Source organism: Drosophila nasuta, chromosome X (assembly GCF_023558535.2).
Source record: "Drosophila nasuta strain 15112-1781.00 chromosome X, ASM2355853v1, whole genome shotgun sequence".
Classification (NCBI taxonomy): Eukaryota; Metazoa; Arthropoda; class Insecta; order Diptera; family Drosophilidae; genus Drosophila; species Drosophila nasuta.
Window position 1 is genome coordinate 15,081,211 of NC_083459.1, and position 127,249 is coordinate 15,208,459.

At 36.9% G+C, this 127,249-nt stretch overlaps 6 protein-coding genes and 1 non-coding gene across 14 annotated transcripts; 2 read left to right on the forward strand and 5 right to left on the reverse strand.

Annotated features, from left to right (window-relative positions):
* Positions 1 to 20,740: 20,740 nt before the first annotated feature.
* Trnal-uag (transfer RNA leucine (anticodon UAG)) lies at positions 20,741 to 20,820 on the reverse strand. Its single transcript has one exon. It is a non-coding gene; the product is annotated as a tRNA-Leu (tRNA).
* Positions 20,821 to 22,740: 1,920 nt separating this feature from the next.
* On the forward strand, positions 22,741 to 91,713 carry LOC132796027 (protein bunched, class 2/F/G isoform). 5 transcript variants are annotated; one of them, XM_060807040.1, is made up of 7 exons: positions 22,742 to 22,905; positions 22,964 to 23,025; positions 36,657 to 36,704; positions 46,847 to 47,118; positions 88,431 to 88,620; positions 90,307 to 91,018; positions 91,079 to 91,713. In XM_060807040.1, the coding sequence occupies exons 4-7, from the start codon at positions 46,873 to 46,875 to the stop codon at positions 91,356 to 91,358; spliced, it is 1,428 nt and encodes a 475-aa protein (XP_060663023.1). In that variant the 5' UTR covers positions 22,742 to 22,905; positions 22,964 to 23,025; positions 36,657 to 36,704; positions 46,847 to 46,872; the 3' UTR covers positions 91,359 to 91,713. The 5 variants fall into 5 exon arrangements, with proteins under 5 accessions (XP_060663024.1, XP_060663023.1, XP_060663025.1 ...); XM_060807041.1 differs by lacking the exon at positions 36,657 to 36,704 and having other exon boundaries at positions 22,741 to 22,905; XM_060807038.1 differs by lacking the exons at positions 22,742 to 22,905; positions 22,964 to 23,025 and adding an exon at positions 25,851 to 26,779.
* Positions 91,714 to 92,552: 839 nt separating this feature from the next.
* Positions 92,553 to 94,242, reverse strand: LOC132796889 (uncharacterized). The gene has a single exon (XM_060808235.1). It carries the CDS (start codon positions 94,145 to 94,147, stop codon positions 93,203 to 93,205), a length of 945 nt encoding a protein of 314 aa, XP_060664218.1. The 5' UTR covers positions 94,148 to 94,242; the 3' UTR covers positions 92,553 to 93,202.
* A 104-nt stretch (positions 94,243 to 94,346) lies between these two features.
* On the reverse strand, positions 94,347 to 97,397 carry LOC132795801 (N-chimaerin). Of its 2 annotated transcripts, none has more exons than XM_060806702.1 (4): positions 97,129 to 97,397; positions 95,928 to 97,061; positions 95,759 to 95,864; positions 94,347 to 94,945 (listed from the first exon to the last, which is right to left on the reverse strand). In XM_060806702.1, exons 1-4 carry the CDS (start codon positions 97,220 to 97,222, stop codon positions 94,750 to 94,752), a joined length of 1,530 nt encoding a protein of 509 aa, XP_060662685.1. In that variant the 5' UTR covers positions 97,223 to 97,397; the 3' UTR covers positions 94,347 to 94,749. The 2 variants fall into 2 exon arrangements, with proteins under 2 accessions (XP_060662685.1, XP_060662686.1); XM_060806703.1 differs by having other exon boundaries at positions 94,349 to 94,945; positions 95,931 to 97,061; positions 97,129 to 97,396.
* Positions 97,398 to 98,019: 622 nt separating this feature from the next.
* LOC132795802 (myosin-2 essential light chain) lies at positions 98,020 to 101,256 on the reverse strand. Of its 2 annotated transcripts, XM_060806705.1 has the most exons (3): positions 101,119 to 101,256; positions 100,985 to 101,012; positions 98,020 to 98,816 (listed from the first exon to the last, which is right to left on the reverse strand). In XM_060806705.1, exons 1-3 carry the CDS (start codon positions 101,119 to 101,121, stop codon positions 98,404 to 98,406), a joined length of 444 nt encoding a protein of 147 aa, XP_060662688.1. In that variant the 5' UTR covers positions 101,122 to 101,256; the 3' UTR covers positions 98,020 to 98,403. The 2 variants fall into 2 exon arrangements, with proteins under 2 accessions (XP_060662688.1, XP_060662687.1); XM_060806704.1 differs by lacking the exons at positions 100,985 to 101,012; positions 101,119 to 101,256 and adding an exon at positions 98,890 to 98,953.
* A 387-nt stretch (positions 101,257 to 101,643) lies between these two features.
* On the reverse strand, positions 101,644 to 104,618 carry LOC132796004 (protein will die slowly). Of its 2 annotated transcripts, none has more exons than XM_060807013.1 (4): positions 104,517 to 104,618; positions 103,278 to 103,648; positions 102,582 to 103,207; positions 101,644 to 102,437 (listed from the first exon to the last, which is right to left on the reverse strand). In XM_060807013.1, exons 2-4 carry the CDS (start codon positions 103,600 to 103,602, stop codon positions 102,249 to 102,251), a joined length of 1,140 nt encoding a protein of 379 aa, XP_060662996.1. In that variant the 5' UTR covers positions 103,603 to 103,648; positions 104,517 to 104,618; the 3' UTR covers positions 101,644 to 102,248. The 2 variants fall into 2 exon arrangements, with proteins under 2 accessions (XP_060662996.1, XP_060662995.1); XM_060807012.1 differs by lacking the exon at positions 104,517 to 104,618 and adding an exon at positions 104,067 to 104,453.
* Positions 104,619 to 106,919: 2,301 nt separating this feature from the next.
* Positions 106,920 to 113,382, forward strand: LOC132796006 (alpha-tocopherol transfer protein). The gene is made up of 5 exons (XM_060807015.1): positions 106,920 to 107,184; positions 109,996 to 110,155; positions 110,310 to 110,391; positions 112,347 to 112,774; positions 112,844 to 113,382. Exons 1-5 carry the CDS (start codon positions 107,076 to 107,078, stop codon positions 112,935 to 112,937), a joined length of 873 nt encoding a protein of 290 aa, XP_060662998.1. The 5' UTR covers positions 106,920 to 107,075; the 3' UTR covers positions 112,938 to 113,382.
* The last annotated feature ends 13,867 nt before the right edge of the window (positions 113,383 to 127,249 follow it).

Consider the following 127,249-nt stretch of genomic DNA (forward strand, 5'->3'; position numbering starts at 1 on the left):
TTTCCATTCCCGATTTAGCCCGCAACTCATTTGACAATTGTCTCGTCTCGGCTTCTGACTTCTATACTAATTGCAATCTTTGAAATCTGTGGATCGACGGGATGGAGCAAAAGTCAATGGCACACACATTGGCCTCTCCTCTTTTTCGTTTTTCGTTTTGTCTTGTGACTGCGGCCTATTATGCAATCAGCATAAAGTCATTGCTTTTTATGAATATGAATATGAATATTTGATGCTTTATATGATTGTTTTCACGCCACTTGCGCATTATTCAAATTTTGCAATTTCGAAGAAGAAACAAACAAACAAACAAACAAGAACAACACGAACACACAAAAAATGTGAAGCTGATGATGATTGTGATGTGAAACAAAAGACGAGGCGCGCTCTATTCAAAGTATAGTATATCCAGTCTATATGGCATCCATATGGCAATACCTTTGCCAAAATGTGGGTGTGGGAACCGAAATGGAATGGAACAGAACCGAGCGGAATTCAGAGAGAGAGAGAGTGAAGCGTCAAGCGTTGCCCACAAATCCTTTTATGATAATTTCTCAAGAGTGTCGTCCTTTGATCAGGCAAGTGCCTGGCGTGCAGAAAAAACTCATTCAAGCATGAATGTGAATATGATTTTCAACCACACTCACACTTACACACACACACACACCCGAACACCCAACACTCACACACACACATACACACACTCACTGCTCATAAGGATTTAATAATTCGTTAAGCGAAATTAAAATTGCCATAAGGCAGTCAGCGCACAGTGGGCAAAATGATTGTAGTTGTGCGCAAAAAAATGCACCTTGAACGTGATAGCAAAGGGAAAAAAGTATAGATTTTTTGACTATAATATTATAGCTAATTTTGCTGCATTTCAATTGTAGTAATTGCAAAAAAAAAAAAACAAGAAAAAAATCCTCAAACCAATATGTAATAATTAATAAAAAGACAAAATCGATAATTCCAAAAAAAAATATATGTATAAGTATATATCTTCTACAAATTATAAATTCAGAAAAGAAAAAACAAACAAGTAAGAAAGCTACTGTCAAGTGTGCTCGACTGTGAGATACCCGCTAACCATCTTGAATAAAAGAAAAGCTGTGCTATTCGATTTGTATCGATTCGCGGGGGCGGAAGTGGGCGTGGCAAAAATTTGAAAACAAACATAACAAGTTCTGTCGAATAAAAATAATATATATTATAGTCTTCTTATAGTTTCTAAGATCTAAGTGATCATATATACGGACGGACAGACAGACAGATGGACATGGCTGTTGACGGTGATCTAGAATATACATATATATTATATAGGGTCAGAGATGCCTCCTTCTGCCTGTTACATAAATTTAATGGAGGCACAAAGGTATAATACCCTTCTACCCTAAGGATATCGGGTAGAAAAATGTCTCAACATTGCACTCCAATTCAGATTTTAATGAATTAGGAGTCAAGTAAATAATGTTCAAGAAAAATTCGTTTTTGCAATATTCATTATATTTTTCTCTTATTATTTATAAATAAAAATAACCAAAATGGACAAATGGAAAGCTAGTAATTAACATATAACATTTGTATTAATTTAACTGAATTTTTTTCTTGAAAGTTGTTCATTGTCAGTTTATTACTTGCATTTATTGTTTACCTTATTCAATATTTGAATGTCTGAAAGTGCAGTTATTTCCGTTATCGTTTTCGTTTGCTTTTCGCCCCATTGTCGCTGCAGTGTTGTTGTCACCTGGTTTTTTGCGGATAAAGCTCCGCATTCGCTGACTACCTTCGCCAGCAGCCATAACTTGCCTTGCAGCCAAAAAAAAAAAAAAAAAATGCAGGAAAAAAATAATACATTGCCACCCCCCAGCAGAGCAGTGTTGCCTCCCCCTTCCCCCTTCCCCCTTCCCGCTCTCTAGTTGCGCGCAAATGCAACTCGCGTCTTGTTTTCTATTCTTTCGTTTTTTAGCTCAATTTTCGTTGGCGCGCGCTTTGCTTCTTCTTCTGCTTCTGCTGCTTTGGCTGCTGGGGGAAATCATTGCAATTAAAGCGTAATTGTTTATACGCATTTGTCCAGTGCCTACCCCAACCACCACCCCCACTCCCCTGCTCTCTTGTTGCTCCCCCCTTTTAGTGCATGCTGCTGCTTAGCTTGGCTCGTGTCTTTTCAAGTGATGAGCGAGACAGCAAGCATGAGAAAGAGAGAGCAATAACGAGTCTGAAATTAATTTACAACATTCATAATGTCTGCAGCGTGTTTTTTTTTCACTCTTCTCTTCTGCCTTCCTCTCTTCTACATGCGCTTAATTTCCGCGCATTTGGTTTGGGCTGAAGGACAACTGAAGAAGTAGAAGAAGAAGAGGAGAAGGAAGAATGGAGCAAGAGGGGAAGGAAAGAGGGAGGGAGAAGGAGGCAACGCTGAGCTGGGCGAATGCGAATTCACGAATTCATTTGCATAATTTTTAATACTCCATTTCGGTGCAAGGTGCGTCGGCGTCGTCGCTGCTAACGAGCTGCTACTGTATGTGTGTGTGTGTGTGTGTGTGTGTAGAGGGAGGTGTGCAGGTATGTATGTGTGTGTGTGTCCTCATTATTATATTTCATCACCTCGACGAGCACATACGCTCTTTCTCTCTCTCTTTCCCTCTCTCTCTCTCGGCACTTTATCCGTTTACATTTTTTTTCCGCTTTTTTTTTGTGTGAATTTCCTCGCAGTTTTTCCGGCTTCAACTTGTTGTTGTTGTTGTTGTTGCATGTTAATGCGAGCAACTTTTAACTCGTTCCGTTTGCCTCGTCGCATCGCAAATTAATGTTAAAATATGTTGATTTCCTTTGAGAGGCTCGCGCACTGGTTGCCATCAACCCATTTTGTCCGCATAATTCTAATGAATGCCACATGCCACACGTTGCATGCCTCCTCTCAGTGTAGCTGCCTACCAATTACTAAAAGCATCCAACTATAGTTTGCTATAGTTTTGTATCTCTCAATCATCCATAGATCATTTCACATTTCCTTGTAAACTTTTCTTATTTGCTGAAAGTGACAATTAAACAATACAATATTCAACAAATATACCAAAAATATACCGCTAAAATACTGAAATGTACCAAACGTACTCGACTGTGAGATGCCCGCTAAACATTTTCAATGCCGTATTCTACAAAAATAAAAGTTAGACTGTAAATAAATAAAACAAAATCATTTTCTACAAATATTGCAAAAAATACTAAAATACCAGAAAATACTAAAATATACCAAATTTATTTGATATATCAAAATACCCGTTTTCCATTTTAAAAAAATATATTCCACAAAAATATACCAAATATACGCCGAAATAACATTTAAATATACCAAATCCTATATTTGGTATATCGATTATGTACTACATTCAACACACATACAAATAACATTACTCAAACAACTAAATTAATTTCCACAAAATTGAATCTTATTCACTGTTGATTGTTATCAAAGCTTATGTTCAATACTCAATCTCTAAAGCATCGAAACTATCTGAATTAAAAGAGAATTAAGTCAATTCCATAAAACTCATAATCAATATATATTTCAGCGCATTTGAAAATCCCCCACTCTATTTTTCTTCCTTCCCAAAATGATTTCTGAAATACATAGGTATTAATCTAATTGCCAGCATTAAGAAATATACATTCTCATTTAAAGCTAGCAATAATAATAAGTAAATTAATTAAAAATTTTAATAAATACACCTAACTTAAGATTACATTTATTCGATAACATCTGAATATACATAATGTTCTTAATAATTTTAATATTTATAGAAACATATTGTTGTATTCATTCGTCAAAATCCATTCTCTGAATTAACAACAAAATCCGAATGATTTTATGAAATGAATTTATAAAATTAATACATAAATTTTATAAACCATTAAACTTAAAATTAGTATTCACTGAATCTTACTATACAAAATCTACTTGAAGATTTTGAGTTACTTATTTTCTCAAAACATTTAATATTTCCTTTGCAAAAGATACTCAGGGAAAATGTATTTTACAATTGTCTTTTAGATTCATCTAATAATTGCTTAATCTTTAAAGATCTCTGCAATCTGTGACATTGAAACTAGTTTAAAGCATTGATTAACTCTGTGTCTGTTCATCACTTGATTATCATAATTTCTATATAATTTCACTAATTAAGTTTTCAAAGATAATTTCAAAAATTGATAAAAATCTTTGGTTATTCAGCTGCGCGAGTAAATTGCCAATGGAAGGCGTTAACTTCGGCAACATGAAGTTAATGCACATGTGTGTTTCTATGGAGGCACTTGACTTTCGTGTGGCAAGGCGTGAAGGAGTCAGTGAGAAAGGGGGGCGTGGCACTTGCCGCCCAAGCGGTAGTTGTTTTCAAAAAGCCACTTGAGAACCCATTTTCGCGGCTCAGCACAATTTTTTTTTTGTGTATTTTCCCAGTTTGGCTCGTTAAAAGACAAACAATACAGGTGGAAAAAACAAATGCCAAAAAAAAAAGGTGAGAAAAATAAAGTTGAAAAAGTGTTGTAATTGTTTTTACAGCAGTGTGTGTGAGAGTGAGTGTGTGTGTGTGTGTGTGTCTCATAATTGGTTCTGACTGCTAAATGAACCATTTTACCAATTAAACTTGCGATTGCCACGCCACATGTGAGAGAGACCTGAGACCTGAGACAGGTCGAGACGAGAAGTGCTCGTTAACGGCTTGTTAGGAGAAACGCTTTAGTCACGCTTAAGGCTCGTTTTTCTTTCGTTCTCTCGTTCTCCCGTTTTCCCGTTCTCCCGTTCTCGCCTGGAGTGGCAGGAAAAAACAACGACAAATTGTATAAACGTTGCCAGGAAAAACCTGCTGAGCCATCCGCACCTGTGTCGACACAGAACAGAGCATAGAGAAAAAGAGCGAAAGAGTGAGAGAAAGAGAGAGAGAGAGAGAGAGAGAGAGAGAGCGAGGAGCATGTCAAGTTGAGCCTCGATTCGATTCAAGTCGAATGTTTTGTTTTTCTCCTTGTATTATTTTCTATGTGAAATGTGGAAAATTTCAAGTGGATCATCGTGTTGCATCCCATAGGTTTTCCTTGCCAGACTGACAGACTGCCAGACTGACTGCCTGATAGCTCATCCAGAGCACTTACAAGTTGCTTGCAACGTGCAACAGCGAGGATGAGGCAAGGCAATTGCTGATTGACGTTAATCATGCAATTAATTGGGCTATAAGTGCATATCGAAGAGTGTTTCACTAGCGGGAGCAGAGCAGAGAAAGAAAGCGAAGAAAATGGTGAAATTGAAGGCGAGACTTATCAAGAAAGGAGGAGAAAAACTGAACACCAAAATATAACAAGAACTATAAGGAAAAACAAAGACAGAACATACAATAATAATTCAAATAAAAATAAAATAGTAATTCAACCATGAAGTAATAATAAAAGAAAGCGGAGTAGATGTGAAAATAAATATAAAATAAATTATATAAAATGAAGAAAATAAAGACACTAACAATATCAATTAACCTAAAAACAAAATACTAAATCAGCAATGACATAAAAATAATAAAGCAAATAAAAAGAGAACAATTGAAATAGAAATGAAAACTAAAAAGAAAAACAGAACATCAAAAACTTATCAGTATACAATATGTTAACTAAGTAAAATATCTATATTACAATTTTATTTAGCTTTTGTATAAATAAATAAAACGAAAACAATTGAAATATAAGTAGGAACAAAAAAGCACATAAAAAACTCATCAATATTTAATATGTCAACTTAGTAAAATATCTATATTAACAGCTTTTTTATGTTTTGTATAAATAAATCATATAACATGATTTAATGTCATTAATATGCTTTCATTTTAAAACACGTTTAGTTATTAAGGAACTCTAAGAATGCATATTTACAGCGCAAACTTTAAATACTTTAAATATTCATTAACTAGTCACAAATTATTTATTATAATTTAGTATTATGCAATCAAAAAAGGTAAATATTAGAATTGAAAAAGAGTCGAATTAAGCTTGACTTTAATATTATTTGAAAAAGTTATTAAAACCAAAAATTAAGAATATTCAAAATTAAGTCAAAATTAGTAGTTAACATAATTCACATCCCAAAGAAATTACATATTTTTTTTGTATCGAAAAATTATCTCCCAAAAGTAATTTATCAAATTTAAAATAAGACACCAATAAGTATTATTTTATTATAATTTTTAACAAGAAAGTTGCTCAATATCATAATAAACTTATAATAATTCAAAATCATTCAATATTAGATATATTTATTAAGGAAGTTAATACAATTTAATGCAAACTTATCTGGAAACAAAAACAAAATTATTGATCTTTATAATAAGACAATATTATATTTATATTTAGTATGAAAATCATTGAAAATCATAATAATTAATTAATTAATTTATAAAAATACATTATTAAGGTTTAGTACGGAAATCATTTATAAATCTTAATAAACTTATGATGCTTCAAATTATTCAAATCTTCATCAAATTATTACTGTGTATACAGAATAAGTTAATAAAGATTAACATTTATTTGTGGTGCAAATAAAAGCGAAAAATAAACCAAATTAATAGATCTAAAGGCTATATTTATATTGTATATACTACTAGAGTCTGACATCGTCTCGGCTCTTGAATATTTCAATGAAGTTCAACATTCGTTTGTAGCGCAAATTTCAAATCAATAGATCAGCAACAATTTGTCTTAAGTTCTTACAATTCTTTAACTTTATTATAATGCTTAATAATTGTAATTGTAATCAAAAGTAATTTCAATGCCTCATTGTAACAGACAGTTGAAACTGTCTTGTTGTAAAAAGGTCTGTATTGAAAGGCCTAATTAGAAGTAAAAGGATTAGACTACTACAAAATTAGAGAAGAGAATAGTTTCAACTTCTACTTCAGCTGCTGTTGATGTTGCTGTTGCTCTAGGCAAATGTCAATTGCCCACTTCACAGCAACAGCAACAGCAATAGCAACAGCTTCATCTTCGGCTCAAATCCAAATCCCAATTCAAATCTTATTCTCCTACTCATTGTTTATGCTGAGCTCTGAGCTGTGGCAACAACTGCTCTCATAATTGTTGTTGTTGTTGTTGTTGTTGTTGCTGCCACTTGAATGCGGCATTTTCTTGACCAGTTTCAGTTCGAGGTTCACACATCACGTCTGCTAATCTGCTTTGGTTTCTCGCTCTCTTTATTTGGCCAAGTCTTATTTTGTTTACATTGCCACTTCTTGGCCAAAAAGGATCTTAACAGGAAAAGGCAGTCGCAAAATCCTTGTGAGTGGGCGTGGCTCTCGTTGTTGTTTGCTCAGCAAATAATATAATTACAAGTAATTGAACGAACAAAGTGACAGTGGCTACGATCACGATGATGATGATGATGATGATGATCCCGATGATGATGATCCCATTTAGAGCGAACGTCGAGTGTCTGTTTCGCTTCACAATGGAATGTCCTTCGTCCTGTCGGTTTCGTTCACACCACACCACACCACATCCAGTCAGCCAGCCAGCCAGCCAGCTGACAACTGTTGTGTAAATATTTTGACAGAAGAATGCCAAAAATCTTCTTTTTTCCCCTTCCTCTTGCTCTTTCTTTTCCAACTTCCTCAATCTTATCCTCTTTTTTTTGTATTTCTTTATTTTTTTGCAAAACAAATGAAACTCGCAGGAAGAAGATGTGAGGCAAAAAGGATCACATCGAACATGCCGCATGTGGCATGACTCATGCGAGAGAGACAACAACAAAGCAAATGCATTGGGGACAAGCTTTGAAATCTTTTATTGAGGGTGTTTAAAATTGTAGAGCAATTGATGTATTTAGAATATATATTTTTGAGTTATTTGTAGTTAACTTATAATTGAAATAGAGAAGCTAACCATTTTTTTGACTAGAGTTCACTTTTCGACTCTGTAATGGACTCAAAGAAATAATATTTATGTTTATTCTGGAGCTCTTTAATCGCAGTAGTTAAACCAAAACTTAATATTAATAGCAATAATATTATACAAAATATATTAAATAAGATAATGAAAATTTGTAGTTGTATATTTCACATTTGAAATTAAATTATTTAAATAACAAATCGCAAAAATACTAAAATATACTATAAGGTGTATTAAATACCATTAGATACAAAACATACCATAGAGTAGTATTTGTGCCTGTGTGTCTGTCCGTCTGTCCGTATGAACACCTAGATCTCAGATACTATAAGAGGTAGAGCTATAATTTTTTTCGACAGCATTTTTTATGTTTGCACGCAGATCAAGTTTGTTTCAAATTTTTGCCACGCCCCCTTCCGCCCCCGCAAATCAAAAAAATCGTATAGAAAGCGTAATTTTAAAGCTAGAGCTGCGAATTTTTGTATATACAATAACAACTCTAGTAGTTGTAATTCCTGAAAATTTGATTGCGATCAGATAAAAATTGTGGGAATACTTTTGTATGGGCAAAAACCTTCTTACTGGGGGTCTGAGTTGCTTTATCCGACAATGTGGTATATGTGCCGTCTATGGATGGATCTATGAATGTGGTACCATATCGATTTACCAAATATACCGCTCGGTATATTTTTAGTATTTGTGTAGTATTTTCGGTATATTTTAAAAATAATACCGCAATATTTTGCTTTTATTCAAAATGGGTAGCGGATATCTCACAGTCGAGCATACTCGACTGTAACTTTCTTACTTGTTAATATTTGTATGTGACAACAACTGTAATTTGCGGAATATATAATATATATTATATTTGGTATATGCACTTCAAATTATATGTTACATCTTATATACTAAATTTATATTATATATTTAACAAATTGCTGTTGTATAAATATTAAGTATTATTAATTGCGTATCAAAAGATTGATACAAAAATTTATAAAATTAAAAATTATATATTGAAATTTCTTCAGTCTAATGAGTATTAAGATATCTTTGTAGCTACTTTAATTTAGTTGCATCTCATTTGCTTTAATTTTAATTAAGAAGAGACAATAATAAAACTGGAAATAAGTTAATATATTTCTAAATGAATCTGTATATGTCATAATAATATGATGCTCTAAAGCTTGGGAATAGAATCTAACGCAAAGTCTGAGATGAGTTGAGTTGAGTTGGGTTGGGTTGGGTTGAGAGTTGGGGACTTTAGCTTATGGCTTGCTGCCATTCCCATCTTTCACTTAGCAACAATTGGAGCATGCACACAGACATTTGCATTTTATGAAGTGTCCAGCAAGAGCCGAAGAGAGGGGGAGATAGATATGGAATATAGAGACAGATAGACAGACAGACAGACAGGCATTTGCATGAAAAGACAACTAAAATAGAAATTAAGAGAAATGCAAGAGAATACGAAAACAAAGTGCAGCTCAGCTCAGGAAATGAAAAGAAATTGCATATAGAAGAGCCTACAGAGGAGGTAAGAGGTGTGGGGTGGGGGGGGAGAGTGGCAAATATGTGTGCACAAGTGCATATGTATATGTGCTTACACAAGTAATATACACATAATGAAAAAGTACTTCATTAAAAATCAACAACACAGGCAGCAACAACAACGACAACAACAAGATTTCAAGTGTGTGTGTGTTGATTTCCATATAAAAAAATAAAAACAGAAAGAAAGCAGAAAACTGAGGAAATGCTAAGTATACTGCAGAGAGTGTGTGTGAGGGGAGGGGATTGGCGCCCCATTGTTGTGCGAAGGAGCAAGAGAGAAAGAGTGAGAGAGAGAGCGAGAGGGAGAGAGCTGCTTTGACGCAGAATTGAAATTAAAAAAATGTGTAAATGAAAAAATGAATAAATATGCATAAAGCTCGGATAGGTGTTGGTGAAGAGAGCGAGGAAGAAGTGGGAAGGGGGAAGGGGGAGAGGGAATAAATTTGCACAAAAAAAACACGCTCATAATTGCTACATTTGATATTAAGCAGTTTGTGCCACGCCCACGCCCCAGCCCCCTCTCTGTGCTTTGCTGTTGGCCCGTGGAAATTACTTTGGCTGCCGGCAAATGGCAACAATTGAAAATGCGTCTTTGATCTTTCGTTTGGAAATTCATTTCTAGCGCCTTTTTCTGTTTTCCCCTCTCTTGCACTTTTTTTTATTCATTTCGTTTTGATTCACTTTTTTGTTGTACTCTTCAAAAGATGTTTCCTGGGGGCCAAATTGCAACTGATTACAAATTAATGTTGTTGATTGTTTTCATTATGTGAAACTGATTTGCTGATTACGTGATTATCACCTTAATTTACTTGCAGTTCGCTCGCACTTAAAATTTCCTCATTCTATTGTTTTACTTGGTGAGTGCTTTTAAAATTTGATTATTTTAAATGGCTTATGACATTTTTGGTAACTTTAAAAGAGCTGCGGCTAATTTATTCAAATTATATTGCCATCTAATTGTATACGAGTGGGGAATATTAACTGTAGACTATAATTTTTTTAAATAGGAAATAAATAAATTGCAAAAATACTAAAATATACCATAAGATATATTAAGTTTTACGATATACCATTACATACCAAATATACCAAAGAGTACACAAGTCTTATTTCGAGTTGGGAATATCAACTAAATAAATCGCTAAAATACTAAAATATACCACAAGCTTAACGATATACCATTGCATACAAAATATACCATAGAGTGAGTTCGTAGAGAGTATGTACATAAGTCTTAGTTTCGAAATAGAAATGGATGCACTTTTAAATTGATCTTAAAGTGGAAATAGTAACACAAACACAGTTTTTAGTAGCTTGAATCAGATATTCGTTGAAGTCACAGTTAGAGTTATAGTCACAGTTACAGTCACAGTCACAGTCACAGTCACAGTTACAGTTGCAGTTACAGTTACAGTTACAGTTACAGTTACAGTTACAGTTACAGTTACAGTTACAGTTACAGTTACAGTTACAGTTACAGTTACAGTTACAGTTACAGTTACAGTTACAGTTACAGTTACAGTTACAGTTACAGTTACAGTTACAGTTACAGTTACAGTTACAGTTACAGTTACAGTTACAGTTACAGTTACAGTTACAGTTACAGTTACAGTTACAGTTACAGTTACAGTTACAGTTACAGTTACAGTTACAGTTACAGTTACAGTTACAGTTACAGTTACAGTTACAGTTACAGTTACAGTTACAGTTACAGTTACAGTTACAGTTACAGTTACAGTTACAGTTACAGTTACAGTTACAGTTACAGTTACAGTTACAGTTACAGTTACAGTTACAGTTACAGTTACAGTTACAGTTACAGTTACAGTTACAGTTACAGTTACAGTTACAGTTACAGTTACAGTTACAGTTACAGTTACAGTTACAGTTACAGTTACAGTTACAGTTACAGTTACAGTTACAGTCACAGTTACAGTTACAGTTACAGTTACAGTTACAGTTACAGTTACAGTTACAGTCACAGTTACAGTCACAGTTACAGTCACAGTTACAGTCACAGTCACAGTTAATCATAATACTGAATTGAAATTGAGTTGGATTCATTTAGTTCATTTAGTAGCATTTTAAGTAGGTTACAGATTTCAGTAACAGTTACCTTTAAAGTCGCACTTACAGTTACTATTTAAGCTAAGCGATATTAAAACTCGCAATCTTAGTAAAAGTTACTATAAGAAGACATTAACAATCGCACCCAAAATCAAGTAACAGTTACAGCTTTAAGCACTGTGATGGTGATAACAATAATGGCGATTGAAAGTAACAGTTACAGCAATGCAAATAGTGAATTCTTTAATGAAAAGTTTGCACTTAGTTTCTCTTTGTGATCTCATTGCAATAAGGAATTGTATTTACTCCGTTATTTCATGAGAATAATAATAATAATTATTATAAATTTAATGAATGACACAGCTACAGGAAAATTGATTATCACAGTAGCAGTTACAGTAACTAGTATTTGTTATCATCCTCAAGACCTGCTGGCTCGGATCTTGACCTAATATTTAGCAGCAATACTATACATAAATTTCTCGTATATCCTTAGGTTCAATTTATATAATCTCTATCTACTTTATATTTATTATGTGCTGCTGGCATGATCAGAGTTTTACTCCAGCATTTTATCATCGAGCGCTCGAAAAGACTTTCGCAATTGAATTTGAAAGCTTGCCCCAAATACGAGAGACAATCTTTCATATTCCTCAGCTGTGGCAAGCTTGTTAAGTGAGCTTGCTGGTGGGTGGCAACTCTGCCTGCTGCTAGCTGCAACTGCATAATCAGACCATTGCATAATTTTAGGCGCACACGCATTGTAATTATGATTTATGGCTGGCCGACTCGCAATCGCAATCGCAGCTTATAATTATGCAAAGTCTGTGCAACAGCTTCCACTCTTTCTCTCTCTCTCTCTCTCTCTCTCTCTCTTTCGAGTGCATAAAAAACTTGCAAGAAATAATTGAAAATTGCACAATTCTCACAAGTGGGAAACAGGACGCAGCCCCAACTGCCTTCTGCCTTCAGCCCTCTCCTTGCTCCAAGCTCGTTTTTTTCTACTTTATTTTTTGTTGGTTTGCGAGCAACCACCGCAATTAACCAGACACATAACAGAAGCCACATAACCACAAACTGCCACGCCTTGCCGCCCCCCACCAGCCAACGAATGCCGCATAAGCAGAGTACTTCCTTTTTCCTTTTTATCCTTTTGCGTTCCACACATACCCTGTAAAATCGGAGCAACTTCTCTTCGAATTTTGTTGTGTTATTTAGTTGGATTATTTCGTAATTCAAATACGAGAGAGAAGAACTTTTAACTTTCTCAGAATCTTCTGAGTATTTACACTGAAAAGAAAAGACCAATTTCTAAAATCTATAACATTCGCCTTAAAAATTGTGCTCTGGAAACTATAAACATTCTGAAAAATTCCAAGTTTTAAGACTTAATACTTAGGTTTCAAAATTGTGGAATACATCGAGATTCCTTTAAAGTTTATATCTAGATTTGAGAGTTTTCGGTGAAAGGTCAGTTAATTGTATTGTCCTGGGTTGAAAGGTAGATGATAATTATTTCGTAAGGTGCAAGTCCTTTATCGAATGTTATTGAAATCTTGACGCCGTTTTTACTCCAAAATTCTTAGTACAAAGACCATAATCGTGAGTTGTTCAAAATAGGTCTTTGCCATTTTTGAAAACGTTCCATTAAAATGAACAGCTAAATATTAATTTTAATTATTCAAGAATCGAAAACTTAATGACGACAAATTTTAATAACTTTTCTAATGCATGTCTTTTATAACAAATTTCTGAGATTTTTTTCGGAACATATATCTTAGCGTAATCTTAAACAACTATAATTATTATTATATCATTATTTTTGTTATTTGATTGTAACAACGATCACAATTTTTTACTAAAAATGTTTATAAATTCATGTTTTCATATCTTGATCACAACTTTAGATCAAAACTATCTGTCTCGCTTATATGTCTGCTATATTGTTTGTTGTAAACAGTTTACAGGGTATCTCATATGTGAGTTTTTTCATTATATCGTTTCCATTTGCATTCGTTGTTGGTGTTGTTGTTGTTTTTTTTCACTCAGTTTTTTGCCGCATTTTGCAAACATTTTTTTTCTCGTATTTTATTTTTTTTTCGTTGTTGTTGGTTTGTTGAAACGCCAACGCCCTGGCCCCAGGGGCGGCAAACACACACACACACACACATAGATGAGTGTGTGTGTGTGAGTGCGATTATTATTATCATGATTATTATGCACAAATTGCAAAATTCCGCGGCAGGCAGTCAAGTCGCATGTGTGTGTGAGAGTGTGTGTGTGTGTGTGTGTGTGTGTAGATTACATGTGTGTGTGTGTGTGTGTATTGTTGGCAGCCAACGAGAGCGGCAGCCACAAATTGCTGCGGTTTTCAGCCTGCATTTTCTCATTGTTGTCACAAAATGGCGTGGGGCAGAGTTCCTCCTCCCACTCTCCTTTCCTCACCCCCTTGGCAGCTCATATGCAACAATGGTGGGCAGGAGCAGAAGGAGGGGAATCAGTGTGGAAAGGAGAGGAAAGGAGGGGGAGCATAGAGGCGTGTCGCTTTGTTCTACTCACTTGTCGTATTTGCATAATTGAAATGAAAATTCACACCCAACAACAACGCAATCTGAATGTGTGTGTGTGTGTGTGTGTGTGTGTGTGTGTGTGTGTGTGTGTGTGTGTGTGTGTGTGTGTGGTGTGCGAGACTAAATCAGCCTCATCATTATCATTATCATTATCAGCGTAGCGTGGAAAGAGGGAAAAGGGGAGAAGAGAGCGAAGAGAGCGAAGCGGAGGCAGCTTCATTTGCACCACAAATCCGCAGTCGAGTGGAAGTGCAACGCGAGCGTGCAACATGCAACGCGTCGCATTGCCTCCCCTTCTCTACCCTCCCCTTCCCTCTCCCCTGTTCCACCGCAATTAAGCTTCCTTTTTCTCCCATTCGACATGTTGCCTCAGTTTCAGTTCAGTTTTCTCATTTGCCTCCCATCATCATCATCATCTCAATCATTATCTCGATCATCATTGAGAATTTTAGTGCTGAACTAAAGCAAATCCTTAGCCTGATTTTTCTCATTATATCATATTATGCACATTCTCGCAGAGACAAGCTATCATTGAGGCTATCTCAATGAAACTGCAATTGAGGCAACCAGGAAGTGCAACGTGCCCCGTGCAACGTGCAACACATGCAACAAGCGCCTCTAACTCATGCTACGTTACGTTATTTTGCCTTCGTAATTAGTGCAGTTCTTAAAGGTATTTTTAAAGTTATTCAAATTCCCATTCAATTCAATTGCAAACTCTCAATTTAATTGTGACTCAATTGAAAATATAATTCCAAAATCATCCTTTGCTTTAATTAAAGTGTTAATCAAGAGCTGTAAGATTTATTTTTATTTAAAATACAAAATATTCTGGTTTATGTTTTTTTTTTACTTTAGATATCGACATTTTCGTCAGGGAATTATCTATATGAAAATTTAAGAATATTGAAATCGCAAAACAAAATAATAAAAACATAAATTAATAAACATTAAGCAATTAATGCATTTACTAAATTATTGCAAAAATTTAAAAAATTAATTAAAAACAAATTTAAAAAAGAATTAAGTATTCAAAATCGAAAGTAATTCAAATTTATTTCACATTTCGGAATTTTTTAGTCTCAACTTTTTACCGTCATCATCTTTCTTAGATATTTTCTTAAATTTTTGACTATAAAAAATACTAACTATGTATATAAAAAAAAGTTATATACTAAAAACTATACTAAATACTAAAAATAAACTCATATTTATCTATGCTTAAGAAAAGATTGATTCGAGCATGGTTTAGAATAGTTAGAAGAATTTTCTTATCTCAAATGCAGCTCTCAAGTTTTACTCATAAGATGGCATTCAATATTGCAATTCAATGAAACACCTTTCCAAAATGCCTTTAAACAACAAACGGCATAAAACAATTTAATAAAAAGAAGGCAATTATTAAGAAAAAATGCGAATGAAAACAATGAAAAAACATGAAGTGAGAGTTGGGAACTTGAGAACAGTAAAATGCAATTGCAATTGGGATTGGGATTGAGATTATAATTTCGAAAGGAGGTGAAAGAGAGGAAGGCGAAAAATGGGAGGAGGTGGGCGGAGGAGGCGTGTCAGCCAGCCCAAACAACCTGTCAGCCTTTTTCTCTCCTTTGGTTCTCTTTTATTTCAAGTTTTTTTTTTTTGTGAATTTCTGATTAATTTTTGTTTGCAATCAAAGAGCAACAGCGGCAGCTTCTCTTTTCCTCAGTTTCTGTATTTTTTTTTTTTCTACATATTTTTGGTCTCTGCACATGCAAATTGTTTTTTTTTTTATGGTGCTTTTGTTTTTATTTGCATTTTCATTTGTTCTTTAATTTGCTGTTTTTTTTTTGTTGTTGTTTTTTGTTTTGATGTTGGCGAGAAATCAATTTGCGATTTCACACCATTTGCCGAGGGGCAAAAAAAAGAAACGCACAGAGTTTAGCTGATGAGAGTTTGCGGGAAAATTTCTGAGAATAAGCAAAGCAAATATAGAAAGATGCGTTGACTTCATGTGAATGCATAAATTGCATCCAAGAGCTACTTGACAAATTGCAATTTCATTTCAAATGCTTTGAAATAACAAAAATATTTCTATTGATCTGTTTTTGAGAGTTTATTTCAATTTCGGCTTAAGCAAATTTCTGCTCGGTTCAACTTTTAAGTTTTGAGTATTTTAACGGTTTTAAAGTTGGTTTATTAATAAGATTTTAGGCAATTAGTTTCTTGTTCGGAAATAAAGAAATATGTATGTATGTCGCAGAGAAAAAGACGAGACATTGGAAGATATTCAGAAACTGAAAGAATGCCAAAGTCGAGTATACTTGACTGTGAGATACCCGCTACTCATTTTGAATAAAAGCAAAACCGCACAAAATACCAAATTAGTATACCACAAAAATACTAAAAATATACCACTTGGTATATTTGGTATATTGGTATAACAACACATTCAAAATACACCATTGAGTGCAAAATATACCATTCGGTATATTTGGTATATTGGTATAACACTACATTCAAAATACACCATTGAGTGCAAAATATACCAGATATACCAGCAAGTGGGCGAATCTTTCCGTACACACGTATTTCTTTAATAACTTCGACAACTTTTATCTGATCCCAATAAAATTTTCGAGAATAATAGAGACTGTAGTTATTATTGTATGTTCGAAAACTCTGTACCGAGACTCTATTTTTAAAATTAAGGTTGATTTTCGATTTGCGGAGGCGGCAAAAATTTGAAACAATTGTTTATTATTAATTATTTAATTATTTATTTATTATTAATAAGATTAATCTTGATCTGCATGATCTCTATTATTATTACTAATTTTAGCGCGTGTTTTGTTTTTTTTTGCTGTGCAAATATGCAATATCGATAAATGAAATGAAATATATCGCACAATTTGTATATAGCATAGCAACGAATGAACTTTCACGCATATTTTTCCTAAGTTCTTTATTATATTTCATACGAATTTTATCTTTGAAATTTTATTACAAATTTACCGAATTTTCATAGATTTTCAAACTTAATTTTGAGGAAAATTCATTTAATTTAAAATTTTGTTTCGGTTAGATTTGCAAATCTATTCAAAATTCGTATAATTTTCAAACAAATTTCATATTCTTAGATCTTTCAACTACTTTCTCTGCAACTTCATAAATAAATAAAAAATGTTGTGCCAAATAAACGCTACGAATTTGATCAATGAAATATTTGCATACATTTTGATTTACTTTAGAATTAAATGCAAAATTACAATTTACTATTTATAATTTATGCAAAATAGTCGCCATCAACACGAAGCACAAAAGTATTCAAATTTTGGCTGCAACTTTTTTTTCTTCCTGTGTTTTTTTTTACACGCCAAGTTCAATGGCTCATTAGAGGAAGCGCTGAACAAAAGATGACTGCCCGGCTGGCTAGCTGTGTGCAACCCTTAGCCAGGGTTGCAGCCCCTATAAATAGAGTCAAATATGAAACTTCGGTTTGAGGTCGCTGAAAGAGCGCTATAATCAAATTTGCGTCATGTTGCATACTTCAAAAGTTTTGATTTGAAAATTAACAAATGAGAAATGCCACAAACAACAAAAAATGCTTCAATGAGGGCGAACGAGAAGAGTGTAAAAAAAAAAAGCGAGGAGGGAGGGAAGGAGAGGGAGAAGGGAGAAGGGAGAGGGAGGTAGAGCAATGGGACTTGAGTCAAGTAATGATGGCAGCCGGAAACGCCTGCAATTTGCCACAATTGAAAGTGGCTGCCGCTGTTGTCGTTGCCGCTCTTGTTGCTGTTGCTGTTGCTGTTACTGCCTCTTCCCGCTCTGCTAGCCTCTTGCCCCTGCTCACTCCTCTTCTCATCCCGCTTGGGCAATTGTTCAACGCGCTGCGCTGCCATGTTTTTTTTTTTCTCTTGTTTTTTTAATGTCTGCGCCCCTTTTGGTTGGCTCTTGTTGCCGCATGTTGCACCCGCCACCACGTCGCATCTCTCTCACTCTACCACCCTCTCCCTCTCTCTCTCTCTCTCTCTCTCTCTCTCTTTCTCTCTGTCTCTCTCTTTCTCTCTTTCTCTCTCGACTGACAGCTGTGCCGCATCTAATTGAAGTCGTTGCCGCTGCTTTGCATAAGTCCGCGCTTCAGTTGCGCCCTGGGCGGGCACACAATTTGATTAACCCATGGCGTGCAAAACTTCCATCATCATTAGCGAGTCGCTCCCCTGTCCCTGCCCTTGCCCCTGCTCCTTCCCTCTGCCCCTCTGTGTTGCCCCCTGCTAAGCTGCTGCTGTGTCCACTTTGTTACACTTCAATTGTAATTCAAGTTTAAGCGACCATTTTGCCAACGCATAAATATATGTCTATGTGTGTGTGTGTTTACCAATTTTGCATTTCGTCTTTATTTTTTAGTTGCCTATTTTCTAATTTGCGCTTTGCATCCCCCTTTCTGAGCAACTTCTACCCCCTCTGCAACCCCTTGTTGTCTTCTCCCCTTCTCCACCTCATCCTCCTCTCCCTCTTTTCGCCTAAATGCTGCCTCAAGTGCCTTAACTGCTGCCCGCTTGTCTGTCCCTTAAATTGGTTCCTCATCATTGTTACACATTCTTACACACACACACACACACACTTGGCCACTTGGGTAGCACACACACTTACACACACACACACACGCACACTCACACTCGCTGTCAGCACTATTCGCACTTGAATAACTCAAGAGTTCCCACATGATAAATCATTTTTCACTTTAGCCTGTCAAACGAACCACGAAATCAAAAGAAGAGCAGCGATTATTAGTAAAGATAATCCCATTAGAATACAATTATTTGTCCAAAACTGAACATAGCAGCGACTTAATAAAGAACTGTGCTTGCTACATTAAAATAATAATAATAATAATAATTCTAGTTGTAGTTTTTATCACTTATTTCTATTATTTTGTACATTTCTCGATAAAACAATACAAAAATTTTGTATTTTACAGCTTGAACAGAATCATTTTTTTGTGCTCGCTGCAAATGTGATTTGTTGAAGCTTAAGTAAAATGTGTATAAACCTCATTTTCATTTACACACAAGGCAAATTTTATAAAGGAATATGTTCACTTTATAAAGAGTTTCACATGAAAATCAATCGCAAGATGATATTCTATTTAAGTTGAATTCGGATAGTGAATTTGGAATTTATTATCAAAGGAGTAAAGTCTGTTTATAAAGAGTCGTAAATAAAACCCAAAGTTATATTGTAAGAAAAGAATAAAATCACTTTATAAAAAGTTGTTTTATAAAACGAAACTTTTAAGAATATAATAATTTAGGGACTAAACAAAATGCAATGAGAAGGAAGCTGTTTATTAAGATTAGTAAATAAAATCTTGAATGATTTATTAAGAAGTCACTTTATAAAAAGTTGCTTTAAAAAAGCAAACTATTGAAACTATATTCTATGAATATGTTTATAAAAATAATAAATAAAGTATAAAGGAATTTATTAAAAAAGGATCAAAACTCACTTTAAGAAAAGTTGTTTTCGTAAAAAACAAACTACATAGGAACTACATATAATAATTTATGAACAAAACAATATGAAAAGAAAGAAAAAGAAAACGAATAATGATAAAAATAAAAATGTTTGTTAAGTTATGAATTTCTACGTTTTCTCAAATGAAAATATGTAAATTACTCTTACTATAAGTTACTTATTAAAAAATGTGAACTTGCAACGGGGGAAAGGAAGCGAAGGATTAAACAGTACGATTTCTTAAACAGAAATTAAATGGAATATAATATAGAATTGTATTGTAGTACTGGGAACTTTAATTAAAAGAAAGTACTTTTTAGTTCATATTCAAATCCATTACATTTAATTTCATTGATTTAAAATTTAAAATTACTGTTTATTAATCTCTTCTTCCAACTCCAGTTTTCAGTTAAATTCTATTTTAATCTACTCCATTTCACACTCTCTTTAAAAAATGAAACTATCTTTCGCCTCCTTTCTCTCATTACAATTTCGCAACTTTTCCGCCACTATTTGGCGAAAGCACAAAGCTTATTTTGTGTAAATGCTTGCTAATTGGCTGTTAATTGGGAACTATGCTAAGTTTTTAATTAACTTTCGTGAGGAGGAAGCGTTAGCGAGGACACAAACCACAACCGCAAAATTAGCCATAAAATGCACACTGGCGCCATCTGGCAGCCGCAACAGTTGCGGCTGTTCAGGACCGTTTTTGCCAGTTTGACAATATGCAAAATACTTAACTCAATTAAATGAATTACTTTCAAAATGCAATTTGGCACGACTAACACATACCCTGGAAATCACACTCTTCAAACGGATTATATATAAATGTTAATAAGGCTTTGACATATCCTTTGATCTATTCAAATTGTTTCGTGTGCAACTCACCTACGAAAAACATTGCTTACTAGCTTATGTCACAATTATAAGCTGAGTTCAATGGGGATGAAGACAAAGCGAACGATTGTTAATGCTGAGCAGACACAAACAAATTTGTATGGAGGATTACAAAGTTCAATTTAATGCAACAAAAATTGCAAATTTACAGGGTATGATGGGCTAGCTTTATTAGAAATATTTAAAACAGTTCATAAATAGAAAAGAGTAATATAAAATGGAAAAAAAAAACCTCTTGACAGCGGTGGGATTCGAACCCACGCCCTTTCGGACTGGTGCCTAAAACCAGCGCCTTAGACCACTCGGCCACACTGCCTCATGTGGATGATCTTTGTTCCAGCTCCCGATAAGATTAAAAACCCCCCTCGGAAATCAATTGAAAAAACATTTTCAAGTCAAGCTGCTTTCTAATTCTCAAGCTCTTATCGGTAAATCAGTTTCTTAGCAGTTTCAGCTGCCCACAGCATAGTTTATAGTTAATTTGATAATTAGTTTTATAGATTGGTGAAAATCAATGCGAAATTCGAAACTTTTGCGGCACTTTAACGGCAATTCACCTTTCTGATTGTTGAAGCCAAATTAATTTTCTCACGTTGCAAAACATAAAACAATTACAATACATAATTGAAAGTCAAACTCGATTTAATTGAAATGCGATAATGACGCGCACATTTATTTACAAGCTAATACAAAATGTGTCCTCTCCGAGTGTTCACACTCGCTTTATACGCTCTCATCGCAGCGGGCATATCAGTTACATCAACTTTTAATTCAATTTGTAAAACTATAAATTAATTTCGAACTAGCCGACGGGTTTCATTTACCGGCGGAAGCTTTGAGTCTTTTTTCTTAGTATTCTTTTTTCTATGTGTTTCTAATTTTGTATTACTAACATTAGAAAATTGTATAATAATAATAAAGCATACAACAATTTTTGTAAACTGTATTTTCTGCTACTTTATATTCCTATTTTATACAAATTGTTAATTTAAGTTCAAACTTTTCACTCAGCAAATTTCCGCTTAATCAGCTGAATATCCCCCAAGATTTGAACTGAAATTTCTTTTATATAAAAACTTTCTTATATATAATAATAATTATAATTCATATTAAAATTTGAAACAAACTTTCTTATATAATATATAACATCGATTCGTGTCGCTTGACACGATATTATAATTTATATTAAGAATTAAATCAAACTTTCCTATATTTAATATCGATTCTTTTTGTTCAACTCAATAATTATAAATCATATAACCAATATATTTAAATTCTCATTATTTTTCTTTTAGATATTTCAACAAAATTTAATCCGAGTAAGTGAAAAACTTCCAAAATGTAGTTACTCAATTGTTAGAATAGATTTTAGAATTTTGTTGAACAAGTTTAAGCTAAATAACTTTAATAATTCTTGAGATTAAGTCGCAGTTTAGTAACATATTTAATCGTATATAATCATAATATAATCTTAATTTGCACCCAAAAATTCTTTAAAAATACTTAGTATTCCACTGCTCAAATTTAAGCTGAATAAGTTAAGAACTTCTCAAGATCTGAACTGATTTATCCAATATCCAAATATCAACTAAGCTAATCTCAATGAACGATAAACTCTATTATCCAAACTGATTTTTTTTGAGAGTGTATTGGTAGTTTGTTGCTTTCCAGTTGGCAACTTGTTTGATTATTCAATTAAATATGTTTTTTGTTTGGCCATTATGAAGCTATTATTGTGTCTATTATTATTATCATTATCATTATGATTGCGATTATGATGTTGATGTGAATTTTGATTATGATTATTATTATTATTACTATTAAGCTGCCATTGTGCGGCAATTAAAGTTTCAACTAATCACAAAACAGACAATTGTGTGACAATAATATTATCATGTTGTTGTTGTTGTTGTGTCTATTTTCGATGTCTAACATTAAAATGGCCGGCAGCCGAGTTTGAAGATCCAAGAGATGCGTTCATTATATGCTCATATGTCCGACAGCGAAACAACTTAATTACACAACAATGGGACAGCAACAACAACAACAACAACAGCAACAACATCGATAAACATACACACGATTGAACAATGGCATTTTGGCAAAGTTTTACAACGGCTCTTCAAGTTTTTGTGCTTTTGACAGCTCTTTGGGGTCTATACCCTGCAAATCTAAGTAAGCACTGGAGTTTATTCAAACAAAATTGAGCTTCTAGCTGTCTATAAAAGCAATGTAGACTCATTGAACTCATCGAGCTTAAGAGCAACACCTGTGAAATTTGTCAAATAACTTTAGTTAAACTTAATTTAAGCACACACAAAACCTTTTTGTAATCGCAGCATTTCTAAGCAAACAGTCCTATTGAACTCAGCGTACTTTAAAGCTACACCTGTGAAATTTGGTAAGTAACTTTAGCTAAACTTAGTATATGCTCACACAGAATCTTTTTGAAATCGCAGCATTTCTAAGCAAACAGTCCTATTGAACTGAGCGTACTTTAAAGCTACACCCGTGAAATTTGGTAAGTCACTTTAGTTTAACTTAGTAAAGGCTCACACAGAACCTTTTTGAAATCGCAGCATTTCTAAGCAAACAGTCCCATTGATCTTAATGAGCTTTAACGCTACAGCTGTGAAATTTGTTAAGCAACTATTTCTACACTTATTTGAGGCATACGCAATTTCTTCTTGTAATCGAAGCACGTTTCAACTTTTTTTTTCGTATAAACAACTGCTAAGCTAGGTCAACATTTGGTCCATCAGTCTGAGCTCAGTTTTCGGCGAGCGCTTCAAGTTATTGCCCAAAAATAAAGTAACTGAACTTTAATTGTTTTTTTTTTTTGTTGTTGTTGTCGTCTTTTCTTGTTTTCATAATTAAGTTTGTCGAATTGCTGAATAGATGAATAGGTGAATGCGTGTGTGTGAGTGTGTGCGAGCACTCATAGTTGAGTAAATGAAACGTCGACACATAATTGACAAGTCGCAACACCTTTTTTATTTTTTTGGGTAATCCGAACTCAAACTCCTACTTTGGGATTTATCGATTTGTTGTATGGGCAACTTTCGCACTCGACTTGAAGAGTTGTGCCGCAAAGCGATGATGATAATTGAATCATTTTGGCGGCATGTCAACTACCAGAAAGCGCTGAAGGATGCTTTAATTGGGGCACCCTGTATGCTTGTGTGTTGGTCAAGTCAGGTAAAAAGAAGAAAAAAAAAATGAAGTGATTATGGTTAAGAAGAGACTGTGAGAACCGCAGAGCAGAGAAAAACGTCAAAATATTTGCAAAACAAAGCTGAGCAAGTTGAAGGACAAAGCAGGACAACTAACCGCAACGAGAATTATTTTCAACCTAAAAGGAATTAAAATGATCGCCAGCTGAAGAAATTGCTCTCAGTCTGTCTCGCTCTACTTCTAATACGATATCGGAATACAATTAATGATCATCATCATTATCATTCATTATCATCATTATCGTTATCATGTGTTATTGCAATTATGACGATTATTCGATGAAATTCAATATTTTCGTATTTTGACAGTCGAATTTCTCCGCATACGCATTTTCTTTAATTGCAAGTTAATTAACAATAAAAATGTAGTTTTTGGATTCTTGAAAATTCGCATTAAAAATGCTCACAGCATGAATCACATTCCACATTCCCCAAGGATTTTTCGCCGCGCAACCTGCGCAGTGTAAAAAATATCAAATTACTTCTTCGCACAACATTCTTAGGCTACGCAGTTGCCTCCCTATCTCTCTCTCTCGCTCTCTCGCTCACAATAGACGCGACACGATCAATTGTGAGCCGTATTATTACTCAGCCTTGTAGCTGTCTCGCTTGCACCCACGCAACGCATAAGCAGAGCACAGCAGCAGACTGCTTGTCGCTTTATAGCTGCGCAGACAAAGAGACGACGAAGACGACGACACAAATACAAGCACACTCACACAATCACGCATAGTTAACGCTATCGCTTTAGTTGCTGTTGTTGCTGTGTGAGCTTTGGCATTTCAATTGCTTTTAATAGAGTTGCTGCGACTCGAAAGCTCAGCGCTTGTTTTGCTTTGACTTTGATGTGCTGCTTGTGGTGCAGAGGAAGTGGGAGAGGTGGGGGTGTGAGGAGGTCTCGCTTTCTCAACTGTTGCTCTGCTGATCGGTTACAAAAACAGCTGCTTCTTCCAGCTGCCCTTCCAACAGTGCCATCCTAAGTCCTACAACATTTTAATTAGACGGCTTTTTACAACATTATAGTTTTTAGTGTTTTTTCCCCCTTTTTTTTTGGTTTTTTTTTTTAGCAGTTGCTCTATAAATTGGCGTCCTTCATTGAACGAGTGTCGAAAAGTTGTCCCACCCCAGCAACAACACTAACAAACAATACAAAATGGGCACCACGCACACATTGAAAACTCAACTCAATACAAGCGCATTTGAAGGCACGCACACCAACAAAACGGTTGGCATGACTGGAACATTTCCAGCGCACTGGAAGCATTGCATGCGTCAGAGGAGTCGCACAGCTATACACCGCGCACACGCTAGCTGTGCTGCTCTAACGCACACAGGCATTGAGCGCACATGCGCCATATTGCGTTCGCCTGCTGTGCAGGGGAAATGTGCTGCTGCCGTGAACCATGTACGTGCACCGTGTGTGCGAGCAGTGCAGCTAGCTGTGTGCTCCAGAGTGACGCCGCCCCTGATGCTGGCGTCGTTGATTTACCGTTGCCTGGCAGCGACGTCAACGCGACGGCAGCAGCGACGCCAACGATGCGCGAGCGTCGACTCCGAGGCAGCGGCAGATGAAAATGTCGCCAAAGCGCCGAGGACCAAAGTCCAGGCGAAGCCAGGCAAAATCCCGTTGCACACAGAGACTTTGCTTTGCTAGGCGAAGAGCTACCACCAAAAACACAAAAAAAAGAAAAAAATAAGCACCAAGCTGAAAAAACTGGGGGCAGGCAAAAGCGACGTAGACGACGACGACGGCAACAGCAACGGCAACGGCAACGATGAGAATGACGACGACGACGACGACAAAACTCCTGGTGCACATTAAGTCAGGCAACAGTTTAACGTGGAAATTATTGCGAATTTGTTGTGTGTTTTTGCGACGACGACGAACAGGCGACACAAAAGCGAAAAGCGCGTGTAGCGAAAGTCGCGAGCTGCAGCAAGTCAACAAACAAAATACAAAACAGCAGCACAAACAGTTGCAACACCGGCAATCTCAAAACATCGAAAAACCAAAGCCAAAAACCAAAAAACCCTAAAAACCAAAAACAACAAACTGTTTAGTTTGTTTTTTTTGTTTGTTAGTGTTCTCTACACCTCTCTCTCTCTCTCTCTCCCCTATCGTATGTTAAGTGCTAGTTGTTATTGTCGTTACACACACACACACACACACACATAGATGCACATAGACAGGGAGCAGCCGGCATATTAGCCTGCTAGAGCGAGATAGCAAGCGCTGCGAGAGCAACGGAGATGAGAAGAGAGAGCGCGTGGTCAAAGCTCCGAAAATCGTTTAATTAAAAGCAAACACAAAGCAAGCAAAGCAAAAATAAAAACAAAACGCAACTTTGAGCTGTTGCTTTGCCGAAACGGTTAAAGCGGTTCAAAGCGGTTCAAACGGTTAAAGCGAGTTTTTAGGACAGTGGGGAGGGGGGGAAAAAACAGACGCCATGCCGCAACGTTCACCATTCGCCATACAGGAGTTGCTTGGGCTTGCTGTGGCAGCAGCAGCAACAACGACAACCACAGCGACAACAATAACAGCAGCAACAATAACAACAACTAGTGCAAGCAAAGCAGTGGCAGCAACAACAACAACAACAACAGCGTGTGAAACGCCAACAGATCTAACAACAACAACAACAGCAGCAGCAGCAAGTGCAGCGACAACAACAACAGTGCACTACAACAACAATGCGACGGAGTCAACGACAACAGCAACAACAAGTGCCATCGAACAACATCAAAATTTTCGGGATCATCATCAGCAGCAGCAGCAGCAGCAACAACAACAACAACAACTGACCATGGCCGCTGCGTCGCGAATGGCGTATTTTAATGCACATGCCGCGGTGGCGGCTGCTTTTATGCCACATCAATTGGCCGCTGCTGCAGCGCATCATCATCATCATCAGCATCATACACAACATCATCATCACCATCCACATCATCATCCGCATCATGCACACGCTGGACATCCGCATCCACACTCGCAGCCGCCGCCGCCTGTAATGCCATCGCATCATCCACTGCTGCATGCTCAGGGTAAGCTAGAACAGAACAGAACACACACACACACACATACTCCCTTTTTTCAGCACCCACTCAGTTGAACTAGTAACAACGCAATTAGCAATGGGCAACTGGTTTTGTCACCTGCATAGAAGAGAGCGGCAGAGAGAGAGAGCGAGCTAAAGAGTGCCGCTTAGTTAGCATAAAAACACGCCATCGACACGCACACACACACACACACACAAACACATGCAAAACAGACTTCGACTCGAAGTCGACTTTAGCTTTTGCGCCACTTCACTACACCTCCACTCAAGTTGAGCTGCTAATTGCAACGGCAATTGCTCAACACACAAATTCAATGTGCTATATATGTATGTGTGTTTGTGTGTGTGTGTGTGTAAAACAGATGCCACCGTGGTATTGCCATTGCAATCAATTAACAGACAGAAATTAAATTATACACAATTTTTGTTGTGTGTTTATTATTTGTAAAATACAATACAAATAATAATGGCTAATTGTGTACTTTACAATTTTTGTATTTTATTGTGCAAATTAGTTGTGTTTTATTTAAAGTTTATTTTTGCGTCAATTGGCTGCAATTAATTTGCATTAATTTTCGTTTTAGTTTTTTTTTTTGCGCTACGATAATTGTGTAATTCAATCAATTGTAGTGATTTTGCTCCACTGTTGAGCGCGACTTTGTCTGCGCGGATCAGCGACAAACGACGGCATGAAGAGAGCAGCAAACGCTAGCAGCAAACAACTGTAAAGAGAGAACGAGAGCACAAGCTTGACTTGAGCAAGTGGCAATATCACAAAAACAACAACAACAGCAGCTAAAGCTCGCACAACGATTGACTCTCCCACACAAATACAGCTGCCTAACCGTATGCGTTTGTGAGTGTGAGTGTGTGGGAGACAGATAATCTGGCTGCTTGAAGTGCCAACTGTTATTGTTGGGCTGCGGCTGATGCTGTTGTTATTGTTATTATTATTTTAATTAGCGTTAAAATGTCATCGTCATCACTTGTCGTTGTAGCTGCTGTTGTTGTTATTGGCGCTGTTTTGCTTTGTTACTGTATTTCTCACTGTGCCAAATTTACAGCTTAACATTCCCATTCACATGCAGTCGCCCTCTCTCCACTTCTTCTACTCCCGCTGCATTGCTAACTCACGCACTCTTGCTCTCCGCTTTTGTACTCTCTCGCTCTCTCCAGCTTTTGTAGAGTTAGGAATGTCATGCGATATTTTGCTAGTTTTTGCATAGTGCGTTTTCTCTTTTTCGCGTGTGCACATTGCAAGATTGCAAGAATTAATTCTACTGCGAACGGAGTTCAACTAAAAGTGTATTGTATTTTTATTATTTATTTATTTATCGCGACCGCGTAATTTGTTTAATAAATGTGAGAAAGAACATTGTGTTTTTTTTCGTTCGTTCATTCGCTCGCAATTTCTACGCGTCATCTTATTTAATTTTGCATATTGTTGGCGTTCTGCTTTACCTTCTTTTTTGCCCTCATGTAAGTACGTGTGTATGTATATATGTATATATGTTTACGCTGTTGTTGTTTGTCTCGCTGATTTTTTACACTTTTGTTGATTTTTCCCATTTGCCGCTTTCGTCAATTAAAGTCGCGTCAAGTTTGGGGCCAAAAGCCCCCAAACGGATTTCCTGTTGTCGCCGAAGCCACCCAGCTCAACTCTATGAGTGGCGCCTCTCTCTCTCTTGCTATCTCGGTCTTCCTCTTTTACTCGCCATCTCGCTTCCTCATCGCGGTCACTTTACTATATGGGGCCATTAAGTGCCTTTGATCTTTTACACAATTTTGTGCTAACGGCGAAAGAAAAAACCGATTCGGAAAATTGCTAGCACATAACGCAGGCCATTTATAGCGAGTATATTGTATATATATGTATACATGTATATATATTATATAGTGCACACACACACCCTCGAACACTCGCTTAATATGCAAGCATTTTTTCACATTTAATTGACAATTTTCACTTTGGCGCTGGCTCGCTTTGTTGTGACATTCGTTTTGATGTGTTTGCATACACACACACACACACACACACATACAGGCGCTCTCTTTTACTCTGACACCCACACACACACACACACACAAGCACTTGCCTAGCAAATTGTTATTGCAAGCTGATAGCGAGAACTTTCATGTGTGCGGCATTTTTAACTTTAAAGCGCCATCTGCTGGCAATATTCGTTTGTCCCTCTTCTTCTTCTTCCTCATCCTCTGCTTTTGCTTTGCCTTTTTTGTTGTGTCTTTTGGCAAATTACGCCTTGCTTCAATTAACCATTTCGACATTCCTTCAAAGCATTTAATCAGCTTTTGTTTTGGCAGCGCCTAAAATTTAAAAATACTGATCGACTTGCAAATGCTCATTAACTTGCAGTATTAAATAACAAAATTATAATAATTATACCAAATTTATTCATTTTATTATTTTATTAGTTATATTTATTTAAAACAAAAAATTTTGCAAAAATTATTTTTAGTCAATTATAATTGACAGAAATTAAAGTAACTTTTTGCAGTTGTCAAATTGTTGTTTTTTAATAATTATTAAAATGCACTATATATCTCTAAACCAGCTTTCTAATCTATTTAAATATAATATCAATTTATTCACTTGCACTACTTTTACTTAACTCCAATAAATCAGTTTATAGTAAACATGATAGCTGAGTCTTATTTGTTCATTTAAAAATTTGTACAAGTTAACTTAATTTTTCATCGAAATTGCGATTATAAAATATTTGCATAAAAATGTATGATTAATGAATTTATTTTTGTGTGTCTTAGATTCAGTAGTTGTCAAGTGTTCAGATTAATCTCCGATTAAACGATTGAAACCCGACTTTCGTAATAAAACAATAGTACACAAAAAGTTGAGCAAAATATCTGTACATATCATAAAGTATTAAATTTTTCATATGTGAAACAAATGAAAAACATTGATATCCCTCTTATAACATAGTTATTTATCAATTAAATTGAAAAATTCTATTAAATTATTATTATTTCAAAATATAGCTACCTTTATTACAAAATTTCTATGAAGAAAAAATTACGTATTAAACGAAAGGTAAAAATTAGGCTATTTATTATTTATAAGTAGCTTAATATTACCCAATTTTAAAGTCGATTATAATTTTGTATTATTTTAATAAATATTCTTTAAAATCAAAAATCTCGATATTCCTATTATGCCTAAAAATGGTTAAGAATATATTCTATTTATGCTATTACAATTTATTTATAGCAAAGATCTAGTAATAAAATAATTTGCTAAAATTAATTAATCATAAACTTTAATCTTTTTAATGCACTCAATAATAGTTGAAAATTACAAAATTTGCCGCAAGTTTGTGTGAACTGAAAGTGTAATTAAACGATATAGTATAATATCAAGTTTTAGGTATTTTAAATATTCATGAAATCAAAAATCATGATATTATTAATAATAATTTAAAATATATTAAATTGATAGTTGCAACTAATGTATAGCTAAGATTAGTATACTCTATAAATAAAATTAATCAAATCATAAACTTCGATCTTCTTATTACACTTAATAATAGTTGAAAATTCCAAAATTTGCCACAAGTTTGTGTGAACTGAAAGTGCTGCCAAACAACTTGATTATGATGATGGAAATGGGCTGAGTTCGCAACCAAAAGCTGTTGCTATTGCTGTTGCTATTGCTGTTGCTGTTGCTGTTGCTGCTGCTAATTGCTGCACGTCAACAATGTTGTTGGCTGAGTGTGGCAAACACAACGCAACATAACGGGCCAAGTCATGCAACAACTTGCCAATGCGCCTTTGATATTTGAGACTATTTGCTAATAGCCTCCGACTCTTGTCTAACTTCCCTTTGCCTCCGCCCCCTTCCCCTTCCCCTACCCCTACCCCTACCCCTACCCCTACCGCTTCTGCTTGTGCTCCTCTAAAGCAGCCTGTCTCCTCTGGCTGATAGAAATCTTCTTAATTGTCTGAGTGTCCAATGTGTGCGGTCCACAGAACAACAACAACTACTACCATATAGACAGCAGACCCTGAGCAGACAATTTGCTTTGACTTTGCTTTGATTTTGCGTTGACGTAAATTAAAAAAATGTTTAAAAATCAAAAGGAACAAAAAACAGCTCAACAATCGCCCTTCGTGGTGGCGTGTGAGTGAAACGCTGCCCCCTTCCCCCTACCCCCGCTCGTGTCCAGTCAAGTGCCCCAATGCCGCGGCCCGCCCGCTGCCTCGCCTGCTCTCGCCTGCCAGCTTGCCACATGCCACTTGTGTGCATTGTCTGAGGTGTGAACAGTTTGTGCGAGGCGACGAGGCGACGCGTCAACGTTGCCAACACACGAGTGCAATTGTTGTTGCTGCTGCTGCTGCTGTTGCTGCTGCACTTTAGAAGGCGACCTCGACAAGTTCCCATCCCCCCTTCCCTTTCGCCACCTTCTTTGGCTTCTGTCGAAACATATTTCGCTTTGATTTTTCGTAAATTTCATTTCAATTCAGTTTTTTGCTTTTTGTGCAAATTTAAAAGTCAATTAAAGCAACTTGACAAACGAATCTGAGTGGCACTCAAGGGGTTAATTTGCTGTGTGACTGTGTGTGCCTCCATGTGTGTGTGTGTGTGTATGTGTGTGCGTGAGTGTGAGTGTGAGGACCGAAAAGTTGAGTCAGTTTGACATTAAACGGAATTAGCCGCAATTAACTTGAATCAATGTATGGAAAAAGTGCACAATAATTATAATTATCATAATCATAGTGCGAGCAGCACTTTGTGTGTGTGTGCGAGTGTGTGTGTGTGGGTGTGAGTGTGCATATATATAGCATATAATCATATGCTAGATTTTATGCCGCGTCATATGGCAATCAGCGGGGCAATCGTGCCCAAAAGCACAGCGCACAGATACAGATACAGATACAGACAGAGGAATACAGATAGATACAGATAGAGATACTTAGCAGTAGATACAGATACAGCTACAAAGATACAAAGATACGAGTGAGTGCTGCGCTAATTTTATAGCGCAAATAAACACGATTTGGCACTTGAGGCCGCTTCAGCTGTCTCGCTTCTTCAGCGGCTCAACTCAACTCAACTCAACTCAAACTCGTCTCATTTTGAATCACATTTGAATCCATTCGCAATCCATGTCGAATACTTTGCTGTCTTTGATTTATTTTTAGTTGCTTTCACTGTGGGGATGACTGCTAATTATGCAGCCTACTATATGAGTGTATGTACCTGTATTCATTCATATATTTTATTCACATTCATACTCATACTCATACTCATACTCATCATCATAAGCATTCATCTACCAATTGATCATCTCAAGTGGCCACTTGGCGATTTGACCGCTTGCAGAGACCTGTTTCATTTACATTTTTCGTTCAATTCAATCTTTTGAATAAGTGTGAGTGTATTCACTGGGCTCAAAACTCTTTACCTCAGCTTGCGCAATTGTTTTCTGCCACTGTTGCAACTAATTTGACTACTTTATTTTGATTAATAGGCGTTGCTTCGAATCATGTGAATACACTCATAAATGACATTTCATTTGAACTATTACGGGTGCAAGCACTTGTAAATAGTTATGTGAATGTTTACAATTATTTAATTTGTTAATCATTGAAGTAAATACTTTATGAGTGCATTCATTGTATTCAAATATATTGTGCTTTGATTCAGTTAACAAAAATATACTTTTATTTTCACTCATTCACGCACTCATTGTACTCAAATATGTTTTTTTTTTCTCTGCTTAACGATAGTTATTCATTGAAATGAACACGTTTTGAGTATATTCATTATATTCAAACAAATAACGTTTCATTTTAATAACTCTTATTTGTATTTTGAGTGTATTCACAGTGCATTCGTTGTACTCTTTAGTTATCATTAATAAAAATATGTTGTTTCTTAAATGTTAATCATAGTTATTCACTTAAATGAACACTTTTTGAGTGTATTCATTATATTCAGACAATCAAAGTTTAATTTTAATAACGCTTTTTTGCATTTTGAGTATATTCACAATGCATTCAATGTATTCAAACATGTTATTTTCTCAGTTTAACCATAGTTATTCATTGAAATGAACACTTTTTGAGTATATTCATTATATTCAAACAATTAACGTTTCATGTAATAATTCTTTTTTGTATTTTGAGTGTATTCACAGTGCATTCGTTGTACTCTTTAGTTATAATTAATAAAATATGTTTTTTTTTTTAATTTTAATCATAGTTATTCATTGAAGTAAACACTTTTTGAGTGTATTCATTATATTCAAACAATTAACGTTTCATTTAATAACTATTTTTTGTATTTTGAGTGTATTCAAAGTGCATTCGTTGTACTCTTTAGTTATAATTAATAAAAATATGTTATTTTTTAAATGTTAATCAATGTTATTCATTGAAATGAAAACTTTTTGAGTGTATTCATTATATTCAAACAATCAAAGTTTAATTTTAATAACGCTTATTTGCATTTGGAGTGCATTCACATTGCACTCATTGTACTTAAACAATCATCGTTTTGTTTTAGTTAAGAATAATTTGTATTCTAAGTTTAAGTTATTCACAATGCATTTATTGCATTCGAGGCGCAAATTGCTTTCATGGCAAATCAAATGTATTCGAAACACATGCAACAATGTATTCAACGTGATTCATGTGTTGTTGTTGTTGTTGGCTGCATTGAAGTAAATTGAAATCTATTCAAAGTGCGACCTACCGCTAGCTGCCATTCATTTGTCTCGCTCGTGAGTAGTGTGAGTGCTGTCTGCGAGTAGTGTGTGAGTAGTATTCGTTGTTTTGTGGACACTGAAGCGGCTACTTTGCATGACCTGCGGCGCAATATTTTTGTTTAGTTTTTCTTTATTTTATTATTTATTATTATTTTGTTTTTTTGGCGATCTCACTCACGACGACCCCGTTGATTATTGGGGCCAGATTCGGGGGCACACGTTGTGTGGTCGCCTGTGATTAGAAAACCGCTTCAAAGCGGACCAGAAGAGCACAAAGAAAGAAAGAAAGAGAGAGAGGGAGAGAGTGAGCGTGTGTAGAAAGAGAGAGCGAGTCAAGACCCATATCAGCTATTGTTTAGCGTTAATCAGTTTATAAATACTTCGTCACTTGCATTCATGAGTCTGAGCATGTGAGTGTGAGTGTGAGTGTGAGTACACTCACAATAATGCCATGCAATATCGAATTTCACAATTCTCGAGCGAACATACGAAAAATTCCTGGTAAATCAGCAAAAAACAGCGACCGCAGTTTTGCTGATTGCTGCCGCGTTGACATGCCACAGACTCGATGCTCGTTGCTCGTTGCTCGATGTTCGTCGAGACTCCAGAACGGGAACGGGAAACTCGTCAAGGGGGGGAATAGGGAGGGAAGAGGGCGCGTAGGGACTTGGGGAGTGAAAGCTAATAAATGTGGTTCCCAAGTTTGATGTGTGCTGTTTGTTGACATCCTCCGCGTTGCAAGCGGGTTACGTTGGCAAATCTGAAGCACAGCGAAAAATTATTCAAATTAATAAAAAAAACATTGTATTTAAATGAGAGTAAATTTGAGTCTGTTAAAAATATAATATAAAAAACAATAATAGAATAAAAAAAATTGTAGAATAATATATAATATTATATTAATACTGAACACTTAAAAATTTGCAACACACAATTTAACAAACTTAAATATACAATCAGTAAACACAATATTGAACAGGTTATTTAAGCTTAGTCATTAAAATTGTTTTTTTACACATATTTTGTAGTATGCAATATTAAATATAAAATGTTGAACTAACTATTAAAGCTCAGACATTAGTCATGAGTGTTGTATATTTTTTGTAGCTTGCAATACAAAATTTAATACAATCAATATTTCAATCTATTTCACTAAATTCGCTTACGATATTTCTTATTTGATTATTTTTATAACTTTTACAATGTTAACATATTTATATTATTACATTTTTTATTATTCAACAATAATAACAATTGATAAATTAAGACAATTCATAAGAAATCTCATTTTTGCAATTCCAATTTCTAGCATAGAATTCTCAAGTCAAGTCTCTATTTCTTATTCTATATTCCATAGATTTCTCAATGCTCTAATATTTTGAGCTGAATATTGAATAGCAAATCTATTTTTTACAATTACAATTTCTATATTTCATCGAATTCCCAAGTCTTTAAAAGTTTTGATTTTGTTTTCTCTTTCTTATCAAATAAAACGCGTTGCTGGATCATAAATGTTAATATAGCATAAATGTCATATGTAACTAAAATATAGGAAAAAAGATAGTTAAATTTAACAACAAACTCTGTTGCTCTTAGCATCTTCATCAATTTGATAATTTGTATATAAATAGCTGAAATTTGAGCAATTTTCTCGCAGTGTTCAAGCTCGCACTCATGCTCACACACACACACACACACACACACTCACAATATGCTCGACACTATATAGTTGTCGTATTATTCGAAATGCGTCAGCACAACAATTGAAGCCCGATTCCCTCGACGCCCTCCTCCCTACCTCCCTCCCTCCCTCACGCTCTCCGTGTGTCTCTCTCTCTCTGTCCGATTTTGGTGAGTCGCAACCCCGATTTTGCGGCATGGGGCACAGCACAACAAAGGCAGGCGAACGCCTTGAAACAATGCAACATCGAGCAGAAATTAGCGCGGTTGTCTGTCAAATTTGATTTTACTTTGATATGTCATTCCCATTCCCAATGACCCCTACAAGACCAAGACTCGCAAGGTTTCGCTTGAAGCACTCGATTTGCATTTCTGGCTTCAGCTTCGACTCGACTGCATAATGCAGACAGCATCAGCAGCAGCAGCAGCAGCAGGATGTGTTCCGGGCGGGGAAATGAGTCTGCAAGAGAGAGAGAGAGAGAGGGAAAGAGAAAGACAGAGAGACAAGTGAGGTAGAGAAGGGGGTCAGGGTCAAGTTATCATAGGGACCGTTTGGCTTTCATCTGGCTAATAAATGCGACAGCTTCTGATGAGCAATGATGTGCTTTCAAATTAAGCGTCTATGGAGCCCACTTCTGTGCTTTGCGTGCACGTGTGTGTGTGTGTGTGTTTTTGTGTGACTTCGTTTGGGGATCTCAGGAGTTCCACTTAATTGTATTATGAAGTTAAATGGAATTGTAAATCGATAAATTATCGGCGCAGTGAACACTTCAATTTACTATTTTGTTAGGATTGATAGTAAAACAAACGATAACATTATCGATATATGTTGATAGTTACGTAAAATGGTTATCGATAAATTATTAATAATATTATTGTATTACCAATAAAGTAGATAATATAAAGTGGCAAATCGCTTAATATTAACGATTTTGTTTTTATCGATACATGTTTGAGTGTGGTAGCATCAAATGGTAAATCGATATACCGGATACATTTTGTACAATTTGTTATCGATAAAACCAAACAGTTACTATCGAAAATGATTATTTATCGATAAGAATCTGCATAATTTTACACTCATTCTTCTTATTGTGTGCTAAATATATTTGATCGATTGAAGCATTTCTTATGGTCCTTCATATATTTGTGTTATTATCGATAAATGTCTTATCAAATGGTAAATCGAAATATCGGATAAATCATTTGTAATTTGTTATCGATAAATCTAAAATATTGTTATCGATAAATATCGATAACATACTGCACAAATTTATAATTCAGCTGGTTGTGTTATTGAACACACACATTTTATCGATAAAAACATTTCTCTCATACATATTTATTACACTTATCGATAAAGCCTTAATTGTATTAGTATTAAATATTCGTACTATTCTATTAACTAAAACTTCTTTTTTCACCACTCTTCTCTTGCAGGATTTCCGCAGTTGAAGAACTTCGCGGCCACCGGAACATGTTTACCAGGTAAGCAAGAGTGTCCTGCTGCCTTTCTCAGCAAGGACAATGCGGTTAGAAAATAAAAGCGCTCGCCTAAAGGTAGGCAACGTGCAATGTCCAAATGCTGGAGAATGCAAAGCAAAATGACTGCAAAACTTATTCACAATGCACAAAAGCCAAAAGCTGTCTGAATTATCCTTTGACCGACAGAGGGCAGCAGCAACGTTCTCTTTGTTTCTCTCCCTCTCTCTCTCTCTCTCTCTCTCTCTTACGCTCCCGCTTTGCTAATTAATGGGCATTCCGACGCTTCATTTCGAATCGGTTGCCGAAAGGGGTAAAAAGTCCTTGCGAAGCACATAAATTTCCCAAATTGCTAATAAAATAAACAATTTAGCTTAAAACAAGCAAAAAAGCGCAAAATCGACACACATGTGTCGAGTGTTGAGTGTTCTGAATACGAATACGAATGTGAATGTGAATGCGAATGAACTAATGAAATTTTCATTTTCATTTTGTTGGATTCGCAACGGGCAATAAATATTTTCAACATACGCTTTTATACGCAATTTACACGCACATACATCTATCTCCTCACTCACTCACTTCGCACTCAACATCCTTGACGAGCACGAGCACGAGCACGAGGACATGTGTGTCCTGTCTGTCAGTTTTCACTCTCTCTCTCCCCTCTCTATGTGTGCGTGTGTGTGTGTCGAAAAGGGTTAAAGCACACAAAAGAACCAACCAAAAAATAAAGAAATGCGAGCGAGGCTCACATAAACTTGTCTAATAAGAAGCACACAACAAACAGCATTCGAAAATCCAATTGGAAACCAGAATTGGGGTTGCAGCCTAAAGTCAAAGTAAATTGAATTGTTTGCACTAAAACAAACAAATTACTCGATCAACATTTTATCGGAGGATTTGCAACATATGGAAGTAATAAAGTATTGCGCAAATCTTTAGTTCGATCGAACTGAAGAATTGTGTTGATAAAAATGTATGAATGTAAATGGCATGAAAAAATTAAGAGTACTTTAAATTTACTTAATATTCTTAGTTAAAGTTCTGTTCATTTGTGTTAACGAATTTCTTAAATTGTGTTTGGAAAATGCTTAGAAATGAATCATAAAATTTCGCCTTAAGCCATCAATGAATTCTATTCTACAGAAAAAATTAGTTAGTAATGTTATTCTTCACAAAGTTTCCTCTTAAACCTTTAATGAATTCAATTTATTGAAACATAGAAAACGTCAAGTAAATATGCTTTTATTATTATATGAAAGTATTATTATTGTTATAAATGATTATCACTTTAATGTCTTAAATATGAATCAATTATTATTTTATTTTTATAGTTATTAATGCTTATCATTTTAAAGTTTTATACATAATCGAATAGATCTCTTAATGCAAATTTATTTTATAAAGTGGTACTCGAAATATAAATTTAAAATAAATATAACATTTGTGATGTAATGATGATATAGAACAAGTTGCATAAATAGAAGCATTGATATTTGTTTATTATGAAATTATTTGAATAGACCTCTTAATAGTTTCATAAATTCTGCATAAAACTTTAAATTGAAATCTAAAGCTTTCTTAAGTTGTGCATAAAACTTGAAATCAACAGAGCTAAAGTATGGTGTTGTTAGTTATAGAAATATGTATATCTAATATGCTTAATACAGTTTTATATTGATAACGATCTGTCTGTCCTTTGCTCTCAGTTGCTCTTCATTCTACTACTGTTTAGAGTACTCGACTTGCATAAAACTTAAACTAAACTTGCGAGCTTCTCAGCATTAATTTAGCAAGCTTTAATCAACTTGAGTTGAGCTTTCGCCCACTTTGCTTTACTACCTACTTAATTGCCATTTTGCCGCTGCATTGTTCTTGTTATTGTTATTGTTGTGGTTGTTGTTGTTGTCTCTCTAATCTCTAATCTGTAAGGAGTTGGTCGAGCAACACGAACTTGGCCACTTGGCAGCACATTCTTGGCTATTCTTGTTTTTATGGAGGCCTTGAGTGCGCTGCTTAAGTATTTTAGTAGCAGCCACTTGACGGCTTGCATTCTTCTGCTTCATTTTTTCTGCTGCTTGCAACAAGCAGTGAACAGCGAACAGCGAACAGCGAACAGCCAAATGATAATGATGACGATGATGAAGAGCAGCAAAGCAGAGCAACAAGAATAATGAAAAGAAGCCACTTTTGTGCCATTTGCGAGCGGATAGCAAGAGAAGGCCTCCACACAAAGGCGACAAGTGGGGCAATTTCCCTTGCCGACTCGACTCGACTCAACTTGAGATGAGATGCGATGGGTTGTGTTGAGTTGAGTTGAGTTGAGTTGCTCGGCGTTGCGTTTGTGTTGCATTCAGTTGCTGGCAATTCCACCAACCAGGCCAAAGCTAAGCCAAGTGCCGAGGTCTAGTATTCTTCTATGTTTTTTTCTTTTTTTTTGTTGCCACTTGCATTTCTTTTCCACACTGTCCTGGCGCCTTTCTTGCCTTGTCTTCGGCCTGATGATGCACTTGTCCCCAGCTAAGATTTTAATTGGCATTTTTTCTCATTTCTCTCAACGCCTCGGCGCGCATTTCCCTCGGGCAGTCGGTAGTCATTGTTAACCCTTTTTTTTTTTTTTTTTGTTTTTGCTTGTTTGCTGGATTGCGTGTCTAAGTTTTATTTGCTGGCCATGTCGAATGCCTTATTTTTGCGCTTAATTGAAACAAACACACTCGCACACACCACATTTTACACACACACACACGACACAGCAGCAGCAGAGGGAGCAGCGAACACATGTGGAACCAATCGCATTTCGCATCGCACCAGTTGAGTGAATCCTTCAATGTGTTTTACCTTGTGTATCTAACATTTGTGACAGAGGGAGGACGAAGGACATCAGAGTGACTTACAACCTGTAGTCAAAAATCATTCGCATCACATGCATATTATGCATACGAGTTGAGCTATGAATACTATTCACTTGAATGATTCCCAAAAGTCTGAATTTGAAGTTGCGCCTTAAAAACTTTTATTGAATTTAAAGCTAAAAACGTGTAACTGACGATAAGTTTGAGATAATAAGAGGTTATAATAGAATTCTGGCAGACCTTTGATGATAGATGTATTATTAATACTAAGTATTTTTATTTTTAATACCCGCTACGCATAGGGTAGAAGGGTATTATAACTTTGTGCCGACAGGAAATGTATGTAACAGGTAGAAGGAGGCATCTCCGACCTTATAAAGTATGTATATTCTTGATCAGCGTCAACAGCCGAGACGATCTAGCCATATCCGTCTGTCCGTCTGTCCGCCCGTCCGTATGAATCACTGGATCTCAGAGACTATAAGAGATAGAGTAATAATTTCTTTTCAACAGCATTTGTTATGTTTGCACGCAGATCAAGTTTGTTTCAAATTTTTGCCACGCCCACTTCCGCCCCCGCAAATCAAAAAAATCGAATCGTTGCTTTGTTTTTAAAATGCGCATTCAATTACTATCGCATAAACTATTGCCAAACTATCGACTATGAAAGTTTTGGGAATTCTGGTTGCTTAAAAAAATGCATAGTTGAAATATTTATTTACTTAAGTAATTCGGCAATTAACTTATAATTGAAATTAAGTATTTAATTCTTCTTTTTATAGAGCATGTTTACTTAATTACAGTCAATATTCTGGAGTCACTTGAAGTGCAAACTAAACGAATCAATAGGCTAGTTATGTCGCGAAAACTTTGCGCTAATCGTTTACTTACTTTCTAAGTTTATCTCTTTCTATTGCTCTTGCTCTCTCTCTCTCTCTCGCTCTCTCTGACTCTCTTCACATGCCTCCTTTTTCTGTGTTTCACTGCTCTGACAGCTGTCCGGATGTTCAGTTGCCTCGCATCCGTGTTATTTCCTGCACTCGTTACCGTTGCAAGATTTCACTAAACCGAAACCTGGAGCTACTCTGCACCACACATACACACATAGAGAGAGGTAGAGAGAAAGAGAGAGAGCGAGAGTTGGTCGAGTTGTAAAAAGTGAAAGAGCAAAAAGTTTAGTGCAAAAATTGTGCCCACTTTGTTGTTGTTGTTGTAAAACGCTTTGCACTTAAAGTTCGTTGGGAACGCTTGAGTCGGTGAAGCGGAAAGCAGGTTTCAAACAATTGCTAGCCACCAGTATCGTAAGAGAGAGAGGAAGAGAGAGAGAGAGAGAGAGGGACAACAATCACGTTAACCAACTCTGACACAAAGCTCTGGCTAAAACGCTTCAGTCGAAAGGCACAAAAAGGGGGCACAAAAAAGGTAGCACACAACTGACTGCGCTTCGGTTTTTGGGGGCTCAAAACCGACTCACTTGCTCCGCTTCCTTGTTCACTCACCCCTTCACTACTCCCTTTGTGGAGTGGCGCATAACAATGGCCGACAACGACAACGACAACGTGGTGCAGAAGACAAAGTCACACGGCAAGCAAGGAATCTAATTAACAATTTTCCATTGAGTGCGCAAATTACGAGCAACACCCAACACACACTCACGAGTACCCGTTTGCCAGAGTTCTGAGTATCCCAGTATCCGAGTATCCGAGTACCCGAGACTCGAGTCTCGAGCTGATGGTATCCAAAGTGAAGGGTGCCGCCAGCCCGAATAGCAGACTGAAGTCGACTCCTTTTTGCATTCTCGCTTTAAGCGAATTTGCAAATAAGTTTGAAGACCCAGACATAAATATTTATATGTACTCGTGTAGTTGCTAGATTCAATTCAAGTCAGCAGAACATCAGATGTTGATTACTTTTATACAGTTCTGGGAGGCAGTTTTTTAAAGCACTTCAAATATTGCTAAGATAGAGGCAAATACATACATCAAATATTGCTGTCTTTAGAAAAGCAAAAATTATAATAAAATATAATAACATCGTTAATATAATATCTTTAGAACAGGAAAATTGAAACTTATAATACAAAATAATAAGAGCTGATTGTAGTTATTTTCTAGATTGCTGAAATTGCAAGAACTTCCATTCTTATAGGTCAATGTTATGAAAGTTATGAAAACAATTTATTCAGTTTCAGTTAACTTATAAATACAAAATAATAATTGTTTTTCAATTAATCAAATATAGTAATGTAAAGGAAGATGTAAGAATTATGATTGAAAAGTGTTGTTTGTTTCCTGTTCATTTTGTTTCAATTGGAGTTATTCTTATTTTTAGCTTGATGTGAAATTTATGAAATTTTGTTTTATTTCACTATACTACAAACATATTATAATATATAACATAACATAACTAAAAACACAACATTTACGAAATTTCACATTTTAATATAAATATAATATAAATAATATTATATAATATAAATATAAATTAAAAACAAAATATAATCTTTAGAAAATTGTAATATTGTAATAACAAGAAACAAATTGAATTCCGTAAAAGTTAGTTTATGTATAGATATATAAAATACATCAGCAGCTTTGACTCTTTTATAATTATTGTCGTCTATATCATATCTTTTGTGTTTATCTTTAATTTGATCTTTTTCACGCTCTATAAGAGCAGCTTTATCTTAACTCACAAGTCCACCTCGAATTTAGCAAATGTTAATGTTTTGTAAAGTTCAGTTAAGATAACACTTTAATACATTTAAAACATGAGTTGAAAAAGACAGACACACATTATGAAAGGGTCAAATTATAAAGTCAATTGATAAATATGTTAAAATATGAAAATTTAGAGATCTTCATCATGCATTCATCAATTTTCTGTTCGTCTATAAATATTATTTTCGATGTCGTTGTGCCTCTTTTTAATATGCTTGCATAACGTTATTTAAAATTCTTATACTCAACCTGACGCTTTTCTTCTCTCCTTCTCTCTCAGTGTCTAACTCTCACTTTATTCGGATTTTGTTGCCCTTTTGGTATATTTATTTTTTGTATGATTTTTCAAGCAAATAATTCAATTTAATTTCTAATTAGTACGAAAAAGGCAAGCAAAAGTCACAGAGTGCGAGAAAGAAATGCAGCTAGGAAGAGAAAGAAAGAAAGAGAAAGATAGAGGGGGAGAGAGTGGGAGAGACAGCACGCATATATGCACAAAAACGCAGCCACTTTGATGCTAATGCAAATTGCATTGCCCCATGCTTGCTTGCAACATGCGCGGGTGTGGCAAGAAGCAGTAGCAACAGCAGAAGAAGAAGAAGCTGAAGCAGAAGACTGCGCTGTCGCAGTCGCAGTCGCCGTCGCCGTCGTTGTCGCTGTTGACGTCGCAGTCCAACTCAACTCAGCCACTTTATTAGCGTATTTTGCCATGCAACTGTTTATGCTACACACACACACACACACACTCGCACATCCACACTCACATACACATACACACACACAGAGTTGGGGCAGGAATTAGTCATTTTGTTGGTTACTTGATGCATGTCTCTGCCACACCCTCCGCGCACTGACAATAAACGCACACACACTCACAGACACACTCACATAGAGAGTGAGACAGAATGAGAGCCAACAAAAATGGCGCCCAAGCTGGAGCCCGCACGTTGAGCGCCCGCATCGCATCGCAGCGCGTCGCGTTGGGTGACATTTTTTATGCGCTTTTGAGCAAATTAGATTTCCTAATTAAATTTTCTAGTGAAATGCGCATAAATTTCATAAAATTCACTTGGCAACGACAACGTCGACAGCGTGCACACCGAACTGGCACAATATCCTGCTTGCCTCCCCCTTCTCCTCTTCCCCCTCTTCCCCCTCTCACTCTTTCTATGTCCTTCGCTTTGTCGCCTTTCATTTTGCTGCGACATTTTTCGCTCTGGAATTTTGCGTGTCGACGTCGTCTGCTTAAAGTAATTAACTAAGAAAATTTTAATTGCTAATATGTTGTGATGCATGTGCGAGAGAGGGAGAGAGAGAAGGGGAGAGCATGCTGACATGCTCCATCCGTGTGTGTGTGTGTGTGTGTGTCGGTGTCGATGTTGACTTTGGGGCGCGTTGACTTTCATGTTCCAGTGAAAACTTTCAATAATAAAGCTGCGTTGCGTGTTTGCCTTTGTGTGCGTGTGCGTTTGTGTGTGTTGGTATGTGTGTGTCGGTATGTGTTTGTGTGTATGTATGTGAGCTCATTAAAAGTATGCGGACCAAGTGTAAACATACAAAAGCTAAATTTACGTTGCCTACTTTTGTGCGCACAGAATTAACTAATTTCGCACATTTGCTCATCGCTCTTAATTATATAATTAGATTTATACAACACACATATATGTATGTATGTATGTATGATGCATAGTAACTGTGTTGATTAGCAACAACTTCAAACCGAACTAATTTATCAATATTACTTTTTTGCCTCCATATTTAGAATTCAATGCTTGCATAGCAATTCTCGTAATTATTTTGATGAAATTTGAATCCTACTAAGTTATAAATTGAACATTACACAAAATAAACTATAACAAAAGAGATTCACATAATTAAATACTACTTATATTACAACAAAATTTAATTAAAAGGCGGATCAAAAAGTCCTTTTAATAAAATTGTTTTATTTTTTACATTTTTTTTTAAAGAAAGTTACATTATATTAAAGCTACAGCATGGATTATTACAGTGTTTAGTTAGAAATTGCTTAAAAACTTGAAAATATGCAATACTTTTGAATATTAATTACAAAAATTTTAAAAGTTATTTAAGAAATACTTCTATATGGTTGACAATCTAGTATATTTTGTGCTATATTTAAAATGAAGTATGAACTATATCGATATACCAAATATATCAGCATTTTATTGGGTTTACTTAAAGTATAATACCACATTGGTATATTTAGAATGTAGTGTATATCAATATACCAAATATAGTATTCGATATATTACAGTACTATTTTGGTATACAAATTTAGTATATTTTAAGCATAATACCAAACTGTTTTGTGCTTTATGGTATACTTCAAATGTATTCTTCTAATTATTTTTGCGGTATATTATTTGGTATATTTTAAGAATAGTGAGTCAGCGTGGTCTCTTAAAGTCGAGCACACTCGCATGTAGCTTTCTTACTTGTTGCCTATCAAAATAATGCGAGTAATGATTAAACATTTATTATGAGATTATATAAATACAAACAAGTACTTTTGCAACCCATTACAGAATATGTATTATGAAACCCATTATCAAGATCGGAAACGAAAAGAAACCACAATTATAAGGATTTATTCACTGAATATTTACCTTTTTCAAGTGTCAGTACTTTTATTGATAAGAATCTTTGAGTAAGACAAATTAATTGAAAGAAGTGTAGGTAAAGTCCCCAAAACTATTTGAAATGATTACCAACTGCTTATTAGCAAATTGGTAAATTTTGCTTTATAAAACGATTTTCAACAAATCAGAAATTGAATACAATAATTAAGCGAGGAAAATTGAAAGCGATTTTGATTAGTCAATTGAGCTGAGGTAATTGCAAATGCTTTATAGGGTATTGCATTTATCGATATCAATATCAATATTTTCATTGGAAAATTGCCTTTGCTTCGTTGCGTTGCGATGCGATGCTCAAGTAACTCAAGATGCCAAAAATCGCATTGATTACACTCGCCATGAAAACAAAATTTCCTTCCACTTGAGTGCAGCGGCAGCATTCAAAATTCGTTGCAATGCGTTTGCTTGTATGTATTTTTCACGCGTATTTTGTTGGAAAACGTTGCCAACGTTGTTGTTTCTTCCCCTTGGCGACTAAAATTGCCCCTCGCTAAAGAAAACGACAAGAGTTGAGAAGGATCCCCCCGTCAGCAATTCACTTGAACAACTCGACAACAACAACAACAACTTCTGCTTAATTTTTCATATCGAATTTCAATGCGAATTGTTGTTGTACTTTCCCAAAATGAGTTGTTGTTGAGTGGCTGCTAGGCACTTTTCCTCTGCTGTTTTTTCCGGGTGCTTCAATGCTTCAATCGATTTGCCATTGAAAGGCATCTTCAATCGAACGCTTCAATGATTTGCCAACATGCTCATAATCCCCTCCACACTATACCACAAAAAAAAGAGAAGAAAAAGAAAAACTAAACACTAAACTCTCATCACGACAACTTAAAGACAAAGTCTGTCAACGCTCATCATCATCGTCATCCTCGCCACTTTCACTTTCTTTCCCCCAATTTGAATGCGGCAGGTCACGGCAATGTCAAGTGAAGTTGTCTTCTTCTATTTTCTCATTTCTCAAAAAGGAAGTGGGAAACTAGATACAATTATTAAATATTTAAAATAACACAGACTAACCGAGAAAAGAGAACAGCTACCAAAAAAAAAAAAAAAAAAAGAAAATTAAAACAATAAAGAAAACAAAAACCACTTCAAGTCGCGCTTCAGCGCCGTCTTCAACTCGGGATATGGGTTGCAATTGGATTTAGGATTGGGGTTACAGAGGAGCGAGAGTCCCTTTTGGGTCATGGGAGCAAACTCTGAGAATGCTGTGAACTAATTTCGACAAGGAAATGCTGAAGTACAGAGCAGAAGAAACACAGGAATGTGTCACCAGTTGATTGAAAGACGAATTAAATTGTAGGAGTTAGGGAGGAGTTATTTGTTAACCTAACATGAGAAATAACATGCAAAAAGTGTGCATAGAATATTTACCTAGATTTTAAAACACAATGTTTCAGAATTTTCTAATTCAATTTAAACTCTAAAAAATCTGGAATTTAATTTCTAGTTCATTCTGTAGAGGAACTAAAATCCAGCTTATTATATTTCAATATTATATAGACAAAATATATGTATGTATTTGATATTAAAGTGTTTTCGACTGTGAAATACCCGCTATTTATTTGTATTGTATTGTATGAATTCCACAATTTATTGAATTTCAATAGCACTTTATGTAAAGCCAAATAGGTATTTCTTTTGATTCAGAAAAGAGATTACTTAATTTTTTTATTCTGACTTTATTTCTAATCTATCTTGTTATAATAATTCAGTTTTTTTAGTTTATGTCTTAGCTTGGCATTTATTTGTGTTTAATTTTTCAATATTAAATTTATATTCTTCTTTTTCGACGTAATATACAAATAATTAAAAATCACTTTTACTATAAGTTAAATAGATAATAAACTGAAAATCTGTATTGAAATCAAAGAGTAACTCTTTTCTTTTCTTGGCTTCTTTTCCTACAGGCTCATTGGCGGCCAAGGAATTTGGCATGGATGGCCTAAATGGCTTTGGTGTGGGCGCTGGCGTTGGCGTTGGTGTTGGTGTGGGCGTGCCCGGCATGGGCGTTGGGCCAAATAGCAAAAAGAAGAAGAAAAAACGACGCCACAGTCGCACAATATTCACGAGTTATCAGCTGGAAAAGCTGGAGGAAGCCTTCAAGGAGGCGCATTATCCCGATGTCTATGCCCGCGAGATGTTGTCACTGAAAACAGAATTGCCCGAGGATCGTATACAGGTGAGTGAGTTATTCAATTCATTCTCATTGTGTGTGTGTGTGCGAATGAGTCATGAATACTTGATGCGAGTGAGTGAATGGTAATTTGATATCTCGCTATTGTTTGGCTAAAGACACAGAGCACAGAAGATGCGGTTTAATGAATTAACGAACTAATTACATCCGCCTCTCGTATTCTACGTATATATGTTTATATATATAGATATATATTCTTGTGATGTATAGTTGAGTATGTTAGGTGTTGCCTGTTGGCAAAACAGTTTGAATGCTGCGCTGGAATTTGCATTTCCGCTTTGTCTCAGCTCTTTGTTTTGTTGTTTGGATGTCTCACTGCTGATTTTTCACACCTTTTTTTTTGCTGTTGGGTTTGTTGTTTGTTTGTCGATTGTTTTTATTGTTATGCGGCAGTTCATCCTGCAGCTCATCCTTAAGCTGTTTAAGATGCGACTGCTTTTTTAATAAGCCATCAACTGCAGCCAGTTCTCAAGTGCAATCGTCCCTCTCTCTCTCTCTCTCTCTCTCTCTTTCTCTGTTTTCTGCCTCGTCAGCAAGTCTTACTAAAAAAAAAAGGGAAAAAAGAAATCAGCTACGTTTGCGAATTTATAATTAAGCATTTTAATGGCCGTTATTGTTCTAGCCCAAATTGCCAATGCTGCACAGTAGAGTGGGAGCGAGATGGCGACAGGCAAACACTGTGTGTGTGTATGTGAGCGAGTGTGTGTGTGTGTGTGTGCGTCGAGTGAACTTCAACGTTGCCAAATTGCCACCCTTAAAAAGCTTTCGCTCTCACTCTTTCGCTCTCTCTCTCACTTAATAGCTTCGCTGTGCGTTTCGTTCTCGCTCGCTCGCGCTTTGTGTTTGATTAGCAAAAGGAATCAGACAACAAAAATAGGGGAAAATGTGTGTAATTATGGCGCGGTTAGTCGATAGTCTCCCTCTCTGCGCCTCCCTACCTCCCCACTCTCTCGACTTGCTATCGAATTTTTGCCCTTTTACCCGCATCGAGTGCGCCACTCTCTCTCTCTCTCTTGTCGAGCGTGAGAAGCGGCGACGCAAGACGCAACCAAAGGCAGCCACTTGCGACAGCGATTTCAAACCGTAACCGAAACTGGGACGGGCCACTGAATCGTCCTGCGTCCCGCGTCCCGCGTCCCGCATCCTTCGTCCTGCTAATGGCAGGGAGCCGCCTCAAGTGCCCAGGCACTTAGCTCTGCGACTCAACTCGTCTTGTCTCGTCTTGACTTTGCTGGCAACGCAGTTCACGTTGCGTCTTCGAACTTGACTTTACTTTCGCATGTGCTGGAATCTACGCATTAGCATTCGATACCTCAGTTTTATCGAACAAAGTGTGCTTTATGAATTTATCGTTAAACAAAGTTGTGCTGAATTATTGAACTTTAGTTCATTACATTTGTATATAGTATTGAATGAGTTGTTGTGGTTATAATCTGATCTTACTAAACTTATAGGTAACTTTTCTCGATTTCTTGCATAATTTGATAATAATGTAATTATCGATTATTCTTTGTCTATCGATAAGTGCATTGATTTTTAATGATCTTTGCCCTTTAACTGTTTGATAATAATGTTATTATCGATTAATGCTTGCTTATCGATAAGTACAATGTTTGCTAAGTGAACGTTGCACTTCATCTCTTGTTCGATATTTATCGATAACATTTTATTATCGATTCGTATCGAAATAATTACAAACTTCTTATGTCGTCCGATGATTATCAAGAAATACGGCGATGAACTTTTCCTCTAATTAACTCTTTGCGTCTGTAATTCTTAAATTTTTTCGATGGTTTGCAACATTTGATAATCGATTAACATTTGCTCAGTAAACTTTGCACCTCAACTCTGTATTATATTATTAATATTATTCATTTATCGATAACGGCTTGTTATCGATATTAATGTCAAAACTTTTCGTTGATCGATTTTTAATTATTTATCGATATATGTAATCACTTATCGATAACTGTTTATTTTATAATAATTACAATATTTATCGATTTATTTAATCATTTATTGATAACCGTTTGTTTTCACAATAATTACAAATTTAGTTATTTACCTTGCATGCTAGCAAATTTATTAACTTGCAGTCATGCCACTTAACACTGCGCCTCACCCCTTTACCCACTTCTACTTCTCTACCCCTCCACTGTAGCCTTGCTTTCGTTTTTGACTTGACTCTCCTTGCGGCCTTTGCTAATACTGCACTCCACTTAGTTACTTAGCTCATACTAAAGACGTAGTTGCAAATTGAATTTCGAGTGTGTAAAATTTTCCAATTATAGAATTTTGCACACAGTAAGTGAAGGGGAGAGGGAGCTGAGTAAAGAGGGAGAGGGGTTGAGTGGGCACTCTCGTAGGAGCTCTTACGAACGGGGTGGGGAGAAGGTAGGAACGGAGAAATGTTGCTAAAAGCGAGTCCAATTAGTAGCATTACAACTAACACTTCAATTCTGGCCGCAGTCTCCGTCTCAGTTGGCCTCCTCTCTCTGTCTCTCTCTCTTTCTCTCTCTATTCGTTCTCTTTCTCTCCTCACTCTTCTCCCTCGCTCTCTCCTCTCTCTCTTACGCACTTGGCAATAACGGCAATAGTCTTCCACATCCACAACAACTAAGGCAATGGCGCCAAAGTACGGCCATTTTGTGTGTAACAGTTTTGGGGGGAACGAAGAGTCTTTTGGGGGTTGCCAGCAGCAGCGGCAGCACAGCAGGGGGACGGGGGGGGGTTGCTTAGCAGCAGACAAGAGGGGGGAAGGCAAAAGGGAAGCTTGATGGTTATGGACTACGATGCTTGGCGTAAATTTGCATTTAACGTTGTTTGCGGTGCCCGCAAATAGTCAACGACTGTCACTACGTCTCCCCTCTCCCCCCTCTCTGTGTTGACTACACCCACATGACTGTAAGCAACACTAGCTGCACACACACACACTCACACTCGCTGTTGGTGTAACAGCTCAACAGTTAGACAACCACAAAATACTCTAAAGACCAAACGAGCGCAATGACTACGACGACGACGACCCCAAAGCACACATACATAGAGAGAGTCTGCAAATGTCATGCAAAATAACGGCACTATTTGTGCGTCTGTGTGTGTGTCTCTCTCTCTGTCTCTCTCTCTCTTCCCCTTTCCCGCTCTTTTTGCTAGCAAAAAAGCTTTAGAAATTTTACTTGATGACAGCAACGGCGCCCAAAAAACTAACAACAACAGCTAGACATACACACACACACACACACACACAAGCATACCCATACACATACATATGCAAGCTAAGCAAGCATACTCACACACACATACATATATACTCTCTCTCCTTTTTCTCCCCTTTCTCCTTCTTCGCTTGTGTTGCATACTTTCAGGCACTTAAGCTATTTTCATGAAATGTGCACAACAACACTCACTCACACACACACACAGACACACACACAGACAGTGTGCTATCATGTGCAGCTGTAGATTACCCACAAACCTCACTGCCACGCCCACGCCCACGCCCATCCTTCGCTCTCCGTCGCCTCTCCGTTTCGTTCGCCTGCAGTTGACTTCACAAAACCGAAAAAAAGCACTCGGTATTGATTTTAATTGAAAAATTGTTAATTTTCCATGCCAGCAACAGCAGCCACGCCCACTGCCCATACACACACAGACACAGACATACACACACACTCGCACGTTTGCGGATAGAAGTCGAGAGACAAAAGCAGAGCTTCAACTTTTGCCAAATGAACTTTTTGCCAATTTTGCCAGCAGTCTGTGTATGTGTGTGTTTCTGTATGTGTGTATGTGTGTGTGAGTGTCTGGCTAAGTATGTGTGCTGTGCCATGTCTGGGTAATTACACATTTATGTGTGAATAATTTGCAACCCAAAATTCAACTCTGCGTCTTCCGCATTTTTCGCCAGTTTCCGATTTGCATTTCACAAGCTTTCACTGCTTTCGGAATAACAATGGCTATAGAAATCGGTAAAGGGGGAAGGAACTTTAAAGAGTCGCTTTAACTACCTTGATTGAAATTCAAATATCTAGTTTAGCTTGATCTCTCTTAATTGTTGTTTAGATTTGATGGACTCTCACCTTTGACTTGCCTCAAGTATTGATTTCAATTCACGTATGCTGCATTACTCTCTAATTATTTTACCTGATTATTTCTCCTCTGTCTGCTGAACTGTCTCGCACTCTAAGTATTCATTTCACTTTGCCCATTTGCTTGCCTCATTTCGAGATTCAACTACAATTGGCAGCATGATCTTTGTTGAATTGGCATGGGAGCAAACATATTTGCGTTTCTCGCAAAACTCTGGACATGGCGAAGAAGCTGTTCTCATGCTCAGCTCACCTCAGACAGATCAGCTAAAGAGAGAAGGCGAAGGAGAGAAGGAGAGAGAAAGAGAGAGACACTAATTTCAATTGTGTGGCAGCTTCAGGGGGCAGTCAAACAATACGCGATCCAACAGCCTACAAGTTCTACGAAACTAATTTACTCAAGTGGCGACTCTGCGTCTTTGGGGCATGAACATCCACTCCACACACTCCACACACAATCCATGCAACAAATGGCCGCCCAGCAAAACTCACTCTGAAGGTTTTCTTGACCAAAATGTGCAATCGTCATTCTTCGATTTTTTTTTTGCCTTGCTTTGCATCTCTTTTCTTTTTTTTTCTTTTCTGTTATTTTGGAGTAGCTGCAGCCCGATTGGCAGCCTCCAAAAAGAGTTGTGGTCATGGGAACCGAAACCGAATCGACCAGTAGACGTTGCAGTCGAACTCGAAGTCGAGGTTCCAGGTTCCAGGTTCGAGGTTCGAGTCCAGCAGCCAGACTTGTGGCAGACATGTCGACTCGCCGCGATGCTGCCACTTGACGCAATGCCGTCTACCGACGACGATCGACGATCATGTTACTCTTTCGATCGATCTCCCTCTCTCTCTCTCTGTCTCTCTCTCTCTCTCTCTCTCTCTCTCTCCTCTTTAGCTTGCACTCAATCAGCTTGTCAACTCCTTTGGACTGCATTTTCACATGCATTTACTGTAGCTGATCGAGAACTGAAGATCTCGACGATCTTGAACGCGATCGCGATCGCAAGATCATCATGCTGCTTCTTCATTTTGTCCCCCCTCCTACAGTCGGACACTGCGAGTCGAGTACCAATTCGTTTAAAATGGTATCAGTTCTAAGAAAAATATTATTTTTTTATAATTTCTCGAGTGCGTTAATCTGTTGAAGAGTTTTTTGCTCGAGTGAGTGGCTCGACCCTGGACCGACTGGAGCGACTGCATTTCAACTGATCGTCTTCTGATCGTCTCTTCTTCACATAAACTCATTCTCGTTTCCATTTCTTGGGTTGTGCATAATCACGACACCGACGCTTCGCTTTGCTTTGCTTTGCTTCGCTTCAACTGCGGGACCTCACACCCTTTTTCTTTAAGATTCTACAAGAAGAATACTCTATCTCTCTCTACCTCTCTCTCTCTCTCTCTCTCTCTCTCGCTCTCCACTTGTTGGTGTTGACGTGCCCCGCCGAACCAAAATGAAACGTCAATTTCAAGCGTTTTTCCTGGTAATAATTAGTAGCTGAGGTGGGCATTTAAATACTTGGCGGTTGCCATCGTCATCATCATCCTCAACCTCATCCACATTCTCATTCTCAACGTCATCGTCGTCGTCTTCCATTTTTATTTTCCTCTTTTTTTTCGTTGCATTGCGTTTCGGTTTTGTTTTTTTCTTGTAATATTCTGCGTATTTTTGTATAAAAATAAAAATTACTCGCACAACAGCCAAATAATGCATATAATTGCATTTTAAGTAGTTGCCTCGACTGTGTTTTTTTCTTCTTTTTTTCTTCTTCTGACTCTCTCGTATTGTATTACCTACTCCAGCCCCATCTCTTTGCCTCACGGCATTTTGGATGTCAACCCTGGTTGTGTTAATAGACCCCGCGTCTATTCCATAAGTGTGTGTGTGTGTGTGTGTGCGTGTGTGTGGATGTGTGGCAGCCTGATGCTATAAGTGGTTTTTTAATTTTCTATACTTGTGAATTCCCGGAAAAGCATGCAGCGGAAATGCGACAACAACAGCAAACAACCAAACAACAGGCAGAAGCAAGTGGGTGGCTTTGTCTCCAATTGGTCTGCCAACTTGCAGCATGCAACTTGCAACTCGCAACTCCAAATGCCACTCAAGCTGCAGCTAAAATTATTGCCTATATACATACGCAGTACTTACGTATTAATTGCCAACTAATCTTTAATTAATAAGCGGGATTTCAATTTGTTTGTTCATATTTTATTTCTACTTTAAACAGACTTCTGAAAATTCGATCTCGAAAATTCATCTCGATTTATTTTTTCATGTTTTTTTTTCAATTTTAACAGATTTCTAATTCTTTCTAGGTTGCAGTGAATATTTATCTGAAATATATCATTGAATTTCTATTTGAGTTCACATTATAAATTTTAAGTTTTTGTGCGACTCGAAGTTAATCTAAATTAAAGAATATTTTCATGTTAACAACCGACAAAGATATACAATTTTCTAATTTTATATTTTTCACTACATTGAGTACAAGAATAATAAGTTTTAATTATTCCGTTAGTCACTTCAATGTTTCATAAATTTATAATAACAATAATTCAATTTAATTTCAAGCTCAATTCCATAGTACTATTTATTTCACCTTGAAAAAAGATATTCAAATAACAAAATGTTGACTTTTTATACGCGCTAACCATAGGATCGAAGGGTATTGAATCTTCGAAATGTTTTAGAATTTTGTGGTATATTTTTAGTATTTTTGTAGAATATGATTAAATTAGAGAAGTATAGTGGGTATATCTCAACTGTAGTTTTCTTACTTGTTTTCAAATCTATTTATTATATTTTCTATAAAGGATATTTTAATACTTTATTAGTAATGCTAACTTAAAGTATTTTATTTTTCAAATCTATTCATTGTTTTTTCTATAAAGCATCTTAGGCTATGCTAATTTTCCCGAAGTATTTCACATAATTGACTTTCGTAAAAGGTTCTCAAATCTATTTTCTTTATTCTCTTAACTTTTATTGAAGACTGTTTACAAAATTGTTTCCAAAAATGATTTATGAACTCGAATTTATGTAGTTTAAATGCGAATTCAAATAGACTGGCAAAGCGACTTCAATAAAGGGCTGCGCATTATTTGAATACAGCCAGATAATAAACAATAACAATAACAATAACAACAACAGCATTAACATGAGGGAAATTGGGATTTGGGTTTGTTCCAATTGATGTTCGTGTTGCGGGTCCTGGGAAACACATGTAAAAGTCAATGGCAACAACAATGTGTGTGTGTGTGTGTGTGTGTGTGTGTGTGTGTGTGTGTGTGTGTGTGTGTGTGTGTGGTTAGCGCCCAAGAAGCTGAGGGTTGAGAGTTGGACGAACGAGGGGTGAGAGACCTTTCAAGGGTTGCTATTGCTTTGGCAAGTGTGTAACAACAAGTTAGTGGCACTCGCTGATTATCACGATTACGATGATGATGATACTCTCACACTCTGATGATGATGATGATGATGATGATGCTGATGACACGTGTAAGTGCAGCAACATTGTCGCAATTATCCGACTGTTAGCGGCTGCTGAATCTGCTGCCAAGGGATTGCGGGCATTTTTGTTTTTTTGGTTTTTCTTTGGGGGGAAAGGAGATTTGTTCGCCTGTCCGGTGGTCGCTTTTCACATTTTCTGAGCTGTTGTTGCCCTGCTTTATTATTAATTTGCTGCGTTTTTGTTTGTTATTTATTTCGAGAGGGATATTCCATTCGCATTTGCCACCCACAGCGCGAAAACGTGACCTTCGCCTTGTTTTCCACTGTTTTCACCCGTCGCTTAACACGGACGCACGTTGATAATGATTTTTACGCAGTTCGTAAAAACAAGCATCCAAGTAACTGACAGCCCAAATACCCTGTAATACCCTGTGCTTAATATATCATTAAATAATTTCTTTGTTGAATCTGATCTTTTGTGATTCAATAAATTGTGAAAAATCTTAGAAAATAGTGCAAGAAACTTTTATTTATTTTACCTCCACATAGCAACTGTCATAACTCACGATTTGTAGCAGCGTTTGTTCTGAAATTTTCAGAATATCAGCTTTGTACTTTAAGTCAAACTCATTTCAAATATCAACGATCTAGCTTTGAAAGGAAAAATTTAACGCGGTTTTAAGGATTTGCCAAAATTTTGCTACTAAACTGCAACAAATGTTTGTAACGAAGCAATTATAGGGTATCGGAAACGTATCCAGCGAAGCTAAGACCCACGCCAAAGGCGCTCGATACGCACGCACTTCCCTCTCCCCTCTCTTTGCTCTCTCTCTCTCTCTCTCTTTGTGTCTTTCCGAGTTGTTGTTGTAGACTTATTAGCGCAAAATGAGCACAGAGCGTTCGCTCATTTAGATCTCATCAGGCAAATTCATCATCTCGAAATATTTCGAGCGATTTTGGTTTCTTTTTATTTCAGTCAAAAACTGTTGTTGCTACTTTTTTTTTTAGCTGTTGGGTGCTTTGAAGTGGGAAAGTAGCTTGTTAAACACTTAACGCTTCAGCTGATGGCGCAAACGGATTTCGCACTGTTGCGGATCCGTTTGCTAGCTTGTGGAAGTACGATGAGCGGGGGGGAGGGGGAGAAGTTGATGCGGTGAGTTTGCGTCATTGGCCAGTCAAGTGTGTGTCGAGTAGACTAGGTAGAAGAAGAGCGCGTTCAACTAGATATTCCTATCGAAATTTCGATTAATTAAAAAATTGCTTTCGATAACGAGTGGCAACGAAATGGATTTAGTTAAAATTTACTAAAATATATCTTATCTTAAATAATTGATAACTATCAGTGAGTTTATTTTGTAACTTCAGATAAAATTTATTATTATTATATCGATAACTAATAGCAATGAAAATAATTTAGTTAATTTCGTACTTTATATTGTGTATATAAGTTAACAAATGTGAAACTAGTCTAAGTAATGACTAACTTTTCTATGTACCTTTTATTCAGGTTTTCAGCTTAACGCTTAGACATAATAATGTTATCGATCACTCGAATTTAGCAAATGTACAAATATCCGATTACCAATATCGATTAATAAAAACTTAGCAGAGCTATTTGCTTAGTTTGTAAATACGTCAATTAAATTTGATTTCTTTAGCTTGTATCGTTCAGTGATATTTATTCAAATATATCGATAACTAATAATTTTATCTCAAATGCATCTTAGCTTTAATCTACATTATTACAAATCTCTGTAAATAACATTTATGAAACCCTTAAACTTCATTCTTCCGCTATTTTGCTTAGACAATTGATCGATAATGTTATCGATCACTTAAATTGATCACAATTGCAAATATCCGCTTATCAATTATTGATTATTAACTTAGCTTAGTAATGTCATTTGCCTAGTTTGTGAATATGTCAATTCAATTTGGTATCTTTAGCTTATGTTATCGATCACTCTTGTCGCACATCGAGAAGGAAGCAACTGCATTTTTGAGCACAATTAAAAAAAACAGCTTTTGCTCAAATTTTGTTGTGTTGCACATTGAAAGCAAATGAAAACTCATCAAACAATTAGGGCAATCGCTAACAAGCTGCTCTCCCACCATCATCACCATCATCACCAACATCATCATCATCATCATCATCCAAGTGCTGTCATCATCAACGTGAACATCTTTGTTGATCACCTCGCAGTGGCGTGAAGCGATGAGAAAGGGAAGGGAAAGGGAAAGGGAGGGCAATCGATTGAATGAGGCCTATTATCGAATTTTGAAAAGCGTAATTATCGCATGACAAATCAAACGAGGCGACTGTCGATGCATTATTTACTCAATAAACATTATCCTCAGCTCAGCCATCGTCCGGCTTGAGCATCGTCGGAGATCTTGGGAAACACAACAATCAAAAAAGAGGAAAGAAAGAAAAAAAAGTCCGAATCGAAAGCAACGAAACGAAACGAAACCAAACCAATTTCCAACACCCACAACTGATTCACTCGCTCGCTCGCTTGCTCACTCACAAATTGTTATTATTATTACACATTTGATTGGGGCCGAGTGTGAGAAGAAGCTGGCCAAGTGTTTGGACACCCAAAAATTAGTCATTCGAAATGTTTGAATGAATAGATTTCCTGTATGAGTTCGCGTTCGCGTTCGAGTTGCGAGTACTCACATCCATCCATCCACCAATTAACCAATTCAAAAATTATAGTGTGTTGTGGCTCTCTGCTCTACAAAAATAAATACGTATTCGAATACAAGTTTATTGAGTTGAGTTGCGTTGAGTTGAGTCGCGCGATCTCCGGATTGAATGCCCGTAATCATTATCATAATCAGAGTTGCCACAATTAACACACAAATACGCTCCCAAAATGAATGCCGCCGCCGCGTTCCGCTTTTAAAGTGTCGAACGGGAAGTTTATAACAAAGTAATTAATTCCATTTTTTCACTTTGGGCATCAAAATATTTTGGGTTTTATTTGATTAGAAGCATTCCTTTCTATTGTGTAAATGGCAGCGGAATAGGAAGAGTGATGGATGAAAAGAAGCTGTGGAAAATCGAAGCAGCTGCAATCGAATTCGATTCCATTTACAATAGTAGACTTCAGCTTCTAATGCAGTAGATATAGAATATATATAGTTTTCCTCCTACGGGTTTTATTATATGCCATGTTTCTCTCTCTTTCTCTTTCTCGCTCTCTCTATTCTGCATATGCATATATTACATATATTTGATCTCTACTTTTATTATTTCTCTTTTTTAATTCGTATTTTTAATTAGATCCCTTAGATTCTTTTAGTTAGTTAGTTAGCTACTTTTTAGTTTATTTTTTACTTTCAAAATTATGATATGTGAATTTTTCATTCCTAACTTTTTCATTATTTTTCTTTTCTGTATATTTTTTTCTCTTATTATTATATTCTTTTGTCTTTTATATAATCTTTACTACTTTCATTTTAACTCCAATGCTTAATTTAGTTGTTTTAATGTTTTGGCTTTTCATTTTATATAATAATAATATAATCTTCTTCTCTTACTATTTTATTTTTGTCGTATATATCGTTTATATTCTATTTATATCCTATTTACTTTATATTTCATTGCATTTTATTCATCATAATATTAAAGCAATTTTAAATTTATAAGTCGCAGTTCTTTTCCGCAATTTGTTTTGTTTCTTTTCACCTTGATCGTTCCCAAGTTGTTTTTTTTTTCTCTTCTTTTGTTTTCAGCAGCTCGTTGCAGAAACAAAAGCTCTGTTAATCTCTCAAGTTGCTTTCATAAACCGTATCTTTCTTCCACTCATTCGAGCAATGGGCAATTCCCCTTTTCCCCTCTCTTTCGCTCCCTCACTGTCTGTCTCTCTCGCTCTCTTTCGCTCTGTCGCCGCTGTCATGCGTCAGAGTTGAGAGGATCAGCGCTACTTTTGAGCTCATATCTATTTAAATCGCAAAGTCGTAAGTCTCTTCGAGCTGCAGATGGAGTTGAAGTTGGAGATGGAGTTGGAGATGGAGGAGGAGATGGAGATGGAGATGGGGACGCGGGTAGCACTTGGAGGCGACCCTCAAGGTGGGTTCGAGTACGACGATGCGTCGTCAGCTCTCAAGTGGCTGCTGTTTCAATTGTCGCACCTTCTCTCTACTCTCCTTCTCTCTCTCTCTCTCTCTCTCTCTCTGTCTCGATCTGCTTTGGAAATTAAGTATAACTCATTATCGCAATCAAGAAATCCTTTTTCTCACTCTCTCACTCGCTTGCTTCACCTTCTGTTGTGCCACACTTGACAACAACAAACGGCAACTGCTATCTGAGATTTTTTTTTCGCTGTTGTTGCCCGTTGTGTGTTGTGTGTGTTGCACACCAATTTTCTACTCAAAACTTATGACAGCCAATTCGAGAGAACGAACGAAAATTATACAGACACTCGGTGACTGCTCATCGTCAGCTACGAGCGGGGAGGGGGAATGGGGAAGGTGGCAGGGGAGGGGGTCATGACTTGACACTTTTGGCATTCGATATGCATGCAGCAGCAGCGACTACACACACAACACAACACACACAACAGACTCGCAAGTTGCAGCTCAAAACTCCAGTTCCATATTTTATTTTTCACTTGCAATCCCCCTCCTCTCTTGCCGCCTCTCTTATCTTGCCCTCCCCCTTTGCCATGGTGTGCCGTGTGCGCAGCTTGTTAAAATCAACATCAAACCTTTAATTTGATGATTCTGCAAATAATTCGTCGGTTTCGGAGTCGTTGACGTTTTAGCCATTGTCCCTACCTCCTCCCTCTCCCTCTCTCTTCCTCCCTCTCTCGCTCTCTCTCTCTCTCTGTTGTTCGCTCTCTTTCACGCCCTTTCTCTAGTTTCGACGATGAGTTGTTCGAGTTGCTAGTCGCTCGTCGAGGCGTGAAAATATAATAACACCTTTTTAATTATATTTTGAAATGCCTTTTCCCCTTCCGCTAGTGTCTGCTACCCCTCTCCTGCTCCTGCCCCCTAAAAAAGTGAAAGGCTTCTGCAAATTAACCAAAATTTCTGTTTGCTAAATTAGACTTATCATTTGATGTAATTCACGAGTCTCGTTAGTCTATTGTGACTCAGTTTTGTGTCACTGAACCACAAGTTGTTCCCCTCTTGCTCACTCCCTGTCTCGCTCTAATGATCGCGAGTTTAAGGAAAGTCTGCTTTGGGAGTTTTACTCATTTGATTCGCTGTCTCTTTGACAGTCAATCGATTTGTGTAGCTGCCACTTGAGTTTGCCACAAGTTGAATGCACTGTCGAGGTCGCCTTATAAGGCTGACGATCGATTGTGTAACCATTTATAGCTTCGTCAGCTACTATTCTCACTCTCTTATTATCCCAACTCGTTCATCGTAATTGTAGCAATAACTACCGATATTCAAACTAGACAACAAATTTATAGCATTTCAGATAAACTGCTTATAATAAATATGTTTCTTTTTCAAATAAATTAATTTTCATAAAATAATACATTTTCCATTCAAACACATTTTTATCTCTCGAATATTCTATTCAAATTATTTTTAATTGGAAAAATACTTTTGAATTTTTGTTAAATGCAATAATTCACAAAAATTCTATTATACTTAAAGTTAAATTTCGTTTTATTTAAAATATATGAGTTTTTATAAACCAAATAATTTTATTACACAAAGATTACTCTACAATTTAACTAATATTCATATCAACGTAATTTTTAACAAACGAATATTCTATTTCATTTCATTACAAAATATTTGTAGGCATAGGGAATAATCTTTTTTACAAATGTAATCTTTGTATTTTAAATATATTAGTTTGCATAAACGAAATTTTTTATTTACGTTCAAACAATTTTTTAAAAATCAGCAAAAATTTGTATCAAAATAACATTATTTTTTTTGTTTTTGCTATACAAATTAATCAACCAGCAATCTGCACTTCAGGCAACAATTTCAAACCTTACAAACTATAGAACTAGATTTTATTCTTAACCCTATACAAAATCAGCTTCAATAAAAGCAACATTAATGAACAGAGGCGTGATTAAATTAAGTGAAATTTCGGAGGATAGACACCAACAATTGCATAGAATGCATTTTATAGAAACTGAATACGAAAATCCAAAGCGTAATAAACTCACTCACTTTTACTTGTTTCGCAAGGCGGCGTACAAAATGCTGACTGACTGACTGCCAAGCTTAGACAGCCAAGCCCTTTTTTGGCCCCATCAACAATATCAACATTAACATCGTTATTATCATCATTATAATACACTTACCTTGAGGGCGGGTTTCGACAAAAGTGCTGAGATGTGTTGCCGACTTTTAAGTGGAAGTTTAGCCAAATGTTTCACTTATTTCGAAAATTATATGATATTTTTGTATTACTTGGATGACTTTTGAGTGGAAGTTCATGATATATATTTATTATTTCGGTAATAGTTTAGGAGCTTTGAAATTAAGCAAAAACTTGGGCTATTTCAATAATGTTATACTATTTATTACTTACTCTACCTTGATAGTTTGGTTAGGTTTGTTGAGTTGAATGATATCGTATTTATTATTTTGTTTTTCGGATTGTTTCACTAACTATGTGAACTCAGCTGTCTGTTAAGTTAGCTTGCTGAATTTTGGTAGAATTGATATTTTAATGTAATACAATTGACACATATCTGAGCTTCGATCGGATAACATATGTAGATATATGTTAAGATGCTAGTACCTAATATAGGAATTATAAAATAAACTTGTTTGCTTTATTTTAGAACTCTTCAAGAATTCTCATTATGAGCTTTTAAAGATCTAAGCTTTATATTATATACATACATAATATCTTAAGGTTTGATTTAATGAATTAAGGTTTTCCCACTAACTATGTGAACTCGGCTGTCAACTGTATTAGGTTTCTGAAATTTGGCAGAATTGTTATTTTAATAATAAAATCAACTTATAAAGTACATTGGATCAGCTAAGTTAACCGATTCTTGAGATAAAGATTCTTAAGAACTTCCCTTTTCTTTTTCTTCCCTCTTTAGTTTTCTTTGTTTCTCTTCAAAGAAAGAGTATTTAAACTTCGTTTCAATGCAGTTAACTCATTGCTTCTTGTTATTCTGTGTACGCAGAGTGAATATTCAGCAGTTTTTCAGCATTTTCGTTGGCCATTTCTTTAGTTCGTTAACGAATTTCCTTCCGGCTGTCCAGCTGCAAACTGTGTTGTCCATTTGTTAAAATAACAATAATAATAGTCGTAATAATAATAGTAATAATACAAACAACACTTTGACATTTGCTGTTTGGTAAAGGGTTGCGCCACCTGCGGAAGTGGCGGCAACTCTGGTCTTGGAAATTAGGCGCGGCCTCGTTATGCAATTAGAGCAAATAGTTTACAAGCATTTTTACCCATGCTTTGATTGATGGCACAAGGCTACGGAACCAGTTTAGCAAGGGATGGAGTGAGAGTAGAGAGTGGGGATGGAGGATGGGGGAGGAGGAGAAGGAGAAGGAGGCGGGGCCATTGATTGATGAGTTTGTCTGTGCAAAAGGAAATTCCTGTATTTTGCCGCCGCTTTGCACGCAACTAATCCACACTTTCATCTTCGTGTATGTGTGTGTGTGTGTTTGTTTGAGTGTGTTCGCGTATTGTGAGCATATTTTTCAATTATGGCCAAGCTGCGTGAAATCCACGTCTCAATATCTATATATATATATACTATATGTATGTAGTCCATACAATTGACATTATAAATCGCATTTCACGCTAATTTGCAACAAACAGCAGCAAAGCCAAAAGCTTGCGGTCGCTTTTCAATGCTGCTGCTGATGATTAGTGAAAGAAAATGGAAAATGGAAAAGCAGTCAACCATCATCACAAGACTGACTCTCACAAGCCTCCAACTCCAACTTCGATTCCAGCATCGCAAATTTTACAGCGTAAAATATATTTTACAATTCTCTCAGCCTGAATCTGTGTGTTCCCCAGGGAGCTCGCTTCCTCTTCTTCCTTCCGCTATCTACTTAAGCAAGTAAGGAGATGAGGCGGAGGATAGAGGATAGAGGGAGGCGTGGCAGCAACACTCGACAACAAGGCGCAACAAGATTTTGACAAAATTAATTTTATAGATTAGAAAACATTCATCGCTTTGCTCAAGGGTGGGAATGGGGGAAACAAGCGGAAAGGAAAGGAAGGGGAAGGGGAGGGGGAGTGGTTGAGTGGTTGTTTGTTTTGTCTACTTTTGGTGGTGGTGCAACCTGCTGCTGCCTGTCGCAATGAGCCTTGTCACACAGCCTCGTTACCTGCCGCAGTAATTGAAGAATTGTCAACGAATTATGGTTTAATAATGGTCACAGCATGCCAAGAGAGCCAAGCACAGCCATCAATTGAGAAGCGACTCCCCATTCTCTCTCCCACTCTCTCTCGCTTTTGGGGGCAAGTTGCCAAGTTGTGCACTTTATCAACTGTTGCAATTTGGAGGCGTGGCGCCACGCGGCGTCCTCGTCTGGCTGCGTTTGACACGCCAATTGGTTTGCCTGTCGCGCCAAAGAAAAAACCCAACAACAACAACAACTCGCAACACGCAACGCGTAGAACAACTATTAAAGTGACAACTCGGAGACAACAATGTGTGCAACAAATTCGAAATACACTTTCTTATCGTTTGAAATCTCAAACTTAACTGAGATAAACCACAACTTAATCGTGTCAATAATGTTGCAATCAAATCAATTACTAACAATATTTTCTTCGTTTCTATTCAAATGTTCATAAGAAACAAAATTAAATCGTCTTCTAATGAAATGTTTATAACCAACAAAATTAAATTAGGTAGCGATATCTTTTTCATCTTCTATTCAAATGTTCATAATTAAAATAATTAAAAAAAAAATTATATAAAAGGATTCTTATATTCAATATTCAATAATAGAAAATAGAAATGATATTTTTATATTCGAAAATTCACATTTCTCATCTTCTATACAACATTCATACAACTACTTAACCATTTAACATCCAAGAGTATCTTGAGGCACTCAGCAAATAATTTGTATTATTTAAAAAACGAGAGATTTTTAAGTCATTTGAATAAAAGTTGTCAGTTGTCAATAATCAAATATTAAATATAATATGGCGATGACCAACTATAAAAAAAAAGTCTTTCGTTTTTTAGATAAAACAAATTATATAATAAGAGCCTCAATGCACTCTTGGGTATGGAAATTTAAAAGGTTTGTTTTTTTTTTTCAATTCAACAATTGAATTATAATATTTGTTGCTAGTTGAGCTGAGAAAACAAAACAGAAATGACAAAGAATATGTAATAGAAATACATAATTCATCAGAAAGGTTATTTTATTTAATATTCTAATATTTTTCTATTGACTAGGATAAAATTTCAATGTTGATTGAAAACAGTCAAACCCATGATAATATATGAATCATTGAAATGTTTGTACTCTAAAAGTCTGAATCAGTTTTGACTATCGAAGTCTGCTTTGTTTGAATTTATTGATATTTTGAAATATTTTATTGAATTCATGTAACCAACTTTTTGTAGCAAATTACCAAATCGCTTGCGTTGTTCATGTAGCCTCATTTTTAAGTTGCCAAAAAAAAAAAAAGGTGGAAAAGTAAAGAAAAGAAGAGAAATAAGTTAAGAATTGGCCAAGTGCGAAGGCGGCTGCAAAGTACAGAAATATTTCGCCTGTTTAGCTGACAATTGACACGTTAGTCGAGTTGGGCGGGTGGTCGTGGTAGGGCGAAGGCAGAGACGAAGGCATGGCGCCTGCCATGAGCAATGCTCAAACACACACACACACACACAGACACACATACACACACAGAGACAGAGGCAGAGATTGAAACGCAGACGCAAATCAGACAATTTGTATCCAGCGGTGAATATAATTGAAAAATGATTGGTTTACCATCAATGAAAATGATGATGACAACGCAGTGACACGCCGTGTTGTTGCTCCTTGTTGTTCGTTGTTGCTCATTGTGGTTGTTGTTGTTGTTGTTGCTGTTGTGTTGTGAGCTGCTGTCAATGACACGCACCTGCAGCTGTATCTTTCGATTGTGTTTGGGTCAATCGGCCATTGAACGCTGCATATAATAATAATAATCATCATCATCATCATCATCATCATCGTCATCAACATCATCATTATCATCGTCGTTGTCAGCGTGATGATGACGTTGACAATAATACTCAATATTATACTTGACTTCTGTACCTCTCTCTTTCTCTCTCTCTCTCTCTCTGAGTTAAGCTCTTAGCGCATTTACAAGCATTTTAAAATTACTTGTTGACTCACATGCTTTGGCAAAGCTATTCACGAGTGCCATGTGAATAACTCATGAGTGCAAAAACATGGCATTTGAAAAGCTGCAAAAAAAAAAACATGGCAAATTTCATTCTACGATTTATAAATATTATAAATTGCATTAGATTTAATCGATGATGTTGTGTTTTCTCATAGAACAGCAAAGTAAAAAGTACAATAACATCGAAGAAACAAAACATTTAGCTTCTTATAATATTATATATCACAAATTTAGTTCAATTCGCATATTTTAAGACGCAGAAGAAGTCATTTTCGCCTTAATATTCGGGAAACACAGAGCCGTGATTTTTGGTGCATACAACATTTAAGATTCCTACAAATTCGGTCGCAATCAGATAAAAATTGTAGAAGTTATTAAAGAAATACTTTTGTATTGAAATTGGCTCTTAGTTGTTTTAGCTGACAATCTGGTATTTTTTTGTACTCTACGGTATATTTTTAATGTAGTACAATATCGATATACCACATAAAGCCTTTGGTATATTTTAGTATTATTTTTGCAATACAATTTTGGTATATTTGTTTTGATTTTATTAAAAATGGGTAGCGGGTATCTCAGAGTCGAGCACACTCGACTATAGCTTTCTTTCTTAGCCGCGCGAGACTTTTTCGCCAGAGAATTACCCATGTGCACTATGAATAGTTCTCTTTATGCTTTAAGCATTAACTCATTGAAATTTATATGATCAATTTATTGAAATGCACTATATTTTAATTTGCAATTCGAATATTTCTATTTGCAGTTTACATAGGGAAAAATATCGAAATAACTATCAAGCTCTATTTTCACTTTATATTTCTTAGAGTGAAGTGAAAAATACTTCACTTCAATATTAATTGGAAGATTAAATAACAAATAAAGTGAAATACTCTTTAATTACAAAAATATTTATTGGAGTATTTCATATAATTTGTAGAGATTTCTACATGAGAGATTTCTCATGCAAATTATTTAAAATATTCCAACTATTATTTGAATGAACCATTTTTCACTTTACTTATTGATTTGTTAAATGAACTATATAACAATTAAAGTATAGTAAAAAAAACTGCTCTCTAATGATATTCTGATTAACATTAGCGCTTATGTTTTGTGTTTTAGTTAAATCAAGAATTATTCATTCTAATTTGTAAGTTGTTGTTGAAGCTTATCATCAATTGGCTGCATCTTTAAGCTGCGTCTTTAACTTGCTTTGCTTCGCTTTGCTCTCTCGCTCTTGCTCTTCCTCTCTCTCTCTCCCTCTCTCTGAGGCTCCACGAGTGCCTACTTTGTGTGTCCTGTTGGGGGCATCCTTCAACTCATTCTCTGGCACAACATCCTCGTCACAATCTGTGTCAGCTGCTGGGAAAACTCGATTCGCTTTTCGCATAGCCGCACGTTCGTTGAGGAATTTCTATTTTGCCTAAGACCGCAGCATGGACGTTTTGTTGTGGACAGTGAAGGGGAACCAGGGGATGGGGATGGGGATGGAGATGAGCGGAAAAAGGGGGCACTTGGCATTATTGGCATTTAGAACTTATTAACATTAAATCGCTTTCACTCGCCAAAGCATGCTGTGTCCGCTCTCTCTCTCTCTCTTTCTGTCTCTCTTTCTCTGCCACTTGGCGCCTGTCTGTTCAAATTGGAAATTCCTTCATTAATTCTAATAAGATTATTAGTTGCCCGACGCCAGCGAAATGTGCCCCAAATAAGTCCAAGTGCTTGGGAACCTTTTGCTGGCTGCACAGCAATAATCGAATAATTTGGCAGAAGGTCGAACGACGGTCGTATTTTGACACCTCGAAGTCAACTTCAATCAGCGAGGCAAACGAAAAGGAAAAAGATAAGGGGCAAACGTTGTCCAGGGTATTTTGTGGTTTCGTGTGAAACTTCAACAAATAGATAGCACAAGCACTGGGCAAACACAACCCTCAAGAGTTCGCTATTTCCCTCCGCTTTCGAGTTTGTTTTTGGGTAAATCCAATAAGCATAAGTGTGCGCGATCCCGCGAGAGCAGCCATCGAGTGCGAAATGAATGAAATTAGCGCACGTTAATCATAAACAAACTAATGTCCACAACACAACACGGGGATGAGACAGAGAGTCCTTTGTCCTTAGTCCCTTGTCTCTTTTTCGAAGCAACCCTTTGCAATGCGTGATTTACGCTGTCGGAAGGGAAGGGAAGGGAAGGGAAGGGAAGCGAAAGCAAACAAATTGCAACAGTTCTCACAAAAGTAACAACAACTCAGCCTCAGCCTCAGCCGAGGGTCTTTGCCACTTGCAACATACTTGCAACCTGCTGAGCACACACGCGACACAACCAACGTCGTTCAACGCGTCTCGCATCACGCGCTGCACTTGCCAATTTGTTGTTCTTAACTAGTCAGGAGCGCAACCAGAGAAACCGGAGAAACCAAACGAAATCCGTTCGGAAAACGGAAAACGAACCCAATCTCAATCTCAGCCGCAGCAGCAGCAGTTGCTAATGACAGTTGGCGGCTTTGTCGCCCGCTGCGTGACGATGTGGCCAACAAAGCCAACTGCTCTGGCAAGAGGTATCGATTAATGAGTGTGCCATGGACTACAGAATGCACTAGTGCTATTAGCGTTAGCAAACGTTAATAAGAGCAACAGCTGCAGAGAGAGAAAAGAGAGAGAGAAATCGATTGAAGAAGAGCAGTCAACATTAAAGTTTATGCTAATGAAGAATTTGCTAATTAGAATAAGTCGCACCAAAGTATTCGATTTATTAATATGTATAAGTTAACAGACAAAACATTTCAAAACCCAAACAACAAATCCAACAAGTCCAAAATGCAGACTCAGCGTCTGACCAACTTCCTGCACGCGCCGAGTGCACCTGCAAAACATTCCAAGAAGACCCAAGCCAAGTTGCCCAATACATCCGCCACATGCCGGTGCAAGCAATTCCAGGAACAAGAAGCATTGCACCCAATTCACCAACCAAAGCAGCGCTGTCGACGCCGCTGCTGAAACTCGCAGCTTTATATAGGGCTAGCTTTAGAATTAGTCTTTAGTCTTTAATTCAATTTCAATAAAGAACGGTTCCAATCGGAATCGTAATGAAATATATTTTGTTATTATTTTTAAATAAATAATTAACTGGCGCCCGAGCAGGGACCGGAAAGTTCGCGTATCGATAGTGCAAAACCGTATCTAAGTGCGCCAAAGAACATTTTCGGTCAAATCGCGTTACGATAGAGCAAAACAGTTTCTAAGTGCGTGAAAGCGAATAGTGCATCGACAGAGCAAAACAGTTTCTAAGTGCGCGATTCAAACCAAGTTATTATCCCAATAAAGGCTCGTGATAATCAATCACTGGGAAATAACAACCAGCCAATCGGACATTAATTTGACGAAGTGCAACTAAGCCAAAAGGACGTTAATTCGACCAAGTGCTACCAAAGCAATTAAATTTGCAAAACCTTCGCGACTATTAAATTAGTCAGTTGAAGGAACAGTTCAAACAATCTCGGCAATTAAGTTAGCCAACATAAACCTGTACCAAGCCATTAAGTTAGCTAGTGTAACAGGTGAGATTGTGAGAACTGCATCGGTGGACCACATATTCTGCAAGATCCGTTCTCAGAATACTCTCCAGGAGGTATGGATCACGGAGCCCCAGTAGCAGCTGCAAAAGGAACAACCCCGTCCCATCAGGAAAGGTGGCCACATCATTGCTAATGTAAGCTAGATATAAGAAATTTTACAAAGAAAAGAAAACAAAAACAGAAATTAAAAACATAAAGCAAAGTGTGAAAATACACAAGACTCCAAGGAGTCCATATAGAATATAGCAAATCACAAGCAAATGAATAAAACTAAAAGCGAAAAGCAAAATTAAAAAATATATAAGAAAAGAAACGAATCATTGCAAAGTAAACAAGACTCAAAAGAGTCCATAGTAAAAGAGTAAATAACATAAATAAGCGTAAAGCGATAAATCAAACAAAAAGATCACAACGGTGATATAACTTATTCCAACTTTGCGATTCCCAAGGGACCCTCCAAGGTAGAAGGAAAAAACCATCCACTGGTTATAAACTTATAATATAAAAAACAAAAAAAAAAAAAAAAGGAGGAAGGAAAAATATAGCGTTTAAATTTCATCTTATCGCTTATGGCCAATCGTCATAACTTAATTCGACCCCCCATACTAGATCCAGAAGAAATAGAACAAGTGAACGAAGCACAAAGGCAACGTTCAATTGAAAGACAAAACAATAGGCATTTAGAACATCAACAAAACAGACCCACCATGAACGAAAATAACAGAGCCGCTCTAACAGCCGCTATAAGCGAAATATTAGCCGAACAATTGCCAATATTATTAAGGCAACATACCAATCCTGTAGAAGATTTTCTAAGTCTCCCAGATCATGTTATTGCGCCAGAACATCAAAGAAATTTGACAGATCTTGACAGAGTACCCGACATAGCAAAAGGTTTGCGAGAGTTTAGTGGAAACCCCGAAGAATTTAGCTCATGGAAAAAAGTGTAGAGCGTGTTTTACAAGCATATAACTCATACCAAGGTACGCCCAAATATCATAATATCTTGCACACCATCCGAGACAAGATAACGAAAAGTGCAGACCAAGCTTTAGAAGCATATAAGGTACCGCTTAACTGGGATGCCATGTGTAGATGTCTATCACTGCATTATGCAGATAAACGAGACATAGCAACCCTAGAATATGAAATGACTACATTAGTACAAGGTCCGAATCAATCAGTGGAAGATTTCCACAAAGACGTATACAGACACTTGTCTCTAATTTTAAATAAAACGAGTAGCATGGATATTGACAGAAACGGGGAAGCAATGTTGACAAAATTATACAGAGACAAAGCGCTAGACACTTTCATTCGAGGGCTACAAGGTGACTTGCCTCGGCTATTAGGCATGAAAGAACCAGCAGACTTACCTACCGCACTACATCTCTGCTTAAAATGGAAAATCAAACCTTTAGGTCGAAACATGCCACTTTTAAAGGACATCCAACACATTTTAGAAACAGTAATGGTAAACCCATACCAGCCCCACGGAATGTCATCTTCTCAAACAGACAACCACCACCAATCCCTTTCAGACAACAACAGCCACGACAATACTTACACTACGGACAACTACCACCAACTCCACTACCAAGACAATATTTCCCAAATTCTGGGTATCAACCAATTGCCAACCCACGGCAATACACTGTTGCCACAACCTCTCAACAGGTTGCACCACCTAGGCCAATGGCCCCGAAACCGCTACCGCGTCCAGAACCAATGGATGTGGATTCCAGCGTTCAAACGAAATTTGTCAACTACATGAACAGGCCACGATTCGAAGCTGGGAAAAGACCCCCCGGTCCTATACCAGACGGACAGAAACGACAGAGAAACTTTAACATACAGACAAACAACGACGAAATAACAGAACCTTCGACAGAAACTTACGATACCACAAATAACTATGAACAAGCAGTCGCTGAATACGAGACTCACGCAGACGTAGAACAAACAATAGAAGAATACGTAGAACAAGTAGACCAATACGACAACAACTATGAAGATGACACTTGCGAATTTTATGACTACTCTGCACTAAATTTTTTAGAGTAAAGAGTTCCTCTCTCCCATACTTTACTTGTAGATTGAGGAACGGCCAAATAATTAAAATTCTCATTGACACTGGATCCAATAGAAATTACATCAAGCCGAAATTTGTAGAAAACCCCACTCCAAATAAAAACCCTTTTCACGCCGTCTCGATAGGAGGTAATACACTGGTAACACACCACAAAAATGCCAACTTGTTCAATATAACAGATGTTGAGGTGAAATTTTTCTTATTAAAAGACCTAGAAACTTTTGATGCTATTTTAGGAAACGACACCTTAAAGGAATTAGGAGCAGAGATAAATCCAAGTAAAACCTAATGGTAATCAGAAACAAGATAAAAATCCCTTTAAAAGAACAAATCTTCGAAGCAGTAAATACAATAGTACCAAGAACAAGCCACCTGTCAGAAACACAGAAAACAAATCTAAACCAACTCTTAAAAAAATTTCCAAACCTCTTCGCCAATCCAAACCAAAAACTGACCTACACAACCAAGGTACAAGCAACAATAAGAACATCAACCGACACCCCTGTATATTCCAAGTTCTATCAGTATCCAATGTCACTGAAAGATGAAGTGAATAAACAGATAAAAGAACTTTAGAAGATGGAATAATTCGACCGTCTCGGTCCCCATACAATTCTCCCGTATGGATCGTACCCAAAAAAGCTGACGCTTCAGGAAAAAAGAAATATCGCGTCGTAATAGACTATCGCAAAATAAACAGAGTAACCATTGCAGACAAATACCCTATTCCTGAGATAGGCGAGGTACTTGCACAGCTAGGCAATAATAGAGTATTTTCGGTTTTAGACCTCAAAAGTGGTTTTCATCAAATCCCTTTGAAACCTTCAGATATAGAAAAGACCGCATTCTCCGTCAATAACGGAAAGTATGAGTTTACACGACTCCCATTTGGTCTCAAAAACGCGCCCGCTATATTTCAGCGAGCTTTGGATGACATACTTCATGAACATATCGGTAAGATATGTTTCATTTACATAGACGATATCATCATATTTAGTAAAGATGATGAATCCCATTACAGGAACTTGGAGTTAATTTTTCGAACTTTACAAGATGCCAACATGAAATGTCAGTTAGATAAATGCGAGTTCATGAAGAATAAAGTCGAATTTCTAGGTTTTGTAATTTCCGATAAAGGCATCGAAACAAATCCAAATAAAGTCGCAGCGATAGCCAACTATCCCTGCCCTAAAACACTAAAAGAGCTGAGATCTTTTCTTGGACTCTCCGGCTACTACCGAAGATTCATACAAAGTTATGCTAAGTTAGCAAAACCCCTTACGTCTCTTTTAAGAGGGGAAGATGGACACGTGTCCAAAAACAGGTCATCAAAAAAACCAATTACTCTTGACTCCGAAGCATTGAAGGCTTTTCAAAAACTACGAAGTTGTCTTATTTCAAAGGAAATAATTCTTCGCTATCCAGATTTTACTAAAGAATTTCACTTGACAACGGACGCGTCTAATTACGCAATAGGAGCAGTCCTATCGCAAGACAACCAACCAATTTCATTCCTATCGAGAACACTAGCAAAAGCAGAAGAAAACTATGCAGCTAACGAAAAGGAAATGCTGGCCATCATTTGGTCACTTAAAGCTCTCAAAAATTATTTATATGGGAAAGCAAAAGTCAAAATATTCACCGACCATCAACCCCTAACACATTCTTTGAGCAGTTGGAACGGAAATGCTAGAATTAAAAGATGGAAATCCTACCTAGAAGAATATGACTACGAAATATTCTACAAACCAGGAAAGGAGAACGTCGTAGCTGACGCACTCTCGAGAATAGCAACTGATCAAATCAATTCCATAGCCTCAACTCAGCATAGTGCAGAAAGCTCAAGTCACGAACTAATACCCAGTATGGAAGTCCCCATTAATGTTTTCAAGAACCAAATATTTCTTAACAAATCAGATAAATCCGACTACATATTCTCTATACCATTCCCCACGTTCCATCGACACGAAATATACAAAAAGGAATTTAACGATAAAGAATTAGTAGAAACTCTAAAAAAATACCTCAACCCTTCGGTTATAAATGGCATCCAAACAACTGAGGATATAATGGGGAAAATACAACTATTATATCCTAAATATTTCAAAAACGTCAAAACCCGATTCTCTCAATCTATGACTGTAGACCTCACCAACGAATCTAGACAAGAGGAGGAAATCCTCAAAATCCACAATAGAGCACACCGCAGTGCCGAAGAAAATAAAATTCAATTAGCAGAAAAATTCTATTTCCCCAAAATGAAACAAAGAATAAGCAACATAGTAAGGCAATGCAAAATTTGTAAGGAATCTAAATATGACCGACATCCCCCTAATCCAGAAATAAAAAAAAACTCCAATACCAGAATATCCCGGTCACATCATTCACATTGACATTTACTCAACCAAAGGCCATTTAGTTCTTACAGCAATAGATAAATTCTCAAAACTAGCACAGGCACGCATAATCAATTCAAAAGCAATAGAAGACATTCGAACACCACTTAGGGACATTATATTCTATTATGGAGTTCCTAAGTTCGTTGTAATAGATAATGAGAAATCTCTCAACTCAAGGTCCATAAAATTCATGCTTGAGGATCAGTTAAATATTACAATTTACACTGCGCCACCATATAAGAGTACAGTTAATGGACAAGTAGAAAGGTTCCATTCGACACTTTCCGAAGTAATGAGATGCTTACAGAAAGAAAACCACCATAGAACCTTCGAAGAACTTCTAGATAGAGCCATATACGAATATAACTACTCTTTCCACTCCACGACCAAAAAGCGACCATTAGAGGTATTCTTCGGAAGGAGAGTCACGACAAACCCAGACCAGTACGAACAGGCCAGACAAGACAATATTGACAAACTTAAGATAGCACAAAATAAAATTTACAATTCCACAACAAAAGCAGAAACGAAATAATAACTTATGAGCCAGGACAAGAAATATATGTAAAAGTAAACACTCGTTTAGGTTCAAAACTTTCCCCAAGATTTAAGAAAGAATTAGTTAAAGAAGATAAAAATACAAACATTTTAACAGAATCTGGAAGAATCGTACATAAAAGTAACATCAAATCATAATATTCGCAGGGTATTACTATGGACAATAACGGAAGCTACGATGGACATTACAAACTACACGAACGCTCAGACAGTGACCATTCATAGGGACTGGGAAAATTACAGACATCCTCAACAAAATTAGTACATGTAATAGACCTTAATCAAATCCAGGAAGCACTAGACCTACTTAACAGTCATACTGAAGAGGGCCTAAAGCGTAGTCCGCTATATTCAACAATACATCACGAGTTAATCGCTACCACTAACGCACTCAAAACAATAACAGATTCCCCAAATAAACGAAAATCTAGGTCACTAAATTGGTTAGGCACAGGTTGGAAGTACATAGCAGGTAACCCAGATCATGACGATCTCGTCATGTTAAAAGAAAATATCAATAATCTCATCAGTAATAATAATCAACAGGTTATAGTTAATACACAACTAGAGCAAAGAATTAACAAACTTACGTCCTTATCGAACTCCCTAACTAATTCAATACAAAAAGTAGTTTTCTTAGTAACGAGGTAGCCATTAGCCTTCATAATGAAATCCGATTATTAAAAGATGAAATAGTAAATATCAAGTATGCCACTCAGTGGGCCAAATTAAATATAGCAAATACTCTTTTACTAAACGAAAATGAACTAACAGAAATTGGAGAAATATTTAGAAAAGGCAATATGCCACCATTGTCAATCGAAGAGATAATGGAATTCTCCGATATATCAATGCTTCATAATAAAACTACACTTTTGTATATTGTCAAAATTCCTAACCTAGAAGAAATTGAATATCAAGATATTTTATTAAAACCAATAGTAAAAATAACGCAATTGTACACTTAGAAATAAGTCAACTATTTTTGTATAACGATATAGTATATGGCATACCAAAAAATTGTAAAACCTACTTAAACATAAAAGTTTGCGACAAAAAGAATGTTATTGATGTAAGCCAAACACATTGTATTCCGAAATTAGTTAAGGGAGAGAGAGCACTGTGCAGTTTCAGCAACGCGGATCACATCCCGGAGATAGAGGAAATCGACAATGGTATAATTCTCCTCAATAACTTCAACGGCAATTTGGTCTGGAATGGAACCGGAAATCATCTGGAAGGGTCATTTCTAATACACCTAATCAACGATTCCATGCAAATCAAAGAGCGGCTATTCAACAATATGGAGCCAGTCATTATGCAACCAAAAGTGCCAATCTCACGAATAACAGCCGAAGAAACTGAACGTTTAAGGATTCTATCCCTAGAGGCACTGGAAGCGCTTCATCTCAATAACACCAACAAGCTGCAATACATACAGACGCATTCCATGGTCAACAGCATTACAATGTTAACGCTCTTCGGTGTCATCCTGATAACAGCGTTAGGACTTCACGCTTGCAGTCGGAAGAAGAACACCATTACCCTTCAACTTGGACCAACACCAGCTCCATCAGAAACATTGAAGCCACCACTCCGCAAGCAAGAAGATTTACAGAAAAATCCACTGCCTCAATTCAACAACATCCCATACTTTTGAGAAATAAAATTTGCTTGAGGACAAGCACGAATTAGAGGGGGAAGAGTTAACAGACAAAACATTTCAAAACCCAAACAACAAATCCAACAAGTCCAAAATGCAGACTCAGCGTCTGACCAACTTCCTGCACGCGCCGAGTGCACCTGCAAAACATTCCAAGAAGACCCAAGCCAAGTTGCCCAATACATCCGCCACATGCCGGTGCAAGCAATTCCAGGAACAAGAAGCATTGCACCCAATTCACCAACCAAAGCAGCGCTGTCGACGCCGCTGCTGAAACTCGCAGCTTTATATAGGGCTAGCTTTAGAATTAGTCTTTAGTCTTTAATTCAATTTCAATAAAGAACGGTTCCAATCGGAATCGTAATGAAATATATTTTTGTTATTATTTTTAAATAAATAATTAACTTATATATACTGTATAAAATTGCAACATATAAAGATTAGATTTATGAATCTATTTAAATCGAGTTCTTATATTTGATGCAGCTAATTTTAATTAGCAAACTTGACAAGAGAAAGAAGAAATACTAGAGGTAGCTATAAATATTTGACACCGATTTGTTAGAAGTGTTTCTGAATCAAAGTTCTCAACTATTAATGTAATTTTGTATAGAATATTGTATTCAATATTTTTAGAATATTTCAATTTAGTGTATCTAGACTTGCCGTAAAAATGTAATATGAGTAGAGACAGAAAATGAATTTAAAACAAAAATTTTAAAATGACAATCGTTATTTTAAAGCGTTTAGTCGCTATTTTTAATACATACAATAATAAATGCAGTATTTAAGTTTGCTGAATTGAATGGGATCATATACAAATTAAAGAAATTATTTAAAAAATACTTTTTTATGGCAAAAAACGGCTACTGCAATTGGGTTTTAGCTGCTTTAGCTTACAATCTGGTATGTTAAGTACTCTATGTTATATTCAGAATGTAGTACTACTAAAAATATACCAAATATTGGCTTCAATACAAAAATATACCTAATATAGCATTCCGTATAAATACACCAAATATAGCATTCAGTATATTTTTGTATCTTTTCCCTATATTAATTTGGCATATTTTAAGAATAATACCGCACTCTTTTGCTCTTATTCAAAATGGGTAGCGGGTATCTAAAAGTCCAGCACACTCAAAACAGCTTTCTTACTTGTTTTGTTTTGACACTTATGTTAAATTTAGATACAATAACTTTAGCAACCTTTACAGCCATTTAGGTTACATTTCGATTAATTTTCTGCAGCTTTCAATAATTAATGCAATTTATGGAAATATTCTTATTTACTATATTTGTCAGCTAATCGAAATACATTTTAATAATCATTTCTTGTTTGTGTTTGAAACTACAAGCTGCAAATTAAATTTGATGTGTCAAGCGGATCAATTGAGAGAAAGTAAATAATATTTGAAATGAGCGTAGTAAATATTGAGAGTTTGAAATACATCGAAATATGTTAATAGAGAAGGAGAAATCTTATTATGCAGAGTGGAAACTAAAGAGTTGTGACTCAATTAAGAGATGTAATCATTGTATTTGAAATATCATCCCAATAATATTGAATATTCAAGTTGGAATGAAGCACTTTGATATTGATGACAATTCTTGTATCAAAACAATTGAAACTTGCTGCGATTTAATTATGCTTGTTCAAAGCATTATTGTTTTGATGTCAAGCTAAGCCACCTGCCATTAGTTTTGGGCTATTAAAATGATAGCAAAGGCAAATTGCGATAACAGCTGCTAAATTCGATCTCGATCAAGTAGCAGCTGAGCGGCGAAGCCACCGACAAAGCAAAGCAAAGCAAAGCAATGTGAAGTAAAGTGAATTAATGTGAAGTGAAGTGGTCAAGTGGAGTCTGCTCATAGTGGATGCTATTATGTCAAGGTTCGAAATGATCTAATCGCTGTCAGCGAATAATTACTACTTAGTACTTAGTACACAATAGCAATAACAGCTAAACAATTGTAAATTGTAAATTAAATTACTTAACGAAATGCTAAAGGCTCATTTGAAGTCTGAGTGATATTACTTAACCCTCCACTGAGGCAGATGAAGTTTGCCACCTCCCTCCCCTCCTCTCTCTCCCTCTCTTTCATGCTGTGTGTGTGCAACCCTTCAAAACGTTCGTAATTAGAAAGAAAATCGCATCATCGATTAATCATGTTGCATTTACAAATATCATTTCAATTGTAATTAATAGTCGTCAACTCTCTGGCAGCGTTCAATGTCAGCCAAAGGTCATTAATATCAGTCGCATTAGTCAGAGCAGCTAGTGCCAACTAGTTAAGTCAATTACTTAGTCTATATACTATTATGTGAGCCATCTCATGACTCGACCAAAGTCAAGTCTTTTGTTCCGTTTTTCGCGTAAATTAATACTCCAAGTTCAACAACAACAACAACAAACTGAACAACTCAAAAAAAAAAAAATAGCAGCAGCAAAAACTTGAAAAATTGTGCAATAAACGCGACGAGACAATTTTTTGCATTCATATTTTGTAATCACAAAGCTGAACGGAATCGAAAAGAAAAACAAAGAAAGTTCAGTTTGTGTTGTCAACTAACGAATAATAAATACGCTTTTCGAATTTTATTTGGGTAATCATTCCAAATAACATTTATAGCAGAATTGATGTGATACCTAAATATATGTAATTCCTCAGAATTTGATTGCAATGTTGAAGTTATTAAGAAATACTTTTGTATGGCAAATAAAGCGTATTGCAATCGGGATTTAGCTGCTTTGACTGACAACCCGGTATATTTCGACTTTTGCGGTATATTTCGAATGTTATACTTTAACGGTATATTTTGGTGATATATTATTTGGTATATATACGAGTATAGCGGGTATCTCACAGTCGAGCAGAGTCGACTTTAGCTTTCATAATTGTTTGTCGGTAAAATTATGCTGAAAAAAAGCTTTGTGTCAGAATTTTATCAAAAAGTATTTAAATATTTTAATAACTGCATTAAGCTACAGAATAAGACACAAATATTAGTCTTGTTGCTAGAAATCCTTGCTGAAATTTAGCTAGCTTTAAAAAAACTCGATAATGATAATTAGAACATTTTATTAGCATAATATAGAAAGAAAGTTGAAGTGAAAAATAGTGTAAGAAAAATATTATTCCATTTTTACTCATTTTTACTCAAACATTTTTTAAAAGAAGAACCTTTAGCTACCACAAATCTCTTCTTTAAATTTATGATATTTTTAATTTAACATTTTTTTGGTTTTTTATTTTATTTATTTATTTATTTTTTTGCAATAATGAAAATTTGAACTGTAAACTCACTTCAAAATGAATGTAATCATAAGAACTTTAGATTCCGAAAATTTCAGCCACAGAGCTACACCAACAACTGAGTTCACATAGTTAGGAATGGCGCTAAAAAGTCGAGAGATAGCGAGGAAAAAACTATGATGCCATTTGCAAAGCGTATAAAAAGGAAAAACAAAAGCAAAAAAGTAGCTTGCGACCGTTAAACTCATATGGAAGTTGAAATGGAAGTTCCAAGTGAACATCAAAGCGGGTGGTAGAAAGGGGAAAGGGGAAAGGGCAATATACTATATGGATGATAAAAAAAAGAAAGAAAATGCCGCGAAATGCTTTGCGTGAATGTCAATTGAATATTGCATATAAAAGAGGCTGTGGAGAGAGAGGGGGAAAGGGGAAAGGGGAGATGCGAGAGTACGTCGCGTTTGTCGTTATGAAATTTCCACACGCCTCAAATGGTTGGCAGACAGAATGACGGAATGACGGACTAACTGCTGGACTGAATGACAAACTGACTAACTGAATGAATGTTTAACTGACTGACTAACTGACTGACTGACTCACTAGCTGCCTGTCGAGTTGATGAAGTAAACCAATAAAAGCCGCATGCCGCACAAGCTGAAAGCCAGGCCAAATCCTTCGAGAGAGAGAGGTGGAGGGGAGAGAGAGGGGAGAGAGCGATGCGCTGCACATGTCACCTGAAAACTATGAGGCACAGGCCTCTGTTGCCTGCCACGTTGCTGCATGCTGCATGCTGCATGCTGCATGCAATTTGCGCAATTTTGCAGCACGAGTGCGCAAATATTTGTAGCTTTCCCACCTCCCCTTTAACACTACCTCCCTACTCCCTCCTCCCCCCGCTCGGTGCCGAGGAATGCACAGCAGGCAAATAACAGAGCAGAGCAGAACGGAGTCGAGTCGTGTCGTGACGAGTTGAGTTGAGTCTCGACTGCCATTGAAAATCTTTGATTGGTTACCAATATTTTAATTATGGCCGACAGTTTGAGCCACCGCAGGCAGTCACAAAGCTGACCTTTGTCCAAGTGCAGCCGCCCATGCTTATGTGCGCAAAATTGATTTCCCATTTTCCATTTCACATTTCCCATTCCCTCTTTAAGCCGCTCTCTCTCTCAGCATTTCTCCAGCACCTTTTGAACTTGACCAAAATGGTTATGGAATCTCACTTGGCTTCATGGATTCCCCCACAATGCAAAGAGAGTTTGACTTTATCATTACTTTAAAGATCGCTGTAGAATTCTTCTAGTAAAAGATTGCTTCTTGAGAAAGTAGCTATACAAAATGTATATTGGCATTCCAAATTCAAGATACTATGCAACAACAGTTGTAAATTTGTGATTCTTGAATTGAAAATAAATGGGATATAACAGATAAAGATCAGATCAATGAATAGTATGAAAAAGTTACTGAAAAAGTTATTTGCTTCGTATGCTTTTGCAAATAAATCAAATTTGATTTAGAAATAAAATAGTTTCAAAATATCATATCATATAATTTCTATGCAATTTTTATACAAATTTGATTTTTGATAAATTATTATTATTTATACTTTTAATTTAATTTAAAAATATATTTAGGCTCACGCTTCTTTAAAAATATAGTAATTTTAGTCTTTCGCGACTAATTTGATTGATTTAAGTTGATTTAATTGTGCCGAACTTTTTGTTGGCAAAATTATACAAATTATTAAATTATACTTTTCAAATGCATTCAAATTTAATTTCTGCTTTTTGAATTAGTATTAAAATCTCGCTTTTACAACAATAATTAAACAGCAGAGCTTTAAGCAGCTTCGAAAAACTTTAATAGCTTTGCGTCTAGATTAAATTAAAGCTTCGCTGAGATCGGCAAACAATAATTAAGCAGCAGAGCTTTAAGCAGCTTCGGGAAACTTTAACAGCTTTGCGTCAAGATTAAATTAAGGTTTCGCTGAGATCGACAAACACACTTAAGCAAATGAGTTGGAATTGAAAAAACGATTGCTCAAACTGTCATCCAAAACACATATGTACATATGTTGGCTAATAGCTGAAGTAATCGGTTAAATTAGTGGCCAAAGAAATCCATTTTTGTTGGGCAAACAAATCCAAAGATTGAGATTCAGATTGAGGGCTAAAGACATGCCTCTCCCCATCGATGATTTCATCGCCTCATTCAATTGCTGGCAAGCAGTTTTATAGTTCAATAAATCAAATGCATTCACCATTTCGTGGGTGTGGCCAGCGACGCATCGCCAGTGAAGCGCAGCCATGACAACCACTTGACTTGAGTTCAAGCCACCAAAAACTGGACACAGACTCGAAACCTGGCCAAAAAGGGGGCGCGTCTCGATACGTTGCGGCCCATAAAAGCGAGCCAAGTTCTTCAATAATAATAAATTTTCAATCAGCAAATTGACATCGTGATGCTGACCACTCTATGGGCAGGAGAGGGGAGGAATGGTGTGGGGAGGGAAGGGGAGGGAAGGAGCATAGTCAAGTAATCATTTAGCGAATGATTGCCAAAGCTGTTATCTATATTAAAGTGGTCAACAATGCGGTTCGAACAAACTTGGCATCATCTTCAGCTGCACAATTCAACAGCCAAGGAAAAAGGTCAAAAGTGAAGTCATTCTCTGGGTTAAAAAGTTTATCCACTCAATTTAGTATCATTATTAAAAAAAATACTTGATAGCAAAAGATTCACAAAATGTGATTAGCAGACAAATTAATTTCATTTTTTGAACACAGATTCAATTAATTTACTTATAGTGACTTTTCCTCTGAAGTTGGTATATTATGTTTGTTTTTTTTTTTAATAATTTAAATAAAGATTTCTTTTTCTTTATATTTATTGAAATTATTCTACACTTTTCCTATGTTAACAACGAAGAAAGCTACAGTCGAGCATACTCGAGAATGCAAAGCTACCCGTAAATATACCGAAAATATACCATAAAAATATAAATATATACCGAATACTATATTTGGCACAACGGTATAATATAGTGGTATATACTGAAGAATTTAGTTGGTATATTGATATGGTAATAAATTCAAAATATACCAAAGAGTAGACACCTAATTAAAAGACGATATTTGTAAAAAAGATGCAATAATAATCGAATAAATTAAGATTTATCGTTCATTGCCAATTTAATCACTTGATTTGTTTAATGATTTTGAACCCCAACACTCAAATTTTACTATCAAATATATGTACATTTGATATTTTAAGAAACAGCTTAAAGTAATATAGAATAGGAGCAATTATAATACTGCTCTATATACCCAAAAAAAATACTGCTTCCCTAATGCAATGATATTGAATTCAATTTTTGAAAAGTCCCAACGAATTTACAAATTTAGTAAAAAAAAAACTCTGCATAGTCCGATTGAATTCCTTTGGCGCCTAAAATTATAAATATTACAGCCCTACATTTGCTATTTAGGTATGCAACATATTTGTGATTATTAGAGGGAAAATTCGGAAAGAGAAAGCGAGAGAGGGAGAGGGAGAGAAATAGAAGCAGAGTAGATTAGAGGGATATCAAATCAAATAGCTGCAATTGGATTGCTTACACAGCGACAACAGTAGAGTGGGGAATAGGAAGAGGAAGAGGAAGAGAAGAGGCATACATACAGGCTGCTAAAAAGCACCTCTACAAACACACACCTGTATGTGTGTGTGTGTGTGTGTGTGTGTGTGTTTTGGTTTGTCAGCGAAGCTTCCGTTTTGGCAAATTTATGGCATTTCCTATTTTGATTTCCGCACTCAAAATGGACGCTAGCGAAGCGACAGCTCCGACAGCAGCTCGTTGCAGCTATCATAATGAGAATTGAAATTGCATTGGGCGGAGGGAGCGGAAGAGGGGGAGGGAGAAGGAGGAGCGGCAGCAGTTAAATGTCGCACAGGCAGCGTCGCCAAATTGCAAAATGATATAATTCAATGAGAGTTGATTAAATTATCAGTGCTCGAAGTGTTGTCGGGGCAGCTGCTGCTGTTGCTGTTGCTGCTGTTGTTGCTGCTGTTGCTGTTGTTGCTGCTGTTGCTGTTGCTGGCCGGGAAGACAGTGGAGAAGAGAGGGAGGAGAGAAAGGGCGGAAGGGAGAAGAGCAGCTAGGCAGCTTGGCGGAGACGAAGCAGCTGCTGTTGTTGTTGCTGTTGCTGCTGGGCGGCCCTACAACAGTGGCAATTGGGTTGCTGTTGCTGTTGCTGTTGCTGTTATTGGTGTTGCTGTTGCTGTTGCATGCTGCTTGTGTGCCTTGTTAATGAAATTTTCCGCTCCTTTGCCAGACGTTTGTTTACATGACGCTGTGTGTGTCTCTTACTCTTTCTCTCACTCGCTCTTGCTCTCTATTTATTATTGCAAATTGTTGCTGTTGCTGTTGTTGCTGTTGCTGCTGCTGCTGTTGCCGGCTTTTGTCTGTTGTTGCAACTGATGATGATGACGTTGACGTTGCATGATGAAATAACAAACCGGATTAATTTGATTTCACAGCCCCGGACTCAACTTAAGGCGGAGGCAGCGACAGGCATTGTGAGCTGTTTGCCACACAGCACACACAGCCACCTGCCACCTGCCACGCCCGACGCAAGCTCTCTTAAGTGCAACTCGTATTGCCCTCGGCATTGAGACACGCCATGTGAGTGTGTGTAAATTAATTTCAGCAGCAGTTGGCAGCTCACCTGAGCAACAGCCTCAACTCAACTCGACTCCCAATCAGAGCCATGCCACATGCCACAGTGTTGCATGCTGCAACATATTAAGCCCAAGTGGTAATCGCATCCTTCAGCTTCAGCAACAACTTGAACTTCCCCAGCGATCCTCGATCATTACCAAGAAGTGGCCTTAATTCAAGCCAAACAAACGCAGCAACCAAACAATTAACTATCAACTGACAAAACTATTTGTGATACAAATTGAATTACTTTTAGTTATTTGTTATTTCTTTATTAAGCGATCCCAATGAATGTAATACTATACGATTATTCTGAAAATGGAATCAGAAATATTTTAGAACTAGAATGGTATTAAAATACTGAATGCAAAGCTAGTTAATACTTGAAATGTGTCGCATAGTTTTGATGCACTTACTTAGCTCAAATTTTGAGATGTGTATTAAAAACTCAAAGCTCAAAATACTGCAATGAACTCACACTGCAACAACTCAAGTAATCTTCAAGAATTATGTAGTATAGCATTCGGTATATTTTAGTATTTATGGAATATGTTGAATGTAGTCAAATATAGCATTCGGTATATTTTAGTATTTTTGGTATACGTTAAATGTAGTACTATATCGATATGTCAAATATTACCTTTGGTGTATTTTAGTATTTTTGGAATATTTTGAATGTAGTACTATATCGATATGTCAAATATAGCATTTGGTATTTTTTAGTATTTTTGGTATATGTTGAATATAGTACTATATCGATATGTCAAATATAGCAATCGGTATATTTTAGTATTTTTGGTATATGTTGAATGTAGTACTATATCGATATGTCAAATATAGCATTCGGTATATTTTAGTATTTTTGGAATATGTTGAATGTAGTACTATATCGATATGTCAAATATAGCATTCGGTATATTTTAGTATTTTTGGAATATTTTGAATGTAGTCAAATATAGAATTCGGTATATTTTAGTATTTTTGGAATATTTTGAATGTAGTACTATATCGATATGTCAAATATAGCATTCGGTATATTTTAGTATTTTTGGAATATGTTGAATATAGTACTATATCGATATGTCACATATAGCATTCGGTATATTTTAGTATTTTTGGAATATGTTGAATATAGTACTATATCGATATGTCAAATATAGCATTCGGTATATTTTAGTATTTTTGGAATATGTTGAATGTAGTACTATATCGATATGTCAAATATAGCATTCGGTATATTTTAGTATTTTTGGAATATTTTGAATGTAGTCAAATATAGAATTCGGTATATTTTAGTATTTTTGGAATATTTTGAATGTAGTACTATATCGATATGTCAAATATAGCATTCGGTATATTTTAGTATTTTTGGAATATGTTGAATATAGTACTATATCGATATGTCACATATAGCATTCGGTATATTTTAGTATTTTTGGAATATGTTGAATATAGTACTATATCGATATGTCAAATATAGCATTCGGTATATTTTAGTATTTTTGGAATATGTTGAATATAGTACTATATCGATATGTCACATATAGCATTCGGTATATTTTAGTATTTTTGGAATATGTTGAATATAGTACTATATCGATATGTCAAATATAGCAATCGGTATATTTTAGTATTTTTGGTATATGTTGAATGTAGTACTATATCGATATGTCACATATAGCATTCGGTATATTTTAGTATTTTTGGAATATGTTGAATATAGTACTATATCGATATGTCAAATATAGCATTCGGTATATTTTAGTATTTTTGGAATATGTTGAATATAGTACTATATCGATATGTCAAATATAGCATTCTGTATATCTTAGTATTTTTGGAATAATTTGTCAAATATATCATTAGGTATATTTTAGTATATTTTGAATATTTTGAATGTAGTCAAATATAGCATTCAGTATATTTTAGTATTTTTGGAATATTTTGAATGTAGTACTATATCGATATGTCAAATATAGCATTCGGTATATTTTAGTATTTTTTGAATATTTTGAATGTAGTTCTATATCGATATGTCAAATATAGCATTCGGTATATTTTAGTATTTTTTGAATATTTTGAATGTAGTACTATATCGATATGTCAAATATAGCATTCGGTATATTGGAATATTTTTAATGTAGTACTATATCGATATGTCAAATATTGCATTTGGTGTACTTTTGCGACTTGTGGTATATTTTCGGTACATTTTTGGTTTATTTTCAGTATATTTTTAGAATAAAGCTTTATTGCAAGTAGTAAGCAGGCATCTCAGATTGATTGAGGCAATATACAAAGGGAAAAACAAAAATAATCATTTTATGTTCAAATGTTTTTTTTAAGTTTTAATTTTTTTTTATGATAATTCGTTTGAAGAAAAAATACCTATTGAAAGCTTTCTATTATGTTGCCTATTACCAATAGTTTTTGAGCTAGAAATTTCATTGTTCTAAGAAAGTAAGCCGAACTTGAAAATGTTAAGAACGTTTTCGGGATAACAATTAAAGTTTTAATTAAAATAGTCTTAGCATAGCTTATGAGCTTCTTTGGTATAAAATATCTTAATCATATTTAGCTTTTAGCTTTTTAAAGAGTAACTGCAGATTGAATTCCTTTCTTTCTTACACTTTCTTTATACTCTCTATCCCTTTTCCCCTATGGTGTTCTGTCTAGGTCTTTCCCTGTGCCATAATCCCCTTGATGTGACTGTGTCGAGGCACTCAGCCAATGCTCCTTTTAGCCACTAAATTTAGTGGGCCGCACTGAGTGGCTCGCCTGACATTTTGTGGTGCTGCCAATTTCTCATATGCCGCAATTTATGAGCCAAGTTGTCAGTTCCATATATCTTCTGAAAGAGACAGAGGGGGAGGGAGAGTGGAAGAGGGAAAGAAGAGGGAAGAAGACGAGTTGCAATTGCCAAAGGCGTAGGCACCTTCCCGACCAGCAGCTGACACAATCAAAAGCCAAATCACTTTGTCTTCGTTTTGGGGCGAAAGGCTAACTCAACCACCTTCCCTCTCCCTCTCCCTCTCGCCCTCTCTCTCGCTTCCCGTTGCTCTGATTTTGTAGCGATTTGTTCAATCTTCGAGTGAGAGAGAGAGAGAGAGAGGGAAGAGAGGGAAATGCTGTGGGGCTGTCTTTGGGCCGTGCCAAAAAGAATTTCAGCAAAAATGTCGCCACATTGCTGCACTCCCCCCCTCCCCCTCTCATAGTGCTTCCCCTTTTGCTTTTTGCTTCTTCTGCTTCTTTTTTTTGGCATGCCAACCTATTTTGCATATTTTGCTTTTTATTATAAATTTTCATTTTGCAGCGTTTTTCCAGTTGTGTCGTTCTCTCGTCGAGCAGCCACTTCAAGCAGCGTCGCCTCGTCGATTTCAGTTTAGTGGCCACCCCTCTTAACTCCCCCCTCCTCGATCCCTTTCCATCTGTCGCTCTTTGCTGCCTGTGTCCTTCGTCGTACCGTCGTCGCACATGACTAATAGCAGAACTAAACGATTTGATGGACCAGAAAAATGATGACTTCTTTTGCGACTCGACAGCGCAAAAGAGAGACAGTGAATCAGCGACAGAGTGGGAGAGAGAGAGAGAGAGGCGAAGAGGGGAAGGGGGAAAGGCGAGTGCGTGCGAGGGTTGCAAGTCAAAGTTAAATCCTTTTCGGTCCTTGCTTCAACTTGAGCTCATCCTTTTGCGTGTGTGTCCGAGTGTGTGTGTGTGTGTGTGCCAAATCCTTTTATTGTGACAGTTGTTGTTGTGGCTGCTGCCGTTGTTGTTCCTCTTCTTGTTGTTGTTGACTCGCTTTTGTGATCAACATTTAATGTTTTCTTATTATTGTGCATTCACATTGTTGTTGTTGTTGTTGTTGTTGTTGCTGCTGCGAATCGGTTTAATGTTTTGGAAGATAATCTAATTTGGTCACTTATATGCGAATATGTATATTATTTGCTATTATGTGTGAACACACTGCCCCCTACCTCACTCTCTCACTCTCCCCCCTCTCTCTCTCTCTCTCTCTCTGTCCTCTGCTTACCATTCTCAATGCTGTCATCGCTGCTGCTAAAAGCGTTTACGGTCCGAGCGAATATTCTCTTCGTATTAGCATTTCGCAAGCATTCCATTTACATTTTTTCAATTTCAACGAGTTTTTTATTTAATAATTTGCAATTTGCATGCCATTTGCCCCCGCCACCGCCACCGCCCCCCAAAGTGTCAGCCACGCCCAGCCTTCAAGCTCAGTGGCCAATGACCAATGGTCAACTTGGTCAACACAGCTTACTCAAATGGCCAAATGCTTAAGTTGTGCTCCTTTTGCTTGGCTTCTCTGCCATATGGCGGTCTCAGCTGGCAGAAAAGAATAAAATTTGAGAATTGCTCTTTAATCTTAACTATACGGAATTTATAAAAGTGTTTTTCTATGGTATATTTTGACTGTAGTACGATATCATTATTCCAAATATAGCTTTTGGTATATTTTGAATATCTTTGCAGTATATAATTTTGGTATATTTTAAAATTAAAACTGATCTATTTCGCCCTTATTCCGGTATCTCACATTTGAGCACACTCGACTGTAGCTTTTTTACTTGTTTTATAAAGGTTTCGCTTTTTTCGTTCCAACTTTTTTTCTGTTTTGACAACTGGTCTTAACTTAACTCTACATTTCAGCATTGATATACTATATGTTATCGCAATCGCATTGTGTTTGCTTTCTTACGAATACGAAGTCAGAAATATATTAGAATTTCGCCTTCGATCTCATTAATTTTTACCGATACAATCTTTTCCACGCCGGAGCGTCACAACTTTTTATACCCGCTACCCATAGGGTAGAAGGGTATTATAACTTTGTGCCGACAGGAAATGTATGTAACAGGTAGAAGGAGGCATCTCCGACCCTATAAAGTATATATATTCTTGATCAGCATCAACAGCCGAGACGATATAGCCATGTCCGTCTATGCGTCTGTCTGTCTGTCCGTCCGTCCGTATGAAGCACTCGATCTCAGAGACTGTTGGAGATAGAGCTATAATTTTCGACAGCATTTGTTATGTTTTCACGCAGATCAAGTTTGTTTCAAATTTTTGCCACGCCCACTTCCGCCCCCGCAAAATTATGACTTCCAATTTCTTTTAACATATATGACAGTGAATTTGACAATAATTGCGTTGATTTCTCAAATACTTTTGCAGGTGTGGTTCCAGAATCGACGTGCGAAATGGCGCAAAACCGAAAAGGTTTGGGGCGGTAGCACCATCATGGCCGAATATGGATTGTATGGGGCGATGGTGCGACACTCGCTGCCATTGCCAGAGACCATACTGAAGTCGGCCAAGGACAACGATGCGGTGGCACCCTGGCTACTAGGTATGGAACAGAAATGTAAATGCAACAATCATATCGAACTATCAAAACTAACAAATCCTCCCAAAAACCAAAAAACAAAAAACAGTAAAACCGTGAAAACCCAAAATCCCAAATCGAATAGGAAATCGCAAACGAAAACGAAAACGCAAACGCAAAATCGCCATCGAAGTCGCGTTTGCATTGAGGCGAGTTTAATTGAATTTTGAGCGAGACAAAGGCCAGCAGCTCGGGGGATTATAAAATGATATCGGTTTGGTCGGCGAAAGAAAGGAGGGGGAACTGGGACAGGGGAAGGGGGAGAGCTGAAAATTGTGAGCATATTTGGTTTCGTCCTTTTACCATTTTTGTCGTCATATGTTGCGCACATTTCTTTGACTTCAGTCGACTGCCTCGAAATGACTTTGCGGATTAGCGACTGGCAGTTAACAAGTGCCAAAAGGGGACGTGCAGGCGAATGAAGGAGGAGGAGGTAGCTGAATCTGTTTCCCAGCCCAGTTCAGGGTTGCTTTCGACATTCTACTCGTGGCTTTTATTTGTTAATAATCGCTTAATAAATGCAAAATGCACACGCGATAGGGTGACGCAGGGCATTCAAGGGAATTCCGCTTTAATTTGGCATTTATCGTTTATCTATTTCCATTGTCTGTGGCCTGACTGAGACCCAGAGGAAGAAGGTTGAGGGAGGAGAGGAGAGGAGAGGAGAGGGAGAAACTGCTAGTTTTATTGGCACTTGTCTTTGGCAAACTTCCATCCCTCCTCGGTGATAATTCTCTGGGTGTCTCGCAAATTAATTTCCAAGTAACTCCTCCTCCTCCTCCTTCTTCCTTTGGCCACTCTTCAAGTCTTAAGTGGCTTAACGGCTTAGCATTTTTGAGGCTAGAGTTTTTAATTAAGTACGCGACTGTCAAATTAGTTGGCAATTTGATATTGAGCAGTGACCCACCAGTTAATAGTAGTCTCATAGTTTTGAGCCTCCTCCCTCTCTCTTCCTCTCTCAATTTGACTTGCAGTCCATTAGATCACTTGGGCGTGACGTTTTTCGTTCTGTGAGATTAATGTCAAACATCTGTTAGTCCTCGTTGTCCCAACTATTTAGCTGATTCTTTAATGCAACTGCAGGTTCGAATTGTTCTGACATTAAATGTTGATAACATAAATATAGTTTAGAGGTAATCATTTTTTATTATTTTTACATTTTTAATCATTTTCTTTTAATTTAAATGGCTGAGTTTTCTTAAAGCTAAAGTCTATAAAAGTTTGTACTCTATAATTACATAAAAGCTGTTTTTTATTGGAAAAGTTGGTATAATAAATTTCAATCTTTGACTTAATTGAGGTAAAGTTTCATAGATAAAAGCAATTGTTTTACTTTTGTATTGTAGCTTGTGCTGATTTAAAAGAAGCTTTTGTTTACTAATATAAAGAGCTTTGGTTTTAGATTAATGAATAACTGTGAGCTTATTAATTTTAGCAAACAGCAAGCTGATTTTAAAAGAGCTTTAAGTTCATAGAGTTGCTTTGAGATTAAAGAAACACGATTAGTATTTACCACAGAATTGAATTAATCTATATATAGAGTAATCAGCTTCAAAAACGTAGCTTCAAAGCTTCATCAGTTCCTACAACTCCCCCAAACAAACTAACAACAACTCACACTTGTAATAAATAATGCTAACATTCTATTATTTCTCCTTTTATTAGGCATGCATCGCAAATCGATTGAGGCACAATCCGCGCTCAAGGACGATTCCGGGGTAAGCGATCACGAGGATTCGGCTGGCTCCAAGTCAGCGCACTCGGATGAATTGCGCTCACACTCGCGAGCGCTGAGCTCATCCACCGAGTCGTTGAATGTTGTGAGTCCGGCGCCAAGCAGCTGTCCAACGATTGCATCCACAGTGCCGCCAGCATCGACGACGCCGCACGGCAGCAGCGGCTATGCGGCAGCCTCATCGGCGGCCACAACACCAACGGGGGCAACAACCAACAGCTCTGGATCGCCGCACATTGAACTCGGTTCGCCATCGCCACAGCAAACGCAACAGCAACAGCAGCAGCAGCCGCCACAGACGACGCACTTGTTGCAGCCACAACAGCAACCGCAACAGCAGCAGCAACAGACGTCGCTGGCGGGACATTATGCAACTGCCACGCCCAGTTATCATCCGCTGTTGGATGCGGCAAATGCGGCGGGTGCAGGAGCCGCTGCCTCGAGCAAGGACTTTCACATGATTATGAACACTGCTGTCGCAGCTGCAGCAGCAGCAGCCGCACAACACCAACAGCAACAGCAGCAACATCAACAGCAACATCAACAGCAGCAGCAGCAGCCACATGCAGCATTGCATGCACATCATTTGTCTGCCGCAGCAGCAGCCGCTGCACTAATGGAGCACGATCCGGATGCTTTCAGGTAAGCGTTGATTTCCTTTTTATTTGCCTGTTTATCAATTGCTAACGGATTTCTTTGCAGGAACAACTCGATTGCTTGTTTGCGCGCCAAAGCACAGGAACATCAGGCGCGTCTCCTCAACAATGGCGGACTCTTTCTGCAGGTGCGCAGCTTTGCCCAGGCTCAAGCTCAAGCTCAGGCTCAAGCTCAAGCTCAGGCCCAGGTTCATGCTCAGTGCGAGGTCTTAAAACACGAGGAGCGCAATAACAACAACAATAGCAGCAACACGCAACAGTTGTTGGCAACTTCGCATCCCGTCAAAATGGAGCTAACGCCTTGCGTCAACATCGAGGATGTCTGACATCCGCCGAGTAACTACAACATCAACAACAACAGCTTGCCACAGTGAAAAACCAAAAAAAAAAAAAAAGAAAAAAACAAAATGGGAAAATAATTTCCTGAAATGATCTCAAATCTAAGCCCAAAAAGAATGTATCCAATAAGCACACCAATTTTTTTTTACTACCTTTAAGCAATTTATTGATCGATAATTAATCAAAATCAAAATCGTCTTGATCTGTAATCCAAAATACAATATGACTTTTTAACAATGCTCTAGACTCGATAAGTTTCGTTTCGATTCGTTTAGCTCCTAAGAAACCAAGAATGTAATATTTTTAATAAATGCATAATCTACGCTAAAATCGATAAAACACATAAAGGACACCAGGAATATTATCCATTCTAATTTGCTTACTTATCTGTCTGTTCAAATTTCAATTCAAATTTCAACTTTTGCGGTAAAAAAAAATAATTTCTTGTAGCATACTTTGAGGGTGCTGAAAGATTTGTTTTTTGTAAACAAGCTATATCTCGGCCATATCCTGCCAAATTTTCAAAGGACATGTATTACTAGAATCGTAAGGACATCCTCTACCGATCACCATCAAAAAAATATGGGGTCATCTAAGAATCCAATACTTGAAATTTTTCAGTCCGAGGGCCAAAAGAAACAGGCGAAAATCAAAAATTGCAGGATATCTCAAAAACCACCAGGACGATTGGAATGTCCTTTGGTACACTAATAGCTCTCCTTAAAGGACTTCGTTTGACACTGAGCCCGCAAGGATCAGACAGGATATGGGCGAGATATACGCAATTTTCTATTTACAAAAAATTCATTTTATCTCGAGTCCTGTAAGGATTTTCGTCCTTTTGAAAATTCCAATCGATTTCTATTGTTTAGATATATCCTTGTGCCAAAGGACATCACGATCGTCCTTGAAATGACCAAGATACGACGTATTTTTGAAATTTTTGGCAATTTTTCGAGACTCACCTTAAAAAATTTTCACAACTTTCGGACCAATTTTGGGAAGGATAATAAAAATCCTTGAATGCAGATCGATAGTATTTGTTATGCTGATTACAAAAAGGTAAGTCTCTGCAAGATCCTTAAGGATATGACATATATATGACCAATAATATGCGTTAAAAAATATATATATTTTTTGTAGCATACTTTGAGGGTGCGATTAAGGTCGTTTTTCTAAAACAAGCTATATCTCCGCCATATCCTGCGCGATTTTTAAAGGACTTATATTACTAGGATCTTAGGAACCAACTCTATCGATTGACAACCAATACTTGTGTCATTGTTTAAAAAAATTCAGTTATATCCTGGCGTTGATCCCTTAAAACCGTTAAACTTAACCTTGCCAGATCGTTGTGCAGCTTTAACTGTTATACATTTACAAAAAATTGACTCATAGATGGCGCTTGTATTGCCAAAGTCCGGCAACTTCGTCATGCGCCATCTGTCGGCTTTACATGCTATAGCAAAAACAGTGTGGCCAGCAATGCGATTGTATACATTTTTAACATTTCAAATAAATTAGGTTGAGGTTATTAGAAATACTTTTTCTTCTGAAAATCATTACAATACTATTGGAATTAAGCACGTTCTTCTTCACGGTCACGTTCTCAAGAAATAGTTGCTACTGTTCGATACTGTTCGATAACACAAGTTTTGAATTGAGAATCATCCGGAACCATATACATAACATAAGCATCTTTAAGCAAGGATAACTGGCCTGGTTATGGATGGAAAGTCGAACTCAAAACAGCTAAGCGAACAAAGTTCTTTTCGGGATTTATCCTAAACCTTACTACTACAATGTTGATCAACTACCAAAGAGACGTCTTTCACTCATTCATAATGAGACGCAGGAAGAGACGATAGTCAACCTGCTTCTTGCAGTTGGTCATGCCTCGCGTGAGCGTGGCAAGTTCGGCGATTGTGAAACGATCTCCATTCGCATTGAGAAGTTGCAGCAAACGTTCGGCGGCAATGTAACCGCTGCCACTGGCATCCAAGTTGCGAAGTGTTGCAATGAATTCGTCCCGCTTACGCATGTCCATGTGACTGGCATTCTTGCCAACGGCATCCAGATACAGACGCACCTCTTGCAACTTATTCACCGCCTGCAGGTCGACTGCAAAGATCGACTCCAACAGCCGCACATAGTTAACATTGCCCTTGTCATCCTGCAGAGCATCGAGCAGCGCACAGATCTCGGACTCAATCAATCGTCGTCCCATCGCGACGAGAAGACGTCGGAGTTTGACCAACGGCATGACACCCGCACTCTGACCATCACACGATCGCAGACCATTGATCAGCACCGATGACACAATGGGCAACTCCTCGGCCAGTTGGCTGTACAGCGTTAGCACCAGCTCAAAGCTGACGCGATTCGGCGGCTTGTGGTCCGGCGGAAACTGAAGCAAACGCTCGGCCAGGCAACCGTTGAGTGTGACGCCGCTGCAACGCAGTCCCATCGCATGCAAACACTCGGACACCTTGAGCACATCGATGACGTTGCTCGTATCTTGAACGTACAGCTGGAAGATCTTGCGCAGCTGCAACACTTGCGGCAGGCATTGCAACAGCTCATCGCATGTCCAGAAACTGTTCACCACTTGGCTGTCGCCTTGTTGCTGTTGCTCCTTCAGCGCCTGCAACTGTTTCTCCTCCTCCTTGGACTCCAGCTTTTGTATCGTTGCTTTCTCTGGCTGCTTTTGAATCGATTTCTGTTGCACCTTTTGATTTGTTCTCGTCTTCAGATTCGCATTGGTGGCGCTACTCATCTTCAATCGCTACTGCAAAACAAATAAAAGCAATTAACCTTAAATTTTGGAACAGATGAAAATAAAGGAAATGTACAATTAATATGACAAGCTAACTAGATCACAAAAAAAAAAAAAAATAAAACTTACTTCACAGCTGTAAACTTCGATTGACCTAAAGGAAAATAATCTTAAGCATTACAAAATCATTTGCTTACATTCCACATAAATAGCTTAATTTAATGTAATTTCATTCAATTTTATATTCTAGTTGAAATATTTCAAAATCTTTCCAAAAAACCTTGTATGTAAATTCGTACGTTAATCCTTAAATAAATACAAAAATATGTGATTGCAATTTTTAAAACTTAAGATCTACATTTTTGGTGAGTGTATCGAGGATGCGGGCATAAAATGGTTTTTTTTTTCTTTTCACAATAAATAAATAAATGCTTGGCTAAAAATGTAAACTAATTAAGGATTGCCTTTCGAGTGCATAACGAATTAGACAGAGACATGTGTAGACAGAGAGAGTGAGAGAGAGAGAGAGAGAGAGAGAGCGAGATAGCTGCCATTCGCGCTTGCTCGCTCACTGGGAAATGTTTTGTTTGCTGGATTCCTTTTTACGAAGAGGAATTCGAGTTCATGCTGCTGCTGGATGATGCAAAGATGGTTTCGCAGTGCGTGATCAGCGAGGAAAGCATAAAGATCTCCTCCGTGAGATTCGTCATGTGCTGGGGCGTGGCAATCAGCGTGGGCGCAAACACAGTCGCCAAATTGTGCTCGTTCATCTTGTTGACAGCGTAATGTGAAGCAACGCTGAAAATTAAACAAAATTATTATATTACTCGTATTTATATAGCAGAGATTGTCATCAATATAAGGAATGTTTTATATAATTATATGATAGCCTGAAGGCCTTAGTCGCTCTGCCACATCTCATTGCAATAAGGAATTGTATTCGTTATTCCAATAAAATAATAATAATTATATGATTATTTCCTCTTCTAGTTTATCGGAAGTATAAAGATCTGTGTAATCAGCACTTTTTTTAATTTATGTATCACAAAGTGATTATATTCAAGACAAAGTATTTTAAAGCAAATTATGTGTCATCTATTCTTCTATTTTGTGTGTATATATGAGACCTCATATGGAAGTTTATCGGATCTATAAGATATACTGAGACGTTGACTAGCCTTTTGTATAATCAGCCTATTTTTATTTTAAGTGTCACATAGTGATTATATTTCAGAAAATGTATTCTACAGCAATTATGTGTTACTTTTTATAATGGTCATATTTTTTTCTATTTATGTGACACATAGTGTAAATAATGAAGATATTGCGTTTACTTTATATAGAAGTTTATGAAGTGTAAAGATCTAGTGAAATGTTGACACACTCCAACAAGAAATTTGTGTCATCAGCTATATTTTTAATTAATGTCTCACATAGACAAAGTACATTATAGCTTTTAGTGTGTCACATAACATTTTCAAATGAAATTTAGCTTATTTAAATTATTGAGAAATCGACCCGAAATATGTGATTTCTACTTAAAAAGAGATGATTACTTTAGGTGACTGATACCTCAGATTTGCATGGAATGTGTGTGTGTGAGTGACTCACCGCTTGAGATGCTCCAACATATACTGCAGACAACTGTAATGAGCTGGTGGCAAGCGCAGCGCTGCCTCCGCCATCAATTGCAGCTGCTCCGTCTGCTTGGCATTTCCTGTCAAATGCAAAAAGAACAAATTCAAATTAAAGAGTTAATTTACACTCCAAGAGAACTCACGACCTGCAGCCATAAAACTGGGATACGCCTGGAACGTGATCAGCGGCACAGGCAGCAGACGCAAGTAGAGCTTCAAAGTGCCGGCAATCACATTCACATTGCCATAGGTTGCCTCGGACATGTCCGTTTTGTCGCCATCGCGATCCAATGCCAACTTCAAGGCATCGATCTCATCGGCAAAGCCAGATACACGATAGATGCCCTCCTGCAGCATGCCACGTGCCTCGACCTCCTCGACGCAGCGACGCACCACGAAGGGAATGTGACACTGATGCAGTTGCACCATGGTGGCCAGATCGGTGCCAAAGACGCCGCGAATGTACTTCAAGTCCGGCACACACTTGGGCGGCACCAGCTCCGAGCACTTGTTGTGCGCCATAAAGCCGCATGCTTCACATTTGACGCCCTGCGCCGTGAATCCCCACAGGAAGTTGGCGCAAAACTCACACCAGTTGAGGCCCTTAAACGTGTGCACCTTGAAGTTGTGCGGCTTCTCGTAAACGAGTGGCATCGGATCCGTTGCCTGTGCCGGCAGCTGTTGCTGTTGGTGTTGCTGCTGAGGCACTTCCTTCTGCTGCGGAGGTGCCTCTTGTTGTTGGCTCACCTTGAGCGTAACGCTGCCATCACAATCGTCCCCGACTGCAGTGGCCTTGCCACCCAACTCATTGGACAGCGCTCGTAGTTTGCGACGATTGAGCGTCATGTATGGACTCTGTTGATAGCAGTTCTTCGTCTGCTGATTGATCTGCTGTATGATGGGACTGGCATGCAGCTGCATATGGAAATTGATTAGGCCATCGGCGACCATTTCGTGCACCGTCTCATAGTGCTTGTCCTGTTCCCGCAAATAGTGTCCATGGCCCGGCTTATAGAAGACCTTATAATGCTTGGTGCGCTTATTGAAGCGCACACTCAACGTATGATAACAGCCATCAGTTTTGGGGCTGCGCCGCACCAAATAGCTGCCATCGTTGGCCTGCGACAGCAGCTGTTCGGCCTCCAGGTGTCCCATGATGCCATGATATTCGCTGCCATACAAACGTATCGCTTGTTGCTGTTCCTCCAGGGTGGTGTCAAGAGTGCGTTGACAACGCACTGGATGCGGTGCTGGGGCATCCAATTGTATTTTATACACTACACGCACACACATTAAACACACTATTATTATTCATACACAGTACACTCAGTAGTCACAACTTACGTTCGGGTTTCCACACCTTTTGAACGGGCGAACTTGGCTCGACGCCGCCACCGCCAGGCAATATGGCTACGATGCCTGCGCCCGGTTTCGACATGGCAAACACAAACAAAAGCAACAGCCAGCGATAGATGGTTAGAGAGAGAGAGAAGCGCAACACAATTGCAACTAATTAAGGAATGCAGTTTAGCACTGTTCGCCGAATTGCTTAAAGCTTAAATTAAATGCATTTTAGCTTTTGTTTATTTCTATGCAGTGTGACCAACATCGAGCAAAGAGCAAACACGCACAATTACCACTGGACAAGTGTTGCAAAGTGTGCAAATATTTCCATATTTATTATATATACACAATTATATATTGTATATTTAATTATAAGATATATCTGTATATATTCTGTATTTATTACAAAAAAAAATGTACACCTTTCGCTATTGCCAAGCACATTTGCAATAATCAGCTATCGATTAAAGAGCATACATCCACTCACAAGCTCATTGCTATGTCATGTTCAAGCAAATATGGCGCACAAATTAGAATATTAAACTTCACACAGCTTTACGTTTTACGTCGGATATAAAAAAGGCTTATTGTTTGGGTTTCATTTGTTTTTAATAACTTTAAGTACGTTTCTTTTGTAAAAAGATCTACTTTCATTTTGTTTTATTCATTAAATACAATTAAATTATTAAAAAAAAATAAACACTTGTAAAACACTTCAAAATGCGCATAAATATTAAAGTTCATATTATACACGCTCGATACACTCTCGCATATACAATATCAAAACATTAATTTCGAAATACTTGTTGTTAAGATGTGTGTATGGTGTATAAAAAACGTGTTCCATGTCGATACAGTTTTCGATTTAGTTTTTAGTTTGTTTTTCATTTCTTTTCTTTTTTTTTTTAGAATAATACGCAAAACGCCGCGACTCGGGATTTGGAAAATACCCTGTAAAATGTTGTGTGTGTGTTTGTTTGTTTGTGTGTATGTATAGGGTGTGTGTTAGTCGCGCTGAAAGATGTGTAGATACTGTTTTGTTGTCTTTAGATGGAATTCAATATGCAATTGTTGCCCATACAACTTTGGGGCACGAAAAGGACAAGGTTAATAATGCTGCTGCTGTTGCTACTTAAATAAAGTGGAATCTTGGAATTGGAGTTGGCGGAATGAACGGCTAGCTAGCATGGCAGGTTGTTTCTTTTACATTTTCTTGTTGTTCTTGATGTTATTTTAAGTTATTGTTGTTGCAGTAGATTGTAAAGAATCTCGTTCTTAACCGCTCATCACCATGCGCACAAACTCCTCATAATTGATATTGCCCTGTTGATCCTCCATGTTGGCCAAGAGTTGTTCCACCTCCTCATCGGTCAGCTTCTCGCCCAGCGTGGTCAACAGATGACGCAGCTCAGCGGATGAAATGTAACCGCTGGCATCCTTATCGAAGTGACGCAATCCCTCAATGAAATCATCGGCCGTATCGCCGGAGCGTGCCTTCGATATGGCCTGATAGATGGGCAGAAATACCTCGAACGAGATGCGCTCATCGGGCTTCAGCTGATGTGTGCACTTCTTCACATCCGATTCGGTGGGATTCTGTCCCAAGGCACGCAGGCATTCGCCCACCTGGCTGAGCTGGATTTTGCCATCGCCGCGATTGTCAAAGAGATTGAAAGCCTCCTGGAATTCTGTATCGCAAAAAAGAAAGAAAGCGAAATTGCAATTAGTTAATTAGTCTCATAAAATAACGGATAAAACAACCTTCCAGTGTGGTAAATGTGGGCTTAACGTGGGCCGTATAATAATACATAATGATGATGGTGATGCAGGTGCTTCAACTGGTTGCCTGCTACTGAGTGACTCTTCAGCTTGAGACTTTCAACAACAGATTCAACAGATTGCCACAGCATGCCACAGCAGCAGCATCAGCAACAACTGTTGTTATCACGCGCTTGCAACAGCCCAAAAATGGCATTAAAAACCAAATACAGCCAACTGGCTACAGTAGAGTGTGACCGACTACGAGATACCCGACAGCATTTAAGTGAACAATTCCAAGTTCCTATCTATTCTACAAATTTCTAATAACTTGCATTTTTAAGCTAATTAGTAAACTTAAATTCATCAATTTTTAAACCATAATCATATAATGCATACATTTTTCATTTTTAAACTGGGCATTAAGTTACAATTCCTACATTTTTAAATCTCAGTCAATTAATGCTTAAGTTTTCTACTATTAAATTTAGCATTAAATTTAAATTCGTACATTTTTAAACCATAATCATATAATGCTTACATTTTCCATTCTCAAACTTATTTTTAATTTGAACTTCACAAATTTTAGACTAAAAAGAATAAAAATTTTATGTTTGTAAAGTTTATAATATATATTAACAGCAAAATATGTTTATAATTTAATACAAACAGCAAATTTTGTTTGTTTTTGGTCTAAAATATATGATAAAATCAGGCACATTAATAAATTCGAATATTGAATATTATGTTTCACATCTTTTTGGGGAACTAACGTAATTGCAAGCATTAAAGAACATTTTACAGTTTCGTTTTTTTTTATAGTTTCCATCAATTTTGATTGGCGCTAATTGACCAATTTCTATTAGGCCAATATATCAATCATAATACTGAATGGGCTATCGAAATTATCAAAATCATTGCGAACAAATCGACAATGATTCGACATTATTGACAATCTGTCTACTTCAGCACTGCATGTAAATACCTTGCGTATTTTTTCCCGACCGGGTATTCGAACAAAAACAAACAAACAAAAAAGGCGACTAAAGCATTTTGCCCATTTTAGGCAATCGAAGTGAAGTGAAGCCGACGACGTCGCTTTTTGTACGTGCAGCAGCTAAATCAATACGTTCAATGCGGTCAGCTGACGTCACTGCAACAACAACAACAACAACAGCGACAACGACAAGAAATGCGACAACAACAAAAACAACAAGAGCAGCTGCTTATCGGCGACAAGCAATTCAATAGTTCTTGATTAAGTTATCACAGCCAAAGTTAGCAAAAAAAAAAAATAAGAAAAAACACAAAACTCGGCGATTGCGTAAAGATTTGCCGGGAGGCGGCGTAGAGGCGTGGCATGTGTTGCTGCATTTGAAAGGCGGCCTTAAATGGCCAAATCGACAAGCGAGGCAACAACAACAACAAATCGACACAATGCCAAAAAGCTAAAATGCATTTTTTTGGGCTGCTGTTGCCGCAGTTGAGTCGAGCAATCGTTGAGTGCGCATCGTGTGTCCTGGTTGCACGTTGCACGTTGCACGTTTAATCTCATCCAGCTGATGTTGCATCTCCTGCTCCCTTGAGTTAGTTGAGTTGAGCTGAGTTGAGTTCAAACAAAACAAACACAAAAAAAAACTGTAGCTTTCATTTCTCGCGGTCGTGTGGAGTGAGTCACATTTTTATACATATTCATTGTATGGCTGCTTTCGTTGTCGTTGTTGTATTTGTTGTTGTTGTTGTCGCGTTTTTATTTTATCAATGATTCATGCGCCGCATATGAAGATGTGTAACACACAACACACACACACACTCACACATGCATGCCAGCACATCACACACATTCGCACATTACTCACAGACAAACGAACTCACGCACACACGCATGCATGCCTACACAAAGAGAACATGCAAATGGTTGACAACACGTATACACAAATAAATGCTTTGCTTGTCTTCTTGTTGTTGCTGCTGCTGCTTCTGTTGATTTGTAGGCCGCCGATTTTACAGTTTGAGTTGGCACTTTGAACTCTTTTTACCAGCAAACCAACACCCACTCACTCACACAATCACACACGCACACACACACAACACTCACCAGCCAACTGATCCTCGGTGTAAGCTGCCTGCAATAACAAAAACAACATGTTACTAATTAATTAACACTCCATTTTGTGCACACTCATGCATATGCTACAACAAACATTTGTGCCGACATTTGTGCAAACTTACCATATTGATTTAATTTGATGTGGGAAAAACACAACACAAAACACGGGATAAAAATTCGATTGAATCGCCAAAATGGAATGCACTTCCAAATAATATATTAGCGATACAGTGTGACCAGATATGGAATTGTGAAATAAACTATATTAAATGACACTAGATATGCCTATACCAAAAAAGGCATTTGTTAGTATATTGATATATTCGTTGCAATAGCCGCAAAGCGCAATCCCCTTATGTATTTTTTTTGTTTAGCTAGCAAAACGTTCAACATTTTGTTGTAATAAACGTGCAGTAACAAATTTATCCCATTAATGGTCATACTGCTAGTGTTGATAATACAGTGTGCCGGCAAATAAGTTGTGCGCATATCTGGTATTTACTAACACTGGCTTATCGGCACACAATTCGAATTTGTTTACAATTGTATTTCGATGTAATTAAGGTCTAATTATCAATTGTATTCACAGGTTCACATTAATTAGCAATTACGAATATTTCTTTCATTCAATAAAAACCAAATGCAAATGTATTTTTGATTTTATTTTCAATTTACATTTTCTTGCACGCATGTTCTTGCATGTTTTTTGTTTGTTTTATTGTAGTATGCGTGTGTGTGTGTGTGTGTAGTGTTTGGTAGCCTATGATTAAATTTAGTATTGAATGTGATCATCAAAATATATATATAAAAATTGAATGATTTTTTGTGTTTTATTTTGTTGTTTAGTTGCCAATACATTTAGCTAATAAATATTTTAAATTATAATGCAGCAAAAACTCTGTTTGCAAAGTTTCTTGCCACTCGTTCTTCGAATGTTTGTTTTCTGAACACTTTTTTTTGTTGTTGTTGTTTGTGTGTTTTGTTTAAAATTAGATTTGTTTAACCATTTAAAGACAAAAAAAAGTTATTTAAAAATAGTTGGTAATTTTAAAGTAAGATTATCAAAGAAATGTATGTGTGTTTGTGTTTGTGAGTGTAATGGAGCGGGTGGGGAGGGGAATTTTTGTGGGTTTTTGGAGCATGGGATCTTATTGTTGTTGTTGATGTGTGTGTGTGTGTTGTTGTTGTTGTTGGTTCGTCTTCATCATTGTTACCGTTGTCAGCCAACTCGATGTCGACCAGCAGCAACTCTCTATGTATCCGATTTCCATAGCTTTATGGTCTTATCATTCTCAAGCGCAGCAGAGGCGATAATGTTTTCTGTGGGATGGCAGGCGGTGCAGAGCACTGTGTCGGTGTGTCCCTGCAGCTTTTGTACAACTTCCTTACTCTGTAGATTCCAAATGTAGACCATATTGTCCTCGCTGCCACTGACAATCCACTGTAGGAGTAAAAAGTAAACCATATTAGTATATAGGTTAGTCTATTGCTTAAGGTCTGATTGTAATGTTTGTTACGGTTCGTGTGTCAGCTAAATGCTAGAATAGTTACAGAGTTTGAAGAACTGTGACTTTTTCGTCCTTACCTTGCCGCCCGTGACCGAGAAATTGGCAAATATGCAATACTTCTCATTCTTGTGGCCCGTATAAGTCTTCAGGCACTTGCCCTTGGAGTAATCCCAGAGCTTAAGCGTATTATCGAGCGTGGCCGCCAATATATATTTGCCATTTGGGGAGAATTTCACAAAGCTAACGGGCGGATTATCATCATCGATCAGTGTCTTCAAGCACTGTCCACTGGCCGTATCCCAGATGCGGCACAAGCCATCGTAGCTGCTGCTAACAATAAGCGAACCATCGCGATTGAAGTGCACTGCCGAAACAGGATCTGAATGGGCCGGCAAGGTTTTCAAACATTTGCCAGTGCGTACATCCCAAATGCGTACGCTTTCATCGAAGCTGCCCGAGACAATTAGATTCGATTGTGGATTGAAATTGCAGCAGAAGACGTAGTTGCTGTGTCCCTTCAGCGTTTTCAAACTTTTGCCAGTGCTTAGCTCCCACACTTTGAGGGTTTTGTCATCGCTGCCGCTGACCAAGAGACGTGAATCCGATGACCAAGCCACATCGCTGATGCCCAGTTTATGGCCCGAGATGGTCTTCTCAAATTTCCCATCATAGGCGCCCCAGATCTTTATGAGTTTATCAGCAGCTAAACAAGAATAACAAACAATATATATGATACAACTATTTATGTATATTGAGGGACTTTCGTTACTTACAGCTGCTGGCCAGCCATTCGCCATTGGGACTGAATTTGACCGCTGAGACGGCTTTAGTGTGACCAGCCAGGGTGAATTTCAGCGTATAATTTGGCTTGACGGACATCGAGCTTTTGTTCGACGACGGTGTGTTCGACGATGTCGACGAGGCCGAGCTCGGTGTCAAAGTGTTTGGACCGCTTGGTGTTGTTGGCATCGCCTGTGGCAGTTGTTGTTGCTGCTGCTGTTGTTGTTGTTGCTGCTGCTGTTGTTGCTGCTGCTGCTGTTGTTGTTGCTGATGCACCACGCCGGGATGTCCGGTGTGCACGGCTCCAATGGGCACCATGTTGATAATGATGGCGTCTCAATTGTATTTATTTATATGTATGGAACTGCAATCGAAAGAAAATGTACTTATATCAATCTCACTTGCAAATGCAATTTTCAAGATGATGAAGAAGAAGAAGAAGCAAAACAACAAGAAAGCGCAACCACGCGGTTTTGTTGGTTAAATGGGCAAGCACTTGCGTCCGGCGGGGGTAGCGAGGGATTGTCCACTCGCGTTCAAGTTTGCGCGTGTGTTTGCCTAGATGTGTGCGTGTGAGTCTGCGCTGCAATTTCTTTTTTTCACCCTTCTCGCGTGCGCGTGTATTTGTATTTGTATTTATATGTGTGTGTGTGTGTGCGTATTTTTGTATGCGAGTGTGTTATTGTAACGCGGCGTGCTGCGGCTATAGCGTCTTCTTCTTCTTCATTTGTTATTTACTATATTGTTGTTGTTGTTGTTCTTAGCCTTTTCGGCATTATTACCGTATTTTTTTTTGCTTTTTTTTCGCACACTAGCTCAACGGCGGCTTTCACGTTTTCAAACACAATTTTTGTACACAACAATTTTGTTTTGCGGTCTCACTCGCTTGCTCAGCCAGCTGCTGCTGCTGCTGTGCGTGGTTATTTTTTTCGTAGTCGTGCTGCCGCGGCGTATTTGTGTGTATGTGTGCTCACAATTACAAAAAAAAATATATATGTGCAATTTGTTTGCGTTCTTCTCGCGATTCTGTGATTATTTCGGTTAGCACGTGTGCTTCTTCTTTCTACTGCAATGCGTGCGTGAGCAAAAACATGGCGCGTACTTGACAGTTGGTGACAGTTAGCGGCCCGCTGTTGCCTCTTTTTTGCGCAAACAGTGTTGGGTAGCGGCAGCGCCCAGATGGACAATCAGCTGTGCATGCACAATCACAAGCTACTTGCTGCGGCACTCACCAATTCAAAATTATCGTTGCGGCAAATGCATGTGGCGACAATAATAATAATACAATTTAAAAATGCAACAAATTGAAAGAAATTTTTTTGTTAGTTAGTTGATTTGTACGAATGATTTATGGGCAGTAAAATGCAAACAATATTTGTTATAAAAGCATATATAAGTTTTTAGTGTAAATATATTTGATGAAACTGCTTGGTAACTGAAATTCAAATTCCAATTTAAAAAAAAAGGTTTTTCATTGTAATAACAATGTTGTTTTCCTAGCTTGTGGTTCATTAGTCATTATTTCGTGGTGCGGTCAGAAGTTCAATTAAGCTTGCAATTTGCTGACTGCTTCAAGCATGTTGCAGCATCCAAAATGTTGCAAAGCTTGCACAATTACAAAGCACACACACGCACACACGGCCACAACTAATGCACAACAATGCAATCGACTAACAAAAAAATTTGCAAATTGAAAATGACGCTGGCATTTTTTTTCTAGCTAAATTGTTGTGTAGCAACAATGAATTTTATCGCAATCTTCTCGTCAAAAAAAAATAATATTATTGTATGCTAATTCAAGGCATTAGTCACTAACTAAATGGACTACATCGTTTTTGGGCAATTGAAATATTCGTTTTGGTTCTTAAATAACGAGTTTCGTATTTCTTGTTTTACTTGGCATTAAAATTGTTGGGGCCATATTTTAGGTAATTGCAAACTAGATTTTCTCAAGTTTCAAATTGTCAGACTGCATGAGTATATGTACATATGTGTGTGTGGACCAAGGCTAAACAGTTTTCAATCGAGCAACAACAACTTTACTTGGTGTCATGTGCGGGGTCTTTTGTTATTGTTGGTGTTTGCTGCGTGCTTCAATTTTATGGCTGCATTTAATATACGAGTACGCTAAATAATATGAAAATGCCTCAAATATATCTTCTATGCCGTATAATGAAGCCAACTCATTGGCTTATTTTCTTGCTTTTGCCTTTTGCAGTCAATTCGCAACTCTCCAAGCGCAACCCTGTTTTTATTGTTTTTGTCTACATTTTTGAGTGTGTGTGTGTGTGTGTGTTGTGGCCTTTTGTTTTTATTACGCGTTCTGTTTTGCGCGCTATCGCTACCTTTCTTTCGACGCCAACGCCAACGTCGCAGTCGCAATCGCCGTCGACGTATTTGACTTGGTTTCGGTTTCTGGTTGCTTACTTTGAATATGCTTCGATTTGGTTGTCACTGCTCTTCTTCTTTTGGTTTTTTGTTTTAATTCCAGTGGTTGTATTTTTCGCTTGCCCGTCGTCTTCTTCTTCTTCTGCTCTGACTAGCCGTAGTAGTATTTGTTGTTGTTGTTGTTTAGCTTAACTTGCGAAACACGTAAAACACAATCGAACGAACCAACAACGAACGCTGGACAATGGACGGAGGGGAGTGGCTGGTGTGTGTGTGTGGGAACGTGGAGAGGAGGAGTGGGGAGGAGAAGGCGACGTCGGGCATAGCAAGTGGAGCGCGTACGAAAATTGTTTGCCAATGTCGCGATAAAAATGCCGAAAACCACAAAAACCTCAAGTACATGGAAATTAATGGACATGCGAATACCCTGCAAAATGCATTTGCATGATTTATGTGCTTCTTTTGCAGATGATACTCATTAACCTTTTTTTGTATTATACTCATCTACCTTTTTTTGTATTTTAAAAATGTAAAATTAAACCTTTTAATTATAATATTAAACACCTATGTATATGAAGTTTAACATCTTGCTATCGAGTGTGTCAAATTCAAAGCCCCGGCTAATACTCCTACTTTACAGCAAACGCCTTTTACAGGGTATACGAATCGCGCAGAGGTGAAACAATCGGCTAGAAGTCGAATTCGGCAGCCGGACACTCACACAAGCTCACACGTCACGTATACGTATACGTTTATGTCCACGTGCACGCACCGTAGAACACACACACACACAGACACACATACACACGCAGCGACCTCCAGCACTGGAAACAATTGCAAATGGGTTACGTAAATAGCACACAACGTCCAAAAAAGAAACAACAAAGTGCGACAAGCGCAGCATACATACATAAGTACTTGCAAGTATAAAGCCAAGCCGTCTGCCGCAGCCCATTGAGCTCAGCGTGAGCGAGATAGCGAGATGTGCCGAAGAGCGCAGGAGGCCCAGGCTAAAGGAGCAGGCAAGAGGGAGACAACAAGACAGCTGGGCCTGAGCTTAAGTTCGCATAGCGAGTGCAATGCCTTAAGTCAAAAACTCTCAGCTGCAGTGGGGGGAGAGAGAAGGGGACTCAAGTTTAATTTTGCGAGCAGCGAACAGCGAAAAGCAACAGCAACAACAACATCAACAACGACGACGGCGACGGCAGCAGCAGCGGCTGCGTCTAAAGAAACTTCACACACACAAATCAGTTGCAGTCGCGAATTAGCGTCGTACAGACGCGCTTTTTACATTGTCTCGCCCTCTTCGCTTTTATTTTCTGTGTTTGTTTTTGTTCTGTTATTGTTATATTGTTTTTATTGTTTTGAGTTTTGTGTGAAGAAAGAAAAGAAGCAGCAGCAGCATGGTGCACAGCAAAAAGGATGATGATGAACATCAGCTGCTGATGGCTCAACGCCTGATCGAGTTTGAAAAGTTGATCAAAGCGCAGCCGCAGCTGCCCCACAATATTTGTATGTACCACACAAGGGCTGTGTATGTGTGTGAGGGGGGGAGGTGAGCAAAGTGTGACTTGAGGCAGTGGGGCACTGGGACTTCCTCAAAAGGGTCTAATTAAAAGACACGGAAAAAGAAATATGAAAAATGAGCTGCTAACTTAATTTACATTAAGTTGAAGTTTATTTCCGAGTTTTAGATTGCGATAGTCAGATCATTTTCATAAATATTATATTCAGAAATTATTATATTAAGAGTTTAGCTAAGAAGTTATTCGTAGAGAGCTGAATCTTTATATCTCCAAAAATTCTGGGGTATCTAAAAAATTCTTGTCTAACACCATTATAGAGAAGTATTCCCAGAATTTTGTAATAAAAGTTATAAATATTATATTCAGAAATTATTATATTAGAGTTTAACTAAGAAGTTATTCGTAGAGAGCTAAATCTGTATATCTCCAAAAATTCTGGGGTATCTAAAGAAATTCTTGTCTTACACCATTATAGTAAAGTATTCTCAGAATTTTGTAATAAAAGTTCAGAAAGGTTTACTACAGGGCAGACAGATAACAAGTTGGTTGCTATTCAAAATCCCAAGTATAAAATTTACATTAGTTTCTAGATTAATTTCTTGAATCCCAAAGGTCGTCAAATGTATAATTAAAAAAAAAATAATTGAACTTCTATTAGCTAAACTCGTATTGTAAACAATCTTGACAACTCAGCAATTATATATATATTGTTGTATATTATATATATATTATTTTATATATATATTATTTTATCGGTACTGGGAAAACAAAATGTAACTCGTAAAGAAAGTGTTTAATTATATAGAGCATCCTAATTGAGATAATTAGTAGAGTCTTAAGTTGACTTACACTATAAACAAAACAAAGAAAAGCCTGAAAGATCTTAAGCAATATTTAAATTAACACCTGATAGAGTTAAGTGAAATGAGTTTATAAAAAATATGAGGAAAAAATGCATATCTATTAACAAAAATAATTGATAGACACGCTCTAAATATATCTTTTTTGTTAAACTCCTATTTGAAATTTTAAAGTTCGCAAATTTATTTTGTTTAATGAAATGAAATGGCGAAAAGACCTTGTTGCGAATTGGACCATGATTATACATTTGTATAGACCACATTTGCATACGACGATAAACAAAAATGTTGTACAAAATTTGCATGAACAACTCTTGCCGCCGTTTTTTCTCATCTTACTAATAGTAGTGTAATGTTTTATTTTCGAAAAGTAAACAATTAGAAACAATTTTTTTGCTTTTTTTAATTGTTGAGTTCTAAGATCAAAGCGGTGATGTCAACTACGAATTATTGTCTAACAATTTAGTAAAGTTTTGAACTCTAGACAAAAGGTTGTGTTTGGCAAATTACTAAAAACAGAATGGAACTTTGTCATAGACACGAGCGGAGATTTTGTAATTTATTTAACTACTTGGTTTCGTGGCTTATTATCATAATAATAGAGACATAAAGGAAAATAATTTGATTAGCTGGGATTTGTTGACGCAACTGTGGTTAGAGACAAAGTACAAGTTGTTGGCAAGTGAGTTGAGTGTAAATGTGAATGTGAATGTGAATGTGACTCGACAGTTGAAATATTCGCACACAGGGAGAAAAATGACTAGCAATAAATGAAAATGTATGCGAGTGGACAATAAGGATGAAATTCTTAAATCAGGAATAAAATAATACTTTATTTTTAAAAAGATAATAACTAAACTTACAGTAAATACAAATAAAATACATGTAGCTATCTACAGATGTGAACTTTGAAATAAATTATAAACACAACTTGGAAATAAAATTTAGCTAATTTTTAAATAAAATAATAAATAAAATAAAATAAACAAAAATTAATAAATACATCAAATAAAATTCAAAGTTCAAAGTCTAAATATAAATGATAAATAAACATGAAGTAAACATAAATTTAAAATGGAAAAACGCATTTCTTGAATAAACGGGGACAAAATATTTTGCTAACAATAAGAATTGAAAACAAGTTATGTCTTAACAATTATAAAGAAATTCAAATTGGATTAATTTTTACTTTTTATTATAATAGAAATTGAAAAACATATTTTGAAGATAAGATTTTTTTTTTTTATAATAGAAATTGAAAAATATATATTGAAGATACGATTTTTTTTAATAGAAATTGAAAAACTGAAAATAAGATTATTTTTTTATCATAATAGAAATTGAAAATAAGATTTATTTTTTCTTGTAGTAGAAATTGGAAAATATATATTGTAGATACGATTTCTTTTAACAGAAATTGAAAAAATGATCTTGAATATTAGATTTTTGTTTTAATATTATAAAGTTTTAAAGAATTTAATTAATATTCAGTCCGCAGTTTTTATTCAAAATTGTCTCGAATTTTCCGGTTTTGCGCAAAAACAATGTGATTTCACTTCTTTGTCTTCTTCTTTGACTTTCTTTGCAGTTGCATAATTTCAAATTCATATTATGTGAAATCAAACTAAAAATCAATATTTCGAATGATTTTTGAATTAAGAATTTCGTTCTTGCGATTTGCATCCTTTGAATCGCATCCTTTTCTTTGACATACATCTTTTCTCTCTGTGTACGAGTTGGATAAAAGTACTACATAGTCGTCATAATAAAGCTCTAAGTCAGGTTGTTGCACAAGTTGCACAACAACTGCAACTGTAACTGGCTTAAAGTTTTGCCCACATTAACCACAATACTAAAATTACTCCTTTCTGCTGTTTTTCCTCCTCCTGCTGCTGCTGCTGATGTTGTTGCAACAACTTCTTCTACTGTGGCATTAGCGTCCACATTGTTGCGTCGTTTTGTGCACACGACGCGCGGCGATTTGGCTGCCGCACAGCGTCTGTTGGAGCTGAACTATGCGCAGCGCAACAAGCATGCCCACATCTTCATTGATCGCGATCCCATGGATGCCAGCTCGCAGCAGTTGTTGCAAGTCGCGTAAGTGGCATTGGGCACAAAGTTGCACGCCCATTTTACAGTTCACTTCAGTTCAGTTCACTTCGATTCGATTCGGTTTAGTTTGTCGTCTCCAACCGGTTTTCGACATAGCATATATAATTAAATCGCTTGTCTTTGGCTTTTGCATTTGCAGTGATCTGGTGCCGCTGCCCGGCCTGACGCCGGAGAACAACAAGCTGTTATTTTATCGTCTCATCGACTACGATGCCGACAAGGTAAGACTAACAAAAAAACAAGTAAGAAAGCTACAGTCGAGTGTACTCGACTGTAAGATACCCGCTACCCATTTCGAATAAAAGCAATATATTTTGCGGTATTATTCTCAAAATATACCAAATATACTACAAAAACACTAAAAAAAAATAACAAATGGTATATGTAGTATATCGATATAGTACCGCATTCAAAATATTCTATAGACGGCACAATATACCAGATTGTTAGCCAGAGCAACTAAGACAGACCCCTAGTAAAAAGGCGTTTTTGCCCATAGAAAAGTATTTCTTTAATAACTTCGACAATTTTTATCTGATCGCAACCAAATTTTTAGGAATCATAACTACTATAGTTATTATTATATATATACCAAAATTCGCAACTCTAGCTTTAAAATTGCGCTTGTTATTCGATTTTTTTGATTTGCGGGGGCGGAAGTAGGCGTGGCATAAATTTGAAACAAACTTGATCTGCGTGCAAACATAACAAATGCTGTCGAAAAAAAATTATAGCTCTATCTCTTATAGTCTCTGAGATCTAGGTGTTCATACGGACAGACGGACAGACGGACATGGCTAGATCGTCTCGGCTGTTGACGCTGATCAAGAACATATATACTTTATAGGGTCGGAGATGCCTCCTTCTACCTGTTACATACTTTTTTTGCCGGCACAAAGTTATAATACCCTTCCACCCTATGGTTAGCGGGTATAAAAAACAAAGAAATACAAAACAAAGCTTCAACTCAATGTGCAGTAATTTTTCGCATTTTTGTTTTATCGTTTGCTAACGACAACAATTTGCCAACAGACAAAAACTACAATTTAAGTGCAATTCGACTGCACAAATTGGCAGCACCGCATTAACAAATTGGCAGCACCAAAACTGTTGTATGACTTGTTAATCATATTATTATGTGATCTAAGTGTATGTTAGCTTTCAACTACAAATTATAAACAAATTTGAATGCAATTTCATTGCACAAGTTGGCAGCACCGCATTAGCTAATTGGCAGCACTAAAACGCTGCTCAATTTAGCTATTCGTTACGTTTATTACGTGTAAACTTTGCACAACAAATTAACATAAACAAACCCAACTAAATTTTAACAGCAATTAAACTCATATTACATAAAATTCGGCTTGAAATTTAATATAATTTTTCTAAAAATATAATTTTTATAGTTAAGGAAAGAAATGCAAATGCTAACCTTAAACTCTAAATAAACATAAAATACAGCTAAATTCTGTCAACAATTGAATTCCCATTAAATAAAATTCGGATACAAATTGGCCGCACCTCATTAACAAGTTAGCAGCACCAAAAATGTGGTGCGATTCTTAATCATGTTATAATGTGATCTAAGTTAACTTTAAACTACAAATTGCAAAACAGATTTAAATTCAATTTTAGTGCGCAAGTTGGCAGCACTGTATTGGCTAATTGGCAGCACTAAAATGCTGTTCGTTTGAACTATTCGTCACGTTTATTATGTGTAAATATAAAAACAAACTAAGTTCTAGCAGCAATTGAATTCGCATTACATAAAATTTGGCTACAAATTGACTATAATTTTATTTTTAAGTTATAGTTCAGCTAGCAAGGAAATGAAATGTTAACTTTAAACTATAAATTTAAAAAAAATAACTAGCAAATAAATGCAAATGTATTTGTGTTTTGGTATTCGTAAATTCTAATTCAAAAACAAAATGTGCTGTATTTAATCTTTAGAATAAAGTTCGCTAAGTTACCTTTAACATATAATAAGTAAAAAATGCAAGGTTGCCCTCAAAATCTATCAACAAAGTGTATGCATTAAGTTCACATTAAAAATTGACACCTAAAAGTTAACATCAAGATGCAAATAACTCAATTGAAATCTAGCTGCACATTAAACGTGTTTTTCGGAGGATGAGAAAAGTAACAGTAAAATTGTCGATTTATTGTTTTGCAGTTCAACTTTACGGCCAGCATTAAAGTGTTCTTCATGGTGGCCGACTGTCGCTTTGCCACAGAGACTGAGGGACGTCTGTCGGACGGTGAGATACCGATTTTCGATATGGCCGGCTACACTTTGCGGCATCTGACGAAGACGGCGTTAAGTGCGCTGCGTGTGTACATGAAATTTGTGCAGGAGGCGCATCCGGTGCGCTTGAAGGAGATTCATGTGATCAATTGTCCGTCGTATCTGGACAAAGTGTTGACTGTGGTGAAGCCGTTCATCAAGAGCGAGGTCTTCAAGCTGATACACTTCCATTTGCCCAATGCGGATACGCCGTACGACCATTTTCCACGGGCCATGATGCCCGAGGAATACGGTGGCAATGCGGGTAAAATGTCGGATCTGAAGCAACACTGGATGCAGTTGCTGCAACAGCACCGGTAAGTGAATCAAACTTGTGGCAAGTAAAGTGACTTTACTCCCTCTCTCTCGCTCTCTTATTTCTACAGAGAATATCTGATGGATGCCGGCAATTGGCGACTCAACAAGTGCAATGACAAAAAGAAGCCGACACAGAGCCTCAAGACGCTGGAGATTGATTAGTTTACACGCTTTAACTTTAGCCCCTCCCCCCTTTTAGCCTTAGTTTATACTTTGTACTTATATTTTTCCTGTATATATACATTTATATATATATATCTGCCCTGCTGCTACTGCTGGGCAATTCCCCCAGTCGGGCTTGGTTAATGTAAATATTGGTTTTTCATTTCGAATGCGAATGCAAATTGAATTGCCAACACGACTCGCCAACTGTAATTTGCAGTTTGCAAACTGTTGCTCTCCAGTGCCGCTCAAACTGTGCTAACAATAACAATTGCTACAGCTGCACTTTATTCCTTGATACCATATTTAGATGGGTTGATTCAAAACTAAATTGGAATGTGTTTCTTGAATTTAAACATGAATGAAAATGTTGCTTATCTAAGAGTCGTTTAGTAAATACTAAAATTGAGCAAAGTGTTTAAATGGGGTTTTTATTTTGAAATTTTGAAATGTTCTTAAACTTTTTTTATATATCAAATATTCTAACTAAATAGGACTTGTGGATTTTTTGTTAAAAGCAAAAATATTGCTTATCTAAGAGCAATTTTTTAAATACTGAAATTTAGTGAAAGGAATGTTACTTGACAATAAATAAATTTAAAACAAATAAGATTTTTATTTTTTAATGAAAATTTAAATGCGAAATGCTTGAAATGTTCTTAAACTTTTTTAAATATGGATTTTTTTCAAAAATATAGAAATTAATTTTGAAATGAATATATTTAAAAATTCATATTCACTACACACTATATATAATATTTGTGATGCCTCGCTTAATGGTCTTCTTTGGTATATGTATATATTTCTCAATTTTCCCCAAATACAATATGAATTGGGATTCGAGTTATGTGCTAATTATACAAATGGGAATGTCTGCAATGAAATTGATGATTTATCGTCTGACAGCAGCAAACTTAACTCGCTGTCAACTTTTTGTGCAGTGCATCGCTGTCGCATTGCTAACTGACACACATTTAACGTTTCAGGTATATGTATTCGATTGTGTGTGTGTGTGTGTGTGAGTGTGTTTGTGTGTATAAGTGGAGCAGCAGCAGAGCACTTGAAAGCATAATGCGCATATCGACATGTCGCTGCGTCCATTTGTCCGTTTCGTTCAGCACTCTTCTTCAAAGGGCGTCAATAGCAAAGCAGAGCAAGAAAGAGAGATGGTGTGTGTGTGTGTCTGGGTGTGTGTGCGACATATGTATTAAAATGCAGCTCTTTAAAAAGCAGTCGTCTCTCATATCTATCCATCAGCTCCAATAAACGATACTTTTCTGCTTGCCTATGCGTGTTATTCGTATGCATTGTATGTACCTACATATGTATGTATATCCATCTCGCTCCTTCGCTCGCCACCCTCCCTAAGTATGCAAACAAGGGACGTGCAGTGTTGTGTGTGCGTGTGTCGCTTAACACCGTTTAACGCTGCAGCCAGCCAAGCAGTTATCCATCAGTGGTGCGTGCCATTCTCAGTCAAATCCGAAACAACAATAGACAAGCCCCTCTGCCAAATATACCCCTCCCCCTCCCACTCGCACGCCTTGCTTTTGCTTAATGTTGTGCTGAGGAGAAGGAGAAGGAGAAGGAGGAGGAGGCGGAGGCTTATTCTTTTATCCTATGCGAGACGTGCACTGCATGCAATTGCATGGTAATCGAATTATGTGGCAACTCTGCTTGGTTTTTTGGTGGCTAGCACACACACACACATGCATATATACACAATTGCATTCACTCATGCACACACACACATACTTAGACTCACACATGCGTCGCATTCAAAATGGGGCAGTCGAGCGTCCAGCCAAAGCATTGGACTGGATTGGATTGGAGTGGAGTGGACTGTGGACTGTGGACTATGTGGACAGCGGGATTTGCGTGTGCTGCTGGCCCCGAAAGCTGCGCTAGATAATGCTTCATTTATACCCTGCACTGCAGTGCAGTCAGCGGGGCATATTGTTTCCAAGTTATGTTTAGAATTTACAAAATTTCAATAGGCAGTGTAATTTTTACTTTTCATATGATCAAGAAAGAAACATATAAAAAGAAATAAATATCATTAAATATACTTTCAATAATAAGAAAACAAAAGCTTCACAGGGTATGCTAAGGGAAACAACGATTGTCTATGATGGCAATAAGAAGAGCTTTATGATCGAAGGAGACAGTCTGACCTCTATTGTTATTGCTGCTGCTTAGACACACCTGCACACACACACACACACACACATACACACATAGACACAAACACACCTGTGTGCATTGTGAGTGCAGTGCTGTGATTACAGGGCATGAACAATTGTGTTGCCTAGGCAATGGCAATGCTGATAAGCTTATGCGTGAAACAGCAAAATATGCTGCACAGATTCAATTAGACTGCCAAACGAATTATAGCGCAAAGTTTATGAAAGATGAAAATACCAAAGGGATTCCAGTTAACCTCACTTTGTGGGCAAATATTATATTTTGACAGGCGAAGTGCATAACACAATTAAGGCGTAGCAAAGGCGTGGTGTGCATGTAACATAATTTGGGCAGTGCATTGGGTCAACCAAAAACACCCTGTGCAGTGTACACACCCTGTGCACACCCAAATTGATCAATTTTTGCATTTACCACAAGAATTGAGATGGAGCGACGTCATTAAAAATAGTTTGCAGCTGCTGACTTCGTCTCAGTCAGTTTCAGTTTAGAAGCAACGGCAAAAACAACGGCGGAAGACGAACACAATCGAGAGTCGAAAGGAAACGAGCAAAATGTGCAGTCAACAACAACAACAACAATAGCTGTTCGCCGTTTGCGTGTGTATCTGTTGTTGTGCTCACACAGACACGAAGCATACACACACACACACACAGTGAAACACTTATACAATAGTTTTGGCGCAGCTTTCGACGCCGGCAGCGCTGTTCAGACTGCTGCGCGTCGTGCGTCGCTTGAGTGATAAGTTCAGTTGGCGTTTGGCAGGCGCCGAGAACGGTTAACGGTAAATACGAATTGCGATTTCCGAAACACAAACGCAAACCGAGACGAGTCGAGTCGAAAGCGAAACGAATCGAAACGAGACGAACTCACATTGCGATCTAGTTGCTGTTTTCTACTGCATCCTCATTCTACTCTTTGTTGTTCTTGTTGTTGCTGTTGATTTTCGTTCGTTTCTGCTGCGCGCCAATTCAAACAATTTGTTTGTGTTGCTGTCATTTTATTTCGTTTGGTTTTTTTTTTGAGTGTTTGCTGCTGTGTTTTTTTTTTCGACAAGTGCCATTGCCCGAAGAAGTATGCAACAACACAGTCAGCTATACTGGTATGTATATGAGAGTGTGTGTGTGTGTGTAATAAATGGCTGCTGATTTATGATGAATATTTTGTTTGTTCGTTGGCTGTTGTTTATTGGCATAGTTTGTAGCATGTGTATGTTATTATGTAAGTAAACTAGCTGCAAGCACTGTTACTAGGCACCCTTTCCGTCCTGTGACATCAATAATGCGAGTGTGTATTTATTTTTTTATTAATTGCCATCAGCAACATTATCAAATGTGGCCCCAAAAAGTATGCTACAAATGTAGTTAGAAGCTTTTTAATGATTCAAAGTAGAAATACAACTGTTGCATTTCATTTCAATATCGAAAACTAATCTTAAAATAAATAAGTATTCTTTTGAAACTATGGAAATTATAATATTTGTAGATTTACCTCACTTTTTCACTATTCAAATTTATGAACATTTCAAACAAGTTTTATTTTTGTCAAAGTTTAAGAAGTTACCAATCTTCAATAAAAAAAATAAAAAATATTATCATAAGTTACAAGTTGAAGCTTTCTCTCACTTTCATTCCAAATGATGCGTGTTTATTTATTTTGTATATTTATTGGTTATTAAATAGTCTATTTATAATTTATGGCCGCTATTTAAATAATAAAATAAAATTTGTAATTAATTGGCTTTCCTTTTAACGTAATTATACATTTGTAATTGTCTGCAATATTCATGATGATGAAACACTACTAAATGGATACTCGTTGACCAAGTTGCAAAACCCCCCAAAGTACTTGTCTAATGACTCAGTTACTTTGAGCCACACAACTGACAATTTAAGCAAAACTGTTCCATTTATATTGTTAACCGCTTTTCAATGTCTTCGCCACACAGCGCAGATAAAAACTTTCTTATGCTGGGAACAATAAAATGAAAATAGACGAAAGAAAGTTTACGAGACATGCAATGACATCAGAGCAGAGCGGAGAGTTTTGTCTCTTGTTTAGCTTGTGCAAATTTTAGAGCTTATTTTTGCCAAGCAGCCAATGATGTTGTCATTGTCAACAGTTTTCCTATCTATGTATATATGTATATGTGAGATGACTGAGGAGCTTCGCCACTTCCACTTCTTCTTTTAGTACTGCTTCTACTACTATTAGCAAATGAGGCTCAAACGAGCAAATGCACTGAATAACCCTAATGTGCGACTACAAGTGTGAGTAAGTGTGACTCTCTCTCTCTCTCTCTCTCTATATATATCTCTCTCGCTCTCACTTCTGCCATTACTTAACACCTACAAGCTGGCATTCGTCTACACGCTATTGCACTATTACAGCCATAACTGTCGGCTTCAACTACCCCCAAAAGACATGGGCATGGTAAGGGGTGGGGGAGGGAAGGGGAAGGGGAACCCGGCGGGGTCAACCTCAATGCGGTGGAGGAAAGAGTATTAGTCATGGGGCTAGCTTCGTTCGTACTGTTTTTTTTTTTTTTATTGCATGCTAATTTCTTACTACACTCCCTCTCGCTCTGTCAGTCTAAAATGTGACCGCCTGAAAGTATGCAGTAAAAAATGTAATCGCATTTAACGTAACTATCAGCCAAGCAAGAGAATGAATGGCAAGCCAAAGACGAAGACGAAGAGAGTGCGAACGACAGAGAGAATGAGAGAGAGAGAGAGAGAGAGAATGAACAAAATGCCCAGTCAGTTACAGTTAGCATCATCGTTTTGTGTCTTTTACTTTTGCCTTTGCCATTGCTTTTGCTTTTGCTGCTGGCAGACAAAGAGCAACAGCAACGCCTGAGCACCTGCCCGCAAGTTTGGCCTAAATTGCCAGCCAGACCCGACAACTCAACACAACAACACAGCTACAATGTACAAAACATAATGAAAAAGAGACTCCCACACACACTCACACACACACATACACACACACACACAGTCGCAGACTGATTTACGGGGCTGCAACCAGTGCCGCTTATCAAAAACTGGCGATCAAAGGCAACGGGGCAAAGAAAAGCAACGACAACCATTTTAAATACCCTTTCAAAAGTTATGTGTTCAGCGGGCATGATGAATTAATTGCTACGGTTCGTAAATATCCCTTACATTACTTTTGTCCATATTCTTTAAGTGAAAAACAATTCGCTTTTAATCCAAGTCTATTTAAATTGAATAGTATTTAATTATTTAGGGAGCAAAAACTAAAATCATAAATTGAGTTTGAAAATTAGATTCAAGCCATATTTTGTTAAATTTATAAAATTTAATGATTCGAAATTTTAATTCAAAGCATCAAAGTGTATGACTTTTTATACGCGTATCCCGCAGTCGAGCACACTCACTTCAAGCTTTGCTACTTATTTTTCTTCTCCTACTATTGCTGCTGCTTTACACAGTTTCATTCTGCTTTCTGTCTGCCTTTTTGCTCCGACTCCCCTCTGCCCCACTTGGCTTCGTGTCGCTTCTCCTCGCTGACTTTTTGCATAGTGTGCCACACACAATGCCCTGAATTTGACAAAGCGAACAGAAAGAGAGCCACAGAGAGAGAGGGGGAGAATGTTGCTCTTGATACTTATATCAATTGGAAATGAAAGGATCTGATATCGAAATGCTACCATTTAGCTTAGGTGTCACTACTCCACATACATTGTACTTTACATAAATGGCATTTATAGCGGCATTTAGCTTGTAATTGATCAATTATTGGGCTTAAATGCTAATCAAACTTGGTTAGTGGAGCAACCGAAAGTGATATCGAATCGAAGAAATATAAATAGATTTTGTGACTTACTGGTTCAATGCAATTCTGAAAATATAACAGAAAGAACAAGGAATTAGTATTACAAGTTTTCTAAATATATTTTATATTATAAACACGTAAGACAGAAACAGTCGAGTGTGCTCGACTGTGAGATACTCGCTACCCAATTTGAACAAAAGTAAAACAGTGCGGTATGGTTCTTAATATATACAATATACTAAAATATACCGAAAGTTATATTTGTTATATCGTTAAAGTAGATAAATACAATATATTATAAGTCGAGTGTGCTTGACTGTGAGATACTCGCTACCCAATTTGAACAAAAGCAAAACAGTGTAGTATGGTTCTTAACGTATACAATAAATATACTAAAATATACCGAAAGTTATATACAATATATTATAAGTCAATTGTACTCGACTGCGAGATACACGCTTACAAATTTGAATAAAAAAAAGTTCAGCATTGTTCTTTAAATATACCAAATAATATACCGCAAATACACAAAAATATACCGAAGCAAAACAGTGCAGTATTATTCGTAAAATGTATTAAAACAGCATACAGCAAAAATACTAAAATATACCGAACGCTATATTTGTAGTACTTTATTTTCGCTGCGAATTAAGCTTCTTCGGTTTGTTATCGATTTTGATGTCAAATGATATCGATCGACGTTCAGTCAGTCAGTCAGTCAGTCAGTCGGTTCAATGCCAAAACAAAAGCGTGGTGCAAAAGTTAGAGCTGAAAAATTCAGAATGTACTTAGCTGAAAATTCATTAGCCAATTTAGGTAAAGTGCATTTATGCATATGAGAATGTGATGGCCGTTTCCGCTTTGGCCATTTAACTTATTCATTTGCCAGAAAGAAGAAACAAGGTCGTCCAACAACGGACTAAATGGCTGACTAACTGACTGACTGACTTTGCCTTCGCCTTGGACTTTCGCTGGTTCCGCCTACTGACCGTCGACCGTCGTCCGTATTTCGGTGTTTTTTGTGTTTTAAGGTTGTAGGTTGTACCTTTAGGCTAAACCTTCGCCGAACCTTCCCTCCTATACTCCCTCCGACTCTGCCTGAAGCAGCTATTAATATTCACCCATTTGTTTCTTTTCGTTTGCTGCTGTTGTTGTTTTGCTTTTAGTGGGAGGCTAACCGTTAAAAGGCCGCATGTTTTGTGGGTGCCATTTTGGCGGCGACGGGTAGTTGCTCATGGAGCAACGTGGGGGGAGGGGAAAGTCCTGGCCCAGCGCAATTTATGAGGTCAATGAAATTGTTGCTGACTGCTGACTGCCGCCTGCTGCCACGCGACTTGTGAGGAGCGAGCAAGCGAGCAGCGTGCTTAGCGCGTTTACTGAGTCGCCTTTCACATTGGCCCACAAAAATAGTAGAGGGAACAAAATGAAACTCAAAGCAATTGGGCACAACGGCGACGTCGCACCATAAACCGCGCTGCGTACTGTGCCCCTATTCTCCTCCCCGTCCTCCCCGCAATCTGTTTGCCACGCTGCGCGTTTTGCCAATGTCATTGGGGCCAATGTTGCTAAAGGTCCTTTTTTTTTATTTTTGGGATAGTTTTTTGGCGCACTACAAAGTTATGTTCGTTAATGTGGGAGGCAGTCGTCGAATATAGTTGGTAGTGTAGGGAAGGTTGTTGGGGTATGGGGAGGTTGCTTGGTTGCGAAGCGTTTTTAGTTTGAGCTTTGCTACAGGCAGTGAGCAGTGAGCAAGACAGTGAGGTATTAATTTTAAAATATACCAAATCAATATACCACAAAAATACTAAAAATATACCAACTACTGGTGTATACATTTTACATTATACCAAATCGATATTCCACAAAAATACTAAAAATATACCAACGGATAGATTTGGTGTATTGATATAGTACTACACTCAAAATATACCATAGTGTATGGTAGTGTAGTAGCATAGGAGGTAGGCATGTAACTAAAAATGTAGGGTATGAAAATGATGTGTTGTTGAGTAGATAGTGGGTTAAAGTTGGCTAGCATAGTGCTGATTGGTCGAGGGTTAAGTGGGATAGTGTTGAATAGCATAGCATTAAAGAAAAGTTTTACTGTAAGGTCTGGGAGGTTGTCGGGTGCGGGGTGAGGCAGCGTGTGTAGGTTGAGGGAGAACACAGTCCCATTGTAATACGTAGAGTATCACGCTATAGAATAGTGTTGGGTCCCCAAAAAACGTTAGACTAACTGTATGATAGTGTAGTGCCGAGGAGGTTGGCATGTAACTAAAAGTTTAAGGTATGAAAATATTGTATTATTGTGTAGAATATTAGCATAATATAATGTTGAATAGTTACAGTTAAGGAGTAAAGCGTAATAGATTAGAAGAGCTGAGTAGCATAGTATTGAGTAGTGTGTACTAAAACTAAACTACTAAACTTACCGCATGATAATGTAGTACCTAGGAGGTCGGCATATAACCAAAACTGTAGGTTTCGAAAGTGCCGTATTATTGAGTAGAAAAGTAACGTAATATAGTGTTGTAAAGTTAGGGGTTAAAGAGCATAGTGTTGAGTAGCATAACATTGAGTAGACTGTTGGGTAGGGTCTGGGAGGCTGTTGGGTTCTGTTAGGCAAGTTGCCTGTTTCTTGAGCTGCCAACAGTTTTTCTTTCTTGCTGCGATGATTGAACAGCCAGCCGGCCCCTTGTCAAAACTTGTTATCGATTTTCAATGCGGCAGCGAGACTGAGGCGGGGGAGGTAGGAGGCTGAGCGTATCCGCATTATTTAAACGCCGCTAAGAGGTTTAGAGCAAACTGTCACCGCTTAAAGAAACTTATCGTTAGTTAAGCTGGAGTCGACGATGCGGCGTCGCCGCACGCAGCATGCGGCAAGTGGCACAACGCGTTGCGGTTAAAAGTTTTTGCCTACTTACAGGGATATTCTCTGAGTATTCATCTAGATTTGTGTGGCGCATCGGGAAGGAAAGGGAAGCGGAGGAGAGGAGGAGTGGAAAGAGAAAGATAGGAGGTTGGGGCTTATCTTGAAAGCTGCTTAAAAGTGCGAGGATTTGCGCATGTGAGTACACTCATGAATGTATTCACGGGCACACGCACTTAAGTGTGCGCCAAACAATTAGTCGACAAGTGTATAAGTGTATTTGCGATGTCGGCACATTAACTTGATTATGCTAAAGGCAAGCACTCGCATGCACTCAATTCACACTATCAATTTCGAGTGCATACATATGTTATTCATGAGTGTATTCACATTATTCATGTGCTTTAAATCGAACAACTTGCTGTTAATGCAGTTGTTATTCACTTATGTGCATACATATGTTATTCATGAGTGTATTCACATTATTCATGTGCTTTATATCGAACAACTTGCTGTTAATGCTGTTGTTATTCACTCATGCATTCATCGTATGCATAGCCACAATTGCAGTTGCAGCTGGTTCATTGTTATGCGTTTTACTATTATGGCAGCATTAACACAGTCTGTATTCATTAGTTTATTCATGAGTGTATTCATGAGTGTATTCATTGCCAATTTTAGTTTTCACTGCACGTTCTGTAAACTGCCTTAACTCACTATAAATTTAGCAGCGCGCGCAAAACACAAACAAAAACACTCACTCAACCAGGTATAGACTTAATCTGTATGTGTGTGGGAGTGTCTGTGAGTGTGTGAGTGTTTGAGTTTATGAGGCAGCGAGGAGCAAGCGTAGCTGACAAGTTTATCAGTAAACTACATCAACATTGGCGTGCTAGGTGAAAGCTATGTGTATGTTGTGGCTAAGTGAGTGAGTGAATGAGTGAATGAATGAGTGAGTGAATGAGAGAATGACTGACTGACCGAAGGAATGAGTGTGTGTGTGTGTGTGTGTGTGTGATGGAAGTGAGCCAAACGGCAAAGGCGCCTCAACGAAATTGCCAAACCAATGCCAAACACCTCTATAAATACACTCACATACATTCACACACACACACACTCATATACAACGAAGTTATTTGTTTGCCATTGTCATATAAGTAGCTGTATGTGTGTATGTATATAAATCAAGGTTAGAGCGCGCTCTGCGATTATTTAGTTAGCTCGTCGATTTAATATGGGAAATCAAAGCGAGCTAACCAAATGTCAATCAGCGGAGAAACACGCAGCTAAAAAGTGACGGAAGAAGAGCTCAGTCCAAAAGTTTAACTAAATATACATAAATCCACAAAAATAAAATGGAAACAAATTTAGGTAGATTGTAAAGATTTGGATAAAAACTAAATTAACGAAATGCGCACTTTAAACATCATGTCCATAACGTTGTTCTATCAAATAATAAACATGTCAATAATATTGTAATGAAATACAAACACTATAGGTAATTAAATTCAGAAAGAAACCAACAGTCGAGTGTGATCGACTGTGATATACCCGATAGCCATTGTGAATAAAAGCAAAACAGTGCGGTATTTATTTAAAAGTATACCAAAGTAATATACCACAAAAATGCTTAAATATACCAAAGGCAATATGTGCTACATTGATATAATACTACATATAAATTATACCATAAAGTCAAAAATATACTATATGTTTTTAACATACAAAAGTATTTCCTCAATAACTTCTACAATTTTTATCTGATCGCAACCAAAATTTGAGCAATCTTTAATATTATAGTATGTACCAAACATCGTACAGAAAGCTACAAAGTTATAATACCCTACTACCTTATGGATAACAGGTGTAAGAATTGTAATCAAAATTCCCTTTTCACAATTTAAATCAGTCAACCATAATGAAATGAAATATAATTTCTGGAGATTTTTTTTGTAATCAAATTTTCCTTTCAAATCTTTACATCTATATTTCGTATGACAAATTTCATGCTCACTCGTATAATAAAATATTTTTTCAATTGTTAAAAAAAAACAAAAAAAAATACTACAGCTAAATTATTGAATAATTTATTTCATTTATTTCTCTATGTAAAATTTGTGCATTGAAAAGTTATTATTATTTTCGGTGCATATTCTCCATGCAATACTCATGAATGCACAACTCACACATACACACACACATACACACTCTGTTCACCATATTCAATATGTTTCCATTCACAATTCACAATTATCCGTTGCTGCCCCAAAAAGTAGGCAATCAATTCGATACAACTCAACTACCACACACAGGCACAAGCAGTAAGGCAGTGTGTGTGTGTGTGTGCGTGAGAGTAAATGTAAGTACAAGTTTAAAAAAAATATAAATAAATCCCCTCAGGCAAAAGCTTTTACTCATATTGAACAACAACAATCAAAACAAATGGCAAAAAGCATGAAGAAGTAAAAAAAATATCGTAAAAAAGTTTTATTTTCGCAGCGTTATTGCAGTCAACTGCAATAATCAGATGTGCTCAGTGCCTCACAGTATGTGTTTGTGTGTGTTGTGTGTCTATGTGTGTGTGTTTATTAACCGTTGCTTGCCTTGCGAAGCATACATTTCGTTTACGAATATGTCAACCGAATTCGAATCCAATTTCCAGCTGCACTTCTTAGTTCGGGCATAGTTCTAATACCCTGTAATCATACAATGATTGCTAAAGGGTATGCAGGTCTAAGACAGTAACTTGCAATATTACATCGAAATTATATTTGAATCACACTTATAAAAAATTGCATCATAATCCAAGTGACTTACATATATTAAAATGTTGATTTTTGGCAAATTACTTTATAAATATGTTTCTTAAATATTCTCAAAGTTTCATGGCAATCCATTGAAAGTCACTAAAGTAAATCGCATAATTTTCAAATTTAATTTTGCCAACTATATTAGCTAAATATTCTCAAAATTTACAACAATCCATTGAAAGTCACAAAAGTAAGCAAAATAAAGAGTTGTGTCAAATTCATAAAATCCCAATATATTAAAATTTCGTGACATTCTATAATCGATCTCTAGAATATAACTATATTAATATATCAGCTAAATATTCTGATTGTTTCATCACAATTAATTGAAAGGCACATAAGATATGCCACGCTTTATCAATGGATATCTTGCTAGTTGTGCTCACTTTTGCTTTCTTATGCTGGTAAATGGTATTCAATTCAAGTTGATAAAGTCATTTGACTGTCACAGCATAAAGTTGAATAAACGTTCTTCTACTAAACAGAGATGTTTACTTAGTTCATTCAACACACAGGCATTGACTGACATTTTTGTGCACAGCATTCGACTTCTCAGGAATGCGTCATCCTTAACGATAAACTAAGTTTTTGGCACTGTCATTTGCACAGCTCTGCCAATCAGTCAGTCACTCAGTCGCTCATTCAGTCAGTCACTCAGTATGCTGTAAGTAGGTTGAATAACAAAAGATACTACGTTGTTATGATAGACATAAAACCCAGTTACGAGGGGCGTTATGCCATTGCGAATGCCACAGTTGAATCAAACAAATATTCAAGGCAATCGAATTGATCGATACTTTGTTGCACTCTTTAAAGTTAAAGCTCCGACAACAAAATTGTTATTCAATGCATACGAAATTTGAACAAATTTTCATAGATTAAGGAGATAAATTTAGGCGTCCGTCAGGCCGTCCGTCCATCGCTTTTCCAGCACATAACTCTATCAGCATTAATGTAAAGTTAATGAAAGTTGAAGGTTATTCATATTTGAAGTGTCAAAACTTTTTAGCGAAGTTTTCGAAAATAATTAATTGAAAATTGCACACAATTTGGTGTCGGTTCTCCATCAAATGAAATTGCTAGCGACTTTTGTAATTACAGTTGCTGCTCAAGGTTCTTGTTACAACGCATTTTACATTTTAACAACATGGGAGAAAGTTTGAATTTAAAATGCGTGGACAATTAGTTGAGTGCAATTCGCGTTTTGCTGGCAAAAGGAAATGAGTCGGCACTTCAATTAAATTGATTTCAAAGTGTTTGCCATCAAAGCGAATGTGCAAATATTGATTGAATACCAGACAAAGCACTCACAAGCACTTCAGAATGAGCTCTAGTTGTTGCTGTTTTGGTGTTGTTGTTATTATTATTACTATTATGAGTATTATATCATTTTTTATAAGGCAGTTCAACGAACTGCAAGCACGAAATAAATGTCTGGCCATTCGCCTGTCTACGGTTATTACGCCAATAATTTGTTGTCATTGCAAACAGAGTAAATTATTTCGCCTTGTTTTTGTTACTATTATTATTACTATATATTTTTGGTGCGCTTTTTTAGTTTCATTTTTATTTTTATTTCAATCTTATTCCCTTGTTGATTGATGGCAGACTATATGCATGATTGTTGTACTTGTTGTTGTTGTAGTTATTGTTGCCGGCGGCAATTATGAGCAGGCAAAAAAAAAGACTGCTTGCCAATAGCCATCTAATGTGTTTCACTTCCCCTTCCTTAACCCTGCACACTCTCTTTATTCACACACTGAGCAAAAAGTCAAGGATTTTGACTGCTTGATACATATTGATAGACAATTAGTAGTAGTAATTTGATTGATTCTGAAGCGAATGATTTCAAATTGCAATTATTTTTTTAAAATTTCTTTAATTTAATTTCATACATCATATATTTAATGAAAACGATTTTTTAATTGCAGTTTTCTTTTTCAATAGAGTTTTCTAACTTCTTTCTGCATTGAAATTTGATTATAGTAATTGTTAAATATTCTATTAAACTTTTAAAAATTCTTCGAAAATTTGCGATTCAAATTTAAAGTTACCATATTTCTTAAAGTGAATTTGAATTCAAATTGTAATTTGATTTTTTTCATTATTTCTATATCTATGATTGTTTTTAAAATCGATTTTATTTGATTTAATTAGTGTTTTTTATAGATAAATACAAAACTTAAAATCTTACATTAAATTTATTTTGTAATTACAAGTTCTAAAAGTGATTTCTCTCTGTGTATCTTTCAGCTGAAGGCCTGACGCCTGCAGGACGACGACCACAACGTGCTCATGTGTGAGTGTGTGTGAGTGTGCATATGTCTATGTGTGTGTCTGTGTGCGAGTCCTAGTTGTGCAGCCTGAAACAGGATGGATGCTAGGCGACAGAAGCGACTTGGCCCAGCGCCAATTGCATCGTTCGAAAAGTCATTTGAGGACAATACCACAGCAGCAGCCACAGCAACAGCAACAGCAACAACACCAACAACAACACAACAAGAGCAACATCAACAGAGAGGAGCAAAGGCAAGTGCGACTATCTGTCTCTCTCTGTGTATGCATAGTGCTTATATATTATTTACGATCTGAGCCTAAAAATTAATTAAGTCAAACATAAGCAAAACACCGGC

What these genes read in the sequence shown, in the direction of transcription:
- LOC132795802 (XM_060806704.1), bottom strand. Translation starts at nt 98,938, where the DNA reads ATGTATTATTATACGGCCCACGTTAAGCCCACATTTACCACACTGGAA. An exon ending in CACATTTACCACACTGGAAG is followed by an intron (nt 98,817 to 98,889) that starts GTTGTTTTATCC and finishes TTTGCGATACAG; the next exon opens with AATTCCAGGAGGCTTTCAAT.
- LOC132796006 (XM_060807015.1), top strand. Translation starts at nt 107,076, where the DNA reads ATGGTGCACAGCAAAAAGGATGATGATGAACATCAGCTGCTGATGGCT. An exon ending in GCAGCTGCCCCACAATATTT is followed by an intron (nt 107,185 to 109,995) that starts GTATGTACCACA and finishes CTGTGGCATTAG; the next exon opens with CGTCCACATTGTTGCGTCGT. An exon ending in TCGACTACGATGCCGACAAG is followed by an intron (nt 110,392 to 112,346) that starts GTAAGACTAACA and finishes ATTGTTTTGCAG; the next exon opens with TTCAACTTTACGGCCAGCAT.
- LOC132796004 (XM_060807013.1), bottom strand. Translation starts at nt 103,602, where the DNA reads ATGGTGCCCATTGGAGCCGTGCACACCGGACATCCCGGCGTGGTGCAT. An exon ending in CGAATGGCTGGCCAGCAGCT is followed by an intron (nt 103,208 to 103,277) that starts GTAAGTAACGAA and finishes ATTCTTGTTTAG; the next exon opens with CTGCTGATAAACTCATAAAG. An exon ending in TCTCGGTCACGGGCGGCAAG is followed by an intron (nt 102,438 to 102,581) that starts GTAAGGACGAAA and finishes TTACTCCTACAG; the next exon opens with TGGATTGTCAGTGGCAGCGA.
- LOC132795801 (XM_060806702.1), bottom strand. Translation starts at nt 97,222, where the DNA reads ATGTCGAAACCGGGCGCAGGCATCGTAGCCATATTGCCTGGCGGTGGC. An exon ending in AAAGGTGTGGAAACCCGAAC is followed by an intron (nt 97,062 to 97,128) that starts GTAAGTTGTGAC and finishes GTGTGCGTGTAG; the next exon opens with TGTATAAAATACAATTGGAT. An exon ending in CAGTTTTATGGCTGCAGGTC is followed by an intron (nt 95,865 to 95,927) that starts GTGAGTTCTCTT and finishes TGCATTTGACAG; the next exon opens with GAAATGCCAAGCAGACGGAG.
- LOC132796889 (XM_060808235.1), bottom strand. Translation starts at nt 94,147, where the DNA reads ATGAGTAGCGCCACCAATGCGAATCTGAAGACGAGAACAAATCAAAAG.
- LOC132796027 (XM_060807038.1), top strand. Translation starts at nt 26,185, where the DNA reads ATGCCGCAACGTTCACCATTCGCCATACAGGAGTTGCTTGGGCTTGCT. An exon ending in ACTAGGTATGGAACAGAAAT is followed by an intron (nt 88,621 to 90,306) that starts GTAAATGCAACA and finishes TCCTTTTATTAG; the next exon opens with GCATGCATCGCAAATCGATT. An exon ending in CACGATCCGGATGCTTTCAG is followed by an intron (nt 91,019 to 91,078) that starts GTAAGCGTTGAT and finishes ATTTCTTTGCAG; the next exon opens with GAACAACTCGATTGCTTGTT.